Raw genomic sequence first — 144,179 nt, forward strand, 5'->3', positions numbered from 1 at the left:
ATCTTCTCCCGATCCAGATCAATAAGTACTGGTGCCCCCCAGGGCTGTGTTCTATCCCCACTCTTCTTATCCCTCTATACAAATGACTGCACCTCAGCGGACTCGTCTGTGAAACTCCTTAAGTTTGCAGATGACACCACTGTCATTGGACTGATCCAGGACGGTGATGAGTCTGCTTACAGACAGGAGGTGGATCGGCTGGTCCACTGGTGCGGTCAGAACTACCTTGAACTCAACCCACTCAAGACTGTGGAAATGGTGGTGGACCTTTGGAAAACACCACCCCTATACAACACCACCCCCACACAACACCGTGTCAGCTGTGGACCACTTCAGGTTCTTAGGAACCACCATCTCTGAGGACCTGAGATGGTTTTCACACATAGACACTGTTCGGAAGAAGGCCCAGTAGAGACTGTACTTCCTGATACAACTCAAGAAGTTCAACCTTCCACAGGAGCTGCTGGTCATCTTCTACACTGCCATCATTCAGTCTGTCCTGTCTTCATCCATCTCAGTGTGGTTTGGCTCATCCACAAAACAGGACAGGTCCAGACTGCAACAAATAATCAGGACTGCAGAGAGAATAATCAGGGCTGACCTTCCCTCCATCCAGGACTTATACAGGTCTAGGGTCAAGAAAAGAGCTGCTAAAATCTCTGCAGACCCCACACACCCTGCACATAAACTGTTTAGAGTTTTACCTTCAGGCCGCCGCTACAGAGCACTAAAACCAGCTGCCACAGAGACAGTTTCTTTCCTCGGGCTGTTTCTCTGATGAACATTTAATAGAGTACAAAACAACAGCATACAGATGTTGCAAATGCATCTTTTATTTAGTCAGTCACTTAGTCATTTTCTACCACTTATTCCATAGTGGGTCACGGGGGAGCTGGTGCCTATCTCCAGCAGTCTACGGGCGAGAGGCAGGGTACACCCTGGACAGGTCGCCAGTCCATCGCAGGGCAACACACAAACAACCACACACACACTCATTCATACACCTAAGGGCAATTTAGAGTTACCAATTAGCATAACCTTTTATTTATATATGTGTACATTGTACATTGTAAATATGTATATTCTGTAATGCAAAAACAAAACCAAAGAGCAAAGTGCACCGGAGTCAAATTCCCTGTTTGTATGTACGAACTTGGCAATAAAGCTGATTCAGATTCTGATTCTGATGTTTTCTCCAACAGAGACACATCTGTCAAAAGAAAAAATTTGTATCTAGCTGAGCAAACATGCAGTGGAATCTGCTTTTGCTTTTTTGCATGGGTAAGTGTCTTTGCATAAATTTTCCTAACATTTTCATTAGAATATAATACAGCTTAAGTTGCTCTCAAAAGACCACTAGATAGTGACATAAAAATATTTAAAATATAATTACATATGTCAAAGCCCAAGATATAATTGCTCTACTGCACTTTAAAACTGTTTGGAGATTAACTACACTGATATTTATTTTTTTTTTGCTGTTTTAGGTCAATGTGCAACAGTTTGTCAGCTCTATGAGTATCTCGACAATAAAATAACTGGACTGAAGCTCGGCAGTACTGCAGAGAGAAGCACACTGACCTGGCCACAGAGTCTGACATCGGAGACATGAAGAGACTCCTCAACATCTCAGCAAGAGGTGTGGAGGATGTTTGGATTGGTCTGTACAACCAAACAAGGGCTTACAGAAAATGGCACTGGTCTCTGCCTGGAGTGGAGTTTGATAAAAGTAAGCAACTGTGGAACAAAAACGAGCCAAATGATGCAAAAGGGATGCAGAATCATATGAAAGAACTTGAAGTGGGGAAATATAGCCTGTAATGTACATTATTATTTTCTTTGCTACAATGGTAAGAACATTGTAGCATTGAGGCTGAATAAAAAACCCTGTTTCTGTATTTCTGGATAGATATTTGTTGTCAAAAGTAATAGAAACTGAGACTAAAAATTAGCAATTTATTAGAATAAAATGTAACTATGAACATGTTATTGTTTTTGCTCCTGCTCTAAGGTGATATTCTGCAGAGAAAATATTTGGATAGGTTGTTGCTCACATTTTGTGTTTTGCAAAGAAAGTAATTCATCAAAGAAATTCCACTTGATTCGAGAAAAGAAAAACTGGACCTAACCTCAGAGCTACTGCAGAAAAAAAACACACAGACTTGGTCAGTGGACTGACACAGCTACAGGATGATGAGCTAAAGAAGGAATCCAGTTCTGTTGAAAATAATACATACATTTTAACTGGCCTGTTCAGAGACACTTGGAGGTGATTAGATGGAAGCAGTTTCTCTTTCAGAAGCTGGAATCTACAGTTTAACAACCAAAAAATCAACAGTGGTCAGTGTGCCAGGACTGTGTTTGATGATGAAGGCAGATGGAAGAATGAGAACTGTGCTCTGAGAAAACCCGTCACCTGTTATGATGGTGAGTTGCTCTTTAAGATTTCTAAAGATTAAACAACATTAAACATTTAATCATAAAATGCTTTTTGAAATTAGGAACATATTTCTGGACTTTATTATTTTATATTTAACCCTTGGATCAGCAGAAATGATGACAACAATGCTACATGGGTAAGGCTTTCTTTTCAATCACTGTTTAAACAGCAAGAGAGTTTATCCTGGTGAAAGAAAATAAAACCTTGGAGGATGCCCTATCCTATTGCAGAGATCACTATCATGACCTGGTCACCATCACCAACCCTGATGAGCAGTGATGGGTCCACCAGAAAGCCCAGTTCACTTCAACCCATTATGTCTGGATGGGGCTGCACTACGCCTGCACTTTGGATTTGTGGTTCTGGGTCAGTGACAAGGTGGTCAGCTATAAGAACTGTGCTTCAGATGGACTGATGGATGACTGTGACATGTCTGGAGCCATGGAGAAAGGAAGAAAACATCAGTGGTTTAAAATAAATTACATTGAGAGGTTGAATTGTATCTGTTCTAGGAAAAGGCAAGGAAAATAGGGTCAGTGTATGAAGTCTTTCTCCTTGGAAGAAGTTGTATAAGTAATGTAAGATCTTTTTTAAGTGTCCACTTTTTTTGTAGCTATGTTTTCCTGTAATGGTTTATTTTTGGCTCTTTCTTTATTTTGTGTATCACCTATCAGAAATAATTCTCAGTTTTTTCATAAAAAATTACAAATATTTCAGACCACCTCAATAGGTTGAGCTGGACAATATCCGTCCTGCCAGATTCTGTGGGAAAGCAGCTCTACTGTTACTAAAGCAACATAGGGATCTTCTTCATGGCTAATGATTTATGTATTTCAATGACAAACAACATCTTGTGAGATCAGGGCTGTAGAGGAGTTCTTACTTTTGTGTCTGTGATATGTTTATCATTCATTTGTTAATACTGCTGTAGCTGAAAGAATGATATGGAATTTGATTATTAAATATTTTTTGTACAATCATTCTGGTCCATCTTCACGGTAAATCAAACACAGTTTAATACTGTAAAATCCCAACCAGGTGATGTTCATAGTCTAAACGCTAGATGACAGCAAAGCACTTCCAATCCGATCCTTTCTAACCAGATTGTCTACGAATTGTTATTATGAACACAGACAAACAGACAGGTCATTTTCAAGGGCCAATGTGACTTATTTGGGGAAGGTTGTTGGGTAACTGCAGCCAGTATGTGCTAAGGTCCAGATCATTGATTATTTTACACGTCCAACCTCCAAAAAAGGGAACTGACGAGGAAAAGAAATGGTGGGTTACTAAACTGCATATTTCTACTGAGCCATTGCTAAAGATCTTGTCCAGATATGTATTTGGTGATGCAAATCTGAATGACAATAGAAAAAAGTCTAAGTCTAATATAATCAGCTCTAAATTATCTAAATTAAGAAATTAAGACATACTTTCATCCATATTCACTGGCATTTAGGCAAGGCAACTTTATTTTTCTAGCACTTTTCATACACAGTATATGTGCTTTGCAGAAAAACAAATGAGTAGGGATAAAACACATTAAAAACACTAAACACATTAAAACAACAATATTAAAAATGCAAACATCACTGAAAACAAAAGAACGGAAGATTTAAACTAATGAAAAGCTAAGACATGACAAAAATGAAAAAATATAGCAATCTTTTTAAAAAGTTGCAGTAAACAGGAATGCTTTTAGGTCTGTTTGAAAGGAGCCAACATTTTCTGCACATCAGGTAATTTGTTTCAGATCTGAGGAAAGAAGCCAAAGGTCACCACCCCTTGTTTCATTTTTTCCTGCAAGCACTGGGTGAGCTGAGGGATGTACATGGTTTATACCTTACCAGCAGCTCTGAAATGTTTTTAGGCCTAAGAGCAGTCAGTGCTTCATAGTCCATCATCAATGGTCTATGGCAGGGGTTCTAGAAAGTTTTGTCATCACCCTAAATATTGTAACATATGTTGCAGTTCTTAAATAATAATCAAATATCTAATCAGTCAGGATGTTATTATCAAATGTATCCAATGCAACACTGAAATCCAGTAAAACCAAAGACAGAGACATTTAATGTACGTCACTTGAAACCTTTAACAAAACAGTCTCAGGGCTGTGGTTTGATTGAAAACCTAACTGAAAGCATTAAAGAGATTGTTTCAATCAAAAATGAGTACAATTATTGACGGACCGCTCTTTTATTTATCTTTGCCAAAAATGTTTGGTTAGATGTAGGCCTGTAATTACTTATTATTAAGGTAGCCAGATTAGGCACCTCTAAAATAGGTTCAATAATGCAGTATTCAAGGCCTGTGCAAACCATATCACAATGGTAAATTGTGGATTTCAGGTCATGAACAGTTTTAATCAAAGATACAATTTAATGGTTTAAAATAATTTAGATGCACAATTAGTTCTGGAGGCACAAGAGACAAAGCTAAGCTGCCAGAGAGGGAGCTACATACTGCTTTCCTATTTTCTGAATTTGCTCATTTTTCCACCTAAATACAGCTTGTATTCCCACTGTTTTTGAGCTCTATCTACTGCTGCATTTCTCCATATTGACTTTTTTCCCAAGGCACAGTACAATGAGCACTTTAAGATCAAAAAGACAATGATAATTTTGAATTCAGACTTATACTGGTATAATTGCTATGGACTATGTTATGTTAATGTGTTTAAAAGTTAATAGCAAATTAAGGGTTAACTGAGTCATAACACTGGTAACTATGGATACATAATTGTTTCAAGGACACTGTATGGCATTCTTCATAAATTGGGTGGACTAAATATAGCAAATAAATAGTACAGGTATAGTAAGTCTAATCTAATCAATAAATGACCAAACAAACCAAAAAATTCACCCAATGTTGCCAGACATTAATTCGAGTTTTTCAGTTGAGATTTTCTTATGATGGTAAAGAAGAAGTTCTCCGTCTGGACAAGAAAGAAAAGGATTTGAAACATCTCAAAAACAGAAATACAAAGGTACTGAAGGCTCATTATATTTACTTAAAAAATGTTAATTAAAGTATTGCATTAAAAAACCCTATTTACACAATAAAAAAGATAAAATGAGTCAAAACATTTAATATTTAAATTTAAAAACTGACAGAAGAAAAATTTCCATCAAATTAATCAGTTATATTATACTATATAATTATTCAGTGTCTTGGTGCTATGTTAAGAGAACTTTGTGCAGTCTGATATTGTTAGACTGGGAAAGACTTAAATGAAAACTACATACTTTTTTCAGTTTAGTTTTTAGTTTGAACAATAAAAATGCAGTTTTTGTCAGATATACCCAAAATCGGGTTGTCTTCGCTTCTGATGCTATGAGAGAAAATGTAATTGAAGCTTGTTTGGACCAAAAACACACTGGGATTGTTTGGTCCACTGGAATAGACTGATTCCTTGTACCTGTCACTCCTTCAAACACAAGGCTTGCAATCCTGGTCTACCTATCTATTTGTGATTCAAGCAGTTTTAAAGGAACTGTAGATTTTTAAACCTGTCATAACTCATGGGGGAAGAACTGAAGAGAAATAATACTTTTAAACAAAACAAGAGAAGACTTCACAAATAATTACTGCCAAGGTTTTGTACCTGTGCTATGATGAAGTCATGCCAACAGAGTCAGGGAAATTTTCTGAATCATCATGTTGTCCTGTTCACAAACACAAGTAATAATCGATAATGTATCCATAATCTTCCTAAACTGATACAATAATGTTATTGTTGACTGCATTGATAGTGAGTTACTGTATATTTTCAAAGCTCCCAGCATCATTTGATATTCAATATTTTTACTGTACCTTTTCCAGAGTTTGCAGACCCTCTGATTGTTTCATAGACACAAAGATCTCCTAAAGGTCAGTGAAAATAGAGCACATCTAAATTAGTAAGTTATCATGTCAGTCATGCGATTTCAATAAATTGTTCGTTCCTTTTAATTTAACACAGTAGACTGTAAACAAACATCTTGGAAAACAGGATGCAAGCGGTTAAAATATTTTATATTTTACATAATATTGTATTTTATATTTATGTAATTAATAACTGAAAGATTTGTTAAAACAATATTAAAAACTGACCATGCAAAAGAGAGGAGTATATTTGCTGCTGATCCTGATGCTGGTCTTTGCTGACTGGTTGCTCTGTATCAAAACCAGTTTCACAAAAAGAGATTTGTATTGAAATAGTTCATTTTATGACATTGATGTGTCATAGTTTCTATCACAACAAAAAGGTCTCACCCTTGGACTGTCTGAAGTGACACAGTAGAAGAAGGAAAATAATAAGGATGACTCCACCCACTGATCCAGTGACCAACAGCACAATAAATAATGAGCTTTCAGGTCTGGATGCAGCTGTTTTAGGTGATGAATACAATCTATTACCTGTGACAGTGATATTAGATCCTCACAAAACATAATTTCATTAAGAAATTGTATGAATTAATTTACCTTGAACTGCCATCCAGCTCTGTGGTGAAACCTTTCCTGAATGTTCACACTTGTAGAAACCTTCATCTGACTGAGACACTGCAGAGATGTTCAGCTCCCCTCTGCTGTCATTTTGTACCAGTTTTTCATTGTTGTAGAAAATCACATTTGAAAGTGTATTTTCTCCTCTCTGTTTGCAGATCAGAATAACAGAAGTTCCCTCAGTCACAGGATGGACAGGGCTCACCAGGAGAAGATCTCTATCTGTAAAACATTCAGAGAATATTAGGTGTCAGTCGGAAATCAGCTGTTGGAGACATTTAAGACAGTTTCAGAAAGTTAGATCATGATAAATTAACTTTTTTGTGCTTAGTTAAACAAACAAACAAAAACTGTATGGGGCAATGTACATATACAGGTCCTTCTCAAAATATTAGCATATTGTGATAAAGTTAATTATTTTCCATAATGTAATGATGAAAATTTAACATTCATATATTTTAGATTCATTGCACACTAACTGAAATATTTCAGGTCTTTTATTGTCTTAATATGGATGATTTTGGCATACAGCTCATGAAAACCCAAAATTCCTATTTCACAAAAAAGCATATTTCATCCGACCAATAAAAAAAAAGTGTTTTTAATACAAAAAACGTCAACCTTCAAATAATCATGTACAGTTATGCACTCAATACTTGGTCGGGAATCCTTTTGCAGAAATGACTGCTTCAATGCGGCGTGGCATGGAGGCAATCAGCCTGTGGCACTGCTGAGGTCTTATGGAGGCCCAGGATGCTTCGATAGCGGCCTTTAGCTCATCCAGAGTGTTGGGTCTTGAGTCTCTCAACGTTCTCTTCACAATATCCCACAGATTCTCTATGGGGTTCAGGTCAGGAGAGTTGGCAGGCCAATTGAGCACAGTGATACCATGGTCAGTAAACCATTTACCAGTGGTTTTGGCACTGTGAGCAGGTGCCAGTTCGTGCTGAAAAATGAAATCTTCATCTCCATAAAGCTTTTCAGCAGATGGGTGCATGAAGTGCTCCAAAATCTCCTGATAGCTAGCTGCATTGACCCTGCCCTTGATAAAACACAGTGGACCAACACCAGCAGCTGACACGGCACCCCAGACCATCACTGACTGTGGGTACTTGACACTGGACTTCTGGCATTTTGGCATTTCCTTCTTCCCAGTCTTTCTGCAGACTCTGGCACCTTGATTTCCGAATGACATGCAGAATTTGCTTTCATCCGAAAAAAGTACTTTGGACCACTGAGCAACAGTCCAGTGCTGCTTCTCTGTAGCCCAGGTCAGGCGCTTCTGCCGCTGTTTCTGGTTCAAAAGTGGCTTGACCTGGGGAATGCGGCACCTGTAGCCCATTTCCTGCACACGCCTGTGCACGGTGGCTCTGGATGTTTCTACTCCAGACTCAGTCCACTGCTTCCGCAGGTCCCCCAAGGTCTGGAATTGGCCCTTCTCCACAATCTTCCTCAGGGTCCGGTCACCTCTTCTCGTTGTGCAGCGTTTTCTGCCACACTTTTTCCTTCCCACAGACTTCCCACTGAGGTGCCTTGATACAGCATTCTTGGAACTGCCTATTCGTTCAGAAATTTCTTTCTGTGTCTTACCCTCTTGCTTGAGGGTGTCATTAGTGGCCTTCTGGACAGCAGTCAGGTTGGCAGTCTTACCCATGATTGGGGTTTTGAGTGATGAACCAGGCTGGGAGTTTTAAAGGCCTCAGGAATCTTTTGCAGGTGTTTAGAATTAACTCGTTGATTCAGATGATTAGGTTCATAGCTCGTTTAGAGACCCTTTTAATGATATGCTAATTTTGTGAGATAGGAATTTTGGGTTTTCATGAGCTGTATGCCAAAATCATCTGTATTAAGACAATAAAAGACCTGAAATATTTCAGTTAGTGTGCAATGAATCTAAAATATATGAATGTAAAATTTTCATCATTACATTATGGAAAATAATTAACTTTATCACAATATGCTAATATTTTGAGAAGGACCTGTATAGTGGTTTTGCTCAGCTACAGGTGGAGATGTTTCAGCAAACAGTGCCAGGAGAGATTAATGGCTATGGCTATGAGTGGCTTTATATACAGTTGCAACTTGGGACCTGGTACTGTATACCATTTCTGATTGTGTGTTGTGGGCCAGACCACAGGAATGGGATTATCTTGAAAAAATGGAAAGTAAACCAATCAAAGTTAATCTTGTGTCCAATGTCCATAACTACATTACACACTCCAGAATCTGTTGTGTTTTCAATGTTTGGGTGTCACTTGTTTAATACAGAAAACTATAAACAAAAGGCATTATTAAGCATAATTGTGATAAAGGATTGTTGTAATAAACAAGCTATGTTTAATGTACAGACTACAAAAGTAAGACTTCTCTGTGTAGTCGCTAATAAACTCTGACTCAGTTTTTGTTCTTTTACAAGAGAGAGAATAATATTATAAATAATCAATGGGGAGGGATTACATACTGTGCACACTAATGTTGACTGCATTGCTGAACTCTCCTGATCCAGACTCACACCAATACACTCCACTTTGGTGCCGGAGATGAGTGCTAAAAGTACACGAGGATCCAGTTGTAGTCCACAAGCCAGGGCAGTTTTCTATGTTTGCAATGTAGCCTTTTTCTGAAAACTTCATCACTCTCCACTCCGCAGAATTTGTGCCACAGCTCAGTGTTACAGACACAGAAGGGGAGTGTTGCTCTCTGTCAGGACTCACTGTAAAAGACACTGTTGGATAAGAGCCTGAAAAACAGAATCATACTGAGCAGTCAACAAAAATAGTCACCTTAATTTAAATTCTTATGTTTCTGTTAGTGTTCAGATTAAAAGTAGTCAGTCATTCAAATTATGAATTTAGAAAGTCAAACAATGTTTGTTCTTTTTTTCAAGTTGAGGTTATGATATTTCATCAGAAGTGTGATTTTTTATAATATGTAAATAAAAATGAAGAAAAATATCTGTTGCACAATGCCCTTTTCAGTTTTTTTATTTGTAAAAAAGGTTCGACACATCCAGTAAATTTTATTCCACTTCACAATTGTGTCACACTTGTTCTTTCTTCACAAAAATATTTAATTTTATATCTTTATGTTTGAAGCCTGAAATGTGGCAAAAGGTTGAAAATTTCAAGGGGGCTGAATATTTTGGCAAGGCACTGTAGCACTTTGTGTTGGTGTTTCACATAAAATTCCAATACACTATATTTATGTTTGTGGTTGAAATGTGACAATATGTGGAAAAGTTGAAGGGGTATGAATACTTTTACAAGCCACTGTATACAGGTCCTTCTCAAAATATTAGCATATTGGGATAAAGTTAATTATTTTCCATAATGTAATGATGAAAATTTTACATTTATATATTTTAGATTCATTGCACACTAACTGAAATATTTCAGGTCTTTTATTGTCTTAATACAGATGATTTTGGCATACAGCTCATGAAAACCCCAAATTCCTATCTCACAAAATTAGCATATCATTAAAAGGCTCTCTAAACGAGCTATGAACCTAATCATCTGAATCAACGAGTTAACTCTAAACACCTGCAAAAGATTCCTGAGGCCTTTAAAACTCCCAGCCTGGTTCATCACTCAAAACCCCAATCATGGGTAAGACTGCCAACCTGACTGCTGTCCAGAAGGCCACTAATGACACCCTCAAGCAAGAGGGTAAGACACAGAAAGAAATTTCTGAACGAATAGGCTGTTCCCAGAGTGCTGTATCAAGGCACCTCAGTGGGAAGTCTGTGGGAAGGAAAAAGTGTGGCAGAAAACGCTGCACAACGAGAAGAGGTGACCGGACCCTGAGGAAGATTGTGGAGAAGGGCCAATTCCAGACCTTGGGGGACCTGCGGAAGCAGTGGACTGAGTCTGGAGTAGAAACATCCAGAGCCACCGTGCACAGGCGTGGGCAGGAAATGGGCTACAGGTGCCGCATTCACCAGGTCAAGCCACTTTTGAACCAGAAACAGCGGCAGAAGCGCCTGACCTGGGCTACAGAGAAGCAGCACTGGACTGTTGCTCAGTGGTCCAAAGTACTTTTTTCGGATGAAAGCAAATTCTGCATGTCATTCGGAAATCAAGGTGCCAGAGTCTGGAGAAAGACTGGGAAGAAGGAAATGCCAAAATGCCAGAAGTCCAGTGTCAAGTACCCACAGTCAGTGATGGTCTGGGGTGCCGTGTCAGCTGCTGGTGTTGGTCCACTGTGTTTTATCAAGGGCAGGGTCAATGCAGCTAGCTATCAGGAGATTTTGGAGCACTTCATGCTTCCATCTGCTGAAAAGCTTTATGGAGATGAAGATTTCCTTTTTCAGCACGACCTGGCACCTGCTCACAGTGCCAAAACCACTGGTAAATGGTTTACTGACCATGGTATCACTGTGCTCAATTGGCCTGCCAACTCTCCTGACCTGAACCCCATAGAGAATCTGTGGGATATTGTGAAGAGAACGTTGAGAGACTCAAGACCCAACACTCTGGATGAGCTAAAGGCTGCTATCGAAGCATCCTGGGCCTCCATAAGACCTCAGCAGTGCCACAGGCTGATTGCCTCCATGCCACGCCGCATTGAAGCAGTCATTTCTGCAAAAGGATTCCCGACCAAGTATTGAGTGCATAACTGTACAAGATTATTTGAAGGTTGACGTTTTTTGTATTAAAAACACTTTTCTTTTATTGGTCGGAAGAAATATGCTAATTTTGTGAGATAGGAATTTTGGGTTTTCATAAGGTGTATGCCAAAATCATCCGTATTAAGACAATAAAAGACCTGAAATATTTCAGTTAGTGTGCACTGAATCTAAAATATATGAATGTTAAATTTTCATCATTACATTATGGAAAATAATGAACTTTATCACAATACGCTAATATTTTGAGAAGGACCTGTAATAACTTTTACGGTAATTCAAGTAATCACACTGCTCTTTTATCAAGCAGTCCCCATTGCAAAGATTACAACTGCTTTTTATTTGTTTAACATTTTCAAAACACATCGAAGATCCAGTAACTGTGTTTTAAAGCCTTCTTTGATAACTAATAAAGTTAATATTTTGTAGATTTTCTAGGCTACATTCACAGCATTTGGGCTGCAAAAACATTTAAAATATGATCAATAGACTCTGAAATGAAGGCAAAACAGAACTTACCTGCAGACCAGACATACTTTGGTTCACTGTAATCAGTGGGATACTCTGGATTTCGTCTTTCAGTTCTACATGCATATCCTACTGTGTGTGTCGTCCCACGAATGACGTATGTGTCATTTACAGTCCCTTCGCGACTGCCAGGCAGCAGCTTGAATTTGTAGTTCAAGTAAGATGGATCAGGAACAGCTTTATACCAGTAGAACCGCCATTCTGCAGAAGGATGTTCAACCTCACAGATCAGAGTTACTGAGGCCCCAGGACTCAGCCATGATGGAGACACAGTCAGGAGAGGCTTTGGTGCTGTTGGAGAAAGATTTTGCTTCATTGTAATAGATGCTTGTGGAAATCAAATCAGCAGCTTCAGGTAAACAACTGATATTTAATGAGTATTTTTACAGGGTTTTTTGTGAAAAACCACAACTGCCTGACATAAAAGTACTAAAGTTTGGAATAAATGAAAGAAGTGGTGTTATGAACTACTACACATCAGGACCATTGATTGGAATGCGAACTCAGGGCCTCTCTCCAGCACTCTATTTTGCTCCGGCAAAACTATTTTGTCATAATGTCAAAGATCACATCTAAGAGGACCTGAAGTCCGTTAAAGACTTGAAAAAAAACCTAAACTTCAATTAAATAAAATGAAAACAAAAATTATGAAATGGATATATTGTGCATGTCATGAGAGTACAGCTTTAAAAAGATAAGACGCTTGTACATAGAGTGGAAGGGAAGATGCAAATGGAGCCAGACGATCTCCTAGTGTGGACAGACAGACCCATATTCCCATAGCTCACTTTGCTGCATGTTTTTAATTTTCTCCTTATTTTTATACACTGGATCTAATTCAGCGAGTCATGAGAAGTCTTCTGCAGACTCTGACAACATGTGGAAAAATTGTTTAAGACATGTTCAAGATCATGTGCGTGTGTGAGCGGGAAAACAAGATAAAAACGTGCAGGAGAGTGTGATTGGGGACTTGAGTAAGGTGCTCGGTGCTGTTGTACAAATATCAGAGCCTGCAGAGCAACTGGGATGTCAGTGCAGTCAGCAAAGTGACACAAAACAGCACCTTTCTGACACCACAGAATATAGTTCACATTTTTCCGCTGGAAGTTCTGATATAGCCTAGGAAGCCACAGAGGTGTCTTCTCCTCCTACAGCCTCTGGCGTTCCCCATTATAGATTTATTTTAAGTATTAAAGTTTCTAAAAATTGTAATTGTTTTCACCAGTCAGAGATTTGAACTGCAGCTGTTTACTACATTTTTCTGTTATTTGTTGATTTTAGGATGGCAGACTACAGCAGGTGACTGGAGTACTTGTTTGTTTCCTATACCACCTAAATAGTTGCACCCAACTCGATGATTCCAAATGAAAACACTCTATATTGTATCAGATCTAAGTAGCAATGCTATGTCAACTAATATAAAAAATGAAATATTACAATTCAAAAATACAATACTTTATAGATAATAGTTTTGTGAAGAGATGATTGAAAAATAACATATGTTAACATACCGTGTATAGTGATGTTGACTGCATTGCTGAACTCTCCTGATCCAGACTCACACCAGTACACCGATAGATGGGACCAGGAACTGTTGATGGTACATGAGGATTCACTCAGGGTCCCCCAGTCAGAGCAGTCCGTTGAGTCCGACCAGGAATTTGTGAACCTCTTTACTCTCCATGAAGCAGATTTTCCTTCACAGTACAGTTGGACATTATCTGAGGTGAAATGTTTCTCTCTGTTAGGACTCACTCTGAGAGATGTTGCTGGCTGAGAGTCTAACAATACAAGAAACAAAGAGACAAAAATTAAGAGTAACAGTGTTGAAAATGCCATGTTTTCTTTATTTGTTATGACAGTGAAAAAATTCTGAAGTTGTGGGTTTGTGACTATAATGCTGATAATTTAACAAAACAATTTCTTATTAAGAATTAAATCCTTTTGCCTTCTTTCATATTTTGTATTTAAATTCCCCATCTAACTGCCCTTCTCCTGTGCTTCTTTTAAAAACATCCATGTTTGTTTCTTTTTTATTGTTTTTTCAAGGTCATATTTTTCAACCACTATTTGTTTCTGATTTATTTTCAAATATTGTATGTTTTTAATTATTTCTATAATTAGATTTTTTTTATCATGTTGTAGTTTAGTTGTGTTTTAACTTTTTCTGTCTAAGTAAAGCATTTTTAGGTGAAAAACTGCTTTAAAAAAAAAAAAAGTATTTATATTTACTTCATTGCTCATGAACTTTTTTTTACTTTGACTATTGGGAAATGTTCAATGCAATTTATCTGAGCTTAAACGTTTGCAGCTGCCTAACATAGGTTTTTGTAAATGGCCTTTCATTTACTTTTTAAATAGATTCCATCAACCTGATTCAATTTACCACTGAACAGAAAACACGCAATGCATTTTGACAGTATTTTTGTTATTTATATTAAACTTCATTACCAAAATTCTCATGCAATCAAATGACAAACACTATGTCTTTCCAAAGGTAAGACAAAAAATGTATTGTAGCGGCTCCACAGGAAACGCAAGCCAACAGGAATGTAGTTCAAGTAGCCATGATTATTTGCCTAAAAAAGCCTTGAGGGAAACACAGAGGAAAAACACTAACACTCTCTCAACTCCAAACTGCTGTGCTATACATATAAACTCGGCGTCATTCACCCACTTCACCAACCACCGGTCAGCATGCTGACCTATATACAGGCTAGCCAATGACAGAGGGAGGGAAGAAGTAAGAGACTCCGCTCAGCCTCCTTTGTAGGATGCTAAAGTATATTCAAAGTTTCACCAAAATCCCTTGAGCCATTCATTAAATATACATTCTGAAAAGCATAGCATGCTCTTTTGTAAATTTCTACATAATTGGATACATTACCTAAAAATGATGTTTCTGGTTTAGAATATAAATTCTATTCAAATGTCTTCTTTATATGAGATATGCGCAATACACATTTAGCCAGCTATTAATGAAAGTGCCTTCTTATTTTTTTAGGAGTTCAAAGGATCTATTTAATGAATGAACTTCAAGTGGTGGCAAGGGCTTCTGGGAATGCAGCATTGTGTGTTTGACCAAGAGGTGGCTATAGGATGATATCTACGACCCCAATGTCCCTGTGGCCTTTTTACTATACAATCAGACAGACATTAAAGGAGGAGCAGCAAAGGTGGTGGATTAGCAGTTCTTGTCAGCAACAGATGCTATAATCCAGGACATACTGTGAAAGTATAGGCAGTAAGTTTTGTTCAGTATTATTAAGGGAGTTAAACAGGATTATTTTAGCAGCAACATACAATACGCCATCATGATCTGTTGCAGACACTGTCAGAGATGTTATCAGCTTAGTTGTTCCTTAATTACAGAAACAACACCTCGATGCATTTGTGGCAATATCCAGTGATTTTACGTATGTCTAACGCTTTGCTAAACTTCCAGTGTTTTAACAGTTTGTCTGCTGCTCTACCATAGAAAACAAACAGTTTATTTTCTTTGGTAGAGCACAAAAAACATGTATTTTATGCAAACGTCAGAGGTGCATTTGCAAGACTTCCTCTTGACCAACAGGATCATTGCCTTGATTTTCTCTGGTTGGTGTATAAACCTTTGGTTCAAGCTAAAAACCTTAGTTGTTTTGTTTTCAGTCTATATACTGGAATGCACCTTATGAGTCACATAGAGATAACATCAATGCCATTACTGAATGTGTGACTGACTATCAAAACCTATGTGTGGACAACACCATCCCCAACCAAAGAATGAGATGCTTCCTAAATAACAAAGCATGGATCACCAGTGACCTGAAAGAACTGCATAACAAGAAAAAATGAGCCATCAGGGAGGGAAACAGGGAGATATGATTGCAGGAGGATCAGACTGATGGAATTGTGGAACCTGGAAGTGAGCTTTAGCAGTCACTTGCTGTGGGTAAAAGTCACAGAGAATCAAGTCGCTGAAATCCTAGAAAAAACAGGCTTAAACAAAATTAAAACAGTGATTTCCATACCTTACAAAAAAAAAAAAAAAAAAGAAAAAAAAAAAAAATCAGGGGAATTTAGATATTTGCACAGCCCCTAGCAAAAATCATGGAATCACCAGTCTCTGAGGATGTTTTTTCAGTTGTTGAATTTTGTAGAAAAAAAACAGGTCACAGACATGACAAAAAACTAAAGGCATTTCAAATGGCAACTTTCTGGCTTTGAGAAATACTAAAAGAAATCACAAAAAATAATTGTGGTAGCCAGTAACAGTTACATTTTTAGAACAAGCACAGGGAATAAATAATGGAATCACTCAATTTTGAGAAAAAAAACATGGAATCACCCTGCAAATTGTCATTACCAACAATAACACCTCCATCAGATTAAATCTGCTAGTTAGTGTCCAGGTAAAAAGGAGTGATCACACCTTGGAGAGCTGCTGCAACAAGAGGACTGACATGAATCATGGCTCCAACACCAGAGATATCACTTGAAAAAAAGGAGAGGATTATCAAACTCCTTAAGAGGGTAAATCATCACGCAGTGTTGCACAATATGTTGGTTGTTCACAGTCAGCTGTGTCTAAAACCTGGACCAAGTACAAACAACATGGGAAGGTGGTCAAAGGCAAGCATGCTGGTAGACCAAGGAAGACATCAAAGCGTCAAGACAGAAAACTTAAAGCAATATGCCTTGAAAACAGTAAATGTACAACAAAACAAATAAGGAACAAATGGGAGGAAACTGGAGTCAACGTCTGTGACCGAAGTGTAAGAAACCGCCTAAAGGAAATGGGATTTACATACAGAAAATCTAAAAGAAAGCCATCACTAACACCTAAACAGAAAAAAACAAGGTTACAATGGGCTAAGGAAAGCCAATCATGGACTGTGGATGACTGGATGAAAGTCATATTCAGTGTTGAATTTCAAATCTGCATTGGGCAAGGTGATGATGCTGGAACTTTTGTTTGGTGCCATTCCAAAGAGATTTATGCAGGCGACTGTCTGAAGAAAACATGCAAATTTCCACAGTCATTGATGATATGGGGCTGCATGTGAGGTAAATGCATTGGGGAGATGGCTGTCATCACATCTTCAATAAATGCACAGGTTTACATTGACATTTTGGACACATTTCTTATCCCATCCATCGAAAGGATGTTTGCGGAAGGTGACATCATTTTTCAAGATTATAATGCATCTTGCCATAGAGCAAAAACTGTGAAAACATTCCTTGAAGAAAGACACATAAGGTCAATGTCATGGCCTGCAAACAGTCCTGATCTCAATCCCATTGAAAATCTGTGGTGGAAGTTAAAGAAAATGGTCCATGACAAGGCTCCAACCTGCAAAGCTGATCTGGCAAAAGCAATCAGAGAAAGTTGAAGTCAGATTGGTGAAGAGTACTGTTTGTCACTCATTAAGTCAATGCCTCAGAGACTGCAAGCAGTTATAAAGGCCAGAGGTGGTGCAACAAAGTACTAGTGATGTGTTGGAGTGTTATTTTGTTTGTTTGTTTTTCATGATTCCATATTTTTGTCCTCAAAATTGAGTGATTCCATAATTTATTCCCTGTGCTTGTTCTAAAAATGTAACTGTTACTGGCTACCACAATTATTTTTCGTGATTTCTTTTAGTATTTCCAGAAAGTTGCCATTTGAAATGCCTTTAGTTTTTTGTCATGTCTGTGATCTGTTTTTTTCTACAAAATTCAAAAACTGAAGGAACATCCTCAGAGACTGGTGATTCCATGATTTTTGCCAGGGGTTGTAGTTACTAGACAGAGGTGACATAATTTTGGTTTAAACAATCTGTTAAAATATGCAACTGGACTGAGTTAATTTGGCTTCCCTGATAATTTATGCCATATTCTGGCATGTAGGAGATACGCATCAAAAAGAAAAAAATAATAATTAAAACATTTTCAGATAGAAGAACGTATGTTTTCTGCTAAATTTATGCTTGTCCAACATGAGAACCAACAACTGATTGTAAAGGTAATTATTCATGTTTTTATTTATATGATTAGAACTATTTTCAAGAATTAGAATTTTTCCTTGAGCCGCCACCTTAACGTGGTGGAGGGGTTTGAGTGCTCGAATGATCCTAGAGGCTATGTTGTCTGGGGCTTAAATGCCCCTGGTAGGGTCTCCCATGGCAAACAGTCCCTAGGTGACAGGTCAGACAAAGAGCGGTTCGAGAATCCCTCATGACGACTACAGAATCGAGGCACGTGATGTTGGCCGGTACGGCGGAGACGGGCTCCCATCCTGGAGCCAGGCCTGGGGTCGGGACTCGTCGGAGAGCGCCTGGTGGCTCCTCGCGGGACACGGCCGGGCCAAACCCGAACGAGAAACACGAGACCATCCCCCAGTGGGCCCACCACCTGCAGAGGGAACCGTGAGGGACTGGTGCAAAGAGGATTGGGCGGCGGACAGAGGTGGAGACCTCGGTGGCCCGATCCCCGGATGCTTAGACTGGCTCTAGGGACGGGGTATGTTACCTCGCTGGGGGGGAAGGAGCCTGAGCTTCTGCGGGAGGTCGAGAGATATCAACTAGAAATAGTCGGGCTCGCCTCCACGCACAGCCTGGGCTCTGGAACACATCTCCTCGATAGGGGCTGGACTCTCTTCTACTCTGGAGTGGCCCGCGGGGAGAGGCGGCGGGCTGGGGTGGGTTTGCTTGTTGCCCCCAGCTTAGCCGTCTCGTGTTGGGGTTTACCCCAGTGGATGAGAGGGTTGCATCCCTGCACCTTCGGGTTGGGAAGAGGTCTCTGACTATCATTTCGGCTTACGGGCCGAGTGGTAGTGCGGAGTACCTGGCCTTCTTGGCGTCCCTGTTGGGGGTGCTGGATAGTGCCCCTCCTGGAGACTATTATTCTGCTGGGGGACTTCAACGCCCACGTGGGAAACGACAGTGACACCTGGAGAGGTGTGATTGGGAGGAATGACCTCCCCGATCTGAATCCAAGCAGTGTTTTGTTATTGGACTTCTGTGCTAGTCATGGATTGTCCATAACGAACACCATGTTCAAACATAAGGGTGTCCATCAGTGCACTTGGTACCAGGACACCCTAGGTAGGAGGTCAATGATCGACATTGTTATTGTATCATCAGACCTTCGGCCGCATGTTTTGGACACTCGGGTGAAGAGAGGGGCTGAGCTGTCCACTGATCACCACCTGGTGGTGAGTTGGATCCGCTGGAGGAGGAGAAAGCCGGACAGACATGGCAGGCCCAAGCGCATAGTGAGGGTCTGCTGGGAACGTCTGGCGGACACCTTGGCCAGGGATGTATTCAACTCTCACCTCCGGGAGAGCTTTGACCAGATTCCGAGGGATGTTGGAGACATAGAGTCCGAATGGACCATGTTCTCCACATCTATTGTCGATGCTGCTGCCCGTAGCTGCGGCCGTAAGGTCTGTGGTGCCTGTCGCGGCGGCAATCCCCAAACCCGGTGGTGGACTCCGGCAGTAAGGGACGCTGTCAAGCTGAAGAAGGAGTCCTATTGGCTGTGGTTGGCTTGTGGGACTCCTGAGGCAGCTGACGGGTACCGTGGGGCCAAGCGTGCCGCGGCCCGGACGGTGGCAGAGGCAAAAACTCGGACCTGGGAGGAGTTCGGTGAGGCCATGGAGAAGGACTACCGGTTGTCCCCGAAGCGATTCTGGCAAACCGTCCGGCGCCTCAGGAGGGGGAAGCAGTGTTTCGCCAACACTGTTTACAGTGGGGGTGGGGAGCTGCTGACCTCGACCGGGGACATTATCGGGCCGTGGAAGGAGTACTTCGAGGATCTCCTCAATCCTGCCATCATGCATCCCCTGGTGGAAATAGAGGCTGGGGACTCGGGGTTGGACTTTTTCATCACCCAGGCTGAATTCACTGAGGTGGTTAAAAAGCTCCGCGGTGGCAAGGCTTCGGGGTTGGATGAGATCCGCCCTAAGTACCTCAAGTCTTTGGATGTTGTGGGGCTGTCATGATTGACACGCCTCTTCAACATTGCGTGGCGGACAGGGACAGTGGCTTTGGATTGGCAGACTGGGGTGGTGGTCCCCCTACATAAGAAGGGTGACTGGAGGGTGTGTTCCAACTACAGGGGGATCACACTCCTCAGCCTCCCTGGTAAGGCCTACGCCAGGGTATTGGAGAGGAGTGTCCGGCCGATAGTCGAACCCCGGCTTCATAAGAGCAGTGTGGTTTTCGTCCCGGCCGTGGGACACTGGACCAGCTCTATACCCTCTACAGGGTGCTCGAGGGTTCATGGGAGTTTGCCCAACCGGTCCACATGTGTTTTGTGGACCTGGAGAAAGCATTCAACTGTGTCCCTCGTGATGCCCTGTGGGGGGTGCTCCATGAGTATGGAATCGGTAGCCCTTTACTAGGGGCCATCCGGTCACTGTACAAGCGGAGCAGGAGTTTGGTTCGCATTGCCGGCACTAAGTCGGACCTGTTCCCGGTGCATGTTGGACTCCGGCAGAGCTGCCCTTTGTCACCGGTCCTGTTCATAATTTTTATGGACAGGATTTCTAGGCGCAGCCAAGGGCCGGAGGGGGTCTGGTTTGGGGACCAGAGGATTTCGTCTCTTCTTTTTGCAGTTGACGTGGTCCTGCTGGCCCCCTCTAGCCAAGACCTACAGCATGCACTGGGGCGGTTCGCAGCCGAGTGTGAAGCGGCTGGGATGAAGATCAGCTCCTCCAAGTCCGAGGCCATGGTTCTCGACCGGAAAAGGGTGGCTTGTCCTCTCCAGGTTGGAGGGGAGTTCCTGCCTCAAATGGAGGAGTTTAAGTTTCTCGGGGTCTTGTTCACGAGTGAGGGAAGAATGGAGCAGGAGATCGACAGACGGATAGGTGCAGCTGCTACAGTAATGGGTCGCTGTGCCGGTCCGTTGTGGTGAAGAGAGAGCTGAGCCGAAAAGCGAAGCTCTCGATTTACCAGTCGGTCTACGTTCCTACCCTCACCTATGGCCATGAACTTTGGGTCATGACCGAAAGAACGAGATCCCGGATACAAGCGGCTGAAATGAGCTTCCTCCGTAGGGTGGCCGAGCACTCCCTTAGAGATAGGGTGAGGAGCTCGGCCATCCGGGAGGGGCTCGGAGTAGAGCCGCTGCTCCTCCACATCGAGAGGAGCCAGTTGAGGTTGCTCGGGCATCTATGCTGGATGCCTCCTGGACGTCTTCCTCGGGAGGTGTTCCAGGCACGTCCCACCGGGAGGAGGCCCAGGGGACGGCCCAGGACACGCTGGAGGGACCATGTCTCTCGGCTAGCCTGGGAACGCCTTGGGCTCCCCCCGGAGGAGCTGGAGGAGGTGTCTGGGGAGAGGGACTTCTGGGCGTCCCTGCTGAGTCTGCTGCCCCCGCGACCCGGTCCTGGATAAAGCGGAAGACGACGAGTACGAGTTCGAGTAGAATTTTTAAGTTCAATGTGGTAGTGTAGACTCATTTTGCATAAATACACTCCTAAGTTGCCCACACTTCTGAAAACCAAAGAAAAGGGAAAGAAGAAAAAAAAATAACGGAAAATAACCAGGTTATCAATACATAGTTGAACATAAGAGTGACAAGAAATACACAACAAAAGGTGATGAAGCAAGTTAGGAAAAAGTGTAAAAGGTAAAGCAGGAAAACCAAAATCAGAAAATAGTGTAAAAGAGAAGAAAAATTACTCAATTAAAGCAGACAGATAAAAACCAATAGATGTCAAACCTAAAGTAGAGAACAAAACCAAGGGCTAATAATCATGACATTAGGTTTTGTCAGGATGTGACATTTTGGACTTTGTGCTTTGTTTTGTTTACTGTTTATCATATTTCTCCAGCCCCTCTGGTTAGGTTGTGTTTACTTATTGTTTACAGTTTGTTTGTTTATATCCTAGTCCTCATGTTCTCTGCTTCCCTTACTGTCAGTTCAGTCTGTGTGGTGTTAGGTTTCATTACTCTGTATCTGGTTTGCTTTATGGGTTCCTTGTTTGTTCTTAGGTTATGGTGTTTCTTATGTTCCCTCTAGTTTCTCGGTTCATGATTATTCTTTACTCTCATGCTTCATTTGATTATTTGTTTATAGCTTCGTTTTGGTATTGTTTATTAGTCCCTTGTCATGTTTTAATCTATGCATTGTTTTCACCTGTTCCCTCTGCCTTCCTGACTCCTTGTCTCACCTGTTCTTAGTTCCTTTGATTACCTGCCTTTGTTCTGCCTCTGTATATTAGTTAGTTTTGTTTCATTGCTCTTTGCTGGTTTCTCGTCGCTCTCAGTTGCTGCCCTCGTTCATGCCATGTTCCTGCAGTATCGCAGCCTCGAACGTTTTTTTGGATTCTGGTTCTGTGTTGTACCTGCAGTGATTACGTTACGTTTCTGATCCTTTAAATAAAATAAGGATTAATTTAAGATGCTGCTTCCAAGCTCTTGTCTGCGCTTCGGTCCACCCCAAAACCACTTCATGACAGGTTTCTTATAGATGGGAAAAATGAATGACGGGAATGTTAAGAATCCCAATCATCAAAGAAAAGCACACCTACCTTGAGACCAGACAATCTTTTGTTCACTGTAATCAGTTAAATACTCTTGGTTTCCTCTTCCAGCTCTACATGCATATCCTGCTGTGTTTCTCTGTCCGTGAATGATGTAAAAGTCCTCTACAGTCCCTCTGATGCTATCAGGCAGCAGCTCATATCTGTAGTTTCTCTGTGATATATCAGGAACAGCTTTATACCAGTAGAACGCCCATCCAGCAGATGGAGGTTTAACCTCACATCTCAGAGTTACTGAAGCACCAGGACTCAGCCATGATGGAGACACAATCAGGACAAGCTCTGGTTTATCTGTTAGAGAGAGAGGTTCATAAAAACATGAATTTCCAAATTTATTTTTCAAAATATGCAGCGCATCTAAGCTATGCAAAATAAATATATGTGAAAACTCAATCAACTCAATAAACATTGTAAATAAGAGTGGGACAAAATTATTCCCTGTGATCTAAGAGACTGAAAATCCAGAAATGTGTTTTTCAGCTAACATTTTTTCGTTTTTGTTCTATCTTTAATATATAATTTCAATGGAGAATCTGTCATGTGTTTTGCAACATGAGAAGAGAGATTTAAATAATTTGATGTCCAAAACTCTAGAATTAACAGATTTTCTATGAAGCATTATAGGCTCTGAACAAGACTTTGTTCATACAGCTGATATTTTGGAATAAGAAGATATGACTTGAGCCAAAATAGTTGTTTAATAACAGAGTTATTTCTCTGTAGGAAACCTTCTTCCTGTGAAATATTTCCCAAAATTGGACACACCACAGCAACATTTACAATACACTTTCAATGCAATGTCTGAGAGGGCATCGTGCTGTTTTTGTATGACTTAAGCAATAACTAAGGCCACAAAGCAAGCTGTTATGCCTTTGAGCCATCAAAGGAGGCAGTTACAGAACCTTCATACAATACTGTGCACAGAGTAGGCCAGAAGTGGGAAGTGACTCCATCACTCCATCATTAATGGTTCATTAATGGTTCTGGAGTGTGATTCTAGCCTTATTTATTCAGATCGAAGCACAATGCGACCATTTCTGAAAGACCAGATCAACTTAAGAGGTCTTTGATCCATTTCATGCAGCAGTTTTCAATGAGCAGTCCTAACGGGATGGCTACCAATAATCATTTACGTATACTGGGTCGTCACCATTTAGCTCTTAAAAAACAACTGTCAGAAACATATCAAGATCTGTGGTGATATAAAAAACAGACCCGTATGTTGAATAATACATCAGTTTTAGCAATCAATGTAATTTCTTGGGCTAATTAAAGCCTTTTACAGCTAGAGAAAGATGAAAACACTAAATAAGTATTCCACAAGTGACAGGGTGACAGCTTTTGTAAAACCAAATCTAGAATGGGTAATCTGAGAAAACAAATGAGAATTGTATTTACAGTGCTGTGGAAAAGTATTTTGATCATTGTCTTGGTGTATAATCCAAGTAGGCTTGAGGTTAAGGTCATAAACTGGCCAAGCTTTTCTGCTAGAGCAAAATTCATGGTTCTATGAAAAAAAGGTCCCGAAGCAGCAGAGCAGTGGCAGACCATTATACTATTACCTGAGTGTTATCCCGATGTTGGGTGTACTTTTTCTGAAATGCTGCATTCATTTTTCACCACATGCAACAAGATGCACATCTTCCAGAAAGTTCCATTTTGTCTCACTAGTCCACATAATATTTTCCAGAATGCATGGGGACCACCAAAATGAGTCTTTGTGTTCTTTTTAGTCCATAGTGATTATCGCTTTGGAACTTCCAAATGGATTTCATAAATGCCCATTCTCTTATTGTGGAATCATGAACACTGACTAAATGAGGCAAGTGATGCCTGCAGTGATTTTAATGTTGCTAAGGGTTCTTTTGGCACCTCCGTAATGAATTGGCGATGTGCTTTTGGAGTAGTTTTATGTCTCTTTACCACTGGTGGATAAAGGTTCCCAGGTTAATACGTGTGTTGGTTTTGTTTCTCATTTGTTTCTGAATTTATTTAGATCATGGAATAATGTGTTGCCTTTTCAAATGTTTAGCCTACTTCATGTTGACAGGAGGTTCTATTTAAGACATTTATTGATTGTAGAGGTCAGTGTGGCGAGTAAAGTTGAACTCAACTTTCCATAAAATATGTTTAATAAAACTTTATGACTTAACAAGAAGGTTGAAAATTGCATTTGATTTTTAATCAAGTTGTCTTTGATATTAAAAATTGTCTGACGGTCTGAAGCATTTAAGTGAGATAAAAAGCAAAAGATTTAACTGATAAGCTGGGAAACATTTTTTACTGCACTTTAGACTCAAACATACACAAGTTACATGTGAAAACTTACCCAAAATCATCTAGGAAATAAATGTAGTTATGCCATTATCAGTCAAAACTAAGATGTACCGGAGAAACAGCTGACAATAAATGAAAGAATAAATGAACAGTAAAGAGAAAAGATTGTTCATTCACCTTCAGTGTGCTCACAACAGACCAGTGAACTGAGACCTAAAACAAAAATTGCACTTTATTAGATAGAAACTTAAAAGCAACAAAATCACCAAATGAGTTTTTAATTATTAATCCAATACATTATGAAAGGACAAAACTCTAATCAAAGTTTGTTTTACAGATTCATGTTCTGATGTTAAATTCTACAAATGAACCTTTTGCCCCTTTTCTACTGGCTCTCTTCAGGCCGGACGTCTCTACTCTGCTCTGTTTGGCTCTACTCCACACCAAACCTGTTGTGTTTCCACTGACGGCTGGAGTCATGGCTTGAAGCACCACCTCCAGCCGTCAGAGTGGTGCGCTGTGCTGCTTTTAACATTACTATATGTCATTGTCACATTAAAGTAATCAGCATGAATCATAAAAAATAAATGAACAAATATAAAATAAAAACCTAAAAGAAATACAAATGTTTGTATTATTGTGTATGCAATAATGTCTTATTTATGTGTTTTCATGATCCGCTGGTATAATTATCTTGACCACAGCCCAGCCAGGACTTAAAAAATAAGGCACAGGGGTTTTAATGTGAGGGGTTGAAGCAGGAGAAGCGGAGAGGAGACTGGACTGGTAAAGTTCAGAATTTTGCCAGACGTCTCAGCCATTGCAATAACAAGGACAAGGACATTAAAGCACAAAACCACCAACTTTGACAGCAGTGAAGATAGTTTTAGGTTGGATATTAGATATTCAGGCTTCACAGATTCAGAGGGACTTTGGCCCGTTTGACCTGATGCAGGCAGTCTGATTACGGGTAGTTGCTCTCCACCTGCTCCCTTAAGGACCGTCAATGAATGTTGGAACCAAACACGCTGTTTCATGGTGGGTTTTGTGTTTTTTATGGAAAATGTATGTGCGTCTTAACAGATTATCTTTTGCGTGATCAGCTGATTTAGGATGTTATTTTTAACACTTAAATAAGCTGATGTGTCCTTTTTCTTTTCTTTAAGCCTTCAGACATGGTTTATGATTAGTAAATAGTAAAATAATATTTGGTTGACCTGCTCTGGTCACTGTGGTCCTTAATATTATTTTAGTCACTCTTGAGTTTTATTAACGTTCCTTCCACTTCAAAAACTTTCTAATTTCTCCTTGTCCTATATGGCCAGTCAGTGAACAGCAAGAAGTCTGTTCAAGTCACGTCGTCTCTCAGCTGCAGAGTGGGTACGAAAACAGTAGATATTGGTACAAAATTACTGTAATGGAGTCACTCTGCTGAGTAGTGAAGTCAGTGGAAATTGATTTTGTGCAGTTCTGAACATTTTCCTTCATCTGTACCATTCAAGCTTAAAAAAGAGATGTACTTACATAGCAACCCCTGCACACGGAGTAAAGAGTTGCCCATCCTTACATCAGACACTGGTAATGTGTTGTTTTAAAGAAATTATAAAATTAATTTGTAAACAGGTGAAAACTGCAGAAGAAGAGAAATTGTGTATTGAGGAGAAACTCTTCGCCATAGAGTGACTCTGTTTTCTGCGCTAAACATTTTTCTAGCTTCCTTCTTTAATTTTGACACAGCTCTGACTTCTGCATTGCGTTTTCCTGCTGTTGCACTTCTTCTTCAGCTACTAAAAATATCTCTTTTCAGCAAGGCCTCGTAACATAAAAGGCAACAGAGATGAACAAGGAAAACTCAGACACTGGTAATGTGTTGTTTTAAAGAAATTATAAAATTAATTTGTAAACAGGTGAAAACTGCAGAAGAAGAGAAATTGTGTATTGAGGAGAAACTCTTCGCCATAGAGTGACTCTGTTTTCTGCTCTAAACATTTTTCTAGCTTCCTTCTTTAATTTTGACACAGCTCTGACTTCTGCATTGCGTTTTCCTGCTGTTGCACTTCTTCTTCAGCTACTAAAAATATCTCTTTTCAGCAAGGCCTCGTAACATAAAAGGCAACAGAGATGAACAAGGAAAACTCAGACACTGGTAATGTGTTGTTTTAAAGAAATTATAAAATTAATTTGTAAACAGGTGAAAACTGCAGAAGAAGAGAAATTGTGTATTGAGGAGAAACTCTTCGCCATAGAGTGACTCTGTTTTCTGCGCTAAACATTTTTCTAGCTTCCTTCTTTAATTTTGACACAGCTCTGACTTCTGCATTGCGTTTTCCTGCTGTTGCACTTCTTCTTCAGCTACTAAAAATATCTCTTTTCAGCAAGGCCTCGTAACATAAAAGGCAACAGAGATGAACAAGGAAAACTCAGACACTGGTAATGTGTTGTTTTAAAGAAATTATAAAATTAATTTGTAAACAGGTGAAAACTGCAGAAGAAGAGAAATTGTGTATTGAGGAGAAACTCTTCGCCATAGAGTGACTCTGTTTTCTGCTCTAAACATTTTTCTAGCTTCCTTCTTTAATTTTGACACAGCTCTGACTTCTGCATTGCGTTTTCCTGCTGTTGCACTTCTTCTTCAGCTACTAAAAATATCTCTTTTCAGCAAGGCCTCGTAACATAAAAGGCAACAGAGATGAACAAGGAAAACTATAGAATATTTTGGTGTTAAATAAAAGGAAATCAGTGTGATCATCTTGTATTAAATCATACTGTCCTCTGTGTTGTCTGGCCATATCCTCTGAATCTGCATCCATCCGTAACAGGACTTTGTTTGTTAATATAAACAATCACATTCATTTTGTACATTATTTCTATATAAAATCTCGTAAAAAAGTAATACAAATGTAAAAAAATAATAATAATGCAATCAAAATAATGGTGGACAAAGATTGTCTTAAGGCCTACATGTAAAAAAGACAGTGAGTTAAGTAAGACAGGTCCAGTAAAACTGTATTAATATGTATAATTAGAATTTAGAATTAGATTGAGACATTTAATGAGAGTGTGAGATCCATTGTCATCTTAAAGGTTTTAGTCTGCAGAAATCCACTTCTGTATTTTATCTTCCTCCTTCTTCGTTCTAAGGTTTATAATAATGATCTCAAAAACAGTGTTGCTATGAGTCTTAAGAGACTAAATGTACATCCTTCAATCAAACGAGGTGTGAAAATTTGGACAGGTGGGCGGGACTTCCGGTGGCTGGGACATCCTAGTGCGGGACATCCAGTGGTGGGCCTTCCTGTGACGTAACCGGATATCATCATTAACCGGATGTTGTCATTAGCCAGATGTTGTCATTACAAGGAAGCGAATTATTTTAGATGTTTTTTACATCTAAAAACAAAACATGTAGTTTATCCACTTTAAAAGGTCACTCAGGTTAATGCAGGCACATCACACAAAATTCTGATAAAAACAGAGAACCTGACAGAATTGTAAATTCATTTTGTTTTAACACAGGCGTTATTTAGATGTTATTTAGAAAAGAAGGATTAATTGGCTTGTGTTGTAGAGATGAACTGAAAAAAAAAAAAACATGTAGTTTATCCACTTTAAAAGGTCACTCAGGTTAATGCAGGCACATCACACAAAATTCTGATAAAAAGAGAACCTGACAGAATTGTAAATTCATTTTGTTTTAACACAGGCGTTATTTAGATGGATGTTTTTACATCTAAAAAACAAGGAGACAAAAAGTAGATGCAGAACCTTTCTTCCTCTGCTCAAACGTTTGAGTCATCTGATCTGCACCAGTAACTTGTAGAGATGATCTAAAAACAGAGAAATAAATGAACTGAAAAAAAAATAATTAAAAACTAAGCCAAACATGGATTTATCTAAAATTTTATGAGTGCTCAGTATCCTGTTTCCAAATTAGAAATGGATTCTACAGCTAAAAGACTTTGTTTGGAATCATGAGAGACTCCATTTCGTAAAATGGATGATAATTTTAGTTACCTTAAGCTTTTCTTTTTTCATCTTAGAGCAATAGTTATTGAGGATTTAGAGAAAACAGTTTTCTCCTCATCCCACGTGGGAGCCAGAGGTTGTAACCTGTATGTCTATGTAAAACGTCACAAGAAACTGAAAAAATAAAAAATAAAGGTTATAAAGTCCTCAGACATGTCACTGTTTATTGAATTAAGGCAGACATCCACAGCTGTTTCTTGTGTATTGTCTCAGACAAAGTAATTAAGATGACCATGCTCTTTTCCTGGGCCAAAGTCTCGACCATTGTCTCAGTCAATACATATCCACTGTTTATTGAACAGGTGATCAGACCTCAGACACATCACTGTTTATTGAATTAAGGCGCCTGCGGTTTTGATGAGGTGTCTCGGGAGCTGTGTGTATATTTTTTAATGCAAAACATAGCATTTTTGTAGCTTTGGAGGCGAGGGTGTCGGAATTAGAGGCCTGGCTCAGCGCTGTTGAAAAACCAGCAGATAGTCGAGGCCCCTTAGCCAGCACGGAGCCACCGAGAGTAGCTCCCCGTAGCAGTCCTCCAGCAGAGCCCGCGCAGCCGGGGCCTCAAGCCGGCTGGGTGACAGTACGTAGGAAGCAGAGTCCTAGATCCCAGCCCACAGGTCACCACCAGGTGACCTGTGGGCTGGGATCTGCGTTTCTAACAGATTTTCTCCGCTCAGTGACACACCCGCTGAGAAGCCAACTCTGGTAATTGGCAACTCCATAGTCAGAATCGTGGCACTAGAGACACCAGCGACCATAGTCAAATGTCTGCCAGGGGCCAGAACGGGCAACATCAAATCATACCTGAAACTGCTGGCTAAGGATAAGCGTAACTACAGTAAGATTGTTATTCACACTGGCGGTAATGACACCCGGTTAGGACAATCGGAGGTCACCAAAGTTAGTGTTGCTTCGGTGTGTAAGTTTGCCAAAACAATGTCGGACTCCGTAATTTTCTCTGGTCCCCTCCCCGATCTGACCAGTGACGACATGTTTAGCCGCATGCTGTCATTCAATCGCTGGCTGTCTAGGTGGTGTCCAGAAAATGATGTGGGCTACATTGATAACTGGCGAACATTTTGGGGAAAACCTGGTCTTATCCGGAGAGACGGCATCCATCCCACTTTGGATGGAGCAGCTCTTCTTTCTAGGAATCTGGCCGAATTTATTAGTTCTCCAAAACTCTGACAACCCAGGGTTCAGACCAGGAAGCAGGGTCGTAGTTTAACACTCCTCTCTGCAGCTTCTGTACTGCTACCCACCCATTACCCTATTGAGACAGTGTCTTGCCCAAGGCCAAAATTGAATAGATTAAAAAATAATCTAAAAGGAAGAAATCAAGAAAATCTCATAAAAATAAACACAACTCAGACCAAAAAGAAAAATAATACAATTAAATGTGGCTTACTGAACATAAGATCTCTCCCTTTAAAGACTTTGCTAGTTAGTGACCTGATTTGTGACAATCCGATTGATTTATTTTGCCTCACAGAAACCTGGCTGCAGCAAGAGGATTATGTTACTATAAATGAGTCAACACCTACTAATTATTTAAATTTTCACATTCCTCGAATTACTGGGCGAGGAGGAGGAGTAGCAACCATCTTTCAGTTGGATTTATTGATTAGTCCCAGACCCATCAATAGCTACAACTCTTTTGAATATTTAATCCTTAGTTTTCCTCATCCAAATTGCAAAGCACTAAAACATCTTCTGTTTGTTGTCCACCAGGCCCTTACTCTCAATTTTTAGATCAGTTTTCATACCTTTTATCTGATTTAGTGTTAAATACAGATGCATTTATTATAGTGGGGGAGTTTAACATTCATGTAGACGCTGAAAGTGATAGCCTAAATATAGCGATTAATGCTACCTTAGACTCAATTGGCTTTGCTCAAAACATTAACAAACCTACCCACCTTTGTCTTCATTCTCTGGGCCTTGTGCTGACATATGGCATTGAGTGTAAGATAGCATTAAACGCTGGCTAAGGGGCTTCGCTATCTGCTGGTTTTTCAACAGCACGGAGCCAGGCCTCTAATTCCGACACCCTCGCCTCCACAGTTACAAAAATGCTACATTTATTACATGTACCATTATCACTAAAGGAGGCAGAGGAGTAACTGAACATCTGACACAGAGAGCAGGAGAGAGGAGGAGACTCAGGGAGAGAAACAGCAGAATGGGTATCCATGGTGGAGCTAAAGCTAAGCAAGCGACCCCTTACCATTACTAGAAAAACCGTGTAAGACATGGAGAGTCCCCAAACGTTAAAAGTAGCAACAGAAAGTGTGTGTTTTAACGTGCTTATGTATTAGAACATGTAAGAGATATCACAGTAGAGAGAAATCAGATCAAACGAGAGAGCTCCACACACCAACCAATTCACCAACAGCGAAAACAGGAAGTGACGTTACCCAGAGTAACAGAGCCTCCTCCTTCAGTGTTTCCAAGCATCGATTTCTTCTAAGCATTTACACAGTGCTTAAAGGGGTTCATAGTCACCTGGTGACATCGTAACGTATAGCTGTGTGGCGTCTGCATAGGTATGATAACTTACGTTGTTGTTTATTAAAATCTGAGTTAGGGGGAGCATGTAGATATTGAATAGGAGGGGCCCTAAGATGGACCCTTGGGGAACATGTGATTTTTGTGCTGTCGGATGTAAAGTTACCTACAGACACAAAAACGTCCCTGTCCTTCAAGTAGAAATTAAACCAATTGAGTGCTGTTCCAGAAAGGCCGACCTAGTTTTCCAGGAGCTCTAATAAAATGGAGTGATCAATAGTGTTGAATGCTGCACTAAGGTCGAATAATACCAGCACTGTGGTTCTTCCACAAGCTGCATTTATACGGATGTCATTGAACACCTTGACAAGGGCAGTCTCCGTACTGTGGTGAGCAAGGAAGCCTGACTGGAAGACATCAAAGAGGCTGGTCATTATTAGGAAGTTGTTTAGCTGCTGAAACACAGCTTTTTCAATAATCTGCAAAATATATCTATTGAGGAGCAGCATGAAAAAAAAAACACAATGTAATTCTAATACCTTTCTATATGTGTTAAAATGTGGTGCATTGACAAAGTTACGTTCCACATCTACAGCTATAAAGATTCTCAAAGCATTTGTTATAGCTTTGGTATAGTTTGGTTTGGTATGGTATTGTCTGAATTGTTAGCAAACGACTACTTGAATGCCACAAGCAGCTGGATTTGTACTTAAGTTTGTTTTTTTCTTTATACCAGTTACATTTAGTCGAGAAATTAATAGACAAAGAGCTCTAAGTCTCTGTTAACCATTTTCTATGATAACAACCTACTGAGGTGTGGTATTATACGACCATAAATTGTGGAATTTGTGCACTGGTATTCTCAAACAGCAAGTATTACACACGTATACAGAGAAGATGATGTCTGTCTGTGCAGTGAAAATTAGTTTAGGGTAAAGGTTTGGTGTTTTGCTTTGTTGTTGGGTCTAAACTGTTTTGGGCCAGAGCAGGCCCAGTGCAAGCCCAGAGCAACCTGGGTCATTGAACTTTTTTTCAATGAGTGGTTTGAGCACTGATAGTCCGGCAACGTGAGCTAATTCCATTTGACTGTGTTTCATCTTCATCTTCTCTGGATTCCTACATTGATGTCGGAGTTTTGGACTCCAGTGATCCACTTCCTGCTTCAACTGTCTGAAGAAGATATACCTGAATCCCTCTCCTTCTCTCTCTGCCTCTCCTCTGTCAGCCCTTGTGGTAACACCTATCAGAATGCTATATTGCCAAGGAGATTATGTTTTTGTCAGCGTTTGTCTGTCTGTTAGCAAAATATCTCAAAACATTATTAGGTCAAGCTCCTCATGATTAGTTCTGAAAACATCAGTGCTAGGCATTGACTGATATGGATTTCATTTACCATCTTTACAATAAATGTCTTACTCTTAATCAAGACAACAGAAGACCAAGAATGTCTAAGTAGTCAAAGGCTGCTCATTGTGACAGTTATTACTGATTGAAAGTTGGATGACATTTTAAACAGGTCATGGCTTGAAAGAATTGTGACTTGGAATTCAAGTAGAGATACTGCAAAGTGTAAATATCCCAAAATAAAAATTGAGTCAAACAATTCAATTCAATTCAATTTTATTTATACAGCGCCAATTCACAACACATGTCGTCTCAAGGCACTTCAAAAAGGGTTTGGAATGGTGCGTGGTTGTTGGGGAGGTTATATTAAACTACTGAGTGTTGGAGTTTGGCCATTTTAGAATGGGGTATGTGTAGGGGTCCTAAGTAAAATAATAAACTGATAAAGTTTAATCTGGAGCCCACTGGTGGCCATTGTTATACTAAAAACCACAAGGATTGGGGGTACCTCTCTCTGTCAGACTGATTATAAGCATTGAAAAAGAGAAGGGGTTGCACAGGTAGCAGAAATGGAGTGTTTGCACAGCAACCATAACTGAGGCGGTTTTGGCTAAACCTGACTCTCCCTTACTCCATCCAACAGGGAGGGAGGAGGGCAGAGGTAAAAATAATTTGAGAGTTTTTTTTCCCTGTTGCATTGTGTGAAGGGTGGGTAACTTTAAAATGGACCAAGTCAATTCAATCGAATCATTTAGATTTCAAGTCAGGTACATACATTCCAATTAATCTTAACCATTGAACAGTGCAGTCAGATCCAGTCATTTATTCAAATTAGATAAAACGTTTTTCTATCTAAGGAAACCCAGCAGATTGCATCGAGTCAATGACTTGTAGCTTTCACTCCTCCTGGATGAGCATGTAGAGACAATGGAATGTCACTGGAGTTGACTTTGCAGCAATCCCTCATACTGAGCATGCATGTAGTGCATATTTAAAGGCTATATTTAGGGTATCTCTTTCAGCATCAACATGAATGTTAAAATCCCCCAATATAATGACCTTATCTGTATTTAACACTAAATTAGATAAAAGGTCTGAACACTGATCTAGAAATTGAGAGTAAGGGCCTGGTGGACCGTACAAAACAACAAACAGAAGTGGTTTAAGTGCTTTACAATTTAGATGAAGAAAACTAAGGATTAAATATTCAAAAGAGTTGTAGCTATTAATTGGTCTGGGACTAATCAATAAATCAGACTGAAAGATGGTTGCTACTTCTCCTCCTCGCCCAGTATTTCAAGGTATGTGAAAATTTAAATGATTAGCAGGAGTTGACTCATTCATAGTAACATAATCCTCTTGCTGCAGCCAGGTTTCTGTGAGGCAAAATAAATCAGTCTGATTGTCACAAATCAAGTCAGTAACTAGCATAGTCTTTGAAGAGAGAGATCTTACGTTCGGTAAGCCACATTTAATTGTTTTATTTTTCTTTTTAGTCTGAGTTGTGTTTATTTTTGTGATATTTTTATGATTTCCTCCTATTGGATTATTTTTCAATCTATTCAATTGTGGCTGTGGGTGAGATACTGTTGACTTCAAAGCTTACTGACTGTGCCTTCCCTTTTTCCGTCAGGTGTTGTAAATCAGCCAAGCTCCCTTGTGGCATCTATACCACGGCCAAAAGTTGACATTTATTGCTTTATTGTCCCTACAGCCAGCTTTTACGGCTTGCAGCTGCCGAGAACCTTCTAACCCCTGTTTCACCCTGACCCATGCTGTGATCTGTGATCTCTCCCCAAAGCTCACTCATGTTAAATCTCAGTTTAATGTTCTCACATACAAACTAAACTAATAGCATGAAATTACATGATTTTAATTCTCAACAACACCTACCCAGTTTTTAGGTCAGCTATTTGTGGTTTTATGTAGTAAAATGCTAAGACCTTTGGTTTGCATATTTCTAAAATTTCAAAATCATCTGCAGGAAACTATAGAGTTTAAGTTCGTAGGACTGTGAGCTCATGTGTTCTACATCCCAATAGCAGTACTCACAGCAGTTACAAGCAGAGGTAACATTGCATTGGATGATCCACAGGCTCACCTGTTTTCCTGAAATAATAGATCAGTTCAAACAACCGGGAGAAAGTGGGTGGCGGTATTGATGCCAACACTAGCAAAACTTGCATTATTGGCAACAATAATTTTGTGTTTTACAGTTGATGTAAATGCAACTATCTGAGTCTAAGCAGCATCTGTAATCTAAATCATGAATCAGTTAAGCAGAAGTCATTTAATCCCACTATTTCATAGAATAATTGAAGCACTTGAGTGATGCATGGAGCCCTCAACAACTTCAGATTTTATAGGAATCATGTAATGAGTTCTGTATGTCAAGTAAATCATTTAGTGTTAATTACAACTGTGTCACAGGGAGAACATTCCAGCTCCACGCAGAAAGAACCCAAGACCAGGATTTGTATCCAGGACCTTCTTGCTGCAACAGTTTAACCAACTTTGCACCAAAATAAAACTTTTTTTTAATTTGCTATTGTTTACATTACTCTTTCTTGTTAAATATAAACACTCTTAAAATTGCAGTTAAACATTTTTTAAAACAATAGGATGTGAATAAGAACAACAGTTCTTCACTCTCTAAATTACCAACTTTTCAAACCAAATTTATTCATAATAAACTCCATCTTTGTTACAGAAGTGTCAGTGGATAGATTAGCCTGGAATACACTGTATTTTTCAGCAGTGTATAATTTGAAATCAACCAGGCTGTCTTGCATTTAGCAGGCTAGAGCAAACCCCAAGCTTCCAGTCAGACAAAACGTTTTGGTTACACATGTCTCTGCTGCCAAACAATGATCACACTTTTTGTGTCTTTTTCTTTTGCTGACGATGCACTTCTCTTCATTAACCTGAAAGGAATCACAACAAATGTCTGAAGACCATAGATAAAACATTTACTTTAGTTAAATACTTATCCTCCTGTCCATCATAGGATAAAAATAGGATAGAAATATATTTATATACTGTATAAAAAGTGTTAGAAGGTAGTAGATTAAAAAAAGGTCATTTAGTATCATGACATTCATAAAAATCGACACCTAACTGGATAATAATGAAGAACTAAGTTTTAAGCACCACACCGACTCCAGTCTGTGTCTGCTTGTATATTTATGACCAGTTTCACAATCAGAAGAATTTTATTGAGCAAAACCAAAAAACATTTGGTGCTGATAAATATTATCTTCCAGCCCGGATTAGCTGCTACTTCGGATAGCATGTCTTTATGACTAAATATTTCAAAATAAAAAGTATATCTGTTGGAATATTAATGTTAAGTGAGTTTTATCCATTTATATTAAGTTTTATCTGACAGATAGTTCTTGTGATGACAGCAGGATGTTTTTACGTAAAATAAAGCTGTTTTATGTTCTTCTATAAAAGCAAACTAATCTAACTTTATAGTCTTATAATGACATCGGTTTTGGCTTAATCTGATCCAACCATGATAAAGAGATCATGATAAAGATTTTTTAAACAAAAAAAGTAGACTGCATAAATAATATCAATGATGGTTTTGTACCCATGTTTCATTCTGAAGTCACATCATCGTATTCAGGAATCTCCTCTGGATCTTCACGTTGTCCTGTTCACATGATCACATGAAACACATATGTTGTTGATATTTTGCTTAGACAATCCTCTTCAGAAGGTTATGACAAGTTATTGGTGTTAGTGCTTATCACAGTTTTGGTATAATTACAGAGTTGCAGCTAGGTCTTTTCTAATGACTTTATTTTATCTTACATAAAAAGGTCATAGTGTACCATTTCCAGAGTTTTCAGGCCTTCTGTTTTTTTCAGAAACATATACAGGGGTTGGACAATGAAACTGAAACACCTGTCATTTTAGTGTGGGAGGTTTCATGGCTAAATTGGACCAGCCTGGTAGCCAGTCTTCATTGATTGTACATTGCACCAGTAAGAGCAGAGTGTGAAGGTTCAATTAGCAGGGTAAGAGCACAGTTTTGCTTAAAATATTGAAATGCACACAACATTATGGATGACGTACCAGAGTTCAAAAGAGGATAAATTGTTGGTGCACGTCTTGCTGGCGCATCTGTGACCAAGACAGCAAGTCTTTGTGATGTATCAAGAGCCACGGTATCCAGGGTAATGTCAGCATACCACCAAGAAGGACGTACCACATCCAACAGGATTAACTGTGGACGCAAGAGGAAGCTGTCTGAAAGGGATGTTTGGGTTCTAACCCGGATTGTATCCAAAAGACATAAAACCACGGCTGCCCAAATCATGGCAGAATTAAATGTGCACCTCAACTCTCCTGTTTCCACCAGAACTGTCCGTCGGGAGCTCCACAGGGTCAATATACACGGCCGGGCTGCTATAGCCACACCTCTGGTCACTCATGCCAATGCCAAACGTCGGTTTCAATGGTGCAAGAAGCCCAAATCTTGGGCTGTGGACAATGTGAAACATGTATTGTTCTCTGATGAGTCCACCTTTACTGTTTTCCCCACATCCGGGAGAGTTACGGTGTGGAGAAGCCCAAAAGAAGCATACCACCCAGACTGTTACATGCCCAGAGTGAAGCATGGGGGTGGATCAGTGATGGTTTGGGCTGCCATATCATGGCATTCCCTTGGCCCAATACTTGTGCTAGATAGTTGCGTCACTGCTAAGGACTACCAAACCATTCTTGAGGACCATGTGCATCCAATGGTTCAAACATTGTATCCTGAAGGTGGTGCCGTGTATCAGGATGACAATGCACCAATACACACAGCAAGACTGGTGAAAGATTGGTCTGATGAACATGAAAGTGAAGTTGAACATCTCCCATGGCCTGCACAGTCACCAGATCTAAATATTATTGAGCCACTTTGGGGTGTTTTGGAGGAGCGAGTCAGGAAACGTTTTCCTCCACCAGTATCACGTAGTGACCTGGCCACTATCCTGCAAGAAGAATGGCTTAAAATCCCTCTGACCACTGTGCAGGACTTGTATATGTTATTTCCAAGACGAATTGACGTTGTATTGGCCGCAAAAGGAGGCCCTACACCATACTAATAAATTATTGTGGTCTAAAACCAGGTGTTTCAGTTTCATTGTCCAACCCCTGTAGGTCTCCTACAGGTTGGTAAAAATCCCAGTTAAATTTATCTCCGTATGTCAGACACTGATGTGAATTTAGAGTTCATTCAGTAACATGTTACATGAAATTTTTTTCTGCTGTTTCATTAAAACAGAGTTAACGTTTCAAGGAATACGAGGTCTTGAAGAACTGGATCCGAAGGAAGAAAATATTCTCTAGTTCCAAAAGTACAGAACAAAGAAACACTCACCATGCAGGAGAGTAGAGTATATTTGCTGCTGATTCTTATCCTGGCTCGCTTTTTTAGAGAAAAACACAACACTTATTTTTCAGACTTATTTTAAATTCAATTATGCTATAATGCTGTTTAGTGAGGCCTGTATCTGAAAAGTGTAAAACATTGAAAACCGGCAAAGGAGGTCTCACCTTCTGACTTAATGCATCGACACAGCAGGAACAAAAGAATAATAATAACTCCAACTCCAATAACTGATCTAATGACCAGCAGAACAGGAAATGTAGAGCTCTCTGGTCTTGATAGAGCTGTTGTAAATACAAATGTCACACTAGTTTTCAGTTATTAAAGGGAATTGTAATAGCAATCAAATAAATCAAATATTTTAACTTTTCCCACCTTGAACTGTCATCCAGCTCTGTGGTGAAACCTTTCCTGAATATTCACACTTGTAGAAACCTTCATCTGACTGAGACACTTTGGATATGTTTAGCTCCTCTCTGCTATTATTTTGTATCAGTTTGTCATTGTGATAGAAAATCACATTAGAAACTGTGTTTTGTCCTCTCAGTCTGCAGGTCAGAGTAACAGAAGATGCCTCAGTCACAGGATGGACGGGGCTCACAAGAAAAAGATCTCTATCTGTAAAACAGTCGGAGAATTTTTAGTTCAGTCAAAAATTGTCTCTCATTCTACATCTGCACCTTATCGTTCAAAAGTAACATTTACAAAATAACCAATTCACAAAGGGCAGTTACCTGCACTGTGAAACGTAAATGTTATTTAAAAATGAATATTTTAATCAGATGAGATTGTATTGAAATAACTGTTTACACTGATGTACACTGAAGAGCAAGTCTGTAGAAAAGAAACCTTCCAATTTAAACACCCAAAAACAACTCAGACTCATTCAGAGCAGCTTTTCAACTTGTTTCTGAATCATGGAGCAGTATATCTCCTGTGCTAAAATTGCAGCTGAAAAGAACAAAATACAGCATAAATTATGGTAACATACTATGTCCCGTGATGTTGACTGCATTGCTGAACGCGCCTGACCCAGACTCACACCAGCACACTGCTCTACAGGTCCTTCTCAAAATATTAGCATATTGTGATAAAGTTCATTATTTTCCATAATGAACTTTATCACAATATGCTAATATTTTGAGAAGGACCTGTATAGGAGAAGTAGATGTTAAAGGTACATGATGATCCACTCATTGTCCGCCAGGTGGAGCAGTCTGATAATTTGGATCTGTTGTTTAACGTTACAAACTCCTTCACTATCCACGGAGGAGAGTCTCCTTCACAGTTTATTGAGACAGACTCGGAGATGAAGTGTTGCTCTTTAGCAGGAGTCACTGTGAGAGACGCTGTTGGATCAAGACCTAAAAAACAACATGGAACAAATAATCAACACAAACAGACAGAAAACAGCCTCCATTCAGAGATCCCCTTCATCTACTTTTATTATTACTGGTTAAAACCTTTGACTGTGTTTCCCTCCACCTAAGAAATATTCTTGTCTTAAAATATTTTATTATTTTTCCTTTATATGTTAGATTTTCTAAGCAACTGGCTTATTGTATTTTAGGTGCATTTAAGCACATCATTCTACATAGCGCTTTTTAAACAAACATCAAGGTAAATAGCTCTAAAAATCCAAAACAGAATACCCCACATGAACCCCTAAAAAACATCCCATTCAGTATAATTATAGATAATAATTATGAATATGGAATAGACATGTTATCCATCATACATTTAAATGCAATGAAACATGTGCTTAAAAAATACTAGACGCTGCAATGGAGATAACAGTATCTTTAATATATGAAAAGACTACAGAAAAAATAAAGATATAAAATAGAATAAAATAAGTCATAATTTTCCAAATTACATTTTGTCAGGTACAACTACGTTAATCAGTACAAAAAATCTAAATAAGTGTTTTTAATAATAAAAAAGATCGAATTATTTTTGCAGAATTTAAAAGGAGTATAGATATTAAAAATAGATTTTTTTCAGGGTTTGAGTCTGTGTTCACTGAGCTGCACCTGAATGCAATTAAAAATTAAATCCAGTTTATTTATATAGCGCCAATTCACAACACATGTCCTTTGCAGCTCAAGGAGCTGGGATAACTTCTTATCAGTACCTGTTGCCCTTTGCTAAAATAACTCTCTGCCTCACCTGCCTCCTGCCAGATCGTCTGAAGCCATTTTCTGTCTCAGAGTTCCAGCCTTCCTAAATCCTGTTCCTGAACCTTGGATCTGATCTGTTCATCTTTTATATGGACCCCACCTCTGCTCTGCCACATTTGAATCTGAAGAAGCTTTATTACATACCACGAGTTTCATCCCTCTCTTCAGCAAACTCACCTGCCTCCGTGCTGACCATTAATTCCCAATCGTGCCTAATCAACAACTCTGCTTTTTCCCCATAATGATTATGTTGTACTGTGAGGGTGATTTCAATGGTGACAATAGAGTTCTTAATCTTTCCCATTGTTTTTGGGTTTATGGGTAACATTTATTAATTTCTATTTTTTTTTTTTATCCCGCCAACCATTTCCAGCATGAGAATCAGTCAACATGACAGATTATGAACCCTGAGCAAATCAGAACATCTCAGTTACCTCCTGTTGGAAGAGTACCACATTTCTTTACTTTTACTATACAACATATGTTTTAATTGCTTTAAATCATCAGTAGTCAAAGTAGTTACAAAACAAGACTGTTCTTATAATAGTCTAAAAAAGTTTGGTATAAACAAAGCAAAACTTAAATGGTAAATAATGGCGAGAAGGCAGAAAGACCAGCCCTGACCTTACAGAAACTTATCACCCCAGGTCAGCAATGACCTGTTGCCAGTTCCTGATGGGACATGGATGGATAAATGAGATGACAGAAAACATAACTGATAGGACAGAAACACAACTGACCTGCAGACCAGACAAACTTTGGTTCACTGTAACCAGTGGAATAATCTGGGTTTCTTCCATCAGCTCTACATGCGTATCCTGCTGTGTGTGTCTGCCCATGAAGGACGTAGGAGTCCTGTACAGTACCACTGATGCTGTCAGGCAGCGGCACATAACTGTAGTTTTTGTGTGATAGATCAGGAACAGCTCTGTACCAGTAGAACCTCCATCCTGCAGATGGACGTTCAACCCGACAACTCAGAGTTACTGAGGCTCCAGGACGCAGCCATGATGGAGACACAGTAAGGACTGGCTTGTGCTCTGTTAGAGATTTTTTGAAATAGTTAAGTTTGTTAGTTTTAAAAGCCTTTTATAAATATGTTCTTCATAAACGTAATAAGACCTTAAATGTCATAAAACAGTTAGAAGTCTTAGAAATGTGTGATGTTGGAAGAAATAAATTATGTATTTATGATTTTCTACAACTCTAAAAACATTTTTTGGAGACTCATGGATCCATGAAGTGACAGCCATCAGTCAACCTATGAATATTACTGTTTTTAAAGATTCAACGTAAAGTTTTCAGAGATATAACAATACTGATCATGCACTGTGATTGTAGTCCTTTGGTTCTGACATCCAGATAATCATCTTATTCGTTACACTGTTGGTAACATAGACACAGACACAGATGCATCCAGTATGTCTAAAATAATTAGTGCTGTAATCTCGTATTCTAGTTGTCCCTGAGCATAGAAACTATGGAAAGTAGAAAAAAAACAGATGATAATCTTCTGAGTAAATAAACAGTAAAGAGAGATGTTCAGTTACCTTGAGTGATTCCACAGCAGAAGGAACTGACAACTAAAACAAAGATTTGTTGATTGACATACCAGAAAAGAGAAAAATGTATTAATGTGAGGTTATTGTTGAATCAGACATTTAAACCCCATTCAGAAGCTAAACAAGAGACAAGTCTAAAACTTGCATATCAGCTCAATTCATATTCTTAATTAAACTTAATAAGTGAACCACTGACAATCTGTTTTTTTTTTTTTCGAACATTTTCCTTCATCCATTCCATTCAAACAGAGAAAGTGATGCATTTACCCAGTAAATCCAGCACACAGAGCAAAATACGGCCCATCTCACATCCAACACTGATGAGTCACTCTGCTTCAGAGAAATATTACCACTGTGTACCAGGAGGCAGGTTGAATCTGCAGCAGCTGAAGAGGCACAGTGAATACAGCAACATCAGATTAGGTGAATTTATGACTCAAAGTAGAGTCCTTCTGCTTTTTCTTGTTTACTACACAGCCAACACCTCTGCTGGAGGTTTCTTCTGCAGACCACTCTCACTTCCTGCTTCAGCACTTCCTGTCCAACTACCACAAGGTACAATTTAGGTCTTGCGCCTACACACAGAATGCGTTTTACTCTCAGAAGTACCAATGTGCATATTCACAACTGTGTTCAGTTAGAAGAACTTTAAAACATGGTGTGAATGAATTGCATTTTTCATTTATCACCAGCCTTTCTACAAATGACAAGCTTTTCAAAAATGAAACCGATTTTATTTTGGTGTTTAAACATGTCTACACAATGAGGCCCTCTTACAGCCTTATGTGTTATACCCGAGGAGAGAAGCATACCGATAATGTGATTAACATAGATCAGGGCTGTTTAATGGTTTTAGACAGAAACTGCACTTTACCCATTTCTGAACTAAATCCTAGTTTTTCAGTGTAGAATGAGCCTGTCGAACATATTTTTGGTCCGTGTTCACTCGGTCAGCAGGAAACTGATGAAATGATGATATTTGAGAATCATCTCTCAAACAGACGACTTTTTGATGACAGGTCCTCACAGGTTACTGAGTTTGAAAATGATGTGGCTTCTCATACTGGCTCTCAGAAGCGGAGAGCTTCTCCCAATGTGGAGAAGCTGAAACCACATTAAAAAAAAAACAGAAGAAGTCAGCCCCTCTCTGTCTGCTCGCAACCCCCATGACAGGAAGACCCTCAACCCTATGTGGTAAATGCGCTTTGGTCTTCTTTTGGCACAAGCCAAGGAAGGGGGAGTTGAAGAGCGTTCGAGGGGCAAAGTATGAGAAAGTTCTGAATCCATGCTGAATTTTTTTTATATTTTTTTGTGAGGTTTCAACAATTCAGACATTTTGATTAAAATTTCTGACTGTCTTGATGGAAAAGTACCAGCTCATCACATTTTCCATCTAAGTGCTTCCTCTTTTTGCCTCTTGAGAGTAAATCTTACCATAAGTTACTAGAGAGCCATCAGATTTCAGGACCACAACCACTATGTTAGAACCTTTCCATATTAAGTTAAATATCATTGACAGGCAGTTAAACCAATATCAGCTCATGGTTTGCCCAGTCTTACCCTAATTCAGTAAATTACAAGAATGTCCCAAAATGAGCACCAGGTAGCAACTATCTCCAAGTGTCTGAACATCTCTTTCCTGTTTATACCATCACAGTGATTTATAGAAAAGACTGATCATAAACACATTGAATTGGTCACGTCCTTCATTTAAGGTCTTAAAGGTTCAGGTTATCAGAGCAGCTTGGTATACCACTGCCCCCTATTGGTGTGACTCAGCTGTGTGCTTTCAGTAAAGCCTGATCTTTGAGTTGGTAGGTGACAGCAAAAGCACATCATTAATATGAAAAGCAGCTTGCACTTAATAATTTTTTCACCATGTCCCTTGTTATTACAGATTTGCAGAAAAGCAAACTTTTCAGGATCCGGCTTTTGTTCTGTTGAGGTGTGGAGCTTTCCAAAATGATTCACCACAATTACACAGAGTAGCTCTGGTGATACAATAACACAAAGGGAACAAAATATAAGATAATAAAAAACTATATACAATTTTTCCCAACATGAACCACATTAGAACTGATTCAGATCAATAACTACAGTACTTAGTCTCTTTAAACTTGGACTATATTATTCTGCACTAATAGCTGAATGTTCAAGACCAAGTTTTTTTTTTGTTTTTTTTTTATCTTTATTTGAATTGACAGCTCCATAAAGGGCCATATTAGCTTTGTTAGTATTTGGACCACATAAGATCTGGTCCTGCTCCAAAACTACAGTTCTGGCATTCAGCACTCCTGCAGGGTGTGACCTGCTCCGGGAACAGTGGCAGGCATGGAGTTTTTGGGCTTCTTTTTTGTGGGATTAGTGGCCTTTATTCATCAGTAGCTTAGCGGTTAGAAGGCCTGAAGGAGAAGAGGAAGATATGCAGTCTTAAATTGTGTGTATAAGATTTGGCTATTAGCATAGACCAATCTATTCCAGGTGCAAATTGTCTAAAAATCGTAATGTTATTTTAACGGAGGAAGCTAATTTCAACAGCTTGTATCCGGGATCCCGTTCTTTCGGTCATCCTCATTACTGCGGCAGGCAACCTGGAGAGGTCGAGCAACCCTTTTCCAGTCGAGAACCATGGCGTCGGTCTTGAAGGAGCTGATCGTCATCTCCACTGCTTCGCAGCTTTGAAAAATGTACAGCTGAATATTTTTAAGAAGTATCACAGGAAATGTTTAAAGGTCCAAATATGATGTTGTAGGTCTTGAAATAGCAAACAATTTAACATGACATGATTCGCTTTTACATTTGAGAAAACAAATTTACATGTATGAAAACAAAAATTTGAGTGGATTAGTGAAATATGATTTATGTTCTCCTGTCATTCTGAAGTGAGAGTAATCATTGAGATCAAACTGTTTTCATGCAATAAACAGTAATTTAGGAAAAATAAACGTAAAATCACTTATTTTTAAGGCCTTTAATTTTGAAATTTCACATCAGATGTTGGTGACATTTAATGAGTGACATCTGGAGGTGTCCTTCTGTCAGACTGAAGTGAGATTGGTCACTGGATACAATCCGTTTTCTTGCTATAAACGCAGTCATGTCAAAATGTTCTTATTTTTAAGGGCTTTAATTTTGAAATTATTTGTTTATTCATTTATTTGTACTGAGGGCTCACCACTGCTATGCCTATAAAGAAATGTGACGAGTCATTGTTAATTAATCGCTTTTCCTTTTAAATTATGATTATTATTATTATTGCTGCGCTTAGTGCAATAGCTCTGTAATTCGCACACAGGCCTGTCACAGGTTTCCCAAGTTCCATCTGACCAACAGGCGGCGCAAATGAGCAAATTTACCTAAATAATGCCTGCTGGGATCCCCGCTTTGACAACTCAATACATTTCTAGATTTATGTAAGGATAAGCTTTTCTGAACCAAAGTCAAAGAAAGAGGATTAACATATTTTTCCATATTCGTTTAGGGCAAACGGAGGAGAGTCCGGCCCAGACACGTAGGTCGGAGAAACGTTTACTGTATTGCTTTTAAGGAGAGAGAAGGTAAGACATGAATCCATTCCCTAAAGTTTAACGAGATGCTCCTGTCGTGGAGTTTACTTACTGGCTTTAATTGTTTATTATTTGGTTAGCCTTTGTGTTGTCTGTTTATTATTTTAATTGTTTCTGTCAAAGTTTAGAAACACTGTTGCTGTGCTTAGTTTCACTTTCGCGTGTAACTTAACTCACAGGCTGAGGAAGTAGTTATAACGACATACCCGAACCCGTCAGGGTCCAATAACAAAGAAAAGCCGCATATTCATGTTTAAATACGAGATGTATTCGTCTTACATGTTAAGTAAAACCGAAAATAACTATAACATATTCTAACTTTAAAACACTCGAAAATTTAAAGAGAGCTTATTTTCTGCATTTAAATGAACTACATTCTGCATTTAAACATGTAATGTACATGTGATGAAGAAATCATTTTTGCTTTCTTTTCAGCCTCAGCTCAACAAAGAGCCCTGCAGAGATCTGAGCATGTGCTGAAGTTGGCAGTGATATTGTGGTGTTCAACAAGCTCATCAGAAGTGAGTTTGGAAAATCTGTACAAAAAAAAAATGTTTTTGTTTATTACTCAAGCAAGTAAAAATATGTAGTATGTTTTATACAATACAGTTCAAGTTCTTAGAGGCCAGCAATAAACAGAAATAAATAGGAATGCATGTACATAATATAAACTGTCCTCATATCCGTTTTATGTAAATGAGATAAAGATGACAGATTATAGTTTGCAGCATAAAGATAAAACAATGACAAATGTCTAGCTAGTTAGGCCCAGGCAACCAAGGCTGTGCTAAGGCAGTGCTAAGGCACACTAAATTGCAAGGGTTTATTTATTTTAGGCTCTAGGCTTTTGGACCAAACATTAATGAAAAATCTAATAGTTTTTTGTAAATTCATGAGCAGGGGAAATGTTTGTATTTCAGATGAGTAAAAAATTAGCATGGCAAAATGGACCAATAGCCCCTTTTTCCATCGACAGCCCCTGGATTTAAAGCCCCAGGATTTGTTTTACACGTACTTTCTGTTTCCATTGCTCAGAAAGGCCGCTCAGAAAGGCCACATCCTAATGACGTATGGGGAAGTTGTGCAGAAAAATGCAATACACCTTTATTCCACCTGATGGCAATATTTCCTCACTTCGTTTAAAAGACTATTAGCTAATTAATAACTTTTTTATTTCAACTGATAAATAATAATATATGATTATCAGTTTTAGAGTTCTACAGATAATTACTTCAACTATTCTTTAAGTTGTGCTGGATCCATTAGCAGGAAAAATGTTATTTATTATTATTATTATTTTTTATTTTTACCAACCTGCATTTGTCCAGATTTGCTACTTTATAACTGCATGATTCATTTACAATAACTACTAAACACTGATCAACACGCTCAGTTTTATTTTATTATCATCAGGTAAACTCATATCACATAACTAGAGAAAATATTTATTTATTAGAATAAAAAACTGATAATCAGTTCAGGAGTACAGGGAATTGATACCTTGACCTTGACTGTATAATCATAAGCAAATATTTATATAAAGTAGAAGATGCAAGAGAGTAGAGCAGAGGATGACAGAACATGAGGGTGATGAGGATGCACATAACCTTTGGAAAACTGCATCCAAATGTGGAACTGTTGTTTCTTGTCCTGCATAGGTATCAGCATAAACTATGAAAAAATACAAATATAGATGAAAAGACAGTCTTAGGGAAATATGTATTTTTTTTTGTACATTGAAAATTGAAAGTGCTCTGATCATCTGTACTGCATTAAAACATCTGTCTTACAGAATTGTGACAAAACAGTTTATAGTTAATGCCTACAATACCTTAAAATGTCACAAATTTGTGGCAATAAATATTCAGTTTTATTTTCTGGTACTTGCAGTTATTCACCACATCCCTACTAAATGCTTTATATACACTTTCAGCTGCCACAAACAGATAACAGGTAGTAGTAAATTCCAGAGTGCCGGGCCGAGATCAGACAACGGTTAGTGGGGAACTCCCAGTCCAGCATCCAATTAGTTTAGCTTAGATTAGCAGCCAGACCAGCCTGTAAGCGGAGCTCCGCTGCTCCGAAACTTCCGAAAAAACATTTCTTATAGGGTCATTCTGGATGGACTGACTGCACAGATAAAGGTTTGAGGTCTACTTTCTCACACAAAAACATATAAAATCTACTTTTTGAGTCAAATTAATGGTATAAAAATGATAAATTTCTTATTGCAGCCTCTGCCATTACTGCAGCTGCTGGTGCCATGCCTCACTGCACACAACCCTTCCCCTTTAACAATGATGGGGAAAGTTGAAAGACCATGTCCAGAGGAGGACTGTTTACCCCTGAAAGTAAAATTACTTGGGTAAATTTGTATCAAAATGTGACATGCAAACTGGTGCACATGTTGGATTTAGCAGAATGACAAACACAACCGAAGTTCATATTATACAATTCAACTGTTGAACTTGAATCTCAGTCAGTCCACCGTTATTAAGACATTAATAATTAAAAGTGATCAAGATGGTGTGTCCACATATGGTTAAGAGAGGACATGAATGTGAGGTGGCAGTACTCAAAATACCTGCATAGTTTAGAATGATATAATGTATGATATCTGTGATTCATTGACTACCACAGAAAAAAGACACACTGTGTTAAACCAGATTTGATGTATATGATACATTTTCAAAGCTCATATGCAGCAGCTAAAATAACAGTAATGGTTTTAAATCAATACTGTTACTATAGCTTCCAAACTATACAGGTTTCCCTTTGCATTTACAACTGATTCATTTGTCCACCTATGGGAATTCTTTCTCTCTTCGGGGTCCCCCGGACCAGCAGGGGACCATTTGCAGTTGAATAAATTCCAGTATCTCAAGCTGGCCCTGATTTATAGCCACTACAACTTTGTTCCCATGACTATATCCTTTTTCTGACCCAACACATCTAATTCAGTTGAATTAGTCATCAGTCAGTCATTTTCTACCACTTCTTCCATAGTGGGTCGTGGGAAAGCTGGTGCCTATCTCCAGCAGTCTACGGGCGAGAGGCAGGGAACACCCTGCCCAGGTCGTCCATCGCAGGGCAACACAGACACACACAGGACAAACAACCACGCACACACTCATTCACACCTATGGGCAATTTAGAGAGACCAATTAACCTAACAGTCATGTTTTTGGACTGTGGGAGGAAACCGGTGTACCTGGAGAGAACCCAAGCATGCACGGAAAACATGCAAACTCAATGCAGAAAATGCAAACTCCCCCGGCCAGTAGTCGAACCCAGGGCCTTCTTGATGCAAGGCAACAGTGCTACCAACTGCGCCACCTGAAATCAGGGGCAGCCTGAAGTAACCCACAGTTAATTCAGTTGAATTATTTCACTCAAAAACTCCCTTGATATTCAGCACCATATTTGATGCCACTGTTTTGTCTAACATCTATGATGGTGTATTCTGAGGACCAAAGCTTTGGGAAACAATATTAGGCATCATGAGCAGTCAAAAATGTTAGGATTATGAATCTGAGAATATTATTTAATATTTTAATATTTTATTAAATAATATTTCTGTCTGTTAAGGGTTGTCCTGTGAATACCAGCCCAGTAAGGCGATGGTATTAGGACAAAATAGAAAGGTGTGAGAGGAGCTCTGACATTATTGAACAGCAAAAACTCTGCACACACATGGAATGAATTCACACAATTTCTTAAAATACAAGAATTTATTAACAAAAATAAGTCAACTCAAAGTCAAACATATTTCAGTTAACAAACTCTTTACTATGCTAAAACAATCCAACTAAACTACCAAGCAGAATTAAAGAGTAGGGAAGACCAATAGGCTATGTACAATATAAACAAGTTGATTAAAGATGATTGGAAATCATGACCAAAAGAGTGATGCAACATTACCATACAATGTTATTTATGTTTGAGAACCAAGGATTATCTTGAAGAATCTGGAAGTGAAGTTAAGTTAGTCTTGGAACTAACTTAGGCAGTAATCAGCAAACGTTTAGACAACCAATCACAGTGCAAGATCAGATAAATATTATTTCAATAAAATAATGTTTTAAGAATGATCTGCTGAATAAAACCAACCTTCTGGATGACTAATTCTCAATGGGCTCTCATTAGCTGCCTTTATTTATTAAAATAATATTTAAAGAAATATTATTAAAGGAAATGGTAAAATATTTAAGGAAATATTTTGGAAAAGAGCCACATCTTTCTGGAGAAATGGGGCTTAATGTTGTTTAGGTAAAAACAGCCACAATATTTTTGAAATAAATACTTCTACCAACACAAAGTGAGTAGTTTTTTTGAAGGGAAAGCTCCCTGACACTGAATCTAAGTAGGACTACCAGAACATGTACACCTTGAAAAATATCTTAAAAAACAAACCTCAGCTTTAAACATTGTACAACTTAACAAAACACTATTAGCAATACCTGTCAAATAAAAATCAATCTGTCATTTTCTACCACTTCTTCCATAGTAGGGAAGCTGGTGCCTATCTCCAGCAGTCTATGGGCGGGAGGCGGGGTACACCCTGGACAGGTCACCAGTCCATTGCAGGGCACCACATGAACAACCATGCACACACTCATTCGCATATCTAAGGCCAATTTATAGAAACCGGTTAACCTAACAGACATGTTTTTGGACTGTGGGAAGAAGCCAGAGTACCTGGAGAGAACCGAGGCATGCATGGGGAGATCATACAAACTCCATGCAGAAAGAACCCTGGCCAGGGGTCAAACCCAGGACCTTCTTGCTGCAAGACAACAGTGCTCCCAACTGTGCCACCGTGCAGCCCCTGTCAAATAACAGGCAAATTATTTCCACACAGCCCTCTAAAAAGATGTGCTACTACTTGAATTATGTATAAACAGAGTTAAAGTGGACAACAGAGGTTAGTTTAGCTGTGTGAATTAAAAGTGAGATAAACTTCACATTGCTCTCTCAATTTACAGTCATATCAGTTTGGTACCATGTATTTGTATAGTTCTATTTTTTTATATATCATAAATTATTATTTATCTGTGTCTGCATGGTGGCACAGTTGGTAGCACTGGTGCCTTGCAACCAGAAACCTCGGCCTTGAATTTTTCTGCATGGAGTTTGCATGTTTTCCCTGTACATGCATTTGCTTTCTCTGGCTTCCTACCAGTCCAAACACATGTTAGATTAATTGGTCTCTCTAAATTGCCCTCCTGTATGTGTTTGTTCATGGTTGTTTTTCCTGTGTAACTCTGGTTTGCCCAGTGGTGGATTAGAGTGCATCATTGGACACAACACCATTGACTCTGTGGGTGTGGTCAATGGATGGACAGATGATTGACATGTGAAATACTTCATAAAGGAAAAAATTGCCAGTATCTGAAAATAAATTTGGTTTGTTGAAAGAACCATTCATTTCATATGGTTATTCAGTGTACAGGTCCTTCTCAAAATTTTAGCTTATTGTGATAAAGTTCATTATTTTCCATAATGTCATGATGAAAATTTAACATTCATATATTTTAGATTCATTGCACACTAACTGAAATATTTCAGGTCTTTTATTGTCTTAATACGGATGATTTTGGCATACAGCTCATGAAAACCCAAAATTCCTATCTCACAAAATTAGCATATTTCATCCGACCAATAAAAGAAAAGTGTTTTTAATACAAAAAACGTCAACCTTCAAATAATCATGTACAGTTATGCACTCAATACTTGGTCGGGAATCCTTTGGCAGAAATGACTGCTTCAATGTGGCGTGGCATGGAGGCAATCAGGCTGTGGCACTGCTGAGGTCTTATGGAGGCCCAGGATGCTTCGATAGCGGCCTTTAGCTCATCCAGAGTGTTGGGTCTTGAGTCTCTCAACGTTCTCTTCACAATATCCCACAGATTCTCTATGGGGTTCAGGTCAGGAGAGTTGGCAGGCCAATTGAGCACAGTGATACCATGGTCAGTAAACCATTTACCAGTGGTTTTGGCACTGTGAGCAGGTGCCAGGTCGTGCTGAAAAATGAAATCTTCATCTCCATAAAGCTTTTCAGCAGATGGAAGCATGAAGTGCTCCAAAATCTCCTGATAGCTAGCTGCATTGACCCTGCCCTTGATAAAACACAGTGGACCAACACTAGCAGCTGACACGGCACCCCAAACCATCACTAACTGTGGGTACTTGACACTGGACTTCTGGCATTTTGGCATTTCCTTCTCCCCAGTCTTCCTCCAGACTCTGGCACCTTGATTTCCGAATGACATGCAGAATTTGCTTTCATCCGAAAAAACTACTTTGGACTACTGAGCAACAGTCCAGTGCTGCTTCTCTGTAGCCCAGGTTGGGCGCTTCTGCCGCTGTTTCTGGTTCAAAAGTGGCTTGACCTGGGGAATGCGGCACCTGTAGCCCATTTCCTACACACGCCTGTGCACGGTGGCTCTGGATGTTTCTACTCCAGACTCAGTCCACTGCTTCCGCAGGTCCCCCAAGGTCTGGAATCGGCCCTTCTCCACAATCTTCCTCAGGGTCCGGTCACCTCTTCTCGTTGTGCAGCGTTTTCTGCCACACTTTTTCCTTCCCACAGACTTCCCACTGAGGTGCCTTGATACAGCACTCTGGGAACAGCCTATTCGTTCAGAAATTTCTTTCTGTGTCTTACCCTCTTGCTTGAGGGTGTCAATAGTGGCCTTCTGGACAGCAGTCAGGTCGGCAGTCTTACCCATGATTGGGGGTTTGAGTGATGAACCAGGCTGGGAGTTTTAAAGGCCTCAGGAATCTTTTGCAGGTGTTTAGAGTTAACTCGTTAATTCAGATGATTAGGTTCATAGCTCGTTTAGAGACCCTTTTAATGATATGCTAATTTTGTGAGATAGGAATTTTGGGTTTTCATGAGCTGTATGCCAAAATCATCCGTATTAAGACAATAAAAGACCTGAAATATTTCAGTTAGTGTGCAATGAATCTAAAATATATGAATGTTAAATTTTCATCATGACATTATGGAAAATAATGAACTTTATCACAATATGCTAATATTTTGAGAAGGACCTGTATATGGCTATCTGTTTTATTTGAACAACCTCCTCATTTAAAACCAGCAGAAAACAGCGACAGTGTTATTGGGCCAGAGGTTTCTCTAACCATCCATCCTGCTTTACCCTTGGACTTCTGTTATCTGGTGTCTGAGGCACCCTGTAGGTTCAGCCAGTGCAAGCTAATTTGGAGCCTGCCATGCACTGTGTGCTGCTGCAGGTGTTCCCTGGCTGTTCTGAGCTTTTCTTCAAGATGATGTTGCATGCAATGGGTAATGATTGTGGAAGTAGTTCCACAGTGTGGAGGACTCAGGGGGCAGGAATGAAGGTGATGATTCACTTTTCTAGTAATACTGACCACTCAAAGCGCCTTAACACCATTACGTCACATTCGCCCAGCTGAACTCATGATACACAGATCAGTAGGTAACTACAATGTGCCCTCAGGTCAAGATGCTGACCACATAGATGTGGTCGGGAAACTTGGAGTCGAACCTACAACTTTTTGATTGCAGATTACTCTTTCCTCTGACACACAGCTATCCCTGAAACTATTCCAACGGCCATTAAGGAGTTTGGTGGTTAGAGTGGCTGAAGTCTAAGTAAAATCATAATATAAAACATAGGTGAGGTGGTGAGGGCCATACAGTAAGGATGTGACAGGCTTCCCCTGGCAATAAGTACCAAGTATTTGGCTTTTCAGATGGATGTTCTTAACCAAGGAGCAGCAAGTGGAGCCTCTATTAAAGCTGGTGTCCAAGTGGAGATTGTTCACGGAACCATTGAGAACCAGCAGGTAAGAAACTTTGCATCCATATCAAAAATGCATTAATAAACATTTGGATACTTTAATCAGGATGTTTCAGATGTTAATGTGCATTGTATTAAACTGTAGTTTAAACATGCTGATAATGTTCATTCTGGTGCTTAGCTAGTTAAAGCGAAATTCTGTCTTCTCTAGGTGGATGCCCTTGTATCTCCTATGGTTGGCCATGATCCTCTCTCTACCCGCATTGGAAAGACTTTAAGCAACATGACTGGAGGACAGCTGGAGGCAAAATTTCACAAGGAAGCAGGAGGGGCAACTCTGCCAAGTGAAAGTGTTGTGGTTAAAGGGTTACCTGGTCTTAAATGTAAAGCTGTCTTCTTCCTCAACCTACTCTGCTGGGATTGTGACCAACATGGATCCGCAGCCCAGGTGAAATATGTATTTATAATTTGTTCCTCAACTATTTTACGCTTTAATGTTTATTTTTTGAACTACAACAAACATCCTTTGAACTTTCCAGACGCTGAGACAAGGAATCAAAAAGATTCTGGCTATCTGTGATATCAGAGCTTACAGTTCACTTGCTCTTCCAGTTCTCGGGACTGGTGCTCTCATGCGTTTTCCACACAACATTACTTCAACGATTCTTCTGGAGGAGGTTGGTGTATATGGACAAAACCGGGCCAGCAGATCACCCTTCCTGGTTCGAATCATTGTTCATCCAAAGGACAAAGAATCAAACCAGGTTAGAGAAACATTATTACTTTGGTTTTAAAATAAGTTTACAACACATTTGAGTTGTCATAAGTGTAATGACAACTCAAATGTTTTACTTTTCCTTAACATTTTAATTTTCCTTTACAGGCCTTTCGGTCTGCCCAGGGGGTATTGCATCAAAGAGGATTTATAAGCAATGTTAATCCAGGTCAAGGTTGTTTTATTTTTTGTATGTCTTTTTTTTTTTTCAAGACACTATGAATGGTATCAAACTTATCTTGATTTTCAACACAGTTGTCAGTTATGTTTATGTCATTATGTTTAATTGTGATGGAAGAGTCATTTGGAAACACAAAGTAGGTTAGATAATGAACCTAATGATAATGCATGAACTCCTTTTATAAACCTCTATAACGCGGCATTAAGGTGCGTCCTCTCTGTCTCAACATGTTTCATGAAAGGACCGGCGTGGTGAGGGGGGGCTGATTTCAGCCCACCTCTGTTACACCCCAGATTCCCATAGCAGCGTAGACACAGCCACTCATCAGCTGACTTGTATAAGGGCTAGTCACCTACGTGGGTTGGTCATCATTTAGTGATGACCATTAGTTTGGTTTTTCATATCATACACGTTATTGATTTGTGGTTGTATTAATGGATTCTGGCGAGGACATTACAAATTATTTTTCTTTCATGTTAACTATCTCCTCTCTATATTGGATATGTGTTCTGGCTGAGTGGCAGTGATGTGATTTTTTTTTTACTCTATTAGACATTGGCTTGCCTGTTGCCAGTAAGTTTCATGTTTTATATTTTAACTGCATGTTTACTGTAAAAAACTCCATAATGCCTTATGATGGGCTCTTAAGGGAAGTTAGGCTATTTATTGTACATGTGTCTTAGTGAAGGTTTTGTCTGTGGCTTCTTAACCCTTAAGACGTTTCTTCCATAAATCATAACCCTTCAAATTATTCTCATATTGCTATTCTTCATTGTAGGTTGGTGTAAATAAATGCTGCAAAAATAAATTCAGTTAACAAAGGAGATCAGTGAAAATCAATCAAAGTGGCACTTTAATTCATTCTTGCAAAAATTGAGAATGGAGAATACAGTTAAACTAATTTCTTGCCCACTCTGCTCTAGACAGAGTTACTAACCTTTTATAGCTCTCTCATGGGCTGAAAATGATATTCACAACACACAGGAGACAAGCAAACAAATGTTTGTGCCTCTGAACAGCTGATTTTATGTGTGATCAGCTGGTTTAGGATGTTATTAAATACAGCACTCTGCCTGCATGTGATTCAGAAAGGTGATTTGTCCTTTTTCTTTTCTGTCAGTCTTCAAGCATGGTTTATGACCCATAAATGCTAAAATTACATGTATGACTTGCTCTGGCCACTGTGGTCCTTAATATTATTGTAGATGCTCTTGAGTTTTATTAACTTTTCCCTGCACTGTCACAACAAAAACCTTCTCATTTCTCCTCCTCCCATGGCCAATCAGTGAACAGCAGTCTGTTTACGTCACATGTAGTCCCTACTCAACTGCCCCGGTCGTACCTGCTCAGGAGCAGGGATCAAAAAAGTAGATATCGGTACGGAAAAAACAGTAATGGAAATGCTTGCCAAAAAAATGGCCAAATCGAGCCATTGGAAAAGGGGCAGAAGTGTAGTATGCTGACCTGGCAAGAGTCATACTAAACAGGATGGCCTGTTAAAGTTTTTCAATTACCAGTTACTTTTAACTTTCTGGGTTTTTTAGTGGTTCTCCAATGTGGAACCACTAGTTCCCAACCACAAAAGTTAAACAAGCATGTTGGTCTTACCAGCTACTTGTAGTTGATAGGTAGTGACATATTTTTGTATGTATAGATGACCAGAATGCTCAAAGCCAGTAGAAACTACAAAGACCGCCATGGAAGCAAGACAGGTTACAAAAAACATAACATATTGCATCAAACCAATAGAAAACATTTCAATACAGAAATGTGGGCATAATGAGACTTATATTTAATACCAGCCTAAAGGCTGTTTTTTTGTACAGTTATGTTTACTATACTGAACATATTATATCTATTTTTTTTCCACCCCAGAAGTTCAAGTTAAAATATACTATTGGAATTTAGAGTTGCTATATTCATACAATACACATAACAAAGTGGTCAGAAACACACACCGAAAAAAATAAGATTTAATAATTTAATTAAGAAAACATTAGTAACAACAATCATATTTGTTTTTGCTGCCATCTCTACAGGTTTCTTTTACCAATGTGTTTCTGTAACTAATGATGAGATCACCACCATGATGGGAGGAGTCAAACTTCAGATCGTCTGCGGTGACATCATAAATGCAGGAACGGACGTAATTGTCAACACAACCAACTTTAAAAACCTATGTGCTGGTAAAATTCAAATGTTTGATTTTCAACATGCATGGAAAAAGACAAAGTGATTTCTTTAAATGGCATTTAAATAGGGCTTTTAATCTTACTGTTATATGTATGTTATAACCTCCCAAGGTGTCTCTAAAGCCATTTTGACAGCAGCAGGCCCAGCTGTCCATGCTGAGTTAACACAAGGTAAATCTTACAAAATATAAAAAATAATAATTTTTTCAGATGTTTATAGCTCATGTATCTTTTTCAAAGAAAACAAAAATGTGAGAAACAAAAGCATTTTTAAAACAATCCCCTATTTTCAGGGTCTCAAAAGTAATTAGACAAATGGAATAACAGAAAATCAGAAGCTTTTTTCCAGTTCTTGGTTAAAAACCCTTTTCCTGGCAATGAAATTTTTAACTGATGGACCTAACCAGATGTTGGGTTTCCTCCTTTTTAATTATCTGCCAGGCCTTTGTGTCTGAACTTTTGTATTTAATAAGTGAAATGCATGCTCAATTTGTTTAAGATCAGGTGACTGACTTGGCCTTTCGAGAATATTGCACTTTTTTGCTTTGATAAACCTCTGGGTTGCTTTGGTTGTATTTTTTGGGTGACTGTCCATCTGTATTACGAAACACCCTCCAATGAATTTTACTGCAGTTAACTGGATTTTATTAGACAGTTCGTGTCTGAATACCTCAGAATTCATTCGGCTGCTTCGATTCTGTGTCACATCATCAATAAACACCAGTGTCCTAGTGCCATTGGAAGCAATGCACGCCCAAGCCATCACACTGATCTGCTTTGTAATACAAAGCACTGATCTGCTTTGTATTACAGCAGTGGTATGCTTTGGATAATGAGCTGTTCCATGAATTCTCCATACTTTTTCCTTGCCATCTATTCTGGGAAAGGTTGATCTTAGTTTATTCTGTCCAAGGAATCTTCCAGAACTGTGCTAACTCTTAGATGTTTTCTAGCAAAGTCCAATCTAGCCCTTCTATTCTTGAGGCTTATGATTGGCTTTCACCTTGCAGTGTAACCTCTGTTTTTTTCTTTCATGCAGTCTTTTCTTTATGGTAAAGTTAGACTTTGATAAGTCTACCTCCTGGAGAGTTGTTCACTTGGTTGGCTGTAGTGAATGGGTTTCTCTTCACCATGGAAATGATTCTGCCATCATCTACCACTGTTGTCATGATCTGCTTGTTTCAGGAGTTTTGGGTCCCTGTTGATGTTCTCTTTTTTTTTTTTTATTGTAATAGTTTACATGTATGTTTTGTCAGATTTCCTCCCTGTTACGTTATTCAGTTGCTGTTGTATTAGGTTTTGTTCATTGCAGTTTAGGTTCACTATTGTGCTTAGATGTTCTGTTATTCCCTTGGACTCCCTGCTCATCTGCGTTAATTAGCCTTCCTCCTTCGGTTGTCCTGTATCCCCCCTCCTCACCAGCTACTCCAGATTTCTCCTGATTAGCTCCCCTTGTTTAATGGTGCATTCTCCACCCTAACTTTATACCTTCTGGTTTTCATTGTTCACCACTGGTGCCTCCTACTACTTACTGCATGCCCTTTACCTGGACGTCCCTATTTATTACCAGCTCCATGCCCGTATATTTTCCTGCATTCCATGTCCTCCCATTTGTACGTCTACTGGTTTGATTATGAAAAGACTGTTCCATTCACCATGCGGATCCCGTGCTCCTGTTCACACATTGGTCCTTCGAAACCCCATCACAATATGACAGTTGTCTTCTATGAACATCCAGGTCTTTTTGCATCGCTGAGTTCACCAGTACTTTCTTTCTCAGGATGTACCAAGCTGCTGATTTTGCCACTCCTAATATTGTTGCAATTTCTTGAATTAGTTTTTTCTCTTTTCCCTCTTAAAGATGGCTTGTCTCAGCTTCATGGAGAGCTCCTTTGACCCCATGTTGTCAGTTGACAGCAAACTCTTCCAAATACGAGCATGACATTTTAAATTTACTCCAGACTTTTTTTCTGCTTAACTGATAATAAAATGATGAAGGAATTACCCACATCTAGCCATGAAATAGCCTTTGAGTCAATTGCCCAATTATTTTCAGTTACATTTGAATATAAACACCCTGAAATAAAAGTTTAGATTATGAACATTATGCCCATGCCCATTTTATAACTATAACTGCAAACAGACAAAAAATAAATAAATAACGTGTGTTAGCATTCAAATATGTATGGACTTGACTGTATATATTTTATCATGTTTGCTTTTTTTATATGTTTTTTTAGTGGGCATTCCAGCTGACTTTATTTGCACAACAGCAGCTGGGCAGCTTGGGTGCAAAGAAATTATCCATGCCAGCTTCAAACGCAAAGCTGAGCGGATCCGCAACACTTGCAAAAAAATCCTGCAGTTCTGTGAGAGCAAAAGATTTGAGTCAGTGGCCTTCCCAGCCATTAATACAGGTTTGTAAAAATGGTTTACTTAGTTATATTTTATTGAATCATTACTTGCTTGCAGTAGTTAATCTGTAAGGTGAGAACAAGGGTAAAAAAAAAAAAACAGGGTTAAAGTACATAAGTTTAGAACCAGAGTTTAACATGCATGTAAATAAAAACATAGCTAATAATAGCATGTGAACTTACATCTGTCTGTTCACCCTTCCAGGGCAGGCTGGTTTGAACTCCGGTGAAGCTTGTAAAGCAATGCTGGATGGGATGGCCTCAGGTATCAGGGAAATTAATCCAAATTCTCTATCACTGATTCGCATTGTCATCCTGAAACAACGGGTCTTTCAGGCTTTCAGGTTAGATGGTCACTCTGCAGCAGTCATACAATATTATTTTTTGAGTCAAATGCCTTGTTTCAATATTGTAATGTTGTAATGTTCTGACAGATCAGAGCTGGAGAGTCGCTGTCAACAGGATGGTCAAAGCTGCCTCAGCCTAAAAGGTTTTCTGTGCATTTTCTTTAGTGAACTATTTTGACATAAATATTTTTTTCAACCCATATACAAATTAGTAATAACAAAATGTCAACATATGTTTTAATAACTAAATTAGGTCATTTAATTTGTATATCATCATTTATATAGATTAGGGTACTTCAAAGTGCTTAACAGAAAAAAGAAAAAAAAAACAACATTCAAAGACATGAATTAAATTACACCAAAACAGTGGTGTTACTTTGACCAAAACAAACTTCAAATCAATGAATTGTCTCCCACTTATCTGAAATTGAGTCACAAAGATAACCTCAAGAGAAACACACAGACATCCATCAAATGAGCAACACTCGAGTTAATTCTAGGGATCTCAATGTGTTGATAGGCTAGAAGGGACATACAGTTCTGCAAATGTTCCAGGGTCTCCTCCCAGTGGGCCATCCTAATCAGATGCCACCTCAAAAGACTCCTTTTGATAAGGAGGGGCAGTAGCTCTACTCCAAGTTTATTTCCAGATGAGGGGAGTTCTTACCCTTCTGCTGACGGGTCCTGAATAAAGGACCTGAACCATTTTGTGTTGCAATTTGCTGACTTTGTCTGAAATTACTGGAGTGGGGATGTGTATATAGGGTTAGTCCAACAACCCAGGAGGTGGGGTCTCCACCATCCATTCTTAGTTCTGACGAATACTCTTTGGCCCTCTTCATCTGAGCGACTGAAACAAAGGACCACCGTCTACAAAATTAATCATTGACCTTTGGCTAACTTGGCCGCGAGTCACCTACACATATGGATCGCCTTGTGCTTTGACATGAATCATGGACCATCCATATCAAGTGTAAAAATCTAGTCCAAACTCACATTAGAGAGGCTTTGCTACAAATCACACCCTTCCAGGCTACTTCCTCATTGCCAACAGGGTGTCAAGTTTTGGGGTGTAAAATACCCAAAAACAGGCAGAGCCAAGTCTTAATAAAGGATGAAACAAAAACGGCCAAGGTGGAGTCCGTTGCTGAAACAAATTCAAATGTGTGGAATGTGGAATGAAGCAGGCAATATTAACTATTTGGCTATTTGACAGAACCTTCCTTGCTGCAAGTTGAAGCTCACCAAAGTAATCATCTCATTTACCAGGGAAAACTATAACACAATGGCTTACACTTAGGGGCTTGTGAGTATTCCCACACTAACCAATACCAATTTCCTTTAGTAACTCCGAAGTAAGAGAAATTCCAGTCTCTCTCTACAGAACCTGGCTCTGACACCCCAAATAATTTGTCAACACAAATATTTCCAGATTATTATAACTATGGCTATGCTCCCAACATCAATATCCCTTTGGATAGATGGCTGCTGAACCTGGCCGGGCCCCAGAAGTTGAGGCTTAGCAGGTGCAGTATTCTCAACCAGGTTTAAAGAACTGATAAAGTACACCCAAACACTTGTGGTGGTGACAGTGGCTTTATGGTAAGAGTAATTGTCTTGCAGTTGGAAAATTTTTTATTTTTCATGATGTGTCCTTGGCCAAAGTACTTAACCCCAATTCATCCACAGATTTGTGTTTCAGTGTAGGAATTTTTTCAGGTCTGTGAGTACAGCTGAGTGAATGTGACTCTAGTGTGAAACCATGTTGAGTGGTCAATGTGACTAGGAAAAGAGCCTCAATATGGCTGCCTGGTTCTGAAAAGCAGCTGCTAGCAACGGCTGTCTTCTGTCATGTTCCTGCTAAAGAAGTTAGGCATGTTGCAGATTTAGTAGTAGATAGCGCTGTTAGTGGGGATTATTTACTGCTTCTTGTTGACTCTAACTGAGAGAATACTTCAGCTGGCCGCAGTAGTAAGTATTAAGGCTTTCATGTTTACGGACACGTTCAACTGAGGAAGAGGTGTGTGTGTAAACAAATGCAGCAGCTTTAAAAGAGGTAGGATCACTGCATGTTTCAAGACCTAAGGAAAATTACTACAGTGAAGAGATGTATTTACTATCTACAATATTACATTCAACACGGCTAAAAACATAGAAATAGAGAATCATTTTGGTATTTTAACAAGGTTGGATTTAAGGACAAAAGTTTTTTCTGCCAGACCAGTCCAGCAATTGAAATAACCTGGATGCACAAGATACTCTTCAGGCACAGAAGACAAGAAACAGTAGATGGCACCACCTATTGCTATGAACCTCCAGTTTAGTATTTTGAGCTGGAACTAATCTACAAAAGCCTTCCTCTGTTGAGATTCTGTCCCTCACAGATTAAAACTTGGTTAAATTATTTTTTATTGGGGCAGTTATATCTACTGTCATAAAAAACAGTACCTAAACTTGTCTTGTGGTCTTAAACAAATGCTGATTACAGATTGGGGGACAGTGTAAAAAACATTGGTAATCATGTGAATTTGTTGGGTATAACGCTTTGCTGTTCCACATGTGTCTTTTACATGATCAGAATGTTAAAATCACCCAGTAAAATAATGCAAAAATGCAGATGACAGAAAGTAGTTCAGATTAGTTTCGCTAATTAAAAAATGTCCACTGTTCTTTGGCAGCTTACAGTGAGTTTAAAACATTCATTGCCAGACAGACCTGATTGGGTTCTTGACCACACAGCTTCTTTTCTTATGCTTTTTAGTTTTACATATAGAACTGAAGTTTGGACTAGTTGGTTCAGTAAGACTAGCTGATCTATGGCTATATCTATCTTTGCCTAACACTTTACACTTTTCACCTTACATACAGTATGTATAAATAAGATCGTGTTAGTGACTAAAGTCGCTGATTAAAATGACTTTCTTGCCAACATTCTGACAATAAATATTGGCTTATTTAGGGTCTGCATAACTTAATAGATCTTAACTAAATGCAGCTAACAAATAGAAAACAAAGACATTACTTTGTGTTCAGGTAACTTATATATTCATTTTCCAGCCTCCTAACGTCTGGATTCAAGAAGCTTTCATTACGACGATAAGGATTTATTAGCATTTGTAGTTCATATTACAGGCTAAATATTAGTATTAAGATGTCTGCAGACACATGAAATGATAACTTAATTCGGCTGCTGGTATGCAAAAAATAATAATTTAGGGACTAACATAGAATACAAAGTGCTTGTCTTTGGACATATAAATTTTTCCCTGATGATAGACCCAATCTAAGGCTAAGTTTTTGTTTTGTTTGTTTTATTATCCACCAATCAAAAATGTTAATGAAACCTTGAAAAGAATCAGCAGATCATCATGGTTTATATTTGCTATTGTAGGGATAGCTAAAGGGACAATGAAGAAAATACTGGAAATGAATTTTGGAATATCAATGTCTCCAACACCACAAGACCAAACATTATTCTTGCCAAATTCTGGAGCAACAGAGTTACAAGAAATTCACTGTGGCCTCAATGTCACCAAGACCACGGAGGAGACCCTGCATCAGGAGCTTTCAGAAGGAAAAGACAAAGAAAAGGCAATTTCGGCTTTAACCACTAAGTGGGCAATTGAAAATGAAAATGGAGAAATGCAGGAACTCTGCCTGCTTGACAAGGAAGCTCACCCGAAGAAAGAAGACTTTGTGGATATGTTGATACAGGATGGCAGGATGTTCAAAGTAAACCTAAAAGCTGGAGAAGCTACAGAGTGTTTGACAGGCAAAACATACAAACTGAAAAGCATTGCAACAGAAACTGGTAGATTAAAAATTGTAGTTCCCTATATTCCCATCATTCAATGTCTAAATAATCTTTTTCAGCATTTAATATCTCAAAATTATATGATTAGGTTGTGCGGCTCCTTTGGCGTTGGAGTTACCACCACATTGGGAACCTATGAAGGGAGAGATCTTTAAAAAGGTAGAGTTACAGCCTAACTCGCCTGAGTATCAGAAAGTAGCCAAGGGATTCCATAAAACTACTCAGTACAACATTCAGAAAGTAAGTTTACACAAAAGCATCACAAATTTAACACAACAAAAACAAAATGTGACTAACTTTTTTGGACTTAGATTGAGAAAGTGCAGAACGTCTATCTGTGGCATGCCTTCAGCATCTGTCGGTACCGTATACTTTCTAAGAACGGTGAAGCAGAACTGGGAGAAAAGCTGCTCTACCATGGCACATCTGCGGCATCATGCAACTCCATTGAAAGAGACCGTTTTGACAGAAGTTATGCAGGAAAGCATGGTAAACCTTTACTTGCATAATGACGAACTCAGTCAATCTCAAAATGATTATCATTGTGTTAAGGGGATTTTTTTAACATACAACTTTCTTTCAGCTGCCATCTATGGAAAGGGGGTGTACTTTGCGGTCAATGCAAGTTACTCAGCCGACAAGTTCTCCCCAGCAGACAAATCAGGCCTAAAAAGGCTATATGTTGCTCGTGTTCTTACTGGCCGTTACACAGTTGGCCATCGCGCTATGAAAACCCCTCCTCCTCGAGGTGCAGAAGCTGCTGACTGCTTTGACAGCTTGGTAGACAACCAGCAGCAGCCTGCCATCTTTGTTATCTTCCATGACGACCAGGCCTACCCAGAGTACCTCATCACCTTTAGCTGAGTAAAAATGAGGAAACAAGAGTCCTTTCCCAATAATGTTAAGTCAAAGGTGATGAGCTCTTAATGCAAACTGAGTTATGTTTGCTTCCCTTTATACAGTAATAAGATGCATTACATGTAAATTGACTATAATGACATTAAGCCAAATTCAGCATCTCTGTCCTGTCCGACAGTTTAAGCCAATTATCTAGCCTAAAAATACTACAGTGTATTGTGCTGAGAACATAATTTTAAGCTTGTGATTCAGAACGATTCAGAGCTTGCAATTCAGAGTATTGTCATGAGAAAATTAACAATGTTAGTAGTAGCTAACGACACATAAAATGAAATATAAAAAAAGTTATTTATAAATTATGTATAAGAAAGTGGAATGCGACATGGGTTAGGTATTGCTGAAATGTATTTAACACACAGCAAAATATAAGGTTTTGGTAATGACACTTTTAATTCAACAAAGTCAGTCAATGTTAATTTGCACTGACATGGAGAGGATTGCTCCCTAAGTCAATTACTTTTTACACCTCTTTCTCTTCATGTGCTAGATACTTTTCCCCAATATCATTCCACGTTAGTACGGTTATCTATTTTAAGAATTTGTTTGATCTAATTCCTTGACCATGATTGTAGATTTTGATACTGTGAGTTGTATAGATTATTTTGACCTTCAGGTCCTTACCAAAAACAAAAAGATTACGCTTAGCAAAAACCTTTAAAAGTGTCGGTAATGTGTATCTACAAGTACCAGTCCACCTCAATCTCTGGAAACAAATATCCAAAAATCCTTTTATGGAAATCATAATCCACAGTCACAACAAGGTCTTCCCTTTCCTTAGAGTTTTGGTGATTATTGTTCTTACACCAAATACATTTGTATATATGTAGAGTAATTGCGATTTTCCACAGCTGCTCATGAAAGTAACATTAAATTTAGCATCTTCTTGTCTTGGGACATGAATGTTAAAGCACATGAGTAAATAACTCTAGCTGCTTATGGTGATCACAAAAACCAGAGAGTAAAGTGTACCGGAGTCAAATTCCTTGTTTGTATGTACGAACTTGGCAATAAAGCTGATTCTGATTCTGAAATCACCGGAGATTGGTTCTTTATTACTTTACTTTTTCCCATATAATTTGTTTAGTAAAGCTTCTGTGGGCAATAAACTTTATTGTACCAGACACAGAAATTATTTAAAATAACTGTTTTACTAAAGGACAGGCTAAGGAAATGTCCATTTCGATTATTTTTACCATGTGTTAAGGTACTGTATTTATATTGTCTTCTGACCTCAGGAAACTTTCCAATATTGAATACATGAAAATAGAAATGCTTGAAGTTAACATGTATTTACCTTGAAGATATATGCAATCTATATGTCTATGTCTTTGTTGGCTTGGTAGTTAATTGTAAATCAAGCACAAAATGCAAAAAAACAATAATAATAATAATGCAAAGAAAATATAAAAAAACTTCACTTGGATACTGGAAATTAGAGGGCCACAATTGCCCTGTTCTGCATTAACTGTTCAAATTGTAAACTAAGGGAAAACATGTAGTTGGATAAGCGCTATAATACATTGTTGTTTAAAAGTGTTTGCCCTCTTAAAGGTTTCTTCTGTTTGGGTTTTTTGTCACACTCAAATGTTTCAGATGATCAAAGAAATGTTAATATTTGATAAAGATAACCTGAGTGAATACAAAAAGCAGCTTTCAAATAATGATTTAATTCAATAGGAGAGAAAAGGTACTCAAACCAACCGGGTTTTATGTGAAAGGTGATCAACCTGCTTATTAAATCATGATTTAACTTTGATTAAACTACATTTGTTAGAAATCTGTGAGGGGGCAAACCCTTTTTACAGCACTGTACGCAAGATACTTTATGGATGTATTGTCAATATGTATACACACATTGAGCGCAAAGTGCTGAAATAATGATAATAAAATACAGCATTTGAAAACTCCCTAAGAGTTGTTTGACTAGAAATTATTGTTTTTTTGTTTAATGGTTGGTTTTAAACAATATTTGCTTCATTTTCTTGTTACCTTTTTGTCTATTATCTTATGTCTTTGAGACGAACAGTGACCGCATCTTCAGCTTGCAAAATACCACTGTTAAATGTGATATGTGTGGTGACTTTTTCATGATAGGTTGACAGTATAGAACCCACCATCACCACTTCAAGATTATATCTCGTTGCTAGCTAATGTAAGAAGAAGAAAAACAAAAAAAAGGCATTAATATAGCCGTCACGAAGTAACAACAAAAAAAACACCATGACATAAATCTTCTTGAGATTAGCAAATAAGTAAAACCAAATCTTTAAATATAAGTTTAACCTGCATGTTAATAGCTGAAAAATAAACATTAATTTAAAAGAGCAGCTTAATCCACAGTTTGGATGCAGTGACGGCATATCCCTTCAGAACTTTAGCTTAGTTTTCAGAAAAATCAAGGTATCTAGATCAGCAGACCTTAGTGTCCAAGATGGTAAGGGTGAAGCAGTCTGTAGAGGTACGTTGGTGCATGGCCATTTAAACATTTGTACACCAGAAGGAGAACTTTACAAATCTATGCTATAGAGCACAGGAGGTCAGTGGAGATTGGACAGATGTGCTGAAATATGCCTGAATATATGCACTCTAGTTAAAGGTGGACACCGGCATTGTGGACTAACTGTAGAAATGAAAGGGAAGCTTTGCTGACCCTGACATTAAAAGCATTATGATAGTCCAGACAAGAATAATGCATATCTTGTTGGAAAAGCTAAAAACAGATAACCTATATTTTTTGACTTCCGAGGTGGTTAAAAAGCTACACAGTGGCAGGGCTTCGAGGATGAATGAGAATGGCACTGAATACCTCAAGTCTGTGGATGTTGTGGGGCTGTCATGGTTGACACACCTCTTCAACATTGCGTGGCGGTCAGGGACAGTGCCTCTGGACTGGCAGACCGGTCCTGCTAACCCCCTCTTGCTAAGACCTACAGCATGCACTGATTGTGAACCGGCTGGGATGAAGATCAGCTCCAAGTCTGAGGCCATGGTTCACGACCAGAAAAGGATGGCTTGCCCTCTTCAGGTTAGAGGGGAGTTTCTGCCTCAAGTGGAGGAGTTCAAGTATCTTGGGGTCTTGTTCACAAGTGCCACTGTAATGGGGAAACTGTGCCGGTCCTTTCTCGTGAAGACAGAGCTGAGCCGAAAAGCGAAGCTCTCGATTTACCGGTCGGTCTACGTTCCTACCCTCACCTATGGCCATGAACTTTGGGTCATGACCGAAAGAACGAGATCCCGGATACAATCAGCTGAAATTAGCTTCCTCCGTAGGGTGGCCAGGCGCTCACTTAGAGATAGGGTGCAGAGCTTGGCCATCCAGGAGGAGTTCGGAGTAAAGGCGCTGCTCCTCCACATCGAGAGGACCCAGTTGAGGTGGCTCGGGCATCTATACCGGATGCCTCCTGGACGCCTCTCTCAGGAGGTGTTCCAGGCACGTCCCACCGGAAGGAGGCCCAGGGGATGGCCCAGGACATGCTGGAGGGACTGTGTCTCTCGGCTGGCCTAGGAATGCCTTGGGCTCCCCCCGGGGGAGTTTTTTGTTGATTTTACATCAAGGTCTTGCCATACCAACACCAAGAATATACATATTCACATAAAGGTTTTTTTTGGGACTGTGTCATAAAGTACAGTGAAAAAGAATTTATCCCTCTCTCCAGGTTGCATCTGTTTTCACTTTTGTTTTAGATCAACAAACCACTTAGTAACTTTAAAAGCAGTTTTCAGATAATGATTTTGGTTTTTAATGTGGAAAACGTACCTGAACCCTAAACCTAATAACCACTCGAACCATGAAACATTTACAACAGCTAGTGTTACATAACTGTGGAGGAGTTTTGGTCCATTCTTCTTTGTAGAATTGTTTAAACTCAGCAACACTGAAGAGTTTTAGTGCAAAAATGACCTGTTTAAGTTCGTGCCACAGGATGTCCAGACTGACAAGGCCACTCTAAAACCTTCATTGTGTTGCATTTTTTTCATTTTAGCCCTTAAGAGGTAAACTTTCTAGTGTGTTTTGTCCTACTGCATAAGTGCGCTTGATCGTAAGGTCACACTGATGGCCACCTTCTGTATTTTCAGCAAGCGAGATGAATTCATGGATCCATCAAATTAAAGTAAGTCATCCAGATGGCGATGAAGGTACGCAGCACCAGACCATCACTCTACCACTATTTTTGAGTGTCGGAATGATGTTGTCTTTCTGACATTCTGTGTTAGTTTTAAACCAGTTCTAAATGAGCATGCCCCTTCCAAAAAGTTCAGCCTGTTTCGCCAGTCCAAAGAATATTTTCTGTGGATTGTCTTGAGGATAATCAAGATGTTTTCTGGGAAATATCAACGTTGGTGTTAGGACTAACCTTTATTAATATGACTCATAGCTGTTTTTCCCATTTATACCATAGTAATATAAAGTATAAGTTCTAATGTTTCCCTTTTGTTAGAACAGTATAAGAATGCTCATCGACACACATTACAAGGATAAATGGCCCAAGGATTGTCATGTATGACCTGAGTCTGGGGCACTGGGTTTGATAGTGGAGCAGCCGGTATAATTGGGTTAATTATAAAGCCCCGCCACTCTTAGATTAAGGATGGACACCTGCTACTACACAATCTAACAGATAGACAACACAACGATGACACATAGTCTACTGATAATCACTTAGGGAGGGAACATCCATTGCATTGGAGTGCCAGATATAAAACTACATGTGACCTTCTTCGTCATCCTTACACAGACGGCAACGGTCCGAGACGGGAGCCTCAGTGCTGATCTATGTAATCATTCCTCTGCCTAAATTTAGATTAAAGGAGCTAAAAGTTAGAAACTGTATGAGAGTCGTTCATTTAAGAGTCTTTAGATAGAGTGTGTGACTGTTTCTGGGGACCAAGGACTGGAGGCGCTCCAAGGCGTCTGACCGCCAACAGGGTGCGGTAGCTCGGATATTGGTTTTTGCTTTGGAACTCTCCACTGGATGCAGTTTTTAACCAGTCTCTTTCTTATTGTTGAATCATGAACACTGACCCTGAATGAGGTAAGTGAGGCCTGCAGTGCTTTAGATGTTTTTTCTGGGTTCTTATGTGATTCTCGGTGCCCTCTGAGAGTAATTTTGGTGGGGCAGACACTTCTGTGAAGGTTAACCACAGGTTCATGTTTTCTCAATTTCTGTACTCTCTGTGGTTTGCTAAAATTCCAAAACTTTACATATGCTACTGTATATAACCCTTCTCATACTGATTTTAATGACTTGACTTTTCATCTGTTCTCGAATTTCTTTAGATGGGGACATGATGTGTTTCTTTTTGAGATCTTGTAGCCTACTTCATGTCAGAAATGGTCTAATTAAGCAATTTCTTGATCTGGTCCAGGTGTGAGTAATTAAACTTAACAAAAACAAAATGGCTTGGTTAGCTGTTTTCCTGCAATAAATGAAATCATTATTTGAAAACTGTCTTTTTTAGTTACTGAGGTTGTCTTTTTCAGATATTGAAATTTGTTCTGTTTTGACAATTTTAAATGTGACAGAAAAGCAAACTAAATCTGTGATCGGTTTTGTGGCACTGCATACCAGTAAAAACTGTTTATTGAATTAATGATTTCTAAGGTGTGCCCCTGACTAAAGAGTTAATGTGCTCCTCCTCTGTGCTGTGTTTTAGGAATTGACAGCCGGTATTTACCCCCATCTGATAAAACAGTTCTGGTGAGCTGGTGAAATAAAGCACAAACTACGTCTTTGTATTTAAAACCCGATGCTATGAAAGACACAATGTAATATTTATGTGTGATTGGGAGGTTCGTAAGTGTCTGACTCCTTTACTGTCAGCGTGTTTTTCCCTCTGCGGGCGTCTGCTGATACGCTCTATGAACACAAGGGGCGCATGTCATATTGGATGCCAGCTGATTTCCGAGCTGTTAGAGCTGGGCTTAGGTGCGACTCACAAGTGCGTTTATTCATCCATCCTGCAGAAATAAGCGATCAGTATGGACACTAATGACAAGTTTCCCGTTTTCTTTGAGTGCGCTCATTTGAACGACGATCAAAGGAAGAGGATAGAAAGTTATTTCAAAATTAAGCGCAAATCGGGCGGAGGAGAGTGCGGCTCGGTGACTGAGGTCGGGGGGACAGTTTACAGTATTGCTTTTAAAGAGCAAGACGGTAAGACAGCGGATTCGTTAAATAAAGTTTAAAGTTGAATAAAATGAAGTTTATCTGTACAGTAATCAATTCAGGTAAAAGTGAAAGTAAAATTTAACAGGACATTTCTCTATTTTACATGTCTTATATTATTAGTATTATACTATTCAGAACATTTAGTAGGCATATAGCATACTTTATCAATCAGTGATTCAACATTTTACTGATTTTCCCTTTCTATTTTTAGAGACGCAACCGTTCAGTTTCACTTTCACTGCTGCATCATGTACAGAGGTGTTAAAAGCCGTGACCCAAGGAGCCTATTCTCCTGTTGTTTAATCTAACTTTTAAATAGCTTATCTAACAAGGTGTGTGTTTTTTAGTTAGCAGACTTCTTACAGTGTTGTAATAACAATCTATTAAATAATAAACAAGCATGGGACCTTGTTACAAGACCTACACTCTAAAAACTTTTTTTATTAAGGGGGATTAACTACAATTAAAGTTACCAAAGAATAGGTGAATGGGTAGAGAAACTACAACTGAGGATTAGGGCCACTGCATATAAATAATAATAATAATGTGGTCACAGAGGACTACAATTTCCACCCAAAAAACTCAGAAAGTTCTAGATTAATTTCACATATGTATGAGAAAATTTGGGTATTGTTTAATAAATCAAAAAGTTGTAAATTTGCAAGAAAAAAAATGTTTCAGTGATTAAAGGCATACATTTACAATATTAAAATCAATGTATTCTCTGTCTCTGACATTGTAAAATCAGATATTTCCATAAAAAAAAAAAACTGAAGTTTTCTTAAATTATAAAGTCAGACCTTAGCAACAAAAACATGCCAGATCTTATTTAAAGTTTAAGTGGCACATTTTTTGAGATTCACCATAGTGTAAGTGGTATGTCTGGGCTCTTTTCCTGTATTGGAACAACATATCCCGGGTGCTGATTTGCCATGGATGCCTCGAACGAGATATGGAAATCACGCCTGAGACAGTGAGGAACAAACTGCAACATGGCAGAATTGAGTCAGCGACCAGGAGTAGTCTTTCTGATAATTATGAATGTTTTGTTCTCTCGAATCCCAATTTTTGAGTAAGTAAATGTGTATAAAAAGAAGGTTTTATAATTTTGTATGTAGCGTTTCCGAAAATGAAACTGCTGAGGTAGAGTGGAAGTTTATCAGAAACAATCAGAAGTCTTTTATAACAATGAAAGTAACATGCCACATCGTATCCTGCATCCCATCTAATCCCATGGTTGTTATGACAACTCTCAGAGGTGTGTCAACACAACAGGCAGACATTTGGCCTAAATCTGTTAAAGAAATCATTCATGCTGTTTGAATATTTTCTTTATTTTTTTTCTCCATGCAGCTCAACAAAGTGTCCTACAGAGATCTAAGCACGTTCTGGAGATTGCTGGTGTTACTATAGTGCTGAATGTGCGAGACAATGCCCGACCCAGCACCTCCTCTGATAACGCTACTGTGCCCCCAGGCCCGGCAGGCAGTCCAAACCTGAAGTTAGCAACCACATCTCCGGTATGTTTGAAAATTTAAGAGAAATAAATTAAGGCTTAGAAATTTTGTCTTTGTTTTTTTTTCCTTTATAGTTTAATGACACTGTCACAGCAAAATTGCTTCTCACATCTCCTGTTATACGTTTTAGTGCAATTCAGTGGAGAAAAATTGATTGGAAAGAAGAAGGAGGAGTTCTTAGCACCCCTTTTGTCATTGAATTCAGCTTGTAACTGCATCTAGAAATTATAATTAAGACACTGGACATTGTGGTGTAAATCACAGATTTTTGTAAATGCAAGTTGCTTTACCATGCTTACATCAGTGCATATCTGGCTTGTTAATGGTATCGCATCCATGTCTTAAGCTTAAACTCAAAGTTTCTTTCTTAAACAGCTCACACAGGCCCAGGGATCACACAACATGCACTACCGGTCAGAGGTTTTACAACCACTTTCTCATTTTATGGTTTTCTTTATGTTTATGACTATTTACATTGTACATAGATTCTCAATGAAGGCATCAAAACTGTGAATTAACACATATGGAATTATGTAGCAAACACAAAATTGTAAAAGTACTTTAATTATGTTTTATATTTTAGATTCCTTAAAGTAGCCGCCCCTTTGCTGTGATGACTGAAATATTAATATCAATGAACCTCTGGGAAGTTCTTTCAAGACTCTTTGGAAAACCATTTCAGGTGACAACCTCATGAAGCTCATGGAGAGAATAACAAGAGAGCAAAACAGTAATCAGAGCAAAAAATGGCTATTTGGAAGAATCTAAAATATAAAAATATTTAGTGTTATTTCACAGTTTTTGTTTACTACACAGTTCCATATGTGTTCATTCATAGTTATGTTGCTTTTGGTGAGAAGCTACAATGTACATGCTGAAGAAAATAAAGAGACCTATTAAGTGAGAAAGTGTATCTAAAACATTTGACTGGTAGTGCATCTAAAATGGGTGGGGCCCATCAGACACTAAGGCACGGATTGTGCTGAAACACATTCCTTTCAAGACTTGTTTCTTCACCAGCTGCACTTCTAAAGAAAGTTTTACATCGTTTTAAATCCATGATGCATTCAAATTCAAGGTGCAGTAGAAAAGTCCCACAATATAACCATATGAACTGTATTAGTTATAAATTTAGACTCTGGTGAAGTTTTCTGATAACAGTTTGGTTTTCAGTTTTATAGCATTTTAAAAACTGACCACTGCACTAGAAACTGAAGTTTTGGTCAGAATATTTAATAAACCTCCTACAAGAGTAAGAAATACTCAATGATTTTATTTGGGAAGTGCTAATAAGACTCAAGAGGTATTTGATTATTACAAATATTGATTTCATAACTTTGTATGTAATTCAGTACTGATAATCTATTGAACAAGATGTAGCCTAATGCACCATGAGGATATAGCTGTGCGGCTGAAAATCACTGTATAGAATTTTATTAGCCTGATAGCAGGGCAGAGTTGCTGGGTAAAACATGTCCTATCACTGGGCAGCCACCAATGGTCACTCCTAAAACATCCACCATGGCCAATAGCTGTGCATGCAGCACATTAAACATCAGGGCCAACATTAATCTGAAAAAGACGTTTTAGATACAAAGATCTCAATGTTACCAGCTGGTATACAAGAGCTTCAGAAGATTGTGCACTTTGTGCAAGCAGCCATATTGTTACAGGTGTCGCATCCATCGCTGAAGCTAATGATGATCCTGTGATCACAGAGGTCTGCACTGTGTCCCGGCAGATAATCAGTAGCAACCGGTAACTGGATGTTTAAAGAGAAAATGTTTTCCAAAAAGTGCAGCAAACATCAAGCAGAACAGCCAGTCAGTTGAACAGAAAACAAGGAGCAGTAAGGCTAAACACAGCATTGTCTGTGGATCCTGTTGCTGAATCAGCGGTTCCAATCACAGAATCCCTCGTTGGAACCAACACTGGTGGTCTGGAAGAGTGAAAAAAAGTGGCAGATGTTTTGCTTCGTATTTACCACTCCACAAAGATTTCATAGTCGTCTGGAGGGTCGGAGGTCCACTTCTTATATTAGTTGAAACAATCTTGAAATAATTTCTGTATAGTTTTCTGTTCCATTATTGGATATATGCCGATTAACAAAAAAAGACATAAACATAATAAATTTTAGTCTGTGGTCCAACTTTTCTTTACCTGCCTTTATTATGTGTTTTCTATACTTATGTTTTATTCATGTAAGGCACCTTGAATTGTCTTGTTGCTGAAATGTGCTACAAAAATAAACTTGCCTTTCGTTGCCTAATGTGGTGGTTTGCTGCATTATACAGACATGTGTATTGATTAAACTGAATGTTGATTATGTCACATGAGCCGGTTTATTTTAACCTCCCCAACAACCCCGCACCATTCCAAACCCTTTGTGAAGTGTCTTGAGACAACATGTGTTGTGAATTGGCGCTATATAAATAAAACTGAATTGAATTGAATTGAATTGAATGACTCTGTCAGTCAATACCTTCCTTATATTAGTTGTTGATTTGATAAGCTGTTTAGATCCAATGACGCATTCAATAACTAAATATGGCTATGGATTTCTTAATACTTTATTTTATGTGTCAATCCCTCCCTTTTTTTCCTATACTGGATGCTGAAAAATAGGCAAAATACACATTGTATAATCCAGCCTGCCATACGTGATTTATGCCAGAGTTTTCTAGGCACAAACTCATCCTTGAAAAAAAAGGGTAACTCTAGTTTGGTAGTCAAATTCACAGAGACCAGAGTTGGGTTTTGTTTGTTAAAAAACAGATCTGCCAGGCTAGGATAGTAATGAAATTAACAGTCAAAGGTGAACAGACCCCATACAGAGAAGCCCACAATTATTTGTACTAGAGATGGGAAAATATTGCACCGTTACCACATTTAGATTTATCGCTATAGATAGAAGATAATTTCTACCTGATGATGTTTACAAAGCAAAAAAATCCCAAAAAGTATTGTTTGGATTTTTACTTTTACTGTTTTTTCCAGTGTTGGCTCCATGAGAGAAGGAACAAATATCGATGTCTTAAAAGAATTAATGCAGTCTGCTGAGCGCTGTAGTCAAAATACCAGTAGAATTCTGCAGTAATCTGATCAGGAATTATAAGAACGATTTGATTACTGTAATGCCAATATAGATTTTTCTGTTCATTATTGAGTTGGGGATTAAGGATTTTTAAGGCACCATTCTTAAATAAAAAGTGTAAATAAATAGAGTTTGATGTTTGAATCAGTACTCATTTTACATTATTGTATTCCTTGATAGCTGCCTGTCTTATTTACTATAAAAAAAGTAGCATTTTGGTTGAACGAAAATAATTTTGAATCTAAATCTACCAGTGGTATGGATCATGTTGGGCTTGTCAGGAGGATGCATAAAGGGTACCGATAATGTGTGAGCAGTATAAATGTAAAGCTATAACTGACACCAAGGAACATATGAAGATATTTCAGCAGAATGATGTCAAATCTCCTATTACATATTCTAAAAGCATCATAAATATGGAAAGCAGGCTCCAAAAAGCACAAATTGTTGATGATTTCAAATGTTTTGTTCAGTGTATTCAGCTACTGAATAAACTGCTCACATTCTTAAATAAGAAATTCTGTTAACAGACAGAGATACATACATTTCTATGGAGAAACAAAATACTATTCAGTATATTTGGCTTTGAATAATATTTTATTAATATTTGAGCATGTCATATCAGACCTTTAAATACCACTGATCATTTAATACATTTTAATTTCATAGTTTTGGATAGGGAAAGAAAGGAAACACAGAAAAACACACACAAAAAAACCAGACTTATTAAAGTCACCTTAAAACATTCTTAGTTTAAAAATTATATTTTTTCTATTACAAGCTGTATGAAATAAAATCTTGGAATATTCACAAGAAAAAGGAGAAACCAAGAATCAAATCTGGTAGAGATTTTAATCCATGGGTAAAACAAAGCAGTAATTAAAGCTATTTAGTTATTTATTTAAATTTTATATTGGCATTTGTTTATTTTCAATGTCATTTGACAATAAAACAATCCAAGTTGTTTTCTGCAGATAACTAATCTGACTTTTCTTTATATTTGATTAAGTGCATCTTGTACAGTATTGTAAAGCAGCCGTCAGTGGCTACTTGATGAGGCTATTGTTTGCTGAAACCCTAAACTGATGCATACAGTTTTTGTTATGTTTTGTCTTTTTCCAGCAGCAGAAGCAACAGTCCAGTATTCCTCCAAACCTGCTAACAAGTAGTGAAGAATACGAGCTAAAGCGTGACATTTATATCTTTCGCTACCTGAAGGAATCTCCAAAAGTCAAGGAAGAACTGGAGAATCAGCTGGCCTTACTTTCCTGCACTGCTGAGCTTCAACCAGAGGAGGAGAGAATTTTAGTCAGGCGAGTGGCTCAGCCAGGCACTGTAGGTGAATTTAAAGACTGGAAATCTGAAGTTAACAAACTGTTTGATGGCTACAAGTGCCACTATGAGGTGGACTCTCACAAAGTGAAAGCTTTGCTGCAGTCCTACAGCTCTCATCAGACCACAGACAAGGTGAAGGTGTACAGTGAGATCGGGATGGCTGTTGTTGTAGGGGAGCGTTACCAGGTGGAAGCCAGGTTAACAGATTTGAGCTCTCTGTGTGTTAAAAATCGAGGATCTCGTTCAAGTGACACGCAAACCACTGTTCGTCGAATCGGTGAGGCCAAACTGCGTCTCCTCTGGAAAGAGATTAAATGCAGTTTAGGGCAAAAATTTCCAACACTGAAAGTCACCCAGGCTGATGAAGGTAAGATAGTTTTGACAGGATCTGTGGATGAACTTCTCAAGGCTGGTGAGGTAATCACTGAAAAGGAGAAACTAGTGTTCGAGAAGGCAATTGCTGACAAAAGCCCACACTTTTTGGCCTTCCTAAAAAAATGTTATGGTGGTCCAGGGTTGCTTTGTGACTTTTTAGGAGTTGCTGAGATGGTTGAAGCAGAAATACGGGACACAACGCTACACTTTTTTTCTCTCAGTGCCGATAATTTAGATGACTCTGTAAAAAAGATCCAAGAAAACTTTAAGGATGTTAGATATGATATTCTGAACTGCCCTGTTGTTCCACCAGAGCTTTGTGAAAAGCTTAAATCCAAGACAAATGAGATGAACCAAAAGCAGTACAGAGCTAATGTTGTGTTTGGTGCAGATGGCACTGTGTGTTTGCTTGGTCACACTGAAGAGGTTGAAGAGCTCAGTGAAACTGTATCTCAGTTTATTTTAGACCAGACAAGCATGGAAGGCAAAGTCATTCTCCCTTTCCGTGAGTTAGTTCCTCTTTTACCAGAGTTTCTGCAGATACAGGGGTTTGACTATTCAGATGTTACCTTCAGTCCTGAAGTGTCTTCTTCTAGCCCAATGGTGTTGCTTGTAGGTTCATCCAGCAAAGTGACTGAAGTCAGGAATAGGCTGGGTCCACTTCTTGACTCTACTGTGCAAAACAGAGTGACCATTGACCTGCCAGGGGCGGCAAGATATTTTAATAGTCACTCTGGAAGAGAAAGCCTTTTAAAGGTTGCACATTCTCAAAAGTGTCTCATACAGCTTGAGGAACAGCCTCACTTGAGCAGAGAGAATAGTACTGTTGCCAAATACAATCTTCAGCATGGGCTTCAGATGATTGTTTACCAGGGTGACATAACAAAACAGTATGCAGATGGCATTGTAAATGCTGCCAATGAAGATTTGAACCATGTTGGTGGTGTTGCTGCTGCACTCAGTAAAGCAGGTGGCCCTCAAGTGCAAAAAGAATGCAAAGTTCTTGTAGAACAGACTGGAAAAATTGCTGTCGGTGAAGTAGTAGTAACTACAGGAGGGGACCTGAAGTGCAAGAACCTGCTGCATGCTGTTGGACCTGAAAGTGGAAAAGCTAGTGGCAGAGAGAGGGTCATACTGGAGAAAACCATCCGCAAAGCTCTCGATTTAGCTGAACTGATGGAGTTCAAGTCTATTGCCCTACCATGCATCAGCTCAGGCATATATGGTGTTCCTATCAAAGTTTGCTCTGAGGCTATCGTAACTGCCATTAAGGAGTTCGGTAGTCAGGGTGGGAGAAGCCTTAGCAAAATCATACTGATAGACAAAAGGGGAGAGGTGGTGAGGGCCCTGCAGGAAGCATGTGACCGACTTCTGCCGGAAAAAGATTTGGGTTTCAAGGTGGATGTTCCTGACCAAGAAGCAGCAAGTGGAGCCACTGCTGAAGCCCCTGTACAAGTTGAGATTGTTCAAGGAACAATTGAGAACCAACAGGTAAAATACTTTGCATACAAGTCAAGCTGCATTATTAAACATCTAAAGACTTAATTCAGACCATTGACTATTTGATATGGTAATGTTTGCTACGGTCAACTCCAGTCATTTACTCACCATGATGAGAAGGTTCTTTTAACTGGATTACATTAAACTGTTCTGTCCTAGGTGGATGCCATTGTATCTCCTATGGTTGGTCATGATCCTGTGTCTACCCGCATTGGAAATACTTTAAGCAACATGACTGGAGGACAGCTGGAGGCAAAATTTCACAAGGAAGCAGGAGGGGCAACTCTGCCAAGTGAAAGTGTTGTGGTTGAAGGGTTACCTGGTCTTAAATGTAAAGCTGTCTTCTTCCTCAACCTGCTGTCCTGGGATAACAACCAACATGGATCTGCAGCCCAGGTGAAATATTTCTGTTAGTAATATGAGAGTAGTTCAGTAGTTTGGCTTTAATGTTTATTTATTTTTGTATTTTTTTACTTTGAACTTCACAGGCGCTGAGGCAGGGAATCAAAAAGATACTGACTACCTGTAATGTCAGAGCCTACAGTTCAGTCACTCTTCCAGTGCTTGGAACTGGAAGTCTCCTGCGTTTTCCAAACAACGTAGCATGTAGGATTCTTCTGGAGGAAGTTAGTGTGTTTGAACAAAACCAGACCAGGAGGTCACCTTTCCTGGTGCGAATTGTTGTTCAACCTATGGACAAAGAATCAAGCAAGGTGAGGAAAATGCAATACATTTTTTAGTAGACTGGTTTCACATTATTTTATACTAGATTGGCCTCAGATGTTTTTACATTTCTACTACAGGCCCTCCAGTCTGCCCAGGGGGACCTTCATCTTAGAGGATTTACAAATGATGTTAATCCAGCTCAAGGTTGGTTTATTTTGTATATTTTTAAGATACTCAGGTTTATTCCCAGATTAATCTGATGTTTATATTCTACTGAAGTGCCAAATTTTGATTTGACTAAATCAAAATGTTATCGTTCCCCTTTTAGCAAAACAAGAACGGATTGGCCTGTTGGCTGCAAAAAAGCTTCCAGACAATATATTAAAACCACTTTTTAAAAGCTGAGCATTCTACTTTTTGTTTGTCCTGGCGAAGTTCTAACTTTTGGTTTCCAAAAGGATGAGCCACGTGGATTGTAAACGAAAACATATTGTCTTAAACTGTAACAACTGTTACCTAACCTCATATCATTTTCTTTAGTCCTGGAGATGATTTCATCTACCCACTCTTTAATGTTTTTAGTTTTGTGAAAATTGACAATCACAGCACTGAAATGAGCGCTTCTATTTTAAACACTGTTATCTTTTGATAACATACTTGAAAATTGCAACACCAACTGTTTTATTTTTCACAGTTGACTAGAATGCTCATGAACAGGATGAACTATCAAGAGCAGGTTTTTACCTGCTGAATTATTCTACCAGAGGAGAAATTTTAAGGTTTAATTAACCACTTTAAACATCAAGTAGGTTCCAATACTTCACTGAAACTAACAGAAAACCATAGAAAAAATACTAAACTTTCCTCTTAACTTCCTTTAAACTCAAAATATACAGTGATTTGTTATATTTCTAAACAAAGGTTGCTAAAAAATAGAAACTTTTTGCAGCAGGAAATCTTGTTGAAACAAAAACACGCCAAACCAGTTTAACATCAACAGTGGAATATTATAATCAAAGTATTAAAGCAAATTAATTAATATTTGTTATTGCTGCTTTTTTAGCTTCCTTTTACAGGCATGTCTCCATAACTAATGATGAGGTCACAGCCATGATAGGCGGAGTCAAGCTACAGATCCTCCATGGTGACATTGTAGCTGCAGGAACCGATGTTATCGTCAACACAACTGACTTCAAAAATCATCAGTCTGGTAAGATCTAAATGTTAGCCTGTTGAAAAAAAAAACATTAACTTTTTAACTTTAATTCAGTAATTTATCATATTTCAATCCATAATGTTATAACTATTCTTTTACAAACAGGTGTCTCCAACGCCATTCTGACAGCAGCAGGACCAGCAGTCGCTGCAGAGTTAGCAAAAGGTAAACCCCAAGAACAAAAATATCATAAACAACCATCTTAGGAGGTTTTAGGTTTTCATAAAATCTTTGCAATAGAAATCCTTGTTTGAGAGAATAGGATGATAAAAAAAATTACTAATTCATTTATTACCACTTAAGATCTATTTTACAAAATTTGTTTGTGTTGTATTATGTTTTCAGTGGGCATTCCTGCAGACCTCATCTGCTCAACACAACCTGGGCTTCTTGGGTGTAAGGAAATCGTCCATGCTGGCTTCAAATCCGACTGTGATCTGATCCGCAAGAACTGCGCAAAGATTCTGAAACTCTGTGAGAGCAAAGGATTTGGCTCAGTGGCATTCCCAGCCATTAATACAGGTTTGTGCTCCATCGTGATGTGTGATTCTGGTAGTGCTGAATTGGCTGAGAAAAACTGTAAATTTATCTTAAAAAACCTTTATTAAACAATGTGTATCATCAAGCAAAGGGAATGTTTTAGATAAAAATGAACAATAAATATGTTGATAAATCAGATAATGTGCAATTTCAAGCACCAAGCCCAGCATCCGGACAGAAGCATGTCTAATAACTGCATGTGAATTTATGACTGAACCGTGTCTTTACCCTTCTAGGACAGGGACGTTTGAGCTCTGTTGATGCTTCTAAAGCAATGCTGGATGGCTTGGCCTCAACAATCAGGGACATGAATCCTGTTTCTCTTTCTCTCATCCGCGTCGTCATCCTGCAACAAGCAGTTTTCAAGGATTTCAGGTCAGAGACTTTGATGTGATCACAATGTGTTTTTCTCTGAGTCAGAATGCTTAGTTCAGTCTCCCTGTCGTGTTTCTACAGGTCAGAGCTGGAGAGTCGCTTTGGGCTAATTGTAAAGAGCCGCCTCAGCCTTAAAGGTTTGCTTCCATTTATGAAAATATTCTTCTGTTAATGTTTTAAGCTGATTTTAAACTATTTTGCACAAACAAAGGCATCTTGATAAACTAAACTGGTAAAAAGTAGTGGGATGAAATACTTTACCATGAGAATCAGATTTTAAAACTAGGAGTTGTAATTAATTTCTTTTTTTTCTTTTGAGATGTATGAAGATGCAGAAATGGACAGAATGAACTGATTTACAAATGTTAAGAATTTATAGTCTTAATGTTAGTTGTTAATAATAACTAATTGTGAACAACCTTAAAGGCAAGAGGATGGTTTATTAGTCGTTCACATGAATATGTCTGAGCAAAACATATTCAATACTAGCAGCATTCTCTGCACTAAAGGGAATAGTGGGATAGCAGTCCCTCCTTATGCAGTCAATGTAAAACTAATGTTATATGCATCATGTTGCATCAACAATTGATTCATAATCGCATTTAAACCCCCCAAATTGTGAAGTGCCTAAAGTTTCCCACCCCTATTTAAAGTGGCTCATTATTTCTGTTCAAAGTTATGTCTGCTTTGCGAAACAATTTCCAGTTACTGTTAGCATGTGACTTTATTGGGTGAAGTAAGTGTAGGCTTGTCATTATCCTTAGTTGTTTTTTGTTTGGGATTTCTGTAGATGTCTGTTTCCTTTATGTTCTCTCAGTGTTACTATTCTACTGTCTCTGTGTTCCTTTATGTCTGCTCTTGCCATGTTCTCCCCTCCTTCAGCTTTTTCTCCCTTCATTGGTCTCAGCTGTCTCATCTCCTCCTTATTGCTTCCACCTAGTTTGCCCTGTCTTTCTCCACTCTTCCCCATGTATTTATACCCTGGTATTTATTGCTTACCACTGGATCCTCCTGTTGGTTTATCTGCCATGTCTGTTTTCTCCATGACACTGTTTGCATGCCAGCTCCATGCCAGTTATTCTGCCCATGCTCCATGTCCTACGTCTTTGTAAGTTACCTGTCCAGTTTTCTTCTCATTAAACATGTCTACTCACCATGCAGTTTCAAAGCTCCTGTTTGCACATCGATCCTGCAAACCTTATATGACAAAGCTATTTTATTGGCTCCGGATAACTTATTGTTACTTTTATTTTGAAGCAAGCAAGAAGTTGTTTTTGTCTTGTTGACAAATTCAGCTGACCACAATTCCTTCTTAGGCTTGTTGCTAGTGACATGAAAGTTGTCATCTGCTTCGTAGCTCCTGATTTAAATTCACAGATTGATCAAAGGTAAACCGAATAATTTTACACAGAATAGTTTGAGATGTATGAAACCATTATATTTGTTAGAACTTTCAGTGCCTGTTTTTATTAGGGGCCAATTTAGAATCGGACATGCAAACAAACTCTAACACAAGAAGTAATCAAACCGGAACAACAATACTGTGCTCTCTATAGGTTTTAAAAAACCCAGTTTGTAATTTGTGAAACCCTTATTTCCCCTTGTGAAAACAAAATCTTGCCATTCTGCCTTTCCACAATAATTTTGCTAAATTCGTGTCTCATGTTGCTGTCATGAACCTAATATTTAATATCATCACCTGTGTTTATTGTTACACCCCTACCAGCAAGGGATTCGGAAAGTTGTTGGTTCACAGTTCAGCAGTCACACATTGTACTTATATTGCTAAGTTAAAGAGCAGATCATTAACCTTTTGTTTTTTCTTATTGCAGACAATGCTAGACAAAAGCTGAAGAAGCTACAAGAAAAGTTCTCTAGACTCTCAACATCCTTGTTTAAACAAGACCAAACCTTCATTTCTCCGAAGCCCGAGCTCACAGTTTTGCGTGTAATCAGTTGTGGCCCAGATGTCACCAAGAGTGTCAAAAAAGATTTGGAGTTGATTGTGCAGCAAGAACTTTTAGAGAGAACAGTGGATGTGGACAGTTTCTATAAGCTAGATAAAATGGAGTTGGACGCAGTGAGGGCAAAAATCAAAGTCACAGGAATAAGTTTAGAGCACAAACCAGTTAATGCTGGTAGATCCAGGGGAAGAGATCAGTCAGGGTCAGGCCAAGAAGTATATGTCCTTAAAGGTTTGAAGGAAGACGTCTTCAGTGTTCTTGAGCTAATAAACAAAGCAGTCCAGAAAGCACTTAAAGAAGACATTAAAGATAAGGAAGAGGCGATGTTGGCTCTTACCATCCAGTGGGCAATGAAAGATGATAAAGGACAATGGCAAGAGCTGAGCCTTTGTGACAACTACATGCTGGAGGAAGCTCACTTACAGAAAAAAGTGTCTGTGGAGATGGAGACACCAGATGGCGTGACTCTCAAAGTAAATTTAAATTCACTGGAAGCCACTGACTGGAAAACCGGCAAAACATATAAACTGAAAAGGACAGAGTCCGAAGGTAGGGTATAAAAGACTGCATAGTGTCTTCTTTTTTCACACACCATGCTTGCTCAACACTTTTAAATATGTATATTTCCAAAATTTCTTGGGGTAATTTGTGCTTTAGCCTTGGACTTACCTTCACACTGGGAACCTATGCACCAGGATATCTTTAAAAAGGTAGAGTTGCAGCCTAACTCCCAGGAATACCAGGATGTAGCTAAGGACTTCCACAGAACTACCAAGTACAAAATTCATAAAGTAAGTATACTATCATTGTTACACAATTATGACAACTAAAATCTCAGTTTATAGGCAAATAATCGTAAATTCCTTTTTTGTGGTCTCAGATTGAACGCGTGCAAAACGTGTACCTGTGGAATGCCTTTAGCTTGTGTCGGCAGCGTATACTTACCAAGAATGGTCTAGCAGAACTCGGAGAAATGCAACTCTACCATGGCACATCTGCAGAGTCGTGCAATTGCATTGAAAGAAACAGATTTGACCGGAGTTATGCAGGAGCACATGGTAAGCCTTGGCTAATTGAAATACCTTCAACTTAAAAATCTCATGAAAATATATATGGGCTGGAAGATAAAAGTTGTTAATGCAATTTTCTTTCAGCCACCGCATATGGAAAGGGAGTTTACTTTGCAGTCAATGCAGATTACTCAGCCAATCGTTATTGTCCAGCGGACCCATCAGGAATGAAGCGACTGTATGTTGCTCGTGTTCTTACCGGTCGGTACACAGTGGGTAGTTCCTCCATGAAAGCTCCCCCTCCTCGAGGTTCAGACCCCACTGACTGCTTCGACAGCTTGGTGAACAACCAGCAGCAGCCCATAATGTTTGTTATCTTCCACGATGACCAGGCCTACCCAGAATACCTCATCACCTTCAGCTGAGCAGAAATTGACAATTCCTTTGTCAAACACTGCAAATATAAAACTCTGTTATTTTGAGGTATAACAGTAATGTTGGTTAACTAATAACTCTTAAAAGGTGGCTAGCAATTGAGCTGTGCAATCAATAGCATTTAAGTAGAAATGACTCAACAAGGCTTTTGACTGTACCACAGAATGGCATTATAGTCATTGTATGAAACAAGCCTATAAAATAGATATTCATAGGAGGAAAATTAAGACTGTTCTTTTTTTTTTTTTATAAACTCCTCATCTCTGGAGATAGAGTATTGCACCTGAAAAGGAATTCAGTGTGCAATTAAAAAGTTAGTAGAGCAATAAATACATGTCCTATTACAAAAAAGACATTTTCAGGCATTTTCTGCTTGTTGAAGCCATTATTTCATTAAGTTTCATCTCACAGATTGGACACAATGGGGAGGTGGAATTTGCTATAGTTGTATGTTGGAGCAACAGAGAAAACTCTGCTCAGTTATTTTTTTAAACTCATATGTGTCTTGCTGTTATGTTTTTAATTTTTTGTAAATTTTATATAATGACAATTTAAGTGCCTACTGCAATTTTGGATATAATAAAGCTAGTTCCACTTTATATTGTCTATGGGAAACGCAGAAGAAATTCAGGACTTTTTTAAATTATTTTTTTTATAAATGCCATTAATGCAAAGAAATGTTAGTAAATAGTTGCATTTCAAACAATGCAGCCCTTTACATTATTTTTATTTGAGAATAAATTCATACATATGTTGAACAAACCTTTTATTAGGCATTTTTAGTTAGGGGAATGTGAAACATACATGAATTAATGTTTTCAGTTTCACAGCAAAGTCATCTTAAGACAGTCAGTTAACCTGTGAATTAGGGTTATGCATGTCTAGCCCACCATGATTTCAATAACTTTTAGCTAAGTCTGTAATTTACTACACTGACCAGCAAAAGGACAACATTTCACATAGAGAAACATGCAACCAACTCAAATCATGTTCCTAAATGTAATACTGCTGGAGCTAAGTGCAATGTGATTTATTACCTGTGTCCCACTTTATTATATAGGAACCATCTCACTTTTCAATGGTAAAAGAAACATTCTGACTTTAACATATATGAAGGTGAGGTATCATGTAAACTACCACACACACACACACACACTTACAGATCTCTGTTTTAAGTGAGGACAAAAAAACGTTATGCCTTACTATTTATTTTATTTATACAGGATGTTGTTGGGGAATGTAAGGAACTTTGTGTGGTTATAAAAATAGTGAATAAAAGTTTTATGAGCTTCTTTATTTTTGTTACTTTGCTATTAAAGATCGTGTACAGTATCTTTTAAAAGCAGCTGGAAAAACATATGCACGATTCGGTATCAAGTTTTATGGTAAAGTGATGCATGTTTATTGCATTGGATAATAATACATGCTATGCTTTTCAAGTATGCATTGTCAATATCTAAAAATGCAAAATTAACACATGTAATAATTCAAACTTGTCTGGGTGTGACAGTAGAAAATAAAATATTTACAAACTTCCACAAAGAATGCAGTTTCTGTTTTCTAAATGTTTATATTGGAGACAGTAGGAATCCACTGAATGTTGAGTACCTATTTTCATTATCACTTATTTTTCTCGTATCCCAGAGACGGACATTGACCATGTCTCCAGCTTGCAGAAGCAAGATGGCGCTGTTAGACCCAGAGATAGGGTCACTTTTACTGTAACCGTACCATGACACAACTTTGTTTTCGTTCTGATAAAGACTTCCACCCGTGGTGCCCTCACCTCCCCAAGAAAATGAAGAAAAAGAGAAGTAATAAATTCCTCTCACAGGTGCTGTAAAGTAGCCTGCAGAGAGAAATAAAATAAAATAAATTAAAACAACCAGAGATAAATCAGCTGTGAAAAACAAGACAGAAACAAGATCAGAATAAACTCTGTGGGAAGAATAACTGTTGGGTTAAAATCACTAACAGTTTTTACATTTAACAATGTGCATAGCAATACATAAAATACAAAGATTATTACTGACCTGTCACTGGGCTGTAATGACCTCCAACATTAGACAGAACGTGTTTGTATACCAGAGGATAAAGAACATTCACAGGACCAATGGTTCTCTCTGTTGGCATTGCTGCAGAAAATGCAACCTGATGTTGTTCTGAAATTAAAAAGAATATGAGTGAAAAAGAAATGAATAAAAAAGACAAACGTTTGGGGTTTGAAGGTTACAGCAACAGCAGATTAATTTGGATTCACTCTTGCAGTGCAATCATCTGCTGAACACAAATAATGCAACTGAGAAAATCTGGTTTTGACTTAAAGTCAAAGTGGTATTAACACAAAGAAGCCTTGAATTCTGTTATAATCCTTCACATTCTGTTCAAAGGCTCAGTCTCCTGGTTACAAGTCTATCGTTTCATTTATAATCAACTATTACAAACAATAATGTTTAAGGGCTCATTCGGAGGGGAAGATAAATTGGCCTTTGAATTTTTCCTGGTATGACAAAAAAATTATGAAGAAAACTGAACAAACCCACACAGTTTTTATTATTATTGTGTCCATTTCAAAATAAGTTAGCCTGGTAGTGGATAAAACACATATTTAACTTGTTAAATACCTGCAGTAAATCTCTGTTATCTTGTATTAAATAAAACTGCAGTAGTGCAAAAGAGCACTGGGTGAAAAATGTCTTTGTAATGTTTTGTTACCTTCATAAGTTCTTCTCATCTCTGTCAGTGTGCTGTTGAGAGCGGCAACCTTCTTCTCGCTGGTTTCCAGCCGTCTATTGGTTTCCTCGAGGGCCCTCGCGGTGGCTTTCTGTCTCTCTTCCAGAGCCCCGAGCTCCTTCAATATGGTGTAGATGTTTGGCTTGCATGCTTCCTCTGGAAATTTTGTGTTGGATTCCCCAACTGTTAATGTTTGAAGCCCTTGATCGAAGGTTTGTTTGTCCTCCACCTCCATTATATGATTTTCCAGCTCTTCATCTGTAAGCTTATCTTCCTGAGTCTGATTGGTCTCAAATGAAGCCTGGCAGGTGGATAGCCCACCTGCCAGACACATGAGAATCACCACTGATACAGACCTCATTCTTCAGCTTGGGTAATGTTTTTTAGACAGGTGTGCTCCTTCTGTAAGAAGACTGTTCAAGAACTGGGGAAAGTAACATATTTATACAGACTTTAGAGTTAATTATTAGATTCTATTAAAGCTGCTTGAAAGATAAAAACTGTGATAACAGAATACAATGTTTTTTTTTCCTTATGGCTTTCTCAAAATCTGTTGTTGTCTGTAAGTATTATGACTTAAATGAAAGCTCAGAGTCCACTGACCAATAAAACTAGGAACTGTTCCAATGGGATTTCAATAGGCAGCATAGACACTGAGCACGTGAGTTTTCTGTGCTTATCGCTGTCTTGTTTTTTCACGTGTACCATCTCGACATTCCAAGTGAAGCACAAAGAGGAGCTTGTTGCCTACATGTGCCAGTGAAGTTATCTTAAGATCGCATCTTAACTGCGTGGTTAATGTTTTGCATAGTTAACTTCATTGAGTTAAGACGCCATCTGGCATCAAAGCAGAAAGGCATATAAGAACCTATATTTGTATACCCACAAGGTCCATCATCCCACAGACCTTGACCATACAGCTGTGTGGTATTGCCTCTTTTAGAGAGGAGATGGGCGCCAGAGTGTCAACACATATAACTGTTTTTTTAGAGGGTAAGTTAATGACTAGAAGATGGTTTAGAAACCATATGCTGAATTTATTTTTAAGCAATGTCTTGATCAAGAGAACATACATGTTACATCTGAAATATCTGACAAAACACAACCTGAATCTCACTATGTACAGTACAATACTGTAAAGCCACTGTAGGTTTAAATGATTTTTTTTTTTTGGCCTTACTTTGCAAATTGTAATTGTTTGTTACAATTAAATTAACATTTTACCATGTTTTTGGGCATGACAGTAGAGATGTTAATGGGAATCAGTCTGAATCACTGCTTTTATTATTTATTTATATGAGGGCTAAAGATATGTAATAAATACTGTAAAAATCTGATTTAAATTGTGGAGCACATCTTGAAATAATTTCCTTTAACATACAACTCATCATGAAAAAAACAAAGCGTTTCCTGACAGTGCAGCTCTTATTTTTCCATCTGCCTTCAGTCATGGCACATTGAGTACAGTTCAACTAGCCTCACAGTTTCTTAGCAGGACACATAAGCCCCTTTTTCAAAGAAATTCAAGATGGGATTAAGACCTCTTTTTGCCATCCCATCAACAGTTTTGTAAAAGGACCGATGAGGCGAGGGAGGTGAAAGTCAGCCCACTTCTGGTAAACCCCTGACTCGCCAAGCCCACTGGCTGAGTTCATAGGGCAGAGCAGATTGCACAGGTCTAGGAAGTGATACAGTGATGACCAATGGTTTCTGCAACCAGCCAGCTGCAGGACTTGCAATACATTGTAAATAAGACTTAAACAGGTATCAAAAATAATTTTTAACAAAAAGATTTAGACAGCAGGATACATAGTTCAAACTTGTATTTGCTCGGCCAAAAACAGGATCGCTACACTTGTACAGTAGTTGTCCGTCATTACTGTTTTTCAAAGAACATACGTATATTTAATAAACTGTATTATTTACACACTAGCAGATCAATACTCTCAAAACAGGTGATAGTGATTTGGTCTCCTTCCCAAAAGATTGTCTGACTCTGCTGTTGGTAGAGACCAGTTCCATTTTCTCTTGTCCTTTTGATCTGGCAGACCAGTCCAGGTTTTATTGAAATCTCCTGGTGGGTTACTGTGGAGTCTCTTCATGTCATGTCAGTCCGGGTCCTATTCTCTTTAGTTTAATGAGACTCATTCGGCCGTCAGGTCAAGAAACACATCACCACTGAAGACAGAGGACAATTTGATGTGTTCAGTGAAAAGAACTAGGCTTATTTTAGTTAACAAAAACAAGCAAATAAACAAAAACTTCTGTGAAATCAAACTGTCCACTTAGGAAGCAACACTGATTGACAATCAGTTTCACATGCTGTGGTACAAATGGAATAGACAACAGGGGGAAATCTTTGGCGATTAGCAAGACACACTCAATAAAGGAGTGGTTCTGCAGGTGGGGACCACAGACCACTTCTCAGTACCTATGCTTTCTGGCTGATGTTTTGGTCACTTTTGAAGGTTGGTGGTGCTTTCACACTCATGGTAGCATGAGACGGACTCTACAACCCACACAAGTGGCTCAGGTAGTGCAGCTCATCCAGGACGACACATCAATGCGAGCTGTGGCAAGAAGGTTTGCTGTGTGTGTCAGCGTAGTGTCCAGAGCCTGGACGCTCTACCAGGAGACAAGCCAGTACACCAGGAGACGTGGAGAAGGCCGTAGGAGGGCAACAACCCAGCAGCAGGACCGCCACCTCCGCCTTTGCGCAAGGAGAAACAGGAGGAGCACTGCCAGAGCCCTGCAAAATGACCTCCAGCAGGCCCCAAATGTGCATGTGTCTGCACAAACGGTTAGAAACCGACTCCATGAAGATGGTATGAGGGCCCGACGTCCACAAATGGGGGTTGTGCTCACAGTCCAACACCTTGCAGGACGCTTGCAATTTGCCAGAGAACACCAGGATTGGCAAATTCGCCACTGGCCTGTGGTCTTCACAGATGAATGCAGGTTCACACTGAGCACTTGTGACAGACGTGACAGAGTCTGGAGACACCGTGGACAGCGATCTGCTGCCTGCAACATCCTTCAGCATGACCGGTTTGGCAGTGGGTCAGTAATGGTGTTGGGTGGCATTTCTTTGGAGGGTTGCACAGCCCTCCATTCCATGTGCTCGCCAGAGACAGCCTGACTGCCATTAGGTACCGAGATGAGATCATCAGACCCCTTGTGAGACCATATGTTGGTGCGGTTGGCCCTGGGTTCCTCCTAATGCAGGACGATGCTAGACCTCATGTGGCCGGAGTGTGTCAGCAGTTCCTGCAAGATGAAGACATTGAAGCTATGGACTGGCCCGCCCGTTCCACAGACCTGAATCCGATTGAGCACATCTGGGACATCATGTCTCGCTCCATCCACCAATGTCACGTTGCACCACAGACTGTCCAGGAGTTGGTGGAAGCTTTAGTCCAGGTCTGGGAGGAGATCCCTCAAGAGACCATCCGCCATCTCATCAGGAGCATGCCCGGGCATTGTAGGGAGGTCATACAGACACGTGGAGGCCACACACAATACTGAGCCACATTTTGACTTGTTTTAAGGACATTACATCAAAGTTGGATCAGCCTGTAGTGTGTTTTCCCACTTTAATTTTGTGTGTGACTCCAAATGCAGGCCTCCATTGGTTAATAAATTTGATTTCCATTGATGATTTTTGTGTGATTTTGTTGTCAGCACATTCAACTTTGTACAGAACAAAGTATTCAATGAGAATATTTCATTCATTCAGATCTAGGATGTGATATTTGAGTGTTCCCTTTATTTTTTTGAGCAGTATATATATATATATATATATATATATATATATATATACATGTACATACACATACATATGTATATGTATGTACAGGGGTTGGACAATGAAACTGAAACACCTGTCCTGAGGGTTCTTCAGGACAGGCACGCGCTTCTGCTGGTAGCCCCATTTTGGCCGGGGAGGACCTGGTTTCCTCTGCTGTGCAGGCTGTGCTCCAGCTCGGCGATGCGCCTCCCCTCCAGGAGAGACCTCTTCTCCCAGATGGGGGGCTGGATTCTCCACCCCAATCCAGTCCGCCTGAAACTCTGGCTTTGACCTCTACATGTGCAGGCTCTGCATTCTCCCGTTATGGGGGCAGGGAGGGACAGACCATGACTGTCGCATGGGCACCGTCCACACGGGCCGCCTATGGTGCTAAGTGGACACTCTTTGCTGACTGGTGCCGTGGTAAGGACCTGGACCCAGTTCGTTGTCCTGTTTTCCATTTGCTGTCCTTGTTCAGGAGTTGCTGGATCTGGGACGATCCCCTTCCACCTTGGTGGTGTATGTGGCAGCCATTTCCCATTGGCATGTTGGGTTTGGTGGTTGCTCTGTTGGCCGACATGGGGATGTCGCGCTGTTTCTGAAGGGTGCCAGGCGCTTGTGTCCACCCAGACGCCCTTTGGCCCTGCGTGGGATTTGTCATTGGTGCTTGCAGCCCATCAGTCTCCTCCTTTTGAGCCCGTTACAAGGTTGGACCTCAAGTGGCTCTCCTTAAAAACCGCCTTCCTGTTGGCCATGGTTTCTGCTAAACGGGTCGGGGAATTGCATGCTCTGTCTGTGTCTGAACCATGTTGTCAGTGGAACCCGGATGGCTCCGGTGTTACATTGTGGACTAATGCTTCCTTTGTGCCAAAGGTGCCTGCAGTGGCTGGCAGTGTGCTGCCACTCCGGCTTTCCCGATTTAATCCTCTGAGCCTTTTTGCCCTGTCCGAGCGCTTGAGGCGTATGTCCACTCCACGGCACTCATTGATCGGACTGACTGTCTCTTCATCTTTTATGCTGGCTCTCGGAAGGTCAGGCCCTTTCTAGACAGCGGTTTGCACGTTAAATTGTGGAGATGATCTCTGTGGCTTACTCCTTGTAGGATCGGCCCCTGCCAGGCGGCGTGCGATGTCACTCCACTAGGAGCTTCTCCACCTCATGGGCTGCCATGACCGGGGTGCCTCTGGAGGCCATTTGTGAAGCTGCTTCCTGGACAGCGCCAAGCACCATTTCCGTTTTTACAGGGTGAATGTCCCCTGCAAGCCATACTGGAGCACCCACTTTCTGCGTCCCGCTGAGGTCAGTGGTGTTGCTGTGTTCCATGGGGTCTCCGTGGGATCCCTCGGGACCCTGTTGGTATGCGTCATCCAGTGCTTGAAGCACCGCCTCTGGCGGTCAGTAGGGATGAAATAGAATGAGAGTTACGACTGTAACTATGGTTCTATGAATCCCGGATGACCGCCAGAGCGCTCGGTCCCTTGGTCTCCACGTGCTCACGAGAAGATTGTCGGGACTGGGCTCCCGGTGTCATGTGACTATATAGGCTCACGTGAGCCACCGGTAGGTCACATGTGAGCATGTTGTTATTAATTTCTCAACCTGCGCATGCGCAAGAATGACCATTCAGTGCTTGAATCACCGCTTCTAGCGGTCATCCAGGATTCATAGAACAGTAGTTACAGTTGTAACTTTTGTTCTCCACCAGTGGGCGTGGCCAGGTAGGTCGCAGCATTCACACCTGGCTGCAATTTCCTCATGTGTCCTTAGTGTTTCCTAGGATTTCCTCCTAGGAAGAAGTTACTTTCCATGGCGTTGAATGGTTTGAGTTCTTTCCTCCTTCATAATAACCTACCTAGATGTTTATCTGCTTCCATGGTTGTTATCTGTTGCCCCTGCTTCCTCAGTCGCTACCTGCCTCCCTCTTTTCAATGCTTGATTCAGGAAATCCACATATTCAACACAGTAAAACTGCTGGCAGTGCAAGCAGCATGCTGACTGTTTGGCAACAAGAGGATCTGATATAATTACTGCATTATTTTCATATCTGGAGCTCAGTCCTAGCTGTTAGCAACCAGGAAAGACACACTTGGTTCAAAAGATCGGTTCAGATCAAAAGGATCCACGACTGTCAGGTTCTTCTGTTTGGTGTTAAAAACTATGCTTAAAGAGGTTAAAAATATTTTGACCTCTTAGTTGTTTTTGTAAAGTTCTACAAAGACACACAAACACAAGAGGTGACCTTTGGCTAACAGTATTCAGGACTAATTCTGGCAGCACAAGGAGTATGGAAGCAAATTGTTACCATATTTCAAATGAAAAAGCATTTTCAGAAATGCTTTTTCATTTTAAGCATGTGGCTGCATTGTTTGACTCATAAATGAAATTAGTTATCAATAATCCTATTTGCATTTTAATTTTCTTCTTCAAGACTGCTCATTCTTTCACTTAATTAAAATGAAAAAGAAAAAGACATTTGAGATTTATTTTTCAAAATGTACCCCAGCAAATAGATACCAAAATTCAATTTGAAATGTAAAATTTGAAAATGAAAAAGCAATTCCAGAAATGATTTTTCATTTTAAGAATGTGGCTGCGTTATTTGTCCCATAAATAAAATTAGTAATCAATCATCCTATTTGCATTTGCATTTTCTTCTTCACGACTGCACATTTTATGCCATAATCAAAAAGAAAACAAAGCAGACATTGCTTTTTTGTTTTCGTGGTCTGCCCGCAAAGTACTGCCCAGAACTCAAAAACGAAAAAGCATTCCGAGCGGCGGGCGCAGAAGAGTGACGTCAGCAGCCGCTCTTCCTCAACTCCCTGCTGACCGAGCTACCCATCTTGTTCGGTGGGAGGCGCTGTGCACGTCTGCATTGCATTACATTGCAAACGTGCCGAGAAATTGATTGAATTGCAGCAGGGCCGAGCTCAATTTGTGGCAGTGGCAGGCAGAACGGGTAGTTCCGCCACAGCCTGCCACCGAAGCTGCCACCGGAACTGCCACAGCCTGCCGCACGGTGGCACGGGATTCCGCGAGGATGCCAGAAGATGCCACACCGGCCGTAAAACTTGCCAATGCGGTTGCCGCTGTTTTTGTGGAAGCTGATGCTGATTATCGGCAAATGGGTTGTCATTATTGTTATAGCCTGTTACCTTTACATAATGATTTCATTATTGATTATTATTTAATGAACAGCTTTAGACCCATAACATAAAGTGATTGTATTTACTTGACATGGAAAATAAATAGCACTATGTGTTTGTGTGACGTGTTGAAAGGATGACGATTTATTGCACAAACAGCCGGTTTATTATAGAGCATGAGCGGCTATTCTGAATTGTCACTCACAGAAAAATATAAATAAATGCTTAAAAACACGCAGGATCTCCCAGGCCATAAGGCTGCCACAAGGATGCCACAGCCTGCCACCGGAATTACCAGTTCTGCCTGCCACTGCCACAAATTGAGCTCGGTCCTGCTACAATTCAATCAATTTCTCATAAGAAGCTTCAGACATCATTATGCTAAAAAGCCAAAAACAAAACAAAAATACAGATCTGTGTCATATTTCTGAGAAACTGATTGTTATATACATATATAAATAATAATAAATGAAATGAGAGTTTGTTACATTTTTCTTTTGCTTTACTCAGGAACAAAATAAAAACATAAAAAGTGGCAAACTGTATGGATGGAAACCGATTGAAAATGGTAAGTTGTTATTGTAATATCTTTTAATGATTACGTACCCATTCTCATATTAACTCTTGTGCCTCTTCCATCATTTAAACAAACAAGATTTTTAATCTCCATTAATTCTTGAATAACTATCCCATTGCAGTCATTTTTAGTACCCCATAATGAACTATGTGCATTAAAATCACCACACCAAATCTTTTTTTCCATTTAAATAATAACCAGTTTCATCCATCACTTCAGGTTTAATTCTTTTACAAAGATTCTAAGAATTTATTACGTCGATGCTTTCTCTCCTATTCCAAACTTCTACAGCTATATATTCTAATTGAACTCCTTTTGTTAACAATATAAATTGAATTCCTGTTTTTAAAAATGTTATACAACCCCCTCTTTGACCTTCATTTCTATCTCCACACACACCAATATATCCTTTAATAATAAAATCTAAATTTGGTTTGAGCCAAGTTTCCTCAATACATTTATCTGTTTTGCTAAGATTTTTAATAAATCCTTTAAATTCTTGCCCATTTGCAATTAAACTTGGAGCATCCCACTGTTAAATAATCAAAGTGTTTTCTCTCCTGATGTCCCTGACTTCCCATCTCCTCCCCATCCTTTATTTATATGTTCTCATGAAATTTATTTTATCCCTCATAATTACAACATTTATCTTGAACATTTTCATCACATTCCTCATATCTATGATCACCCCCACATTTTGGACATCTTTGTTTTCCTTTACACACAGCTGCATCGTTTCCATATCTTTGATACTTGTAACACCTGAGTGGGGGAGGGATATAGGGCCTAACAGGAAAGCTTATAAATCCTATCTTAACTCTCTCTGCAAGTACATTTTCTTGAAATTCTATCAATATTGATAGACTTTCAACTCTTTCCCCATTTATTGTTTTCAACAATCTTTTTATCTGATTCACCTCCACATCCTGAATGCTCTTTTTAATGTTTTTCTAGATTTTCGTTCACAGGTATTCCCTTTTATCACTCCCCTTGTTACTTTCTTTTCTCCTAAAATCCGTTTTTTCTCTCACAGATTTCCTGCAAATTCTTTCAATATTCAAAGCTTTGTTTTTCTGTTCTTCTGTTTTACCAATGATCAATAGACTCCCATCTCTAAGTGTTTTTGCAAAATAAATATCTCCAATCTTCTTTTTAAGCTCTCTTGATAATGGAATCGGACCAATCTAAATGTTGTCATCTTCTTCTTTAATTTTAAGAATTACTTTGAATTCCTCTCTTACAATCTTGCTCCGGACTACAGAGATTCCTTCGTCTGAACTGTTTTCTTCCAAAGATCTTTTACTGACTTGTGTCCGGAAACAAACTTTCATTTTCTCCTCAATCAATTCAGCTACCACCGATCTGTTGCTCTCTTCCTAAAGTCCTGCAACAGGCTTCCAGTCAGACTGTGCACTGAGAAGCTGCAAGCCCCAGCCTCCTGGGAGTTAGATGTCCGGCTACATTATGTAGCCCAGTAGAAGAGATGGTTTTATTTACATAGACCACAAGAGGATGCACATCACGGAGACTTCCACTTAGAGGCAGCGTACAGGTAGTATTCAGACTTAGTGGCCTGACCGCTTGCTGTGACTTGTGGGAAGCATGGGACATTCAAATTGCAGGTAAATATGTCATGAATAAACTTTTAGTTTCATGATTAGTTTCTAACATATACCCAGATATATGTGCTGGATCTGGATGATTATTGATGTTATTGATGTTCTGTCTTCATCGCAGCTCCAGGAAAGTTCCCCAGTAGCCTTGGGTAAATAATGTGTTCACTACACATCAGCCGGGAAACAACAAGGGACTACACAGCAAAACAGGAAGTGCCCTTGTAAATAAAATGTCACACATTTATAAAGGACATTTACATGGGCTATTCAAACTTATTTTACAGGCTATGTAAATAATGAGAGGAGAAATTCAACAACTGACTTGGCAGAAGTTTGATGAGGAGAGTCGGACGCTTTAAACTGAGTTTACTGACAGTGTGTGACTCACATACGTGCTGAGAGAAACGAGGGTCTAGTCCACTGTTAATGTCACAGATGATCACTGTTGATACTTTGATTTTATTACACTTTATGAGGATGTTTAAGACTATAAATTCTTCTTTGAATGTTTTAGTAGTTCAGCTGTGCAGCTTGAAGTTAAGATCATTCACCTTATGTACCCACACCAGCCTGCACAGTGACAACAGAGCATTGTTAGAACAGATTGTACTAAAATGTTATAACTATGTACTAGAACATTTGTTAGGTATTATTTTCTTGTTAATGACAAGATCTATTGTACACTGTTTAATGTGTAATTGGTGTCTGTGATCCTTCATGTTTCATCAGCTAACAATTATTTTGATGAACAGAAAAAGCAGAACTCTAAAGCGTGTAAGTGTTGCACCCGGACAGTTTATAATGAACACATAACAGAGTCATGCAAATATGACTGAGGAAGAACCCGGACCTGCTGCAATATAACATAATATGTAAGTTGTGTGTTAGGGGTTATGATTATTGATTGATTAATCTTGATCAATAATTATAATTACAAATCATAATTTGACAAAATCAATTTCTTAACCAAAAATCCTCATTTATGAATCGAGACCAGAGATGTTTCTGGTGTTGTAATTGCGGCTCAACGCCTTTGACAATTACAACCGTTAAATACTCCGTAATAATTAATAACTATTGCCGGAGATGTCACTGTTTAATCGACCGTTTCTGCCAAAATGTGTGGAACTTTAACCTTATCTTGACTGACAAATCACTTTTTGCACACAATGAACACAAAACGCTCTCTCTTTATCTATGTGAATATTTATTAATCTTTACCTCCTCAACATGCAAAATTCTGCATAACAAGGGTAACACATCTAACTAAGCAAAAATAAAGAAAACAGCAGTGAGTGTTGAATCAACCAGCATTTATGGCAAAATTGAGAATATGACGAATAGGTGTGGTGGTGAGTGGAAAGTGGGGGGCGCCACTCCGACTGTACTCAGTGATGTTCTGCTCATAAAACTTCCCCCAACTCCTGAGCACACAAAGAGTTATAAAACTTTTGGCAGCAAGCTAGCAAGCAGTGAGGTTGAAGACAAAAGGGAAATGGAGAATTTTACCATGAGGTTATTTTAACAGTCCAGTCTTACAACGCACCCGCGTTGACTCCCAGATGGTAAAACACGCACAAAGCTAGGAACGCGGCGGCTCCAGATATCAAAATAACACATCAAAGTTTCAATAAGTAAGGTTACATGCACATCTCATTCAGAACACATGAGATCCTAACTAGCGATTCTACACTCCAAGAGAGCGGTCAGTCCCGTCCTTTGGCCTTCTTGACGAAAAGAAAAAATAGGATCTGACCATCAGCAGTCGACTAGGGATGAAACACAATGGCGGTTCGTTTCCTCGAACTCCGTGTTTTTAGTTACGTGTTAAACTCACGTCTTCGATCGGCAAAGTGAAATTTCTGGCCTTCCTAGTCCAGAAACCTCAGTTATAAATTGGGGATATGGAGGAGCGGACTGTCCTGGATACAAAATGGCCAAAAGCATCAGGAGGCCTGGTGTCTGTGCAAGTAGTCCAATATTCAGCAACAAGTGGTCCAACATGTGTAAAACAAAAACATTTTGTTTGAAATAGGTCATAAATAGAGAGACTGTATTACATAATTGGACCCAAAGGTTAAAAGAAGCAGCTGATTGTACCGTGTCACTGTCAACCAGGAGAGAGAAATTGTTGCAAAGTCAGAGACTTGATGTAATCAGATCGGCTTCCTTTGACAGAAAACGTTTTTATCATTGTATCATAACTAAGGTCAAACTGAAATATATCTAATTGAATTTTCTGTCTATGGGACTGGAGTTGTCTGACTCTGATGCTATATTTCTGTCTGTAAATTCAATCTGTTAGTCTTGCAAAGGGCCTTTAGATGACATTTGTTGTGAATAAATAAACTGAACTGAAGTGAGTCATGCTGGGGATTCATTTCTTCTTCAGGGACATGGCAGCTGGTCACAGTTTATGAGAAGAAATAATACTTAAGAGTGAGGTGGAGGTTCACCTTCCAGCAGGACAACGATCCTAAACATGCTGCCAGAACTAGAATGGAGGGTTTAGAACAAAGCATATTCACTTGTTAGGATGACCTAGAACTAAACCTAATTAAAAATATGAGGAAAGACTTAAAATGGATCTTTACAGACATTATTCATCCAGTCTGACAAAACTTGAGCTATTAAGAAGCACAGCTAGCTGGTAGCTGGTAGAGATCAACATCAAAAATCTGGATAGAAGCAGAAGGTGTTTCTATAAAGTGTGGATGGACTCAGAGAGGATGAATAAAAATGTTCAGTACACTTCTCAGATTTTTATTTGTAAAGATCTTTGAAAACCCTGTACCATTTTCACTCCAAATAATAATTATAAAGTGATGAAGTAATTCCAAGCAAGAGCAATACATGTAATAATAAACTAACAGCTGATGAAGATTTGTGTTTTAAACTCATCTTTTCAGATTAAAACTGTCTTGTTAACATTCAAAAACCACCATGGAAACAACAATCAAGTTCATCCATATTAGATGTTAGGTTCTGACCTATGGAAACTCTTAGACTTTCTTTAGAGGCGAGCATCAAGACAGCTTCTGTTTACCGTCTCATCTCAGAGAACAGTTGTATGCATAGGTAGGCCGACAGCAAACATGCAAAAGCCTCCAAGCAACATGGAGGCAGAGTTGGAGCGTCACCTCAGAGATGAAGTGGGGGAAACAGGTTGGACCCGCTGAGTCACACTTATCTCTAACTGTGTTGGTACACTGTGGTTTTATAAGCTCCATCTGGATGTGTGCAGGTGCTCTCACCACATTAAAAAAGAACAGATCAAAAGAGAAAGTTTTAGATTATTTGTGTTTGTGAATCAAAGTCAGTGAAATGAACTCGTTCAGCTAAATGTGGACTTGGCAACACAGTGAAGCTAACTTGGTTTGTTATGACAAGCTGGACTTGGGCAGCTCCCACCTTGAGTTACTAGTAGTAGTTGCAGTGCATTATGGGACATATGCTTTGATTGATGTGAGCATTATATTGGTGGATTATTAATAATAAATGTAATAATATTATTCAACAGGCCACATATGATGGTTTGGCGAGGCGGGTTACAATATAAGAAGCTGTCCAGAAAAATTAAATCCAGTTTCACTTCAGGGGCTTTAGTGCAGTTAACGAGGTTTGGGAATAAAAACTATTTTATATTCAAAGTAATTCTTTGACCTAAAGCAAAACATTTATTCAACAGTAACTTGCAGCAAAAAGGCAGACTGAAGAAGAAGAAGAACTTAATCCTTAGAACAGATGAAGTTAAACTCCTCAGTATTATTTTTCTTTCTCCACTTATGTTCTCCTCTTGTCTCCATGGCTCCAGACATGTCACAGTCATCCATCGGTTCTAAGGCCCAGTTCTCATAGCTGACCACCTCATCACTGACCCAGAACCAGAAATCCAGAGTGCAGGCGTAGTGCAGTCCCATCCAGACATGATCAGTCGAGGCGTTCTTGGCTTTCTCCTGGACCCATCTCTGCTCATTCTTGTTGGTGATGGTGACCAGGTCATGGTAGTGATATCTGCAGTAACATAAGGCATCCTCCCAGGTTTTATTTTCTTTGATAAGGATCACTTTATTTAAATTATCTAAAAAACAATAAACACACAAACATCAGAAGATCAGCTACATTCTGACTCAAAATTTGTTCATACAGGATTTTAAAAGATAAAGAAAAACGTTTGTGTCTGATTTTAGAATATTTCTATAAATCTATTATTTTAATGAGATCCATTTTAAATAGGACGTTTCAAATGTTATAGGAAATTATTTTACAAAATAAACAATATAAAAAATAAAATCAGGCACTTTTTCTCTTTCTAGAACAACAGTTATATTTAAATATATTGTGTTATTTTAAAAGATCTTTAGTCAAAACTCACCATTATAACAGATGAAGGGTTTCTTCTGATCACAGCTGTCAGTTTTCCATCTGCCTTCATCATTAAATGCAGATGCAGCACATTGACCACTGTTGTGTTGCAGATTGTTAAGATTATTATTCCAGTGTCTGAAAGAGAAACTGCTTCCATCTGACCACCTCCAGGTGTCTCTGAACAGACCAAAGTATGGTTCCTTGTCTGCAGAGTTCATCACATTCTTCAGTTCTTCATCCTGTAGCTGCTTCAGTCCACTGATCAGGTCTGTGTGATTCTCTCTGCAGTAACTCTGAGCTTTCTGCCAGGTCTTCATCTCTCTAATCAAGTGATATTTCTGTGTTCTATTAGTTTCTGTGGAGTAAACAGATAAACTCACGTCACATTTACTTTACATTATTTTAGTGTTTAGAGAAGAATACAAAACAAACCATCTAAAGAGTTCAGTTTGAATATACATAAAAATCATTGAGAAGTAGATCAATATTCTCACCATCGTAGCAGAGGAAATATCTGTCATTCCAGTGGCAACCAGTATCTATCCATTTTAGTTCTTTATTCAGACATCCACAGTTCTCAGATTCTGGATTTCCTTTATCAGTCGGTTCTCCTGTGTTCCAGTTTGTCTCACTTTCAATGAACTCCACTCCAGGCAGAGACCAGTACCATGTTCTGGTGACATCTTTTGGATCATACAGACCAATCCAAACATCCCTCTGACCTCCTGCTGAGATGTTGAGGAGTCTCTTCATGTCTCTCATCTTAGACACTGTGGCCAGGTCAGTGTGTTTCTCTCTGCAGTACTGCTGAGCTTCAGTCCAGTTCTTGTCCTCTTTAATGTAGAGATACTCATAGAGCTGACAGTCGCTGAAACAACACTGACCTGTAAACATAAAACATGTTGATGTATTTATCATTAAATTATGATCAGTTTTAACAACATGGGACGTCTCTCTCTCTCTCTCTTCGCTATCTGTCTCTGGACCAGATTTACTAAACATTTTTGCCTCTTAAACTGGACATCGTAGGCAGAAACAGCCCAGCATCATTTACAAACATGCGCAATAAGATCAGAAGCGCAAACTAACACCGCTGTCCGGTTAACACGTTTCATGAATGTACAGAAGCCTACTGGGCTCAGCGCAAAGTTGTCAAATTCTGGGAGGAGTTGATGCAAATATGTTCATTAAACACAGGCAGTGTGAGTCACAAAAGCTGCAAATAATTGCGCTCATTGTTTGTCTGTCAGTGGTTTGCGTGTCCCAAAGGCAGCCGCAGTTTGCAACAATACTGCGCACAGATGACAGGTATGATTGCTCCTGCACCGCTGTGCTTCATCAGGTTTGGCTCCATCTCCATCAGAGCTGAGAGAGGAGACAGAAACTACAACAGAAGCAGAAAGTGAACACGGAGTGATCAGGGAGATGGGAGGAGTCATCTGTGTCTCTGTGACGTCAGAAGGAAGCTGAATGTCTCCTAGGTTGATAACTGTGTTAAATATCCATCCCAAGTGTAGATATTATCTACTGATTTATTTATTTATATTATCTTTCTGTCTTTATTTTATACATTTATGTTTTTTTTTTATTTGCCCTGCTATGCTGGTAGCTCACAAATCTGCTCTATTTTAAACTATTTTAAAAAGTGCAAATTACAGACAAATTGTACGTAATTACAGTTACTCAACTAAATATAATTCGTTACTTTCCACTCCTGCTGGCTTTAGTACATCTTTAGAACAAGTCAGAAATGTTTTCATTCGTTGCTGCACTTTCCTAGAGGCCTTTCTTTTTTATCTTTCAACGTTTCAGCGCCACCTTTACGTTTCATAGTTTCGCTGCTCCATCATCACAGCTAATGCTGACTTATTTATTGCTGCTTATGGCATCAGTGGTTAACAGGTAAAGTTCCGTGGAGGAAAGACGTGACGAGTTGGAGCCACAACACTACACATCTGTCTGCTGGATGCGAGAGAAAAACAGGAAGATTTAATTTATGTGGCACTATTAGGACGAGGATTCTCCGACTCAGTTATGAGTCTCAGAGACCTTTTGTTTTCGTAGGTTTTATGGGACCAAGTTTTCCTGATCGCCGCTGCTCTCTGTCAGCAGGTCGACCCTGTAGCGCTCGTTCATGTGTTCATAGGTCCACTCCGCGGCCACGCGCTGAGCAGAACTGCCTGATTGGAGGGAAGAGATGTAGAGAAATCCCCGGTAGTCCGGTATCCCAGCCCGCCCTTGATGGGACATTATATGTTATGAAATTCAGTTTAATAAGTGTTCTTATATAAGTTTCTGTGTGACAAGGAGAGAGGTAACTGTAGTTCATTGATCATCAATGAGTGTATTGTGACAGAAACCAGTGAGTGTAGATGTGTTTTAGATCAACTTACCCATCAGAAAGAGCAGAATCAGACTCCACTGCATCTTTGTTGTCTGATGAATTATTTTCCTCCAACAGTTCGTCTCTGTTGGATGAAGAACATATTTAAACACTTCATATCATGGTCTGAAAACCTGCAGCGCTCCATCCACTGAACAGAGAAACAATACTGGGAGAGAAGAGGAGCTCAAGACAGACATTACCAAAAATAAAAATGTTGCTATGATGTTAGAAACTGAATATATATGAATTTATAAGTAAGATGGAAACTTAACTAGATACAATGAAAGGAGACTTACATTGAATTGTTTTTTACCTTTTTGAACTGGATGTTTTTTTCTTGCTGCTCTGCTGAAAACTGTCCTCAGTCAAATGTTGATGTGTTTCAGACACAGATCTCTAAATAACTGCTACATTTGAATATTTTATCATTTGAATATTCAAAGCAAACGAGTCCCATGTTTCCCATAAAAACTATTTATGAATAATAAAGGGGAAGGAAAAAACAACATCTACCTTCTTGGATGATAAATCATGTAATTCTACTTAAACACGTGTCTAAGAAAACTGTCTTTAGCACCACTTTATGTCACTGGTCAGAATACAGCTGAACAACATGATGTATTGTCTTTATATATGTGTTAGTACTTTATACAGATCAGAATTACTGCAGGGTCAGAAAAGCATCTATAGTTAAATGTTCTGATAAATCCACATTCAGGAGCTTTAAAGATGTTTGTGACTTCTAACAGTAAACAGTTTTTATCTGATTTATTTCCTTTAAACAACTTTATTTTCCAACTTTCATTCAACCATAGTCTACATAACATCTGTTAACTTCCAGGGTTTTTCCACAGTTATAACAATACAATCATTTTTGTTTGTTTAATCTTCTAAATCCTTTCTTAGTTGTTTGGATCCTCCACCAACATCTCCACAGAACAGCAACCCAGCTTTATAAAGATTCTATTATTGGTTCTCTAATGGTTCTGGAGTGTGAGTGTATGTGGACTGTGTTTGTGTGACTTTTCCTCTGAGCTGCAGGTTTCCACCAGGGGGCGTGGCCAGGTAGGTCGCAGCGTTCACACCTGGCTGCAATTTCCTCATGTGTTCTTTGTGTTTCCTAGGATTTCCTCCTTGGAAGAACTTACTTTCCGAGGAATTATTCAGACAAATTTGCAAAAGTAATTGGTTGCATCATTCTTATTTGGATTGTTACTTGTAATGTTGTAGAGTGACTGTGTCTGTGTTATGTTTTCTGTAACGTCCTCGACGCATCGGCAGACACAAATGGATTCCTTGCAGTGTCTGGGTTTATTAACAGCTTTATCTCCATCTTCAAGCATCAAGTTCACAGCAAAAATTAAATATAACAAATACAAATTAAACTGCACAGTGGCACAGTTGCCTTGCAGCAAGAAGGTCCTGGGTTTGATTCCCAGCCGGAGATCTTTCTGCATGGACTTTGCATGTTCTCCCTGTGCATGCGTGGGTTCTCACCGGGTACTCTGGCTTCCTCCCAGAGTCCAAAGAAATGCCTGTTAGGTTAATTGGTCACTCTAAATTGCCCTTAGGTGTATGAATGAGTGTGTGCGTGGTTGTTTTTGTGTTGCCCTGTGATGGACTGGCGAACTGTCCACGATGTACCCTGCCTCCCCCCTCATAGACTGCTAGAGATAGGCACCAGCTTCCCTGCGACCCGCTATGGAAGAAGCGGTAGAAAATGACTGACTGACTGACAAGTTAAACTGCATATGTGGCACAAAACAAGGTTAACAAAGGTCAGTATAACAGAAAACAAATGAAATATTTCTTTGGCTGCATCCTCCGAAGGAACAATGTCTGTAGGTCTCAAAGGTTTGCAGTTAATTGAACAGCTTGTCCCCAAATGCTCTTCCATGTCAAGACCAAACACTGCTCTTATAACTTTCTGGATGTAAGTGTCCTTCAAAATAAAATCCATCTCAACCCTTTTGCATACAAAATAAATTCATGAAATGAATATCAGATAAATAGAATTAATAAATGAAAATCATGCCTATGATCATTTTCTGCACTTACATTTTCTATGTTTTCCATCAGGCTGCAAGACAAATTGCCCTACAGGAACACAGTTCTATTCTATTCTATTATTGGCTGGTTTGAGTTCCTTCCTCCTTCATAATAACCTACCTAGGTGTTTATCTGCTTCCATAGTTGTCATCTGTCGCCCCTGTTTCCTCAGTCGCTACCTGCCTCCCTCTTTTCAACGCTCTATTCAGGAAATCCTCTCATCCAACACAATAAAACTGCTGGCAGTGCAAGCAGCATGCTGACTGTTTGGCACAAAGAGGGCCTGATATAATTACTCTATTATTATCACATCTGGAGCTCAGTGAGTCTTCCTCGGTCTCAGCTGTCAGCAACCAGAAAGATACACTTGGCTCAGAAGATCAGTTCAGATCAAAAGGATCCAACACTGCCAGGTTCTTCTGTTTGGTGTCAAAAACTACGCTTAAAGAGGTTTTGATCTCTTAGTTGTTTTTGTAAAGTTCTACAAAGACACACAAACAACAAGGGGTGACCTTAGGCTAACAGTATTCAGGACTAATTTTGGCAGCACAAGGAGCAGATCACTGATAAATTAATCTAAACAGACAGAAGGATGTCATACGGAGTCATCAATAATAATAATAGATGATAATAATTGATTAAGATGACTTGCTGTTAACTTTGACTGTAGTTAACACTAATAGAGAGCTTTTAAATACGGAGTCATCAATAATAATCAATTAACACTTCCCCTAAGGAGGAAGCAGTAATTACTGAAGGTTTGTTCTCCAGAACCTCTCTGCCTTTAATGTGTGTGTTTATATTGTGGGATCTGAAACCCAGGCTGGTTCTGTAGATCAGTGGTTTTCTATCCTGGTCCTCGGGACTGACTGTCCAGCATGTTTTAGGTATTTCCCTGCCTTCACACACATGACCTAAATAAATGGGTGATTAACAGGCCTTGCAGAACTTGATGGCTGCTGAGGAGGTAATGCAGTGATTAGATTCAGGTGTGATGGAGCCGGGACAAATCTAAAACATGAAGGTCAGTGGGTCCTGAGGACGTGGATTAAAAACTACTGATGAAGATTACGCTCCATGACTCAGAGCAGGTACTTCTCTGTCCTGAAGGCCATTGTGTATGGAGCTAAAACAGTCTCAATAGTCACAAGACTATCACACATGCACAGAACAAGATTCCCTCATGTATTTCTGATCCACACACAAATATATCTTGATTTACAACTGCTTGTGGTCTGTGAACCTCACTTTATTTGTGTGTGGATTTTTGAGAATCCCCTGACTTGGCTCAACCCACACACGCCTTAAAAAAAAAAAAAATGATATGCAACCAATCAGATAGCCTCATTGTTTCAGCAAATCACAAGAGCGCACCCCATGTTGGTGATGATTTACTTATCAACCAATCACGTTAACCCTTTCAAACAGCAGCGGTATTGCGGTGGGACGTTCAGCCAGTTGAAACCTCAACATGGATTCTGGCAATGACAGGGGAGCGATAAGTAAAACATCTGACTTAATATGTTTAGCTACTTATCCCTTGTTATAAGAAGTTGTTTAATTAGTAGTATTAATCGATTTAATTGTGCAACTATCGACACAAGCTACCGAGCTAAGTGAGGGAGTTACTCTACCATGCTATGCTAGCGGTTCTGCTAATTGCTAATTGCTAATAATGCTAATTGAGTGAGGCTAGTATCTTTCTATTAAGTTGAATTTTTTATGAATGGACTGACTGTTTGACAGGGTCTGTCGCCCCAAGCTGAAGTAGCAGCTCGGGCCTTTGTGCAATTATTGTGCCCGGGAGCTGTCCACGGCCCCAAGCGCACCAAGAGTGAGTACAGCAGTCAGGGCTGAAGGCAGTACTCCTGGTCCGAGTAGCGATACTAGGGTGAAACAGGCCATGAGAAGGTGAAACATTCAACTTCCTATTAACTTTACTCTTTCTACATTTGCTTGTAAAGTATAAAAGGATGGCGTACTCCCTCATCTAACTTATCCTCAACCAGGTACAGTTGGGGATACGAACTCTAAAATCCCAAACTCCTTTTATTCTGGAGGGAAAGAAAAATAATTGGTTCTGCTTATCGTTTTTAAACAAGACATCAGCCTTAATCTAAATGACAGGACATGGCCGCTTTAGGTAGCAGTGCAACTAGCATGTGGGTTTACATGCCAGAGTGCTGTGGAGTTTGAAGTGTTCTACCAGCATGGTCAACTGTGTGCCTTCACTTTATTTAAGATAGCTAAGAGGCCAAGTGCAATGCTTTTCTTTGTTTAATAAAACAATAAAACAAAAAATACCTGGGGAGGGTGATCACAACTGTGAATCAATAAGAACAAGGTTGATATGCTGAATCACAATCTAATTTAACATAATTGAAATGATACTCATGTCTATCATATTCATCGATTTGTCCTTATTGATCCCTGGAACAGAAATAAATAGTGTATTGTCTACTGTATTGTTGAGATTTTTATAAATTATATTATTGAAAAAAATAGGTAAACAAAACATTTATTTGTTTTGTTTTTTCTAACAAATCTTTTGGCCTTTTCTACATCAGGCAGTTCCCGAGTATGTTTAAAACTAATCAGCCAAGAGGAAAACGTTGATTGTCTACCCCTGCCCTTTCCATTGTGAAAAGGACAGACTTTCATATTTATGTCCTTTCCGAACCTAGTCAGCTCACACCAAAGGTCTCAGAAGAGTTAGAACTAGCCTATGCTGGCTTTGGGAAGAGGATGTTAAGTGTGCCAGACAATCTAAAACATGACGAGGTAATCATATAGTATATAATATTGTACAATGGGTAACAATTAAAAATATTAATCATTTCTGGGATAGTAAATCATTGTATTATTTTTAAAGATTGTGGCTCTACTTGAGGAGGAATTTCCTAAACTTAAGACATTTCAAGGAGGTCGGATGTTTTTCAAGTCTGCAGGTACATTTTTGTCTCAGTTTCCAATTAAAAAATACAGTTAATGTTTTTCAAATTCAATACCTCATTTGTACTGATATCCAGCTTTAAATTACAGTACATTCCACTATGACACTTGTGAGGACAGAACTATGACTTGTTTGCCTGGCCAAATGTAACTTTAAATATTAATGATTGTGAAACCGCAGTGTTTTATAAGACTGTTTTCCATTTTAAAATAGGTGGGAGCGGATGTTGAAAGCTGTCTATAATTCCAACTGACGCTGAGGGGTACTCCACAAGGCTTCTTAAATCAGCATCTAACAATGGAAAAAAATATCATATTTGTAGGTCCATTACAGGAGAAGCTTTCTACCGAACCACTGTCCTACGATTCTGTAGTTTTCCAAGATGCCACAATCAAAATGCATCACATGTGGCAGTCAAATGCCTTTGCAACTGTTGCCTTTGCATGTGGAGCGATACAATGACGCATTAAATGTAAGCTGCATTGCATTGTCTCACCTTTTTTTTTATGAAAAAAATGACTGTTTTGTATGAAGTATGAAGTATGTGCATGTATATTCAAATTTTAGTTCATTAGGAGAATGAATCTGGGGGATATCTTGAAGAAGGTTCTCCAGTTTGTGAGAAGCCAGTCGCATCTATCATAGTCACAGAAGAATCCTTTGGGGTAATGGTTGTCTTTTCTTTGTTTTTTGTTGCTTTGCAATTTAGTAAGAGCATTATGTCATCATCTCATAATGTAAGTAAGCAGATGTTTATAGAATGGAATAATATAAAAATAAATAAAATGGGTTTAGCATAATGATCTCAAAATCAATTTATTACTCAGACAGATGTACAAATTTTGGATCATAGCATATTTCCCTTTCGCTACTGGCTATAACTTGTCTCTAAGATCATAAAACATGACGATCTTCCTGTACTTAATGTATGAAAAGTATTTACATTTCTTTGCAGATCTGCGCATGTGCTGACAGGTAGAAAATTTGTATCCGATAGATTCAATTAACTGAATTAAGGTACTGACATGTTCTGAGTGAGAAGACTGACCGGTGTAAAGAGTGTCATTCTTCATAAGAGTAACACTTTAAGAATCATCAGATGAAAACAATTCTGCATAAACGAAAAAACACATTATGACGCATCTCTGGAGCTTTTGGTTTTTGCTGCATTTTGGAAAACATTAGCTTGTCAATTGGGATAAAAATGTTGTGGTTCTTCCTGTTGATGTATGTGCTGATAGTCAAACTTGTTGTTTAAATGATTCACCCCAATTGGCAATTTCTTTTAAAACATTCTCATTCTGTAGGACATTTAGTTATATAGTAATTTTGTGTATTGACTCAAGTTTTTTACTTTTCATATATATATATTTGTTTTTCTCTGTTCTAAGAATGAATAGTGCTCAACAAAACATATAAGCCGGTCCCCCAAGGGAAGAAGACTTGCCAGGACCCTCAGTTTTACAGTTATCAGCAGGTCACAAATACTGTTGTGGTGTTACTATTGGTAAAATAACTTGTCAAGTTATTTCAAAATAGAAATATTGATTTCAAGTACTTACCCTTTACATAATTAATTAACCTACAGGGATTTTAAAATGCTAATGGTCAAAAAATTATAATTTCTCTATGGAAATAAGATGTTAGTATACTAACACTGTAGAAGATCCTTTTCATCCACAACTTTGTTTGTGGTAACTTACAGTTCCAACCTGGGCCGCTGAAGGCGACCCCCTAAAAGCATGCCAGTTGTTCAGAGAAGAGTTACTGAACCGTTGCTGTGAAAGTCCATGCCTTTCTTTGTCAGCTGACATGTTTGATGCAGAAGAAGAACGGGACAGTGCAATCATTTCATTCTATAAGCAGAATAATGTGAACTGGGCTGCTCCATTCAAGTGTAGGCTGAGAGGTATTAATAAACCATGTAACACTTTTTTTCCACTAAATGTAGTTATCTGAAATTAATTGTTGATGATTTTTATTTTTAAATACTGTTAGTTCTATGTTCTTGTACATCTATGTATTTGTAGTCATTCTGAAATAGCACAATAGTCATGCTATGTTTCTTTGGCAATATGTGGTGGATTGTCCTTTTCATCAAAAACGTTTTCCCCTAAGGAGATGCAGCAGTGGGTGATGGTGTCAACAGACATGTTTTTTCAATGGCCATGCAGAAATTGAAAACTGGCTTCATAATGCATTTAGGTTTGTCTTTATGAGAGATTGTGTGGATGTGTGTCATCTAATTTTTTTCATGTTCAATCCTTTTTAATTTCAGTACTATTTATAATCTATTCCTTGGACACATTTTATCAAATGAGGCAATAGTACTGATATGCAAACTGTAGTTGAAATGAACAATATTTTGAAACTTAATATAAATAAATCTACAAAGACATATTTGGGTTTAACTGTGATCAAGCATATTTTAAAAAATTATGCTCAGTGGTTCTTTTTTTATTATTGTTAATAAGGCTCTGCAATTGTGGTGTTAGCGATCAGATCTATGCCTACTGCTACAAGGGAGTTGAGAATGCAATGAAAAAAAACAATGAAACGAGACTAATATAATATTACTCTTTAATTGTTTTATAGTCATTCAACTTTGAAAGCTGTAGACTGTCACTTCAAACTGTGTGAAAATGTGTAGGTAGAATGGATTTGAAATGAACTGCACCAATCTTGTAGGAAGAACCACATAGCCATATTGAGATCATAGTCTGCTCCATTCAAACTTCCAGTGAATCATCAACAATCCTGGCGGGAAATGTTTCAGCTTTGCTGGTTAAAATCTGTTAACAAAAGCTTTAATGATCGTGTTTCTCTCTGCGTCTCCATGTGGACGCTGGAAGTGTTCATGTCTTCTTTGATTAAATATTTCCACTAAGATAAGCAGATTCTATCAGTTTATCAGTTTTGAAAATCAGATCTCTGTAAAACACTGTGATATTCAGCATGGGTGGCTGGGTTTAAAAGCTGTGATTGCAAACAAAAACATTTCCTGCTGTGAAATGTAAAGTTAAAAGAAATTATGATCAGCAGAGGAGGAGATGACTAAAATAAAATGCTGGGGACATTCAGACAGTGAGAATTGTCTGGCATTCTCTGACTACAAAGCTGCTGTGTTAATTCAAGGTCCGTCTGAAAAGTCCTTCCTTCCTAGCAGGAATGTCTTCTATGTACATTTCTACATACTTTAGACAGATGTGGTCCTGGTTCCTGCAAGGGGAAAACAGGGAGAAAACCTACCACAGAAAACGTCCTTAGTTCCTAAAATGTTCCTGCAGAGAAAACCCACCTTTAAGGTCTTCAGTGTCACTTAAAGAATAAAAGCAGATGATGATCCCTGTGGAGGTTCCTCCAGCTATTTCACAATGTTAGTATTTTAATGTTTCTTCTACACCTCATATTTGTTTGATGGCACTTTCTTGTATTATTTTGGATGTTTGCTAAGCTGGGTGCACACAGTTAGTAAACAGCCTATGTTTGTGAAGATTATTAATTATTTGTTTCTTTTGCTGAGGTGGAAGGAACTAGCTGGGGGGAGCAAATGTGACGTGACACCAGGAAGTGGAGGAAGCCATCAGGCTGGTGGAAAAGGGGGACTTAACTCTGGAGAAGTTGTCAAACTCTGAAAGCTCCATTGTTTAAAAACTGTTTGGTGTTAGAATGTCTTAGTTTTTATAATTGTGTTGTAGTTATGATTTGTAAGAATGAATTAGTTGTTTAGGTTTATTTATTGTTTGGCTTAGTTGTCTTGTCCCTCCCTTTCTTGTTTCATGTAGGCTAGCCTGTATGTTTAAATTCCCTTATGTTTGGTGTAAGAAGTGAGTCCTGCTTTGTCAGTTTAGGTTAGGTATTGGTTGATTCTTTCCTATGGGCCCATTTTTCTAGATTTTGTTTGTGTGCTTTTGATGGATTTTTGTCAACTTTCATGGAAGAATAAATGGAGGATATTTCATGTATACTTTTGTCCTTTGTCTAACTGTTTGGTCCCTGACAATTGGTGTCAGGAGAGGGATGCATCCAGTTAAGGACATTAGTATTCATTAATTTTTTTGTTAAAATGAAAGGAGCCAAAGGAGGTAAAGGCAAGTAAGCCCCTGTAGATGGGGAAGAACAAACCGACCATGAGTATTGTGAAGTGGCTGATGGTGAAGATGATGGACACGGGAGAAAGCTGAAAAAGAACCTGTTAATGTCATTTCTTATGTTCTACAGATGAGGGAAAGGATGGAAAAGATGACCACATTGGCTCAGGAACACATGCGTGTCAGGCTGGTATCATAAATTTATTCCAAACTTTTCTTCCAGAGCTGCTGTACTTACGGATATGACTAGCCTTAAAGGATCTAAGCAGCTTCGGTGGTCTGAAGAAGCAAAGGGGGCTTTTAAGGACATTCAAGGTGCCTTGAGTGGACATCCCGTGTTGCACTGTCCTGACTTTGACCAGCTATTTATTCTACAAACTGATGCATCAGATCGTGGCCTTGGTGCAGTGCTGCTGCAAGGTCCTCCTGAGGGACGGCATCCTATTGCTTTTATAAGCAGGAAGCTCTTGTTCCCTGTGATTATTCTGTCCCTCCATTCATTGGTTCCCCCTGCTGTTCTGCATGTATATAAGTTCTTTAGTTGCCTTTGTTCCCTGCTGGTTCCTTGTATGTTGTCTTCTATGTCGTTCAGTTGTGTCTGGAATTCTGTACTCTGGTCTGGTTGGAGCATGTCATACTTCTGGTTGCCTTGTCAGAATCAGAATCAGAATCAGAATCAGAATCAGAAAAGCTTTATTGCCAAGTACGTTTTTGGACATACAAGGAATTTGTTTTGGCATAGTCGGTGCAATACAGTACAAATTAAACAGTACAAACATATCTACAATATAATATAAATATAAGTGCACAGTTTTAAGTGAGTGAGAGTAAATATAGAGCAGTATAAGATGCAAGAGCAATACAACAGTGCAGATGATCATTGTGCAAGTAAAGCAGTGCAAGTAAGCAGGAGTCCAAGCTGAGCGTTAATGTAACGCATAGAGTTACAGGTTACAGGTGTCCTGTCAGCAAAAAAAGGGGGGTGTGGGTGAAAGGGAGAGTGTCAGTGTGGTTTCCGGGCTTTGTTAACCAGGCTGGTGGCAGATGGGAAAAAACTGTTCTTGTGGCGTGAGGTTTTGGTCCGGATGGACCGCAGCCTCCTGCCAGAGGGGAGAGTCTCAAAGAGTCTGTGACCGGGGTGGGAGGGATCAGCCAGAATCTTCCCTGCCCGCTTCAGGGTCCTGGAGGTGTACAGTTCCTGGAGCGACAGTAGACTGCAGCCAATCACCTTCTCAGCAGACCGAATGACACGCTGCAGCCTGCCCTTATCCTTGGCTGTAGCAGCGGCGTACCAGATGGTGATGGAGGAGGTGAGGATGGACTCAATGATGGCTGTGTAGAAGTGCACCATCATAGTCTTTGGCAGGTTGAATTTCTTCAGCTGCCGCAGGAAGAACATCCTCTGCTGGGCTTTCTTGATGAGGGAGCTGATGTTTGGCTCCCACTTGAGATCCTGGGAGATGATGGTTCCCAGGAAGCGGAAAGATTCCACAGTGTCAATTGTGGAGTCACAGAGGGTGATGGGGGCAGGTGGGGCTGGGTTCTGCCTGAAGTTCACAACCATCTCCACTGTCTTTAGAGCGTTGAGCTCAAGGCTGTTCTGGCTGCACCAGTCCAACAGATGGTCCACCTCCCATCTGTATGCGGACTCGTCACCATCAGAGATGAGTCCGATCAGGGTGGTGTCGTCCGCAAACTTCAGAAGCTTGACAGACTGGTGACTGGAGGTGCAGCTGTTGGTGTAAAGGGAGAAGAGCAGAGGAGAGAGAACACAGCCTTGGGGGGAACCGGTGCTGATGGTCAGGGAGTCAGAGACGTGCTTCCCCAGCCTCACGCGCTGCTTCCTGTCAGACAGGAAGTCAGTGATCCACCTGCAGGTGGAGTCGGGCACACTCAGCTGGGAGAGCTTCTCCTGTAGCAGAACTGGGACGATGGTGTTGAAGGCAGAGCTGAAATCCACAAACAGGATCCTGGCATAGGTTCCTGTGGAGTCCAGGTGCCGGAGTGTGAAAACGAAAAATAAAACGGGAAGAATGCAGTTTTGCAACATGGAAGTGTTCTTACCCTCTGAGCCTTGATCTGTGAAAACGAAAAATAAAACGGGAAGAATGTAGTTTTGCAACATGGAAGTGTTCTTACCCTCTGAGCCTTGATCTGTGAAAACGAAAAATAAAACGGGAAGAATGTAGTTTTGCAACATGGAAGTGTTCTTACCCTCTGAGCCTTGATCTGTTTAGGAACAGCCAGTAACAACCAATTCTTTGGCGCTCTTTTCACATCCGATGAACATGAGCAGCTTTCAACATTCTCCATCCTCTGTAAGAAATCCCCGACCTCTAAATTAAGTTCTCTTGTGAATTCAGAGGTTTCTTGTTCGAAGCAGTTTGCGGAGAAGTCCACCAATCACGACTTTGGACTTAGAAAATTTAACATCAAAATATGCCTATTCTGTGTTACAATTGTATTTTATCATGTCTTTAATCCTAATTTAATGTCAATTACAGCCCAATTTATTCAAATATTAAGATGTTTTCTTTCAATTTCTGCATTTGTGGGAAAAGCGTGTCAAAGGCACTATAAAACCAAATGCTTGTATGATTTAAAACAAAAACAAACAAAACAATTTAATTGTGAGCTTGAAACTCAAGCACAGTGTGTTAAATAGCTCACTGCTCTGTCTTAACCGTCCTATTACATAGAAAATTTTGGGAACATCATCACGAAATGAACAAGGAGATTGGCCCAATACCAGTACATACTGGAGTAGGAAACCTCTGCATTTACCAGATTCCCCTGAAAAATGCTTCAGAGTGGGAGAGACGGCATCACAGGAGACAGAACGGTCGGGGGAACCAATTCTGAACCAGCAGACAGTTCAGACAGAGTTAGCAAAGGAGCTTTGGATCTTTGAATTAATTTCCTGAGTCAGATTGGTTAAGTGGTCCAAAGTTTGAGTGGTGGCTGCTTGCTGTTGTACAAATGACTGAAGAATGGAGTAGTGATGTTTCAGTGATTGCCTATTCTGACAGTGAATAGTTGCACCACCGCGATGGCCAGATTGTTCTGTCATGCTAGCTTAACAGTAAAACTCTCATGCAGGTAGCAACTATGGACACAAACAGTAAGTTTTGAAGAGTTTATTGAAAAATACAGCGAATGATGGTTCTTCTTGTTTCTACAGGAATCCAGGACATCTCAAGGACAGGTGGGTCGTTTTATGATGGTAAGCGTAACATAGAAATTGCTGATGGAACAAGGGTACCGGATTTTTACAGGTAGCAGATGAGGAGGTGAGTTTATCTGCTGAGACAGGTTGACTATAAAGAGGCAGTAGATAATAGTTTCTCAGTTTTTGTCCAGAATTTTTAAATGGGATGGTGGCATTGAAGGGTGGACAGCCAGTTGAAGATGTCTGATTATCATTCATTTGAGCATCTGTCTCAGCGAAACCAACCTTCCTCCTGATGTGCCTCAATGAGCTGTGACACTGCAGCAGCCAGTCACACCCTGCCGGAAAGGCAGATGGAGAGAGTGAGAGATAAAACAGCAAATATGCAGGTCAAATAGATTCCTCTGTTCTCAACCAGGAAGTAATTTTGTCCCAATGCAAAACTAGTGGATTTGCATTCAGTCCCCTTATAATCTGAAAATGCCACATATGCAGGTTGTCACAAGTCATGTAGGGCTCATCATGTGGCAGAAGGTTCTTCTATCAGACAGCACCAAAACTGAACTGTTTGGACATACAAAGCAATACAATATAAGAGAACAAAGAGGTCAGCACTAAAACGGTTTTGTGACAGAATCTGGGGATTTTTTCTGATGATGAAGTTTAAACTTAATAGGACGTACAAATGTAGGGAAACTCACTCTCTTGTTCCGAGTAGGAAGTAGCTTTTAACCAACACATTACTAATAATGTGTTGGCTAACAAAATCCTCAACATTCTTTGTAGATTATAATTATTTTATCTATTTATATTCAATGTTATAAAGTGTTTTCACATTTGATTAAATGACAATCACATATTGCTTTGCATTTGATGGTTTTAATTTAAGAGTTTATTAAGAAAGCCATTGTTAAAAGGTCATAAGATATCAGTTTGACACAAGCCATGTAGGGGAAACAGCAAACCCTCCTTCAATTCAGTCCATACCTACATAACAACACATACAGACACACACAAACATGTACACACACAACGTATATCCTCGAAAGCCTCCATAATCACACACTTGTATACAGGAGAATACAATAACTAAGACAATTCTCTGTAATATCTTCTAAACATATACCTTTTAGCGCAATACACTCAACAGGTTCTTTGTGTCTTGCTTTTTTTAAACTCTTTTTTATTTATTAATGTTTTTTTTATTATCATTGTTATTATGAGTATCAAGTATTAGTACCATTACTATTATCTAAAATATCAGTCAGTCAGTCATTTTCTACCGCTTATTCCATAGTGGATCACGGGGGAGCTGGTGCCTATCTCCAGCAGTCTATGGGTGAGAGGGGGGGTACACCCTGAACAAGTCTCCAGTCCATCGCAGGGCAACACACACACAACCATGCACACACTCATTCATACACCTAAGGGCAATTTAGAGTGACCAATTAACCTAACAGGCATTTCTTTGGACTGTGGGAGGAAGCCGGAGTACCCGGTGAGAACCCATGCATGCACGGGGAGAACATGCAAAGTCCGTGCAGAAAGACCTCCGGCCGGGAATCAAACCCAGGACCTTCTTGCTGCAAGGCAACAGTTCTACCAACTGCACCACCGTGCAGCCCCCTTATCTAAAATATATACTACTATATTTCATTTGTAACGGTGGTCGTTTCTCTGGACTTCTACTCCTTTTGTTCTTTTCCGCCTTTCTCTTTGTAATTGTAGTAGCCAGACCAGCTTGCTGCCTGACCCGGATACTGGCTGTCATTCCAGTAATTTAATGAGGGCAACTGCACAATAATGAAAAGGTTGTTGTAGAGCAAATCTGTTTCTAACACTACATGGCAACCAGACCCACCATATTGTTTCACTAAGAATCCAGGACAGAACACTTAGGATGACGTCACTTGCAGTATTCTTGTGGTTTTAGAAAGTGAATAATAAGGTTTGATAGGTTTTCGTCCAAAATAGGTGACGTTTGTTAATTCCTCAGCAACTAATACATATCACAGCAGCCTAATAAAAGTCAGTTCTTGTGGAAGCACATATAGATTCAGTACTCATACCAAAAACAACCAATAGGAGTGCATGTTGCTGAGACATGGTAAACAGATGTTACTAAGCAACACTAAGCATACAACATCCCCTTCCTTTTAAGATGACACTAAATAGTAACATTTTAACAGTCATCTAAACAAATACCAACTGAAATATCTTGACGTGAAGCACTTAATACCCAATACATGGACAATTGTTATGAGTATTAAATTACAATTAACAGCTCACTATAAACAAATACATAATTTCAATTACTCAATACATAGTACAACGTTTTTTTTTGCTCGTTTTTAAGGGCAGCGATCCACCTACACCCTTACAATACTGGTCCTTCTCAAAATATTAGCATATTGTGATAAACTTCATTATTTTCCATAATGTCATGATGAAAATTTAACATTCATATATTTTAGATTCATTGCACACTAACTGAAATATTTCAGGTCTTTTATTGTCTTAATACGGATGATTTTGGCATACAGCTCCTGAAAACCCAAAATTCCTATCTCACAAAATTAGCATATCATTAAAAGGGTCTCTAAACGAGCTATGAACCTAATCATCTGAATCAACGAGTTAACTCTAAACACCTGCAAAAGATTCCTGGGGCCTTTAAAACTCCCAGCCTGGTTCATCACTCAAAACCCCAATCATGGGTAAGACTGCCGACCTGACTGCTGTCCAGAAGGCCACTATTGACACCCTCAAGCAAGAGGGTAAGACACAGAAAGAAATTTCTGTACGAATAGGCTGTTCGCAGAGTGCTGTATCAAGGCACCTCAGTGGGAAGTCTGTGGGAAGGAAAAAGTGTGGCAGAAAAGGCTGCACAACGAGAAGAGGTGACCGGACCCTGAGGAAGATTGTGGAGAAGGGCCGATTCCAGACCTTGGGGGACCTGCGGAAGCAGTGGACTGAGTGTGGAGTAGAAACATCCAGAGCCACCATGCACAGGTGTGTGCAGGAAATGGGCTACAGGTGCCGCATTCCCCAGACCTGGGCTACAGAGAAGCAGCACTGGACTGTTGCTCAGTGGTCCAAAGTACTTTTTTCGGATGAAAGCAAATTCTGCATGTCATTCAGAAATCAAGGTGCCAGAGTCTGGAGGAAGACTGGGGAGAAGGAAATGCCAAAATGCCAGAAGTCCAGTGTCAAGTACCCACAGTCAGTGATGGTCCGGGGTGCCGTGTCAGCTGCTGGTGTTGGTCCACTGTGTTTTATCAAGGGCAGGGTCAATGCAGCTAGCTATCAGGAGATTTTGGAGCACTTCATGCTTCCATCTGCTGAAAAGCTTTATGGAGATGAAGATTTCATTTTTCAGCACGACCTGGCACCTGCTCACAGTGCCAAAACCACTGGTAAATGGTTTACTGACCATGGTATCACTGTGCTCAATTGGCCTGCCAACTCTCCTGACCTGAACCCCATAGAGAATCTGTGGGATATTGTGAAGAGAACGTTGAGAGACTCAAGACCCAACACTCTGGATGAGCTAAAGGCCGCTATCGAAGCATCCTGGGCCTCCATAAGACCTCAACAGTGCCACAGGCTGATTGCCTCCATGCCACGCCACATTGAAGCAGTCATTTCTGCCAAAGGATTGCCGACCAAGTATTGAGTGCATAACTGTACATGATTATTTGAAGGTTGACGTTTTTTATATTAAAAACACTTTTCTTTTATTGGTCGGATTAAATATGCTAATTTTGTGAGATAGGAATTTTGGGTTTTCATGAGCTGTATGCCAAAATCATCCGTATTAAGACAATAAAGACCTGAAATATTTCAGTTAGTGTGCAATGAATCTAAAATATATGAATGTTAAATTTTCATCATGACATTATGGAAAATAATGAACTTTATCACAATATGCTAATATTTTGAGAAGGACCTGTAATTCCTAAGTTCGGAACTGTGCTTGGGTTAATTTCTCGTCCAAAGCGTCTGCAGTACGGGATGATGGTTGGGGAGGGATTTCCTGTGTTGTCTGAGGGGCTTCGCTGGGCGGTATATACTGCTCAGCAATGTCTTGTTGAGACAGATCAACAGGGAAAAGGTGCTGATGGGTATTTGGCAAGATGGATCGCAAATAGCGATTCATCAGCAACTTAGCCAGGGATCTGAAGCTGTCAACAGGCGTATTCCGGTACTCTAAAAGACTCAGATAAACATCTTTACGATCAGGTTTGGCTTTTTCAACAAACACTTGGCAGTCTGCACAGTGTTTTCAGCGTGTCCATTATTCTGAGGGTACTAAGAGACTGTGGTGATGTGGTCAAAGTCCCAAATATTAGAAAACGTTTCAAACTCACTACACTTGTACTGAGGGCCATTATCAGATATCAGTGTGTGGTATGTCATGTCTAGCAAAAACGGTCTTCAATTTATGGATTACAGTAGCAGATGTAGTGCTGTTTGACTTCTCTAGTTCAAAGTATCTGCTGTAATAGTCTCCAATGATAAGATAGTTATCATTGTTCCATATGGGCTGATTAGTAGCAACGGTCTGCCAAGGTCTATCTGGAATCTAATGGCTGATCATTGGTTCTTTGGTGTTGGAAGGCTCTCAAGACAAATGTGATATTTGCTAACCATCTCCTCTATCTTCTTATTCATGCTGGGACAAAAAAGTATGTCACAAGCTCTCTGTTTACAGGTTTCCATGCACATAAGTGCAGAATGAATGCAGGACAACATTTCAAAACACAGTGAGGGGGAAAAAGGATTTTCTCAACCTTGAAGATGTTATGCATGACTGTCAGTTTGTCCCGGTCGTTCCAGTAGTCCACGATGTCTGGGGGGCATCTCTTTCATTTGACCATTTGCCTCCACCGCCAGTTGTAGTTGTGGATTCTTCTCAGTCTCCATCTTTATCTCCTACAAACTGCTGAAACTGTGCGAATTTGCACATCCATGCCTTCTCTGATTTCCGCAGGATTGTTAAATTGATTGTTTCAGTTACCATAAAGTTGATATTTAAAGGAAAAGAAATTAAATCAGACAAATAGAAAACAATGACCTTCTTACATTAACAGGGTGGGAAATGGACATGGTAACAGGGGCATTTGAAAAAAAGAGTTTGGTGAGCAAGGAGTATATAAAGGGCGTATAAAGATCCAGTTTAAAAGATCACAAGGTAGTCTGATGGTTCTATAAACATGCCCACACTTGGAAACCACAAGTTGACCAAAATGTCTTTTTTACCTCCAAATGGGAAAACATTTTTCAAAAATATCAGAATATACTGGGATTTAGACTGTGAATTCAGTAGAAAAGCCTGTTAAAGCTTTTTGTTTCATTATGTTTTCATGTGTAGTCCAGTTTGCTCTTTTTCTGTTGATATTTGTGTTTGAAATTTAGATGGTAACACAATTATTTTATACTGTCATTAAACTATAATGAATTTGTGGAGTAATTTTGAATGTGAATATGATTATTCAATAAACTAATAATAATAATAATGTGAATGGGACAGGAAATCTTTCCTGACGACAGCCATCAGCATCTACAAGGGCTCTTTGAAGAAACCTTCACAATATGAGCTACATCGAGATTCAATTTACCTTTGGGATTATTAAAGTATTTTTGAATTGAATTACAGTAACAGTACTCATGCGTGAGGTATTTCTATGTTTTTGGTGGATTTTAACTTAGATGTTGTTTGTTGAGGCTTCATTATGGAGGACCAATCCTGCCATAATTAAGATCCACACTCTTTATAGGTCGTACACTGTTCGAACACCGTCAGAGGTCGGACACCGGGAAACTGAGGTCTTGCCTTGCCGTCATGGCGCTTTGTGGTGGAGGACGGGATGCGGCACCGGTGTTTAGAGCGGGGCTGTGTGCTTGGCTCGCTGTATGATGCTTCAGAGCTCTTAAGGGAAGCTGCTAATAGACTCGAGGAATTAGAGCGCTTTAAGAGGTCAGACACCAAACATCTGTCTACCATGTTCAACATTGCTAAATGCTCCTTGGTGGGAAAAGGCCATGCAGATTCAAGCTATGCAGGCTAAAGCTACCCAGCCAATAGAAGAAGTTGATGCCTGAAGACAGCCCCTCCTCATTTGTATAATCAGGCAGAAATGCATACAGAAATGTAAAAAGCACAGGCAGAAATAAACAGAATCGAACAAATAAATAGAGTAAAAATATACAAAGGATAAATAAAACAGGCAGAAAATATTAAAATATACACATAAATAAATACATTTTAAAACAAGTCATTAATAAATAACGTTGAAAATTGTAATGGATAATAAATAAATATGGTAATTATTGCAAAGGTGAATGAATAAAGAAGCTAAATAAATTACATACAGGTCCTTCTCAAAATATTAGCATATTGTGATAAAGTTCATTATTTTCCAAAATGTCATGATGAAAATTTAACATTCATATATTTTAGATTCATTGCACACTAACTGAAATATTTCAGGTCTTTTATTGTCTTAATACGGATGATTTTGGCATACAGCTCATGAAAACCCAAAATTCCTATCTCACAAAATTAGCATATCATTAAAAGGGTCTCTAAACGAGCTATGAACCTAACCATCTGAATCAACGAGTTAACTCAAAACACCTGCAAAAGATTCCTGAGGCCTTTAAAACTCCCAGCCTGGTTCATCACTCAAAACCCCAATCATGGGTAAGACTGTCGACTTGACAGCTGTCCAGAAGGCCACTATTGACACGCTCAAGCAAGAGGGTAAGACACAGAAAGAAATTTCTGAACCAATAGACTGTTCCCAGAGTGCTGTATCAAGGCACCTCAGTGGGAAGTCTGTGGGAAGGAAAAAGTGTGGCAGAAAACGCTGCACAACGAGAAGAGGTGACCGGACCCTGAGGAAGATTGTGGAGAAGGACCGATTCCAGACCTTGGGGGACCTGCGGAAGCAGTGGACTGAGTCTGGAGTAGAAACATCCAGAGCCACCGTGCACAGGCGTGTGCAGGAAATAGGCTACAGGTGCCGCATTCCCCTGGTCAAGCCACTTTTGAACCAGAAACAGCGGCAGAAGCGCCTGACCTGGGCTACAGAGAAGCAGCACTGGACTGTTGCTCAGTGGTCCGAAGTACTTTTTTCGGATGAAAGCAAATTCTGCATGTCATTCAGAAATCAAGGTGCCAGAGTCTGGAGGAAGACTGGGGAGAAGGAAATGACAAAATGCCAGAAGTCCAGTGTCAAGTACCCACAGTCAGTGATGGTCTGGGGTGCCGTGTCAGCTGCTGGTGTTGGTCCACTGTGTTTTATCAAGGGCAGGGTCAATGCAGCTAGCTATCAGGAGATTTTGGAGCACTTCATGCTTCCATCTGCTGAAAAGCTTTATGGAGATGAAGATTTCATTTTTCAGCACGACCTGGCACCTGCTCACAGTGCCAAAACCACTGGTAAATGGTTTACTGACCATGGTATCACTGTGCTCAATTGACCTGCCAACTCTCCTGACCTGAACCCCATAGAGAATCTGTGGGATATTGTGAAGAGAACGTTGAGAGACTCAAGACCCAACACTCTGGATGAGCTAAAGGCCGCTATCGAAGCATCCTGGGCCTCCATAAGACCTCAGCAGTGCCACAGGCTGATTGCCTCCATGCCACGCCGCATTGAAGCAGTCATTTCTGCAAAAGGATTCCCGACCAAGTATTGAGTGCATAACTGTACATGATTATTTGAAGGTTGACGTTTTTTGTATTAAAAACACTTTTCTTTTATTGGTCGGATTAAATATGCTAATTTTGTGAGATAGGAATTTTGGGTTTTCATGAGCTGTATGCCACAATCATCCGTATTAAGACAATAAAAGACCTGAAATATTTCAGTTAGTGTGCAATGAATCTAAAATATATGAATGTTAAATTTTCATCATGACATTATGGAAAATAATGAACTTTATCACAATATGCTAATATTTTGAGAAGGACCTGTATATACATTTATGTCTCATTGAATAATTCAATTACTGCCTACATTTATTTATTTTCTGCATCTTTTGTGTATTTAATTGTATGCTTATTTATTTATTGTGCCTTTATTTATTTATGCATATATTCTTAATTATGGCAGGATTGGTCCTCCATAGTTTACATCCACGTGTTTAATAACTCAGAACTTGGAGTCGCCCTTGAAATGCATGTCATGAACTATAGACGCAGAATGAAGTTCCAGGAAATCAGGGGGATGTTAAAAGCTTGACCCTCAATGACACATCAGACAAAAGAAGAGATGATGAGATGAGAAGAACCAGAACAACTGAGAGGTTTGAGCTTCTCTCTCCACGATTGCCAGCCTGATTTACTGTGCAAGACTGAAGAAATCCCATTTCTGTGGTTGGCATCAGGGTCGACTGCTGCCTGTTTGCATAATTTCTGAGATTTTTTTCCTTGCTGCGATTTGGAAAACCTGCAAAGTGTTCCTGAAAAGTTAATCCTGTGTTACCCTAAAGAGACTTTAGGGTAACTGAGGAACCTCCGTTAGCAATCGGGGAACATTAACAGTGTACTTATGAGCCCTTACAGATACTTGGGTCCGGGTGGGAATTTGAAATATTAATTCCATCCATGCATACTTGTCCGTTGGACAGACACCTGGCGTCTGCTATCCTCCCTTGGAGGTTACCCAGGCCAGATGTGGTGAGAACAGCTGAGACTTCCCTGGCAGAGAGACAGAGAGGAAAGGACAGCTAACCTTGCAACACCTCAGACCTATAAAATCATGGTCATTTACATGGACATGGGGTAGGAATATTCTGTGTTTCTCTGCTGATTGATATCTGGATAAGAACTGATGTTGGAAGGAGAGAAGTTCAAACCATGTCCTTCTCTTTCCTCTGAGATAAGATAGTTATCAGAATATCTGAGATAACTTTAGAGAAAGTTTTGCAAAAATCCAATAAAATCTCAAAAATGACAGAATTTAATAATTCTAATAGGATTGCTGAAAGTTCTTTCTTATCGTATGAAGTTGTTTTATGTTTTATGTTGCTTTTCATTGTATTTGTCTTAGGTTGGTTTGTTAACTATCTCTAGCCAAGGAATGTCTTTAAATATATAGTGGTTGATTGATAATCAATGTATACTTTAATTCATTGGGAAGCTCGTTGTGATTCTGCCCCCAGTCTTTGGATGACTTGTTCTTATCTCTGGTTAAAAATAAGTTGCATTGCTGAGAAACTGTGGTTGTTATATAAATAAATATAAAATCATGGTTTGGGACATTTTCGTTTTGCTTTAATCAGGAGAAAAATTAAAAGTGGCAAACTGGATGGATGTATAGATGGTAGATTTTGATGTTTAGAAATTTTTTAATAATACTGTGCTGATATTTGAGAATAAAAAAAGTTGAAATCACTTTGGAGTTGTTTTAAAGTTTAAAGCTAACATGAAAGTATGTATTCCCTTCCTTGTACAGATAAGCAGTTTTTGAGAACTTCACCAGTGTTTAATTGCTAGTGTTTACAAAACAAATTGCAAACGTCACGTCCGTAACTTCAGTTAGTTTTGAGTAAGATCAAACTATTTAGATTTATTTTATGAAAGCACCAAAGTAAAACCTTGCTTTTCAGTGAAAAAGCACGTTTTGGGTTTGTGCTCAGACCTGGTCCAACATCATAGTATGTAGCACTAGCAGTGCAGCTCAATGCACTCTGTATCTGCATCAAGACGCTTTTAATTCAAAAACAATATTCATTGACTTACTTTGTCATTTCCATGTCTTGAAATATGTTCCTCTTGCAGATTTTATTCTTTGTAAAAGTGGCTCAGTCTCCATTTTCTTCATCAGGTTCCATCTAGATAATCAAATATCCGTGAAAGTGATGTCATGCCATAAAACCTTAAAACGTTATAACCAGGTGGTTTTCTCGTTTTTAAAAGGAAACTTCCTTGTTATAACAAGATACAGCTCTAAAGTAATGTTACGCTATGTGGCAGTTATACACTTCTTGCAAGACTCTTCCTGAACTATTTTATTCTGCACTTCCTTTTAACCAGGTCCAGTATGGCAGAACAATGTTTTCTCTTTTCTAATATAAAGGGCTTTTGCCTGCTTTTATTAACAGTAGGTTGGTGGGGGTAAATTTCATACACATAATGCTGAATACTGCAGTCTGTACAGTTTGAGTGGTGATGTTTTTGCTGCTGCATTGTACACTAAACACCCATAATGGACAACATTAAATTGAGTTAAGAGTAAAAGAAACTTGGTGTTATTTTTGACCAGGACATGTCATTTAAATCCCATATTAAACAGGTTTCCAGGATTTCCTTCTTTCACCTCCTGAACATTGCCAAAATTAGAAATATCCTATCCAGGAGTGACGCTGAAAAACTAGTTCATGCATTGTTACCTCAAGCCTGGACTATTGTAATTCGTTACTATCAGGATGTCCACAAAATGCAGTTAAAAGCCTTCAGCTGATTCAAAATGGTGCAGCAAGAGTTCTGATGAAAATTAAAAAAAGATAATATTTCTCCTATATTAACTTCCCTTCATTGGCTCCCTGTTAAATCCAGAATATAATTTAAAATTCTCCTCCTCACATATAAAGCCTTTAATGATCTAGTTCCATCATACATCAGAGATCTGATTGTTCCATATGTTCCTAACAGAGCACTTCGTTCTCAGACTGCAGGTTTACTGGTGGTTCCTAGGTCTCTAGAAGTAGAATGGGAGGCAGATCCTTTAGTTATCAGGCTCCTCTCCTGTGGAACCAGCTCCCAGTTTTAATCTGTGAGGAAGACACCCTGTCTACTTTTAAGGCTAGGCTCTCTTTGCTACATTCTCATACTACTCTGCAATGTTGCATTATTTGCAGTTATTTCAGCTTTTAACTCTATGATCTCTCTCTCTCTCTGTTTTCTCTCTTTCAAGAAGCTACATCTGACCTGGCTCTGTGTTTAGCTGTGGCACCTTCCTGGATGGGGGCATCAGTCGAGCTGCTGCTGCCAAATACTTAGTGCTCACCTTCTACAGATGGCCCTGTCTTTCAGTGTTTAACCTTGTTTCTCCTTGACATAGCTACTGGCTGAGCTTAATACTGTGACTAAATGTATATGCTCTCTTTCATACTCTAGACCTGAAAACTGGCTCAGAGCTCATCTTCTTAGCTGTCTTTCTCTGCTAGATGAAGCCACTAAAAGAGCTACAACCATTAATGTATTACCCTTCTTTCCCATAGAAAGTACTCCTGGATCAGTGCTTCTTTGTTCTCTTTGTGTCTCTGCTCTGTTCACTCAAACCCCCAGTCGGTCGTGGCAGATGGCCGCTCACACTGAGCCTGGTTTTGCTGGGGGTTTCTTCCTGTTAAAAGGGAGTTTTTCCTCTCCACTGTCGCTACATGCTCATCCAGGAGGAGTGAATGCTGCAAGTCACTGAGTCAGTTCAATCTGCTGGGTTTCCATAGATAGAAAAACTGTTTAACTAATTAGAATAATAAACTGAATCTGACTGCACTGCTTGAAAGTTAGGATTAATTGTAATGTATGTACCCAACTTGAAATCTGTATGATTAGATTGAATTGACTTTGTAAAATGCCTCAAGATGACGTGTTGTGAATGAGGGCTATATAAATAAAACGCAATTGAATTGAATCTAGCTGTCTTCATTATTGCTATATAACAGTGATTGTTTATCTGCCCCCCAATCACACCCAGCTCCAGCTCGTAGTAAAATGGTCAGCAGGTTAATAATAGCAGTAACAATCAGCTGTCTCTATCACCACTTTTCTCTTGTCTCTGTCTGCTTGAGATGCTGGGATAGAGCGCCCTCTGCAGGGCATGTTGGGAACCATTACCAACTGAACCAAAGCAATATGTTTAAAGAGACATCATAAACTGTCGTGGCGGCAATCCCAGAACCCGGTGGTGGACACCGGCAGTAAGGGATGCTGTTAAGCTGAAGAAGGAGTCCTATCGGCTGTGGTTGGCTTGTGGGACTCCTGAGGCGGCTGACGAGTACCGTGAGGCCAAGCGTGCTGCGGCCCGGGCTGTGGCAGAGGCAAAAACTCGGGCCTGGGAAGAGTTCGGTGAGGCCATGGAGATGGACTACCGGTTGGCCTCGAAGCGATTCTGGCAAACCGTCCGGCGCCTCAGGAGGGGGAAGCAGTGCTTTGCCAACACTGTTTATAGTGGGGGCAGGAGGCTGCTGACCTCGACTGAGGACATTATCGGGCGGTGGAAGGAGTACTTCGAGGATCTCCTCAATCCTGCCATCACGCATTCCGTGTTGGAAACAGAGGCTGGGGACTCGGGATTGGACTCTTTCATCACCCAGGCTGAAGTCACCGAGGTGGTTAAAAAGCTCTGCGGTGGCAAGGCTTCGGGGGTGGATGAGATCCGCCCTGAGTACCTCAAGTCTCTGGATGTTGTAGGGCTGTCATGGTTGACACGCCTCTTCAACATTGCGTGGCGGTCGGGGACAGTGCCTCTGGACTGGCAGACTGGGGTGGTGGTCCCCCTTTATAAGAAGGGTGACCGGAGGGTGTGTTCCAACTACAGGGGGATCACACTCCTCAGCCTCCCTGGTAAGGCCTACGCCAAGGTATTGGAGAGGAGAGTCCGACCGATAGTCGAACCTCGGCTTCAGGAGGAGCAGTGTGGTTTTCGTCCCAGCCGTGGAACACTGGACCAGCTCTATACCCTCTACAGGGTGCTCTAGGGTTCATGGGAGTTTGCCCAACCGGTTCACATGTGTTTTGTGGACCTGGAGAAGGCATTCGACTGTGTCCCTCATGATGCGCTGTGGGGGGTGCTCCAGGAGCTGATTAGATTTGATGCACACTTGAATGCCATAAGTATAAGAAGTTGGTTTAGTGCACATAGTTAGGTTATCTTGCCTTCCTTGATTTAGCGCTACTTGTTTCATATAACTCATAACAGGTGTTGTTACATCCTGATTCATCTTGACTGGTTCCCAGAAATACCAGAAAAATAAAAATCAATATAAGAGAAAAAATAAAACCACCCAGCATTGGAAAGCATTGCTCATCCATCTAGAAATCATTTTGGCTGAAATTTTTACTCCTCTAAGTGGTTCCAGTGTCTTAATTGTCTTCACTGACTTTCGGATCTCCCCAGACTCTAAATGTCTGGGTCCACCCTATTATCAGTCTATAAATCACTTCCCCTGACGGAGATTTCAACCGAAATGATCTTTTACAATGTGTAAGGTGAATCCAGGTTGATCTCTCAGTTATTTTACTGCCCTTGCAGTGGTTAATAATACCTAATATACCCTCCAACAAGATGGCGCCGCAGATGGTCGCCTCGGCGTGTTGGTGCGCATTGTTTTGTTTTGTTTTTTGCTTTAAAACGGTCTTCTGTGATGGTACCCGGAGCTCTCTCACCAGAGAAGAACTCATGAACATCAGGGCTACTACACCAGAGGAGTTATTTCCAACTTTTCTGCCTACTGCTCTGGAATATTTGGACATTCTGGTCAAAGGTGCGCTCACCTTTGTTCACGCGGTGAAATGCCGGAAGAGAGGGAAACGGGCTGGGGTGCTGGTACGTCTTCGCCAGCGTGGACTACGAACACCGTTACCTGGAATATTTCTCTCTAACGTGCGCTCACTTCCCAACAAAATGGAGGAACTACAACTGCTGTTGGGGAAAAACAGGGACTTTTATTCATCGGCAGTTTTGTGCTTCACGGAGACGTGGCTGTGTGGATTAATACCGGACTCTGCGCTGCAGCTGGCAGGATTCCAGCTCTACAGAGCGGACAGAGACACGGAACTCTCCGGCAAAGCGAAAGGTGGAGGAATCTGTTTTTACCTCAACAGTGGTTGGTGCAACGACGTGACAGTGATTCAGCAGCACTGTTCTCCAGACCTGGAATCCTTCATCATAAACTGTAAGTCTTTCTATTCCCCCCGTGAGTTCACTTCGTTCATCCTGGTCGGTGTTTACATCCCGCCGCAAGCTAACGTGCAGGTCGCACAGCGCATGCTCGCCGACCAGATACTGAGTGTGGAGCGGACCAACCCGGACTCCTTAGTAATCGTCGCTGGTGACTTTAACAAAGGTAATCTGACCCACGAACTCCCCAAATATAGACAGTATATAAAATGTCCGACCAGAGAGGACAACATTCTGGATCACTGTTACACCACCATCAGAGACGCTTATCACGCCGTCCCACGTGCTGCACTGGGCCAATCCGACCACATCATGGTCCACCTGATTCCTGCATACAGGCAGAAACTAAAGCTCTGCAAACCTGTTGTGAGGACGACAAGGAAGTGGAGCAGTGAGGCTGTGGAGAATCTCCAGGCGTGTTTAGGCTGTACAGACTGGGATGTGTTCAGGACTACTACCAACAGTCTGGACGAGTACACAGAGGCTGTGACTTCCTACATCAGCTTCTGTGAGGACAGCTGTGTACCATCATGCACCAGGGTGAGTTACAACAACGACAAACCCTGGTTCACAGCTAAACTCAGAAGGTTAAGACTGGATAAGGAAAAGGCCTTCAGGAGTGGGGACAAAGACATATACAGAGAGGCAAAGTACAAGTTTGGCAAGGCAGTGAAAGAGGCCAAACGACTGTACTCTGAGAAGCTCCAAAACCAGTTCTCAGCCAACGACTCTGCGTCTGTCTGGAAAGGGCTCAAGCAAATCACCAACTACAAGCCGAAAGCCCCCCACTCCATCAACGACCGACGCCTCGCCAACGACCTGAACGAGTTCTACTGCCGCTTTGAAAGACAAAGGGACAGTCCTGCAACCATCTCCCACGACGCCCCCCAACAGCTGCAGCCACAATCCACCACCCCCACCTCCCCAACCTCAAGAGGGGCCTTGGCACCTCCAACCCCCACCCTGAAGTTCCCCCCCACCAGCCCCCTACCCACGCCGAGGACGGCTCTTTCCATCCAGGAGAGGGACGTCAACAAACTCTTCAGGAGACAGAACCCCCGGAAAGCTGCTGGTCCGGATTCTGTCTCACCAGCCAGCCTGAAGCACTGCGCTGATCAGCTGTCTCCAGTCTTCACAGACATTTTTAACACCTCACTGGAGACATGTCATGTGCCAGCCTGCTTCAAGTCCTCCACCATCGTCCCTGTTCCCAAGAAGCCAAGGACCACAGGGCTTAATGACTTCAGACCCGTCGCCCTGACCTCTGTGGTGATGAAGTCCTTTGAGCGCCTTGTGCTCTCACACCTAAAAGACATCACCGACCCCCTCCTTGACCCCCTGCAGTTTGCCTACAGAGCCAACAGGTCTGTAGATGATGCAGTCAACCTAGCCCTTCACTTCATCCTCCGGCACCTGGACTCCACAGGAACCTATGCCAGGATCCTGTTTGTGGATTTCAGCTCTGCCTTCAACACCATCGTCCCAGTTCTGCTACAGGAGAAGCTCTCCCAGCTGAGTGTGCCCGACTCCACCTGCAGGTGGATCACTGACTTCCTGTCTGACAGGAAGCAGCGCGTGAGGCTGGGGAAGCACGTCTCTGACTCCCTGACCATCAGCACCGGTTCCCCCCAAGGCTGTGTTCTCTCTCCTCTGCTCTTCTCCCTGTACACCAACAGCTGCACCTCCAGTCACCAGTCTGTCAAGCTTCTGAAGTTTGCGGACGACACCACCCTGATCGGACTCATCTCTGATGGTGACGAGTCCGCATACAGATGGGAGGTGGACCATCTGTTGGACTGGTGCAGCCAGAACAACCTTGAGCTCAACGCTCTAAAGACAGTGGAGATGGTTGTGGACTTCAGGCAGAACCCAGCCCCACCTGCCCCCATCACCCTCTGTGACTCCACAATTGACACTGTGGAATCTTTCCGCTTCCTGGGAACCATCATCTCCCAGGATCTCAAGTGGGAGCCAAACATCAGCTCCCTCATCAAGAAAGCCCAGCAGAGGATGTTCTTCCTGCGGCAGCTGAAGAAATTCAACCTGCCAAAGACTATGATGGTGCACTTCTACACAGCCATCATTGAGTCCATCCTCACCTCCTCCATCACCATCTGGTACGCCGCTGCTACAGCCAAGGATAAGGGCAGGCTGCAGCGTGTCATTCGGTCTGCTGAGAAGGTGATTGGCTGCAGTCTACTGTCGCTCCAGGAACTGTACACCTCCAGGACCCTGAAGCGGGCCGGGAAGATTCTGGCTGATCCCTCCCACCCCGGTCACAGACTCTTTGAGACTCTCCCCTCTGGCAGGAGGCTGCGGTCCATCCGGACCAAAACCTCACGCCACAAGAACAGTTTTTTCCCATCTGCCACCAGCCTGGTTAACAAAGCCCGGAAACCACACTGACACTGTCCCTTTCCCCCACACCCCCCCTTTTTTGCTGACAGGACACCTGTAACCTGTAACTCTATGCGTTACATTAACGCTCAGCTTGGACTCCTGCTTTACTTGCACAATGATCACCTGCACTGTTGTATTGCTCTTGCATCTTATACTGCTCTATATTTACTCTCACTCACTTAAAACTGTGCACTTATATTTATATTATATTGTAGATATGTTTATACTGTTTAATTTGTACTGTATTGCACCGACTACGCCAAAACAAATTCCTTGTATGTCCAAAAACGTACTTGGCAATAAAGCTTTTCTGATTCTGATTCTGATTCTGATATGGATCCTCCCACGTAGGTGAAATACCAATGTTTCTTCTTTACACTCCTTATTAACACCCAGTCTCCTGGTTTCACTAGTTAGTTTTCCTGCTGGGAAATAGAACATTCCTCATTAGTTTAAATTTATTTCTGTTGGTTTCTAACATACTCCTCATATAATCAACTAGGTTAGCTTCTTCATCTAACTCCCACTTATTTTTTAACTGTGGTATCTGTATGGTCTTCCAAATAACATTTCATAGGGTGTTAACCCTGAGGTGCTTGTAATGTTTAGTTGGAAATAGTTCTATCCATTTAGAAAATGCATCTATAACGACTAAACAAAACTTTTTCCCTTCACTGTGGTTTAACTCAATAAAATCCATATGAATTGTTTGAAAAGGGTATCTTAGTTTTGAAAATTATCCCCTTCGTGGTCTTAAATTCCTTTGTGGATAATGTTTTACACATGCTAAACATGTTTTACAAAAAAATTTTTTTAATAAGAATTTAGAATTTAATCAATATGTTATATAATATTAATATATATGTCCTACTATTCCCCCCTGTTGAGACATTATGAAACACGATGGCTCAAATATTGCTTCCATTTATAGGTTCTTTGGTAGGACAGGTTTATTATCTGGTCAAATATAGTTTTCATCTTTTAATGCAGCTCCATGTTTTTTCCACATTTCTATCTCCTGTAGTGAGCTTTGTAGTTGCATCTTTTCTAACACTATATCCATTGTCACCAATGCATATCCTGTTTGTGTCTTCTCCCTCTCATCTTTTTAGATAAATCATTCACATAAACTATTTTGTGATCCTGCAAATCACTTCTAATTTTTTCTTTCTTCTTTTTTTTTTTTATTCTGCAGTATTAATGCTGAAACTGCATGGGAAACTCTTAAGGTTAAAAGGTGAAACAACACTATTGTAGCACTGCAACTGTCATTTTAGGCTGCAATTACAACTCTCACATAATATGGTTGCACACACGCAACACTATCTAGTTTTGAAAAGAAATAGGCTATTATTTTCATTTTATCTCCATGTTGTTGAACCAGAACTGAAGTCATAAAATGTCCCTTGCAATCTACCATCTGAACAAACAGTTTACTATAGTCTGGTAATGCTAAAGCAGTACTGGAAACTAGAACTTGTTTTATGTTGGTAAATGCTTCTTCAGCTTCTACACTCCATCTTAACTCAGACGTCATTTTCAGCTCTTCCTCATACATTAATTTGTTTAATGGAGCTACTATTTCTGCATAATTTGGCACCCAGTTTCTACAATAATTAGTTAGTCCAAGGAGGGACATTATTTGCTTTTTTTTTGTTACTGGTTTTAGAACTTGTAATATTGCAGTCTTTCTTTCTTCTACAATTGTGCATCCCCCTGCGCTAAGATTGTGGCCTAGGTATTTAACCTCATTTTTACACAATTGAAGTTTCTTTTTCTGACTTCGTGTCCCTCTTCTGCTAAATGTTTTAATAATGCTGTTGTGTCATTTTTACAAATCTCCTCATCAGGAGAGGCTAATAGCATATCATCAACATATAATCAACTCTGACTACCTCCTGGAGGGTCAAACTTGGCCATACTTGCACTCATTACCTGAGAGTATATAGTTGGACTTTCACAGTAGGCTTGAGGTAGTCTGGTATAAGTATATCTTTGTCCCTCAAAGGTAAATGCAAACCAGAACTGCCTATCTTCCCTGTTGATGGAGCTTGTTCTTTAACTGGAAAAATGGGGGTGTTACCTGGTGAATCCTCACATTTTATTATCACCCCTGCAGTTATTAAATCCTTTATTACTGGTTTTATTCCTTCACGAGCATCATATTTCAAAGGGTATTGTTTTACTCTGGGCCTGTATTCTGTTTTTGCTCTAATTTGAACAGGTAATGCTCCTTTACTAAACCCACATCAGTAGGGTCTTTTGACCATAATTTATCAGGGACTTCATTCAAAAACTGTTCCTCCTGTTCAGTAAGGAATAATTCTCATTGTTATTTTGTATGTAAATGTATCCCTTCCTGCACTGTCACTGTCCAAAATAATAATTTTCTAATTAATCCTGTGGATGCACTAGTTTCTGTATTCATTATTGTTACAAACCAGTCTGTGGCATCTTTTCCCCTCTGCACTATTCTTCCCATCCTGCCACTTAAGTTCTTCATCCTTGAATAAAGATATTTGTGGAGGTGACCACATGTTGCAGAGCTTCCTAGTGTCTTCCTCTAACACTACTTCAGCAACTGACGTACTCTTCCTATCTGTATAAACATAAGTGACCATGACTTTTATAGGGGTTACTTTATTTAATGCTATCTAGGGAGAGAAGGTCCTGGAAACTTAAGAGAATATCCTGCCCCTGTGTTTTTGATTTTTTGTTTTCATTGGTATCTGAGGTACTAGGAACAATTTCACTTGTTTTCTGTCCTAGTCATGCTAAATCATTATTTTTTCTTATCAGGACAGTCTCTTGCCAGATGTCCTCCTTTCCCACAACACCAACACCCTGAGGTGCATTGTCTGTAATTTCCTCCGCTCACTCCTCCTCTCCGACACCTGCAATTTTGTCCTCTGCCTCTAAATTTTTTTCCCCCTCTGTTGTTTTAATAATAAATCTGCTCTTCTTCTTCTTCTTGCTGAAAAAAAAGGTGTTGCCTATTTAATTATTTATTTATTTATTTCCCTTTTTTTTTTATCCTTCATAACATTTTCTGCATGAAGGGCATGATTTACATAGTCTTCTAGATTTGCTGTGGGGAACCCTATAAAATATCTCCTTACCCAGGTATTAATTGCATCCCTGGAACCAGCATGTAGTGCATTTTTTAACTGCTGTTGATAAGCTCCTTGCTTGTTTTCATCTTCTTGTAGACCACTATGTATTTTAAACACTTTTGTCAATCTAATCCTATATTCTTCAAAAGGTTATTCCTCTTTTTGTTTCACTCTGGCTATTAAAAAGAGTCAAATATTTTCTAAGATTACACAGAAAAAAACCATGTCATGCCATAAACCTCCGTGACACGCTGTATCAACAGCCTTCAGCGTCTCAAAACAATAATAATAAAAAAATAAACACAAATAAAACATACAGCCATGGTGGGGATGGATTTATTCACCAAAGGGACTCATTTTAGCCCATCTTATCCTGTCAAACCTCATCAGATCTTTGGTACAAAACAAAAACTTTCCACCTACTCTTTTACTCCCCTTCTTCTGTCCTGCTATTCCACTTTGCAAGTCCATCAAAAATTACTTCTTAGCCCTCTGACCTTTTCTGCTTTCCACAAAAACGTCCATTCTTGTCTCCTGCATCACATCTCTGTCTTTTTAGTTACTTTTAAGCAATAATCTACATCCTCATAACCTTCTTTGTCCATTTTTCTTAAATCACGTGTACTTTTAATGTACTTTAAATTATTGCATCCTATAGATCACCTAATTTTTTAGAGTTTAAACGACCATCATAATGATATGTGGTTATCCATTTATCTAAATATTTTAATTTTAATATTTTAATTTGATCCTGTGCTTCCATAAATTTCCAATCTTTGCATTGTAATTCATTTTTTAGTTTATTCTTACTAGCCCCTTTTCCCATGTTTTTTTTTTTTTTTTTTTAATTAAGTCCAGTATCTTAATACCTAGGGTATTCTAAATGCTGGATTTTTTGCTCAGTAGGGTGACAGAAAAATCTCCTTTTGTGGTATTTCTCACTTCAACTCTTCCGAGTGGAGAAATCTTGCCTTTGCATCCACAAAAGTTAGTCACTTTCAACCCCACTGCTTTGGTATGAGGCAAAACCTAGTGGTTTAAATCCTCCATTCATTTCTCACATTCACACATTTAAAAGGCGGATTTTTCTTAGTATTTTCTGTTGTTTTTTTTTTAGATACTTCTTAACACTCAAAGGACTCCGCCATCCTGGATCACGGAATTTTCAGTATTTTTACTAATACTTTAAGCAGGACTCCGGCACACTGCTGTTAACCTGTTAGTGCCTAGGATTCACAGGGTTTGTTTATTTCACGCAATGACCCCCAGTCATTTGTCACACTTTTTAAATCTAGATTCAACTCACCACTTTGACCAGAGTTCCGTCAGCCGTCAGATCCCAGCGGGCGGGCTGAAATCCAGTCCCGCAAAGGGTCTGTATGTCTCCCTGATGAAAACAGCCGTGCGCACGGTCTTTTCCTGGAGTCTACCGACCCGCTGGAACCATCAGGCCTAGTTGGACTCCGGCTCTCGAAATAATGTCAGGTTTAACCAACCTAACAATATTTATTAACATCACAAAAAGAAAAGAGAGACAAAGTATTAGGTATTTTACTCGCTTTGCGAGGAGAAACGGTCAAGATGTGCTCAGTTACAGATCTCGCACCACTCTGAAACCCATCCAACCGCCTCCTCTTTTTATTGTCTTTCGGGGGTCCCTAGTTTACAAAAACATTGTTCTCTAAAGGATGGGGAAAACAACAACTGCATCGTAAACAGATCATAAACAGCTTTATCTTTTAACAACACATTTCCCACAGTCTCCTCCAACTTGCCTGCCCTCTTGTTCAGTGCAATCAGCCCCTCTTTATGATCTCCTCAACTGGACTGCTTCCTTTCTCGCAAGCTCAGCTCCATTTGCCTGCAGACAACTCATCACATCCTTTACTCACACAAACATCATGAAAGGTTAAGAGATCAAATAGTCAAGTTAAAGAATAGGAGAAAATATAAGATAAATCTATATTCAATTATTCCAACTTATATATTTTCCATAAAAATAAGTATAGAATGTCAAAACATAAATATCAAATGCTTATATAAGTCAGAGGTGAATGAATGTGGATATTTATTTGTAAAGTACACTTTATGCATATTAAATGTGTTGTTTGGTTGACTGCAGAAAAAGGAAAGGAGGTTCAGACATCAGTACAGCATCATGATCAGGGGCTGACAGAGGGGGAGATCAGCAGCATCCAGGTAAGATAATATCACAATACGACAAAGTTCAACAACATAGCAAAAACACACAGGGTTGTGATGTTTGTAATTTAAGGAATAATTACCGCTTGAGCTGGATCAACAATTAGATCAAAGCTCGGTGCATTATATAGGCCTTCCTTATATGCATAATATAGTCATCGTGCTCTTTGCTGGTCTCCAACAGAGTCAGAGTCTTCTAAGATCAATTTTAAAGAGGCAACAGATTTTGGTCCAAGAATTTGTTGTGTAAGTGTTGGAAATATTTTCCGTGCATGTTATTCACATTACATGATGTTACAATGAAATTTACTCGAGAAGATTGATTGTTAGTAAACTATAAGGTGACTGAGCTATATATAATTTACATAGCTGATCTTTTACCTTGGAGAAGCAGTGGAGCATACAGTGCAAGGAAATGAGGAAGAACAGTTCAACCAAACCAGGGAGAGGGCAGACAGACAGAATACCAGCCATCCATCCAATACAGCAGACTCTTTAGAAAGTGCAACTTATTTAGGAGACATACACCATGGTCAAAGGCAGTTGGAGCTTGACCAACACCCTCATACCCAATTTGGCAAGCAAAAACTGGCTTTTCATAAAAGCTGGTTTAAAAAGTATAACTGGCTTGAATACTTGAAAGCAAAAATGCTGCCTACTGCTTTGCTTGTAGAGTTTTTGGCAAGAATAATAAAAAAAAGATGTCCTAGTAAGTGAGGGAGTGTCCAACTGGCAAAAGGCTTTGGACAAATTTCAGAAACATCAGGAGACCCAAGGACAGTGTTAGCTACTGGTTGCAATACAAGTGGAGTTGTTCTCATGATGGTGTTTTGGAACAGATAGAGGCAGCTGGTTCAATAGCTGGTTCAATAGAGATTCACTGTTGTGGCTGTGACTTGTTTTTCGTGGCTGAGACGAAAAAAAGTGAAAGTCACAACAGAGGAATTTTTCTAGAGTCCATGTCACTGTTAAAGCAGTTTGACCCATTCTTGCAGAACTATGAACCTCCTGCAAACACAAATTACTCATCATCATCCAGCCAGAATGAAATGATTGAAGATACTTTGAAGATGTGTGCAATTATAGCAGATGAGGCTAGAGATGGTAAAGCTGAACACCTTGCTCTATGTGTTGGGTATGTGTCTGTGGAGGCTGTGGTCAGAGAGAGGTTTCTAGCTCTTGCTGAAGCCAATTTTGATGCTGCATCTAAAGCTGGTCCCATTGAAAGTTAGCTAAAAGATAAGGCTATCCGTGACTTGAAATGTGTGTTAAAGCAGTTCTGAAGAGTTTCTCCGCCATCACTGAATATCTGAGCACCATCCAAACACACATTGCTGTGGGATTAAAGGCAAAACTAATAAAGTTCCCATCTGTCTATTTGCTAGTAGCTGATGGCTCCTCTGATTGGATGGAGTTTAAAAGTAAACATTTATTTCCTTGTTTAGATCAAATGCTGGCTGAACTTGAGAAGCAGTTTTCTGCTGTTATTGAAGAGTTGCTTCAAGGTGTTCAGACATGCAGTCCTACATGCAGCCATTTTCTTGTCTGGGCATCACTTGTGCTGGAGTTGTTCCTTAAACTCCTGCGTGCTTGTTTGTTTGGTAAAGCTAAGTCATGCTATACTGTTTTAGTAAAACTAAATAATAAAAGAAAACACGAAGACTGCGCAGTTCAAATTGCCTAATCAGGGAGAAGTAATCACATCCACCTCGTCCGAATACTTATGATCTTTTCTCCCCAGAACTGCAGTTTTTATTCAAAAGCAAGGCGTGTACATTGCAAAGAAAAAACATACACTTTATCAGTTGTCAGTTGGACTGTCTGATTCCATATCTGGAGTTGTCTTGCACCTGTGTTCAGCTGACTTTTCGACCTTCACAACATCTCCTGTTATTCTACTTTTGACTTTTTACCTACAGACATGTACAGAAATCTGCAGACACATACAGAAATATCTTCACTGTTGTAGGGCAGATTATATCTAAGTCAAACACACACATACATACAGACCTATTAAGCAGGCCTCTAAGTTATATAGTACATTTTATTTCACACATTATTAAACATAACTTGAGCATAGCAATGCAGACCCTATTAAGTATTTTAAATGTTTCCAACATTACCCCCTTTTGAAGTCTAATAAGACTTCACCCTAAAATGCCCACAGATTATATGTTAAGCAACTTTAAATCTTCAGCATGCCTTCCTGCTCCTCATCATCACCGTCTACCTCTAGCAGTGGCATCATGGTGGGATGCTGAGAAGCCTTCCCTTCAATAGTGGAGGTGATAAATCTTACCACCAGAGAACGGATACATGGCACACAGCAACACCCGCACGTCACCATAATAGCTACATACACAGCAATAGAAATGAATAAAGACATTATCAAACCCTTCAAGTGTCCAAACATGCACATCCACTCCTCAAGGGGATTATCAATTCCAGAATGTTCATGCATGGTTGTGGAGAGGGTCTTAAGTCCCTCTAAAGCCTTTTACACTGAACCATCCGGTGCAGTGTTGTTGGGAATAAAAGTGCAACACATATCTCCAAACATTGCACAGTCGCCCCCTTTTTCTGTTAACAACATATCTAATGCCATTCGGTTTTGCACAGCCATGAGGGAGCTTGGTGCCAATTGTTCAGACAGGCCTTCTACATGTGGTTCTCCTGATGTCATTCTGTCTGCCATGTTTATGCCTTCATGTGTGTATGTGATGTTAGGAGCTTCCAGCACCCTGCTCAGTCTCTGTTGTCTCAGTGGTGATAGTGTGAATGTCTTTGAGTTCACAAAAGCCACCACGCCATGTGATGTGAGAATATGAAGAGAGTGTCCCATGACTACATGAGCTGTTTTCTGGATTATTTTGGCCATCCCTGCTGTATGTCTGGTGCATTCGTGATGCCTTTGTTCCATTTTGTCAAGTATAACACTTATGTACATAAGGACAGTTCTATTTCCCCCCTTTTTCTGGAACAGCACCCATTGGCTGTGTGTGCTGTTACAGAAACATCTAAATAGAACGGCAATGTGTAGTCGGGGTGTGCCAAGTGTGCAGCTTGGGATAAGCTTGTTTTGAGAGTGATAAAAGCTTCTTCAGCTTCTCTGGTCCATTCCAAGGGGGCAGTGAGATTTCTCATGCCCTGTTTTTCACTAGGTCTCTAAGGGGAGCTGTGAGATCAGTGTAGCTGGGGACAAATGATCTGCTGTAACCTGTAAGGCCCAGAAATGACAACATGTATTTTACAAAGAGTGGTTTTGGATGAGAAAGTACTGCAGATTGTTGCGCAGGGGACTATCCGGTCCCTGGCTGGGAGATCACCCTGCCCAAGAAGTCCACCGGTCTTCTGCAGCTTTGAAGTTTAGCTTTACTGACTTTATAGCCTGTCTTGGCCAAATGTGAAAGAACAACAGCAGTAGCCTCCAAACATTCAGTTACAGTAGGTGTGGCCAAAATAATGTCATCAACATACTGGATGAGTGTAGTATGCGGTGGAAGTGGGCAGTCCTGTAAGGACTCCTTAAGAACTTGGTTAAAGATTCCTGGGAAGAGAGCAAAACCCTGTGGCAAACGAGTGTATCGGGACCTATGTGATCCATAGGTGAAAGCAAAAATATCCCTGCATTCTTCAGCTAAAGGCAGGCAAAAGAAAGCATTGGCCAGGTCAATGCATGTAAACCATGCATGTTCAGGGTTAAGATTAGTGAGAGCAACATAAGGATTTAGAACAGGGACAGTAGGAGTGGACAGTGCTGCATTAACGGCCCTCAAATCGTGTGCCATTCTCCATTTCCCTGTTCCTTTTTTCTCAACTGGTAAAATTGACGGGGAAGGACTGTGGGTCGGACCAAAGCGCAGACAAGAGCTCGGTAGTCGCATCATAGTTACTTCCTTGTTTATTCATAAAAGTCCAAAAGGAAACAAAACACACTGCAGGGATGAAACAAGGACTAGATCAAAACTTGCGCAAACCAGCAGGTACTCATAGCAAGGCATAGCATAGTCCAAACGAAGCATAGGTATCCAAAGCGTAGCATAAACGAAGCATGAACAAAGCATAGACATAGAAACGTAGCATAGAAACGTAGCATAAACGAAGCATAGACATCACCGACATAGAAACAAGGAACCAGCGAGGAACCAAACAAACAGAACAACTAATATACACAGAGCACAGAGAGGGGAACAAAAGGCAGGTAATCAAAGAAACAGGGAACAGGTGTGACAAGGAACAGGTGAAACAAATACAAAGGCTGAGGATGGGTGAAAGGACTGAAACAGAAAACACAAACTAAGCAAGAGAATAAATCAGAGGAGGAAATAAAGAACTAGAATATCTATGAACTAAAGTAAACAGAGAAACTAGAGGGGATCTGTTACGACCCCACTCGGTCTAGGGGTAGGGGGAAGTAAACATTCAAACCAGGTGTTGTTGGTTTTATGAAAGAAAGAGTAATTTATTTCTTTTTAGTTCAGTTTCCGTTATTTTTAACAAAACAAACAAAAGGAGGATACTTAACAAAGTACAAACCGTTTGAAAATAAAAAGGGGTAAAACCCAAAATACACAATAACCATAAATTTAACAAAATACACAACCATCAGTAATTTAACTAAAAATAATCCCCCAAAAGGAGGGACAAACTAATTCAACAGTTTCCTAAATCAAAAACGTTCCTGCTAACAAAAAGCAAACAAACAAATCAAGACAAAGCCCAATCAACTTTAAAGAGACTCCTTTGAGCCAAGATGGAGTCATCAAGCAGGTGAGCACACAAAAATAACCAAGCTTCCCAATGAGCAGGTAAGCATACAAAAATAACCAAGCTTCCCAACAAGCAGGTAAGCATACAAAAATAACCAAGCTTCAAAATTTTACAACACCAAAGTCAGAAGTGGCGAGCTGTTCTGTCCAAATACCAGCTGCCTTTAGTGGCAGGTGCAGAGAGTTTATATAATGTAGTCCCTTCTTGATTGGCGGCGAATTCAGAAGAACCAGGAAATGAATAGTCCAACATGAACTCCCGGAGACGTCCAGCAAGAGGAGTGCAGAGCACGCAGGGAGATCAGAGTCCGTCAGGAACAGCGAAGAAGAGGGTATCCAGCGAAGAAGAAATCCGATCCTATCAGAAACAGCGGTACCGATAGCACGGAGGAAAACGGTGCTTTTCAGCGACATCGGCTGGCCAGTCTGTTGATGAAGGTACAAAACAAACACACATACGGCCACCAGCCGTAACAGGAACATAGAAACAATAACTTAAGAAATAAACAAAGAGCCATAAGGAGAATCAAAATTGCAAAATAAACCAACAAGTCCACAATGTCACTCCATGACAAAAATAGGTGTATTCCACGGGGAGGAGTCAGCAGACTCTAATACACCGGCATTCCACAGACCCTCAATTGTGTCCTTAATGCCCAGTTCAGCAGCGGGTTTATGAGGGTATTGGGACCTCCAGATTGGTTGATCAGAAGTAAGCTGAAAAGTAATGGGAGTACAGTGTATGAGGCCCACGTCCGTGGGACCTTCTGCCCAGAGTGTGGAGGGCATGTTTTGTACAACTGCAGCTGCCAGTGGGTGATCTGATTTTTCTCTACCATGATGTCTGTCTAACTGTACATGTTCCAGGCTGCCTACATCTGTGGAATGATTAAGAATGCGATAAGTGTTCCCTCAAGGTGAATATGAGAGGTTAGGAGTGGAAGAAAGTTGACAATCCTGTAGGGAGAGGGAGCGTTTTAACACACCCCCTAACTCACATGCTTCATGTCCTGGATGAAGGGCTAAAGAAATGTGTGGAACGCCATCAGACCACATTTTAAACCATCCTTCCTGTTCTTTGGATAACTGCACAGATGCGACAACGCCTTCTGGAGCTACATGAATATCAGTGGTGACAATGTCCCATGTCTTACCCTCCAGCTCATCAGCAAAGCTTTCCTGGTAACATTCACAGTTATTTCTGTCATAAAAGAGGGTAACATGCGGCGGGTCAGGGGGAGGGATATAGGGTGCCAGTGTGGAGATCCAGGATTTCCACCGAAGGAAGGAAGAGAGAACACCTCTGCACGCTGTGGTTTCTGGGTGTAGCAAGACCCAGCAAATGTCAGCCATAGGATCAGACAAGGGCTGGATTAAATACTGTCCATGTGAAAAGGGTGTGTTGCTGCCTCAGGAAAGTTGGATGCCATTAGGGAGGTGCACCTGTAGTCCATCAGAACCACACAGAATAGTCGCGCCCATTTTGATCAACATGTCTCTGCCCAGTAAATTTACTGGTGTGTCTGTGGACACTAAGTAACTGTGGTTCAAAGTTTGCCCTCCTATTTCAGTTCTTGGGGGCTTGGTGTAAGGTAGGACCTGTTTAGCCCCAGAAAACCCCATGATAGTGGTAGTCCTTGTGGAGAGAGTGTTGGGAGGGGCTTGTTTGATGGTTGAGCATGTAGCCCCAGTGTCCACTAGAAAAGGAAGACTTTGTCCATACACCGTCACGGACAGTAAGGGGTCCTCAGTCCCTCTGTCCGGGCGGTTCTGTGGGGACCCTCAGTGGTGGTGGTTTGGCCAGAGACTGGGCTCGTCCCAGGCTGGCAATTGGAGTGAAGGCTGCTGCTGTTGGCCTCCACGTGATGGACCACCTCTCCCTCTGCGGGGGCGACCTGCTGGTCTTGCAAGTGGATCATGACATCCATTCTCTCCTTGAGGGTTCTTGTATGGACATTCACGAGACCAGTGGCCTGGCTCTTCACAGTAGTAGCACACATCAGCATTCCCCCACCTCCGGGGTGGTCCTCGCTGGAATCCCCTTCCCCTGGGCCCACCCCGTCCCCTGAAGCGACCAGCATGTCCCTGATGAGGACCAGAGGTCATAGGCCCCTGTGCAAACGTGTCCTGGTGGCCAGGAAATGGAGGAGCTTGTGGTGGTTGGGACACAGCACCTTCACACATTATTTTGGTGGTTTTATTCTCTTTTTTCTTTTCCCCTGCATTTTGTTTTGCTTCAGCTAACTGCATTTTTAGTAACTGAGTCTGCAACGCTTTAAGTTCTTCCTCATCCTTCTTATGTTCCTCTCTTATTTTAGATAGATGGTGGATCAAGTGTCGGTCCCATGTACCCGTGTCAGCGCCAGGCAGGTCAGGGTTGTCTTCCATGTTAGTTTTAACCTGAGTGGGTAAGCCTCTCACCACAGTGTCTCTGAACCAATCCCTCTGTGAACCCTCATTGGCTGGATTGGTTCCTGTTTGTGTTTGCCACATGGATTTGCATTGATCCAAATATTCTCTTGGGTTACTGTTGGGATTCCATTCGAACTTAGGAATGGTGCGCCCCCTGGTTACAGGGTATAGGTCCCTTAGCGCGTCCCCTATCCACTGGGAATATCGAGTGAAAGGGTCTGAATCTAGGGCGAAGGTGGTGTGAGCTGTAGTTTCAACCTCTTTACAGGTGTGTGGCAGGGTGAACGGGGTGAGGGATGGTGCTGAGATGGAGTTAAAGTTGGGATGGGAATTGTTACACCATCCAATATTTCTCGCATTTTTCTTAGCTTCTGGGCTTACTTGAGTATAAGAGCCAACAGAGAGTGCTTCAGAACAAGCTG

At 39.8% G+C, this 144,179-nt stretch overlaps 6 protein-coding genes across 10 annotated transcripts; 2 read left to right on the top strand and 4 right to left on the bottom strand.

Moving 5' to 3' along the window:
* Window positions 1-3,884: 3,884 nt before the first annotated feature.
* On the bottom strand, window positions 3,885-26,853 carry LOC124880102. 4 transcript variants are annotated; one of them, XM_047385021.1, is made up of 13 exons: window positions 26,738-26,853; window positions 26,395-26,453; window positions 25,048-25,083; window positions 22,582-22,884; window positions 13,592-13,861; window positions 12,072-12,371; window positions 9,387-9,665; window positions 6,905-7,147; window positions 6,695-6,838; window positions 6,533-6,595; window positions 6,254-6,304; window positions 6,045-6,105; window positions 3,885-5,375 (listed from the first exon to the last, which is right to left on the bottom strand). In XM_047385021.1, the coding sequence occupies exons 2-12, from the start codon at window positions 26,429-26,431 to the stop codon at window positions 6,050-6,052; spliced, it is 1,782 nt and encodes a 593-aa protein (XP_047240977.1). In that variant the 5' UTR covers window positions 26,432-26,453; window positions 26,738-26,853; the 3' UTR covers window positions 3,885-5,375; window positions 6,045-6,049. The 4 variants fall into 4 exon arrangements, with proteins under 4 accessions (XP_047240977.1, XP_047240978.1, XP_047240976.1 ...); XM_047385022.1 differs by lacking the exon at window positions 26,738-26,853 and having other exon boundaries at window positions 6,695-6,808; window positions 26,395-26,582; XM_047385020.1 differs by lacking the exon at window positions 26,738-26,853 and having other exon boundaries at window positions 26,395-26,582.
* Window positions 26,854-35,357: 8,504 nt separating this feature from the next.
* LOC124880108 (low affinity immunoglobulin gamma Fc region receptor II-like) lies at window positions 35,358-42,287 on the bottom strand. Its single transcript, XM_047385038.1, has 10 exons — window positions 42,144-42,287; window positions 41,865-41,897; window positions 41,055-41,354; window positions 39,286-39,498; window positions 39,126-39,188; window positions 38,510-38,752; window positions 38,302-38,418; window positions 38,126-38,173; window positions 36,344-36,406; window positions 35,358-35,672 (listed from the first exon to the last, which is right to left on the bottom strand). The coding sequence occupies exons 1-9, from the start codon at window positions 42,178-42,180 to the stop codon at window positions 36,351-36,353; spliced, it is 1,110 nt and encodes a 369-aa protein (XP_047240994.1). The 5' UTR covers window positions 42,181-42,287; the 3' UTR covers window positions 35,358-35,672; window positions 36,344-36,350.
* A 2,153-nt stretch (window positions 42,288-44,440) lies between these two features.
* Window positions 44,441-64,904, top strand: LOC124880101 (protein mono-ADP-ribosyltransferase PARP14-like). Its single transcript, XM_047385019.1, has 16 exons — window positions 44,441-44,563; window positions 45,358-45,433; window positions 45,878-45,963; window positions 53,186-53,278; window positions 53,444-53,680; window positions 53,772-53,996; window positions 54,116-54,176; window positions 56,228-56,374; window positions 56,492-56,551; window positions 58,621-58,797; window positions 59,000-59,138; window positions 59,229-59,284; window positions 62,533-62,952; window positions 63,044-63,195; window positions 63,267-63,444; window positions 63,539-64,904. Exons 4-16 carry the CDS (start codon window positions 53,186-53,188, stop codon window positions 63,817-63,819), a joined length of 2,226 nt encoding a protein of 741 aa, XP_047240975.1. The 5' UTR covers window positions 44,441-44,563; window positions 45,358-45,433; window positions 45,878-45,963; the 3' UTR covers window positions 63,820-64,904.
* Window positions 64,905-69,782: 4,878 nt separating this feature from the next.
* Window positions 69,783-85,364, top strand: LOC124880125 (protein mono-ADP-ribosyltransferase PARP14-like). 2 transcript variants are annotated; one of them, XM_047385057.1, is made up of 15 exons: window positions 69,783-70,028; window positions 71,397-71,563; window positions 75,777-77,855; window positions 78,024-78,260; window positions 78,353-78,577; window positions 78,668-78,734; window positions 79,594-79,740; window positions 79,852-79,911; window positions 80,092-80,268; window positions 80,523-80,661; window positions 80,743-80,798; window positions 82,494-83,174; window positions 83,283-83,416; window positions 83,506-83,683; window positions 83,780-85,364. In XM_047385057.1, the coding sequence occupies exons 1-15, from the start codon at window positions 69,854-69,856 to the stop codon at window positions 84,058-84,060; spliced, it is 4,803 nt and encodes a 1,600-aa protein (XP_047241013.1). In that variant the 5' UTR covers window positions 69,783-69,853; the 3' UTR covers window positions 84,061-85,364. The 2 variants fall into 2 exon arrangements, with proteins under 2 accessions (XP_047241013.1, XP_047241014.1); XM_047385058.1 differs by having other exon boundaries at window positions 75,780-77,855.
* A 274-nt stretch (window positions 85,365-85,638) lies between these two features.
* Window positions 85,639-87,191, bottom strand: LOC124880126 (complement C1q-like protein 3). Its single transcript, XM_047385059.1, has 3 exons — window positions 86,786-87,191; window positions 86,104-86,232; window positions 85,639-85,919 (listed from the first exon to the last, which is right to left on the bottom strand). Exons 1-3 carry the CDS (start codon window positions 87,162-87,164, stop codon window positions 85,639-85,641), a joined length of 789 nt encoding a protein of 262 aa, XP_047241015.1. The 5' UTR covers window positions 87,165-87,191.
* An 11,485-nt stretch (window positions 87,192-98,676) lies between these two features.
* On the bottom strand, window positions 98,677-102,764 carry LOC124881027 (macrophage mannose receptor 1-like). Its single transcript, XM_047386512.1, has 4 exons — window positions 102,691-102,764; window positions 100,792-101,181; window positions 100,305-100,652; window positions 98,677-100,010 (listed from the first exon to the last, which is right to left on the bottom strand). The coding sequence occupies exons 1-4, from the start codon at window positions 102,722-102,724 to the stop codon at window positions 99,658-99,660; spliced, it is 1,125 nt and encodes a 374-aa protein (XP_047242468.1). The 5' UTR covers window positions 102,725-102,764; the 3' UTR covers window positions 98,677-99,657.
* Window positions 102,765-144,179: the final 41,415 nt, after the last annotated feature.

This window comes from Girardinichthys multiradiatus, chromosome 14 (genome assembly GCF_021462225.1).
Source record: "Girardinichthys multiradiatus isolate DD_20200921_A chromosome 14, DD_fGirMul_XY1, whole genome shotgun sequence".
In the NCBI taxonomy this organism is placed as follows: Eukaryota; Metazoa; Chordata; class Actinopteri; order Cyprinodontiformes; family Goodeidae; genus Girardinichthys; species Girardinichthys multiradiatus.

Coding starts and splice junctions, on each gene's coding strand:
- LOC124880102 (XM_047385021.1), bottom strand. CDS start 26,431: ATGGGCAACTCTTTACTCCGTGTGCAGGGGTTGCTAT. Junction 7,148..9,386: donor AGTCAACATTAGTGTGCACA/GTATGTAATCCC, acceptor AATGTTTTACAG/ATAGAGATCTTCTCCTGGTG. Junction 6,596..6,694: donor TCACTTCAGACAGTCCAAGG/GTGAGACCTTTT, acceptor GTTTTGATACAG/AGCAACCAGTCAGCAAAGAC.
- LOC124880108 (XM_047385038.1), bottom strand. CDS start 42,180: ATGGGCCGTATTTTGCTCTGTGTGCTGGATTTACTGG. Junction 41,898..42,143: donor CTGTGTGCTGGATTTACTGG/GTAAATGCATCA, acceptor TCTTTGTTTTAG/TTGTCAGTTCCTTCTGCTGT. Junction 38,419..38,509: donor GAGCTGGATGACAGTTCAAG/GTGGGAAAAGTT, acceptor TATTTACAACAG/CTCTATCAAGACCAGAGAGC.
- LOC124880101 (XM_047385019.1), top strand. CDS start 53,186: ATGGATGTTCTTAACCAAGGAGCAGCAAGTGGAGCCTCTATTAAAGCT. Junction 56,375..56,491: donor CTTTAAAAACCTATGTGCTG/GTAAAATTCAAA, acceptor TAACCTCCCAAG/GTGTCTCTAAAGCCATTTTG. Junction 63,196..63,266: donor CTCAGTACAACATTCAGAAA/GTAAGTTTACAC, acceptor TTTTGGACTTAG/ATTGAGAAAGTGCAGAACGT.
- LOC124880125 (XM_047385057.1), top strand. CDS start 69,854: ATGGACACTAATGACAAGTTTCCCGTTTTCTTTGAGTGCGCTCATTTG. Junction 71,564..75,776: donor AGTTAGCAACCACATCTCCG/GTATGTTTGAAA, acceptor GTCTTTTTCCAG/CAGCAGAAGCAACAGTCCAG. Junction 80,799..82,493: donor GAGCCGCCTCAGCCTTAAAG/GTTTGCTTCCAT, acceptor TTCTTATTGCAG/ACAATGCTAGACAAAAGCTG.
- LOC124880126 (XM_047385059.1), bottom strand. CDS start 87,164: ATGAGGTCTGTATCAGTGGTGATTCTCATGTGTCTGGCAGGTGGGCTA. Junction 86,233..86,785: donor GATGAGAAGAACTTATGAAG/GTAACAAAACAT, acceptor TTTTAATTTCAG/AACAACATCAGGTTGCATTT. Junction 85,920..86,103: donor TCATTACAGCCCAGTGACAG/GTCAGTAATAAT, acceptor TTCTCTCTGCAG/GCTACTTTACAGCACCTGTG.
- LOC124881027 (XM_047386512.1), bottom strand. CDS start 102,724: ATGCAGTGGAGTCTGATTCTGCTCTTTCTGATGG. Junction 101,182..102,690: donor GATTCTGCTCTTTCTGATGG/GTAAGTTGATCT, acceptor TTATGTTTACAG/GTCAGTGTTGTTTCAGCGAC. Junction 100,011..100,304: donor ACCCTTCATCTGTTATAATG/GTGAGTTTTGAC, acceptor ATTGTTTTTTAG/ATAATTTAAATAAAGTGATC.